Below are 125,043 nucleotides of genomic sequence, written 5' to 3'. Positions count from 1 at the left end.
CGGTCAGGCACCTGAAGCACCAAGAGGGAAAGCCGTGGAACGAGATCATGTCGCGGGGAGACTTAACTTTTGCCCCCGTTGCGGGTGAGACATTGCGTTGCACCGTGGCATGTTGCGCATCTGACCTACGAAAGGGTTATGGTAGTGGAGGAGGGGGTAGAAGAGAGGATGGGTCATAGCCACCCGCGGGACATACGCACCATCGCTGAGCATGAAACACAACGGCACCTTCTTTGGGTGTACGCGTACCTAAGGTCCGCCGTTTCTTGAGGAATGGATAAAAACCAACCGTGGGCCAGGTGAGAAAGGGTACGGTGGGTGGTGAAACAACCATAACATGCGCAACATGTCCCGCACTTGTACGGTGAAATAGTAGACTACCTTCGCTGGTTAGTTATACACTGGAGGGTTCATTTGAGAGTCTGGTTTTTCAGTTGTTGTACTGCAATGAAAGCGCCTCCGTTGTCGTGTGTGCTTGTGTGTGTGGGGGGATGTTTTCATGGACCACCCACTACCCCACAGTGGCGGGGAGCAATCCCTCCTTAGCAATCTTCGACCGGCCGCTAACGGCAGGCAACATCACCTTCACAACGCTGGTAGAAAATCGTGTAATGATACACTTTTGCGTTTATAATTAATACGAAACATGGAATTTCCTTCGCTCACCATCTACCAACCTAGGGAAGATAAAGCAAGGAGGATCGAGAGCGAGGAAACGAGACGACCAAACCTAATGTATGCGAATACTAAGAAGGGTAAAAGCGCGTGTATGTCCGGAGACGGCCACAAGCGACGAACCCGCGTTCGGAACACTTTCCGATCGGGAAGTTCGTGAAAAGGCGCGTGTTTCATTAACTTCGATTCATTCATCCCACCCAATCGGGCAAAGGGCGATCGGAACGTGTAAAATGAGATACTTTGCCCACGAAAACCCTTCAATGGCTAGTCTTCCCAGAGTAATTCCAGAGGTTTCAATGAAACTGTACAGGTTAAGTCAGTGCCTGCTATGCACAAAAGTTAATTTTATGTCACAAACATAGCAAGCATTGAAGGGTTGATGAAAGAGAGATACAACGTGTCTAATGACTACTGAATCGATCCCCTGTGAGAGTTGCGTACGAATTTGGGGAGACTTCGACCAATCGACAGGCAAACACGCGACGCTGCGGGATTTAACAGAAAAAAACACACACATAAAACCCGTGCGAGTTTCGTGTTCCTACAAGAGTGGACTAATTCCCAAACATTAGCCCCGCGAACCGGCAAACAGATAAGCCTCTTGTATACGGCTTGTTTTATTTTTTCTTACCTCGTCCGAGATTCCGAGCAAAGCGTACTCCAGGTGGCCCGCAACCAACAAAGTTCCCACCAAGTGACCAAGCCAAAGTTCCATATCGTATCCATTTCCTCGACGCCTATCGGTTACGAATCGATGTTTTAGCTCGGCAAGTGTAATGCCAACGAGACCGTGCAGAGAATTGGCAGCTTGTTTGGAGTCGTTAAGGCTACCAAGTTAAAACGCTTGTAGATCGTGGGATGTAAATATCACGTTACTGGTCGCAGGAATCGATGGTACCGTTTCGGGTCGCGTTGTTTAGTAGTATCGCTTCGGATCGAGTTTCTCTAACACTACCGGCAAAGGAAGGAATTAATGGAATAACAAACAGGTAAAAAGATGTATTAACGACCATTAAGTCGATGGACGTCCATTAGCCAACACTAAAAGCAATAATGGAAAACATACACGGGTAAAACTATTTTATAATGATTTGATTTGATTTATAATGATTTGTAGCTATGGGGATCAGCTATTTTGTTTTAATTCCTGCTTGGCTTAGTTAAGAATTATCACTACTATCAAATTTTAAATTGCATGTTATGTGGTCATAATATGGAAATTTATAGTTTGATAACAACAAACCAAAATTCTTTTTTTTATATATATAAAACTAATATGCTCAAGCTATAGAGAAGAAGTAGAGAAGAATACAAATCACATGTATCACAACAGGACATAAAAAAACAATATTTGAATTTTTTATTTTTAATATTCCCTCAGTTTTCGGGCTACAGGAAAAGATCTATCAAAGATAGCAATTTGAACAAAGCATTTAGCATCAAAAATATGTATGATGCCTGCTACCATATCTTATTGGTGATATAAGCGAAAGAGTGGGAAGATGGTCCCAAGTAATTTTACTAAAATTTGTGCGTATTCTGCATCCACAACTCACAAATTATTTGTTTAAGAAAATAAATATAGAAATTTGAGATACAAATTTCATTACTCCAATACATATTTTATACGGAGTGGGAAACACATTTAACTAAATGTCTTGACGTAGTCTATCTTGAGTTGAAATTATTTATATTCAAAAGTATTAAGTTTCAATAAATAGCTTTAATTGAATAATTATTAACGCTGTGCGTTTTACTCCACCATCTGGGCAATTTCGCTTCTCAATTTAGTAAAAAAATTGATAACGTTGCATTATGGTTTGCTAATAGAAGAGAGAATAAAATATTGCTCTGTGAAATTTTGGATTTTTTTTATGTATAGACTGCAAGAAATTAATGTTGTTCACCAACGAGGTGCATATTGTCTCACATTACCTTACTATGAGTTTCGTCCTAGTTATTTTTAGCTGGTTTAATAATAATCAACTATTAACTCAATGCCCTGTCCACTACCAAAAGTAGATAAAGGATACTAAAGATGTAGAGTCCCTGCTAGATTGGTTAGGCGAACTGTCAAAGCATTACAACAAATCATGCAAGGATGTCAATTAAATAGTACAATGGCAAACAAACCGAGTTTTGGGTTACAACGTGGTGTTTCCTTACTAGTATTAAAGAATATATCAGGTTTGTTAATGCAAACTGCTTCATTATACATGAACAGTAAACTAACATTTAAAAGGCCCTGGCCAAAACCGTTCAATGAAATATGATACGTGAAATTCATTCCGATTGAACTGGGGTACTTATAGAACAAGCATACCGTTCGATCTCCACCATTTCCGCCAGTGATCAAGCAGCCTAACGAACGTCTGCCCCAAGTATGGCCCCGAACAAGTCTTCCACTCTAACGTCCGAGCCGTGCTCGGTAGCAGTAAATCTGTGGCGTAGGAAATTTATTGCACATCTTCCCGGGATCCACCTTGATCTTTGCGGTTTCCCCCCGCTCCCCGCAATGTCTTGTGTTAACAAGCTATATTGAACGAGTCTCCGTCCGTGTGGCAAAGTGAAATGGAAATGAGCCAAAACGGTACCCGCCGGGGTTTTCCCGGCGCGAAGGAGAGGAACGTGAACGTGCCGGCATCTCATCCGCGCAAGGACATTGGCGGATGCGCGTGATCTACGCAAGATATTACACGCCTCTAAGTGGGGCTCAGCTCCTTGCGTCGGAATGTCGAAGCTCGGTCTTCCATACGAGCCGGCCAAACCGTGAGCCTCGATCGATGGAACCGAACACAGGGTGGCTCGTAAGTTGTGCCACATCGGTACCCGCGATCGCCGCGTTCCGGACCAAACTATTGAGTTAACTATTTTCCTACCGGACCCAACGGTTTTCTAGGGAACTCCCGGACGTATGGGATGGGGAAGTAAGAGGTTCGGCTCCGGTTTAATGATATAATATATTCTACATTTTTGCGATTAAATTTAACCGAGAGCTGACAATAAATTGTCCACTCGGGGAAGGTCTTATCGCCGGCTCGCACGGGTTTGCCCCCTTTTTTGCTCGGTTTTAAAGGCGCTTTGCGTAATGCGGGCTCCACGGCAAAAGAGACCCTTGCAGGTTGGAGGCCCAAGAAGGATCAGTGGTGCCGGCGGAGGCATCCGGTATCGATCGCCACAACGTCTCACCGAATGCCGAATGCGTTGACATTGATTTCAGGGCATGGCCGCAACGGAGCGGTTCTACGACGAGTTCGCTCAGCACTTGAGCATGCGCATTAAACGGCTATGGACGTCCATGTGCATCCTCAGCCCATTCGTCCCCCTGTGTGCTCGGGTAGGAAATAAAAAACCGTGTCACCGATATCCGCGTGTACGGGGTTTATTTTCCCGCTCCCTGTTTAACAGTTGCGCGAGATTATTAAAATTGCCAATACCCGCAGCATTACGCGCCCCGTGGAAGTCATCGGCGTCGTCGTTGTCGTCGTCGGCGACGTCGTCGGTGTCAGGCGGAAGAAAAGCAACAGCAAACCGAACGAAAAAAGACAACATGCAAATCTGCCGCCCGATCGGACGCTTCGCTGCGTCAAGTCACCGGCCATCGGGAAGGATTGGGAAAATTACATTTCTTCTCAAAAGGCCGGCAGCGACCCGCCGGTCGGACGATCGGTCTTTTACCAGGACCGGCGGCATTGCCTTCATCTGCGATCTTCGCCTGTCCAGCAGCCGAAGCCCAGAAGGTGTATCTGCATTTCGATGCTGCTTCGTTTCTCGGGTTCCCTTTTGCCGCACCCGTGCTCTGTCCGTTGCCCGAACCGATCGAAGATGTTCGGTGCTGGTTGGTTTCTTGGAAAACCGTCGGAAGTCGGAACGTCTCTGATACCGCCGGGCTTCGGGCCAAGGGCGAATGGGAGGGAGTTGGTTACGCTGGGAAGGACCAAATAGCGACGAGAGCGACAAGTTAACACACATGCACGCCGATGCAAAACCGCAAACGGTGACAACAGCGGCGGCAAAGACGACGTTGACGATAATGCCCGTACGGTGCTGGCAATGGCGATCCGCCCTACAGTCGGTTACCGATTTGCAGCAACACTGACTTCATATGCCTAGAAATTTATAATGGTTTTCGAGTAAAACAATCCTTTTGTAGTGATATTTATCTGAAATGAAGCAAAACTAACTATTTAATGCTTAAAACTGTAAATTAATTTATGACATCAACAGTTATACAAAATGTAAACTATAATTATAAATCTTTGAGCATACTATATATTATTGCAACCGATTGGAATACCAACATATTTTCAACTTTATTAAGACAAATGAATTACTTGATGAAAACAACTGAATAATAAAAATAATAATTTGCTCTCAAATAAAATAATGCCAAAATTTAACTTTACTCTAACGCCTGATAGTCCAGAAATTTGTCAAGAAAGGGAATGTTTTGCAGTATTTTGGTTCCATTGAACAAACAAAAAGTGGGCCAGAGAGATTTTCACCAACGTTGCGATGAATATATGCTCATTTAATGTGTGTGTGTTTTTTTTTTTTTGCAATACTTAACGTACTGTTATTCATTTGGATTTGCATAAATTTTCATTTGCATAAACGATAACAAACTTCGTTTTTGAATGAAAACTGATGATAATATAATGTATTTTGAGGATATAAAATTGTCTAATTTATGGTCTGAAGATTTGTTCCTTTTCAATATAATACTTCATAACAATTAAGTTAAAAAGAAAAACATTACCAAATGATTCTTGACAGTAAGTGGTGTAACATGTTGCCAGAGAAAGTGTGCGATCATTTTTAAAGGTTGTATTTCGGATAAAAAGCTAAATTATGCCTATACTTATCACAAATATAAGTAGGATTGTTTAATGAAATTGAGTGCCCATTTTTACGCACGCAAAAAAAAATCAAGTAAATTTTCTTTTTTTAGCATAGATTTTTTCAGTTAATCTTGCATTTCATGCAACAGTTGTGAATACAATTAGATTTAGTTTTTCTTTCCGATTGAACGATGGATGTAGACTTGAAAGAACAGACGGTACCGAATACATTTTCGTGCGATGCCTTTTTCCGCAACCGACTGTATCGACTTCCTCGCACGGACGACCAATTTTGAATTAGTTTGCAAATGCCGACCGATGCTTTCGATTTCTTTAAAAATCCAATAAAAATCCACGGATACTGCGCACACGGACAGTTTATGTAGAGCACCCGAAAGGGTCCGGTCGGCTAAGAAACTACAAGTAGAAAAACCACCGAAAAGCCAACGTTCCAAGGCGGGGGTTTGCTTGGCTCGTCGTAACGGGGCTCATGCACACTAAAAGTCGGCTTAGAATATGGCCCGGCCGTATTTCGGTTTCTTTTCTTCAGTATTTTATGCGTTGCTGTAGCTTTTTTTTTGTTTCTCGCTAGCTTTTCTTCCTCTCTTTATGAAGATTCGGATTTCGATTCAATATCACTCGATGTTGATCGGCGGTGCAAGTGACGGCGTTTTTCTTTGGCTTGGAAGGATATCTCCCGTTTTTTTTCCGCTGCTCTGCGAATCTTTGGGGACGTGTTTTCTTGCTTTTTCGGTTAAGGTTAGCTTTTTTGCGCAGGTTCCGTGTTCTTTTTTTTCTCTTTTCGATCCTCGTGGAGGACTCCCATTCACCCAACGACGTTGAAACGAGTTGTATTTCCCTCCCATCCTCGGCCACCACCATGGCTGTCCACGGTTTCCATCAGCTTTCCAAGTCGTTATGCACGTCCCCCAGTGCGCGGATGCAATTCAATTGGGTTGTCTTCCTCGGAAGTCCGTTTTCGGTCCGTGGCAAAATTATGCGCTTCTTATGCTACGCTGTCAAACTACCGACCTCGGCTCGTTCTCGCCGGCCAAGCAACGGAATCTGCAACCGCATCCCTTTGCAGGCCAGTGCAGACTAGAGCCGGCCCCGGGGACAGGACAGGAGCGCACAAAAAAGGGCTAACCACGCGTGACATCTACCACCAGCTTTGCTGTTCGATTTTCCATCCCCCGACCCCGGTGGCGGCTTGCCGTTCCTCCGCTTTCTCTTTTCCGGCACAGCAAAGCCCCCTCGCACCGCCCTCGTCGATGTTTTATGCATGAGCCCGATATAAACATTAATAAGTGTCAAAGTTTTTATTTCTTTTATACCTTTACCGCGAACGGACTGTTTTTTGTGGCCTTCATTTTCCTTTTTTCCAGCCTGCCAGCCTCGATGTCTCCTTGGCAAGGAAAACGACTGCATGGCGCAGTGGACAATCGAAAGCATTTTGTTACCTAGCCACAGGATTTCCTTCAGCGCTCTGTGTCATAAAGGGAAGTTTACTCTCGCCAAGGACTGGCATCATTTGCTAATGCCGGTTAGAATATATTATATTTTTGTTCTCGGAATTTTCGGCCGGGCTGATTTGTCGCCGGGATGTTCCCTATGTGGTGCAAGGTACGGAAATGTTTGGCCTTATTTTACAAACTACGTAGAGTTTTAGCTCACCAAACGGTTCTGCTCACAAGAAGGTATTGTTGTAATTATTGTATTGTTAGCAGTGCAAAGAAATTATTCGGGAAAATAAGAAACGAAAGTTGAATATTGCATTCCAAGAATTATTATTACTGTAAATTATTTTCATATCAATTTTGTCAAAGTCCTCTTTCATGTTTCGTAATTTTTGAAGATTTAACGATGCTTCAATGGCTTACTGTTTTGTATTTTTGCTGGTCGAATTACGCGTTTTTTGTTGTGCGATCACTCAGGTATCGTTTGCATCAAAATCAATGGACTAATTTTCATAGCGGATAGAGAAATAAAACTACACAATACTATTGTATGAGGTAAGATTTTATGTAAAGAAACATTTGTTATCGATCGATAGACGATCCTTTCGGCAATTGACCTGAACTTTAACCATATCCGACAAAACTATGATTGTTATCATTTTTTCAGTTCGATTGTGGCCTTTACGATAACCTGCTGCTTCGTTTTAGCTGCTTAATTGTAGGACTAGATCCTACATTTAAGGTTTGCCAATCGTTTTTCGATTGGTAGTACTTTAAAGCTGTGAGGGGAGGGTGAGCTGTGTTAAGTATATTTATGATATTTAACCGGTTCAATTCAGCCAATTATCTAGGCTATAAAAAAATTACTATTTTTTTCAGCCCACATTTTCACAATTAGACGAGTTTAGTGGACACAAAATGTCTTGCAATAATAGATGTTCATTCCACGATATAGCTGGAAGTGTAAACAAACCTTTAAACGTAGTCAGTTTACTGTTGCGGCCACGACGGCATCAATTTAAACTTATGAAGCTGTCAAACTTGATCTATGTACAAAAGAAATACCACTATTGATGATGCTTTCAAAAGAAATTTGTTAGCGTTTATCGTTTCTACGAAAAATCGTCGAAATTTTGCCATAACGTGTACATACGTTATGTTTCCCATTCAGCTTAGGAAAAGCACAGGACATAATTTATAATAACAAATTGTATTTGGTGTCCATTCAAAATTCAGGCATATAGTTTGTTTTAGACAAAGTAGATACGATCGACTGTAACATAAATTTTATGATGTTTATTCTGATAATTTAATATTAGACAAGAATCTTCAAAACTTTGCATGTAATAACATAAAACTGTCTTGGAACATTTCAAATATGCATGTGTTTAGTGTTTAAATCGTTTTGATATTGGATGACTTTCATTTTCCTCTTTCCGAAACTACATCTAATGGCGTTAACCCTACAATTTGAACTACTTACCTCAGCTGAGCCTACTCTAATAATAAACTCATTAAAGATGATTGCTAGTAATTACATTTTACTGTTATTGCAAACAGCTCTTCTTAGCGCAAAGGCAAACTCTCATCACCTTCGGCCAATGAGCGATTGAAATCAAGGACCGATTGCTGCATTTACCCAAAAGCGACGCTCGATCGACTGGCGGTGCATCTCGTCCCCAGCATCTTGACTTCCCTTGAACTCGGTGCTGGCGTGCGGCCAAGAGAGAAACACAAAAAAACACATATACTATCCGCCCACCCCCGGTAACCTTCGCGCACCCGATGGTTATTAAATCAACTAACAAATTAACACGCCAGCGTTTAAAGCGCCTTTCGCGTGCTCCAACGTTCCAAAGCGCCTCCTTCACCAAGTGCGGTTGTAATAAGCTGGACTTTTGGCACGAACGAAGGTGGAAAAAAAACCAACGGATGCTGGACCTTGGGCTCGTCTCGTACCGCGACAGTGGTGGAAAGTGTCCGCAAGAATCATTACCATTTTGATGTGGACCCAGCCAAAAGGCGCAACGAGCGAATGGCGAATTCGATTTTATGCGCGTAAAACGCCAGGAGAGAAAAGCGGCTGACGAGATGCGCCGAAACAATGGGATTGATTTGAATTTTTCCCAAAATAAACTGCTCCAAAAAATGACCTCTTCACCCGGTGTGTCCCAACGAAGATATACCAGCCTAGAAACGCTGCTCAACGCCCACCTCGTAGTGTTGGCCTTCAAGCAATCCGACCGAATTGCCAGCTTTGCTAAATCTGCCAAAATTTCATTTTTTACCGTTGCTGCCGGATCGGATTGTGGCCACTTTCGACGTTGGTGAACTTTACGGCAAATGGAAAACTAAAAGCTTAAACCACCTCCCGCTGGAGGCTGGAAACGGACGGTAGCGAGTTCGCGGGCTGCCTAGTTCGTGTCACACCCGAGAAAAACTGAAAACAGAACCGCACAAAACAGGAGAAAAAACCTCATAAAGCTTAATAAATCCACCTCACGCCAACTTGCGATACGGCTTGGTGGAATTAAAATTCAAGAGCAGCGCAGATGATATCTGCCTTAATGAATGAATTATAAATCCATTATTTATTTATTTTTTTACTGTCAAACCCAGAACCAGACCGTTGCGAGACGAATCAGGCGTCAAGCGAAAGCGTTTCGAATCTTAAAAGACATTAAAGCAGATAGAGGGAGGAGGGAAACAAGAAACCGAAAGAGAGGCTGGGAAAGCGTGATGTACGGCACAGGAACAGTTTCATTTGACGACCTGTTTACCGATGGCGCTAAAGAATTCCTGCGAATAATAATTGAACTAGGATAGGTTTAAATGAAACCGTTAAGTGTGAAAGGAAAAATGTCAATTCAATATTGGCAAATCAAGTCAATTTTAGATATTTTTGAAGTAGAATTTTGCCAATGCCAAATTGATTCTTTTTTGATAGCAAGCACAGATGACCTAATGGGAATATATTTTTTTTAAAATTCCATCAATATGTAGAAGGTTTTATTCTGTTTCCGAAGGTTCATAGCTTTACCATCGTCAGTTGCCTTTTTTAAAAGATCTTTAAAGCATTTTTGATTTCAACTAATGTTCATAGATAATAACCATATGGTGATACATTTTTAATCAGTTTGCTTAATTTTCCAGATGATGAAGATGAAGATTATGCAAAAAGTGTGCTTTAATTGTGTTGTTTAATCGAGTAAGCAATTGTTCTTGAGTTTTAAATGACCATGCTGAAACTTTAGAGATTCTGTAACATGAAGAAATCTAATGTACTTTTGAAAAATATATAAAATAATATATATGTTTTCGTTCGTTGCTTTCCCCTCGCTCTTATGTTTGTGGATCTTATACTCGGATTAATGTAAACAACAAACCCGATGTTTTGCATGTTGAATACTGTTTATTTATGGCGACTTCTACCGAAGAACTCCCCAAAAACGTTAAGCCTCCTTTGTATGCTCCTTTCCGGTACTTTTATCTTGCAGTAACACTCATCCCTTATTCTCGATCGTAAGAAACAAATTCATTAACATGTTCAACAACATGTTGCAGCAAAGCTTCGGAACACTCTTCAGAGGCCAGCAGTGGGCAGGAGGAGTTAGTTCAGTCAGCAAGATTAAAGGAAATCCCGATCCCGATCCCGGCGATTATCGGCCGACGCGATCGGTAAACACGAGAAAAGACGATGCATCATCATAAGGCACGGACAAGCCATGGTCGCAGGCTGTCCTCCCGGTGCCGCCGGCCCGAGGCCCAGCATCAGTGCAACATAAGCGTATGCAAAAGTGCGAAATCGTTCGACCTCCGCCCGGGTTTGACCAGCAAAGGGGGAGATGAGGCTCAGTCCGCTGCGAAAGAGGCGTTTCGATGTTCGAACACCTTTTTTTGCACCTCAAGAAAGGTGCACATTACGGATCGGAGAGTTGATTTTTCCCTTTTCTCGCCAGTAATGTCCTTCTTCGATCCGCGCTGGAAGGGGCGGTCCAGTACTGACGGTTCGATTTGATAAATGTCTCTCGAGCTCGGCTCGTGGGCAGGTTCCGCTGGTGCGAAGGGCAGCATTTATTTTGTTTGCCCACTTGCCCACTCGCCGAAAGGCATCAGTGTTTGCAAATATGTGTATGTGTGCGTGTGCAGCTTTGTATGTATGAGAACAGTTTAGTTCTGCAAGGTTATTTGATTTGGCCAGGCGCGTGTACATCTTCGACCTTCTCGTAATCAAAGGATAAGCATCCTTTAATCTCTTAAAAGCTCTTATCTTGCTTGGTTACTAACAAAGCTATTAACTAGTAAAACTTTTTTGAAAACGTGCCAGTATTACTTAACAACGCATTTTGTTAGAATAGATGCATTTCTACCAAAAAATTTAAGGATTTGAAACTAAAAAAAAAAAATCTGGTTCTTGGGCCTAATTAAAGAGATAAAACAAATTCTTGAAAATAATGTTAACATACACGTAAACTAGTTCTTTTGGTTATCAATTGGATTACAACCATGTTTTTAAGCTCTCTAACTTTCATGTACGATAATTTCATAATGTGAATAATTGCAATTTATGATTGAAAGAACCTAGCTTCTTGAGGATACCATCTCAATTCTCGAATAGTTTCCTACGAATCGTGGGTCTTAAGACATGTCTTAAAACCCTGAAAATCCGAAGGCAAATTTTCTTGCTAATAAAGCCTATTACATTTCCGAATCCATTGACTACTATTTACTGTTAGTTCGAATCAAGTGCGTAAACCAGTGTTTCAAGAAAAAAATATCATGAAGAAGGAAAACCAAGGAAAATTTTTTTGTAAAATGCAATATTTAAAGAAACCACTACCTTCAGTTTTCTTGACTTATGAATTTGGGCATAGCTTTGTTCGGACTCCCCGTGAGGGACTAGTTTAAAAAATGAAAGTAAACAATTTGCAAGTTCCGTCAATTATTCAGTCGGCACTAATTTCGTCAAATATGCGGACCCTTTCACCTGCCCGACCTAGACAGCCTAGGAGACCATCTAGAAGCGGCTGAAAGTGACTGCAGTTACCTTAAAACGAAGGCCCCAATCTTTGGAAGCTCCAATAGCCTCGCACCGTGCTCCAGCCATCCAGCCGCCCCCGTGCCCTCGCTCTCAGATGGTTGCAAACGATCCATCATTTTTTATGTGGCATGGAACGTTTTGTGGAGAAAGAAAATGGGCCGACACCGGGAGTGTAATGATCGGACCGAGAGTGCGCGGGCGAGCGAAAGAAGTGTTCCACCTGTATCCATATCGTTAGCATACTTCCAGCCGACGTCAGTCATCCGTGAGGCTAAGTGCCCTCCGAACTGGGCCGACCTCCGACTCGTGATCCACGCGTAAGCGTAGGTTACCGTTGCCCAAGGGTGGGGTGTTGGCATGTGGTCCCGCTGAGAAACACTAGCTCCGCAAACAACAGCTCGCCCTGGATGGAAAGCGAGCGTACCAGGGATGTCGCAAATGGTGTCCGCACCGCCACTCCAAACATCGGAGAGCACATCGGCGAGGGGTCGAGCTGACTGTGCTCCATATTTCATGACTTCTTTCCGGTGTAGCATAACCAAGCGAACGTAACTCGCACTCCCCCGCCTTGCGCGATACGTGATGAAACGCTGCGGCATTGCAAATGGAGGTTGCTTTGGCACATTCGCTCCTTTTCGCCCTGCAGCTCTGGCAACACCTCTCAGGTAAGGTCTTTCGAGTCGGCCACTAGACTGGTGGACGGAAGATTGATCTTAAAACCACGCAGCAGCAATGAAACAAATCCGAATCGCTTACATTCCTACCGTCGGGTGCGTTGGTAGACTTGTGAAAGAGTTTTGGCTGAATCAATGCCACCGACAGTTCTGATACCGAAGGTTACTGAAAGAGAACGCAAAACACTCAGATTAAATTTTGGGGAGAAATACATTGAATCATTTCAAAATAAACCATCATAACGCAATGTTCACTGCTCTCAACAGTAATACTTTAATTAAACCCTCACTACTATAGTTCAAAACTCTTGATTGAAAGAATCTGAAGATCCGAAAAAAGAAAAAAAATATGTTAAAACAAAAATATTAGTGGTTCTCATGCACATTTCGATAACATACTAACGGTACCTATTGCGATTATTTCGACTAGATAAACTTTACTATATTGATGTAAGTGGAACTAGTTTAAAAATAAGAACAAAGATAAAATAATAATATCAAATTCATCATGTGATTGAATATAAACTTTTTGTGGTCCATTTGAATGTTCTATCTTCTCTATCATTGAAAAAGTGGTCCACTTGAATATTGTTGCCTATTGGTTTTCAGAGATATATTTTTTTTCTAGTTTTTGTTTTATTTTATTTCCTCCTATGGGTTTGCAAAGACTTTTGATCTATATACATTTATTTCTTATGTTTGCGGCACTTTTTGTTAACATGTTGCTATATTCACTTCATGAACAAAACTGTTATAACTACCATGTTTGTGCTCTAATTGAGAATCTACAATACTCTTGCTGCGGTCATTATCTGGCTTTTGTTGAATGTTTCTTCTTTTCAATATGCTCGATTTACTATGTGTGTTTTCAATTGCTTCTTTTCAAAATATTGTAAATACGAAACCTTTTGGTTTTAATTTGATCTCTGAACTCTTTTCGTTGTTCTGTATCACATAGCTAAGCGTGATTGTAACACAGATATAACACGTTCTTATACTTTTAGTATAAGAGAAAGCTATTTTTTTTTATCTCTGTTTGGAGAAATTGCAACATTTTATTTGTTTAATACTGAAAAAAATTAACCTTTAAATTCAAAATTGTAAAAATAACATTAAGATATGTTGTTTTTTCGTTTAATCAACTAGCATTGCTTTCGTTTCGTGTATGAATGTGGGAGTGTATGCTACTCCACATGGAGCCAACTCTTCATATCGCGATATGGCGTGCTGTCTCGGGCTAAGTGTTAGGCCCCTTAGAAAAAAAGGTAGAGAAACCTCGCGGCGCATGCAGAAGCTGCCGTTGGGCCGAAACAGTCCAATCAGCCGCACGATAGCGATGCGGAGCCGTATGCAGTTAGTTGTTTTTCCAACCGGCAAGCTAGCGGGTCGCGGAAAAAGAGCAACCGCGAGTGAAAATCTCGACCGACCGCGCAAGGGGCGTGTGGACAGAGACCGACCGGGTCTCCGGCCAGATCTCTCCGCCGTCAGAGACCGACGGGCGAAGGAAAGCGATACGGTTGCCGCGCGGTGGCAATAAAAAATAATAAATCCGTGTGAATTGGGGTATGTTATAAAATGGAGGCGATTGTTTTCCCCTCGACGGCGGGCGGCTTCGCGTGGTAACGGATGGGCGCGATGGGTGGGGGAGTGTTTTCCCGCGGACAGCCGACGAACGATACCGTAGCGGATTTCCCGGAGGTTGACTGCTACTTTCGAAATTCTAGCCGCGCCGTTCTGAGCCAAAGCCATTGCGGGACGGGCGCCGTTGGCAAACGGTGGTCTGTTCTGACGAATGGAGCCCGCGGCGTGTGGCAATGAGTTTCGCTTCGGATTTCCCTCTGTTTTCTGCCGTCTCATTCCGCTCGTTTAATTTTCTCGCTGCAAAGCAAACCTCCGGTATGTGCAGCGCGCTGTTGCACCTTCCGTTGTGCAAGGTTCGCGGGCGGAAATGTTGCGAGTGGAATAATTAATCTCTTTTTTTGTGTGCACTTTTTGCTTCTTCTTGTTTTGATCTTACACCTCCGGAGGGCGAAAACGCTTTCGGTGGTGTTTTTCCAGCCTCAATCGTTGACCGAGCTGACAGAGTTGACAGGTGGACGATGTTTGGTGGTAATGTTTTAAACATTTTCAACGAAATTATTTTCGTCACTCACTCATTACATTTGCGATTTATTTTGCACGATTTAATGCTTTTTTATGTATGACATGCAGCTCTTTTTCGTTTAAACAATTTTAAAAACAAAAGATACCGCATACATGAGACTTACAATCATTCTAGCGTTTTTCAACAAGACGATCAAAAACACCTTCAGAAAACTAAAAACTATGTGGATCATCGAACAATCCGACCAAGCTTTCAACAACTCAGCACCCGGAGCCGTTCGGTGGGAAACCCGGCCGCCGGATGTTTCACTTTGTTCCGCAACAAATTGCTAAATGGAAAACACGATCGTTTGGCGTTACATTCTTCCCAATGAGGGTCACCTTTCAAAGGTTTAATTTTTCACATTTAAGTTTTGCTCCATTGTACATTATCTATTGATCAGCTGGAGCGAATCCTTTCGGGCTGGGGGGAAAAAAGAACCGTTTCTTGAGCGAATTCTAGTAGTTCGGTCACGGTTAACCGTTTTCAAGGGATCGTGCGGGAAAATGGGAAATAAAAACCATTCCATAATGGCGGTCCGTTTCCTCCCAGCGAGCTCGTCAACCTGCACGATCACGACCCGCTCGATCAAGTGAGTCGATTTTCCGTCCGCAACCCGAAGGATTACTCAATCAATGGCCGCACGAGAGATTGGCAGATTTTGGCATGCAGCGTGCTATTTTAATTAATTTAGCAATGCCTGTTCCGATGGCTGGATGACGCCATCGTTCGTGCTGTCGGAGTGCATACACACGCACACACAGCACGATGTACCAATTTGCCTGACCCAGCGTGGAATGTAGCTTTCAACCGGTTCACGATCCGATCCTCAGGAGCTGTCAAACCAGTAAAAAACAGAGAATACTAAAAACAAGTAATCGAGCGAAGTGTGTAGACGACGGAAGCTGAAGGTGAGAAGTGAAACATCGGTGCGAATAATGTCCACTGGAAAGTGGAGAGAAAAACACAACCCCGCGGAAAAGGGATCGACGTTAGCTATCCAAGATGGCGCCCATGGGGTTGGCGATTTGAATTTCAAAGTATCGTTCCGCCACGGTACGCGAAAAGCGGAGGAAGGAAAAGCTGCTTCTTGAGGGCACGATTTCCGCCGACCGGGGAGTACCGTTCTCGTCTCCCAATTCCCCCATCGGCACCGACGACTCTTTGATCTACTCCGATGCACCGTGATTCCGCTCCAGATAGTTGATGATCCGAACGTTTCGTTGCTTCTGGTCAGCCGTTACATTTGGATGGTTTTTTTTCTCCACGAAGCGTTTCGTTCGCTTCAACTCCGCGTGACCGACTGACTGGTGTCCAGGCCTGGCCATCCGGCGTCATTGCAAGATGTGCCAATCTCCAGGCGATTGGTGAAGTCCCGATCGTCGTCATGCAGAAGAGCCGTCAAACAAACCGACACCAACGGTCGGTAAAGGCAATTTGTAGCGATATTTGATGAATTAGCCGCTCCGGCGAACGCCAGCAGTTCTAGTCTGGGATGCTTCCACCCCCGCCTAGGTGTCCATTGGCCAGTCCGGGCCTACTGCTTCCATCGTGCATAATGACATGCAATCGGTTTAGATTGTTTCCCCCGCAACACTAGAGGTGGACGGAAAATGGAATTGAAATGTCCCGCGCGCGAACGAAAGCGTGACTCACTCGAGCGATTTCGCATGCGGGGAAAGATTTCGATCCTAGGGCCTGCGGGTGCCCTAACCTCGATTAACCTTGCGACATCCTGCACCCGACTCGTAATTGCCGACCCAGGGAGTGGGTGAGGTGTGGAGTGAACCTACCGGACCTTTCTTCGCACGCAATAAATCTTGGCCACATTGGAAGGCAGTCCCATGCGAAGTCGAGTGCACAGAGCCAAGCCACGCCAGGTCGACTTGTTTGTCTAGCCTGGTCTAGTGTCTATAGGCCGCTTTTTTTCCCCACACGAGGGCGAAGGCTCGAACGGGTGGCTTCGATTTGCATATGTTTACATCGATTTTTGGACGGTGTTGAACGTTCGCCACCGTGCGCCAAGTTGAGTATTATGGAAATAAAAATGTACTAACCTTATCGATCGATGTTCGGTGCGACGACATTGCAAAAATGCAAATCAAACCGCGGTGCGAGATTATCGCACATCCATAGAGAAGGTTTACCATTCGAGAGTGTAGTGAAAGAAAGGCATACTACTAAAATCCGTTGATAGAACTTTGAGTCAAGTTTTGTAATAAAACAGATCAGGCATAATACAAACTGTAACTGTAACTCATTACCTCAAGAGTTTAAACAAATTTGAACGAACAAAAGAAAGAACGAAACTCTTTCAAATTGCTTCTTATACTCGACGGAAAATTTACTAAAAGCTAAAATGTTAAAGTACTTGTATCGCCATTTTGTTTGGTCTTTAGTTTTAGTATTGCGAGTTTTCATACTAAAACCCATAGACAATAGGTTCAGGGCTTATTCTAATCAATATAACTCAATCCTTTAACTCTTAAAGGCACAATATTCCTTCTTAAACAAACATCAGTTTCAGTCTACTAAAATTGAAGTTAAAAAAGTTGAAGTAGATTGCTAATTTTCCAATCTCATATTTTTACGGTTTCCAGCTTTGAAAAATCGAAATTTCAAAATCAACGAACCTTTAAAAGAAGCTTTTCTTGTTGTTCGGTTTCATTAATTGAAAAGATTCTAAATTTGATTAATCGAATTCTAACATTTTATTTAATGAATAAGCCCCTTCGAAGCCTCTGTTTTCTTCCAATTTCAAACGATTAAAAAGCTGCTCGAATGTCTCTTTGACTTGGGACATCATTAAAAATGAATTAGCTGTGGGGTTTACTGTATAACAGAGATTCCCCTATTTCACGTGAACTAAAAGTACAGATTCAAACTCTCTTCTTTTTAAGTTTCTGTTGTTTCTGGGATTTCGTAGAGAAGTTAAGAAATATCAGAAATGTACACCACCTGTGTTAGTAGAATAAGTGTCAACAATAATCCTTTGAACTTTGAAAAAGATTTTTAATGAAGATGATCAAAAACAAACTTAGTAAAACCCTTGTTTCACATGGATAATTAAACTGTTAATCAGGAAAAAATGAACCGTAAAATCCAAATTGCCACCCTCAACGTCGGTTCTCTGTTATTAGTGGGCATATGCAACTCATCGAAGATCGTCGATCAAACCCACCATCTTTAACCTGAAGCGGACAGTCATGCCTGACTCGCACTTCCCGATTGCACACTGTACGTGCTCATAACCGCGGGATGGCGGAAAATCCATCCCATCCATTACTCATCGCAATATGATGATTGCCGGTGACTGTTCACTTATCTGATACAGTGACGATGGAGCCGATGCGTTCGGAAAAGGGGTTATATTTGTTGTACGCTACAAAATCTGAAGAAGGTGTTTATAAATTTTTAATGTAATTTTATTGAAAACAAACTAAGATCAAACGTTTAAAAATACGCCAATCGACTTAAAAATCACTCGCAAAGGTGTATTTTAAATCTAAAAACCCATGTGAAGTTTCAGAGTAAAAAATGATGGACCTCCGTCAGGCAATAAATAACCACATCTCCTCCGTAACCGTCCATTATGTATCCACCGGCGTTCATTTAACCCATTCCGGCGTGTCATCGCAAGCCTTTTTTCCAACTCTTCATCCCACGACCATCGACGACGATGACGAGCATGGATGATCGCTTCCCCAACCGGTCAGCTTCATCTTCTGAGCGACTTCACCGCCACACTGCTTCCGCGTGTCCAGCGCTCTGCCGTTCGGCCCGGTATAGCGGTCGAGAAAAGAAAACAAAATGGCGTCCCGCCAAGGTGGAAGATTGATGGAGCAACGATGGTCTCAGTCGCGCACGCGGCTCATTTCTCCCACCCCACTGTCGTGGGGATCGTGGTTCGGACGGTTCGAGCTATCGAATCAAATCGATGGTGGTGTTCGTCCAGCGAACCCCAGATCTCCCGGAGAAGCTAATTGGAGCCCGAATGGAGAAATCGCAAAAGGCAAGAAATCCAAAACACCTACTTTCTGCCGGTAAGCGTGGTGTAGCGAAGCCAAAGTTGGCCTTCTTTTTCTCGAACGGTGCTCAACAACTTCCCTTTTTCTTCCAACAATGTCGGTTCTCTTCAACAACGCCACTTGTGTGACTCACTCAATCAAACGTCAATTCGTCGATCGCGAGCTGCTGACGTGACAATCACACTTATCGCACCCCTTGACACATTACAGCGAGTAAAACACGGGAAACGATGTGTCGTATGATGCCTGATAATAATGTGATTATACATCATGTAATTTATTCTCAAAAAAATATAAACAAACAGAAGAATTAATTGCAGTCTCATTAGACTTCTCATTAGAACGACAATATCGAACAATCGTAATGCCTCGTTTAATTGGATTTACTCACAATAAAACGATGCTTTTATTCTGTTGTCTTTTCATGTTCCTATACTTATTTAGTAACCGCTTTCCGAAATTGTGAAGTGCAATAACGTTGCATAACATTAGGGATAACATAGACACATGTGAAATAGAGGCAATTTTACCGTTCATATATTATTGAACCCCTCAATGTAGGCAATATATCATGCACCTACCGAACCAGGGATGCACCTACCAAACCTTCACGAGTTGATCGTGATTTTGAATTATATTCCATTTCTTTCCCCTTAAATTGTGAAACTATAGAATGCGCAATATTTCTGCTTGATTAATTGGTTATCATTCCGGTTTTAATTTCGTTACTTCGCTCCCGTACAAGCACACCGAACCGGTGTTATGGTTTGCACGGGCAGGTATCAAAACGGTGTATTACAAAACGGAAACAAAATTCGATGAAATAATGATGAACATAATTGAACTACACTGGAGACGAACAACAGGGTCGTAGAATCGAAACTAAAAACAGCCACACATAACCTCTCAACGACTCACAGTCAAAATGCGTCTAATGCCTAAAACCTAAAGAGTGTGTTGGTTCTTTACTCGTCAATAACAATTTGTTAAATAAATGTTGCCAAATAATCGGTTAAGCGTATATCCGTCGATTGATTGACTAAATTGGGAAAAAATGGGAAAAGACTAGATTTTATTCGCTGGATTGAAGAAAGAAAGCGCCGCACGTTAATAACGATTAATTGGATGCTGCAAGCGTGGCAAAATGGAGAGAGAGTGATTTCAAAAGGTTTTTAAACGTCGTCGATCCCTATGCATGAACCTTGTTTAGCATTCTTACGTCTATCGCAAATCGCATTTTATGATAATCTTTGGCATTAACGAGCACTGCTGTGGTACGAATGAAATAAATTAATTATGGCAGGGCGCAGCAATATCCTTAGTCGGAGTTAGTCGACAACAGGCGATAAACTACCGCTTCGCTTGTGATAGGACGCATCGATCACTAACGTTTCGGAATGGACGTGCTGTGAGGTGGCACTTGCCGTCGATGTACGCCGGCTTCGCCTCAACCGATGGTGCGTCGTTACGATCGGCGGAGTGCTTCGGTGATGGGGCGACTCGCAGATGTCGACCGTTTCCATTTGCATGCTGCTGCGCGTGGATGAAGTGCGCAACAGAGATGATCCCTCGTCCACGCAGTGCACCTGAGGCGGTGTGTCACGTGTCGACGTGACGATCGGTGGCAGTATCATACCGGGCAGTTCCCCATCCTGTAGTGGAGCGTGCTGCTGCTCCTGCTGTAGCTCGCCCGGGAGATAGTCTTTCCAGCTTCGGAAGAGATAGCGGGTAAATTTGCGTAATTGTCGGAATTTACAGTAGGTCGCACCTTCGGCCGATTGTAGCTGCTGCGTCTGGATGAGAAAGCCCTTCTCTTTGAAAGTTTTCTCCAGCGATTCGCGCTGCGTCGCCCGGCGGCTCTTCCGTCGACGCCGCTCGGAGGCCGCAGTGTTCGGGTGCAGTCGAATCGAGGGGCTGCCGGTGGAGGGTGACGGTGACGTCGGATCGCCCGCGAGCGATCCTGCCGGACCTGGCGGTTGCGGTGACGTTGGAAATTCCGGAATTTGCAACAAATCGTTGCTCAGTCCAAGCGACGGTGGTGGCAGATCGCACGAAATGCGCTCACCGGACGCATTAAGGAACGCACCGGTCGTGCTGGTGGCGTTGATGCTGCTCTGCTGAAGGCTTTCTCGTGGGAAGAACTCATAGCCACGCATCGATTTGTCACCCGTGCCAGAGTAGTACCGAAAGTTGCCGCCCGAATCGACGCTCAGTATTTTCTTCTCCTGCAGGCACGGTTTGGCTCCACCGGTGAATTTGAACTTGCAGATGCTCACCTCCGTGGCCGGATTGGAGCTGTTCTCTGCCGGGACCGGTGGTATGAAAATGGCCGATCGCTTACGTTTCTGCGCCGGAGGAGACCGTTGATTGCCGCTGCTTGGGCCGGATTGCTTGTCGTTTTTCATCAACTGCGAAATATGCTTCGGAACCAGCATCGGATGTTGTTGTTCAGCTTTCAACCCACTCGGAGATATCGGTGGAGACGAGGCGGTCGATGAAGGTGCTCCCACACGGCCACTTCGCCCAGGACGAACTTGCTCGTCGGAAGTTTTGCTTGAATCTTCTCCAGATGCCGCTGCTACTGGATAGTACATTGAGATGGGATGGGCAAAGAGACTACTGCTTGCCGGGTTCGTTGACCAGTACATACACCCCGGGGGAGTATCGGCTGTGGACGGAGTCTCTGTTGTGCTTCCCGACGAAGATTGTAACGTCGGGAGAGACAACTTCATATTTGCCGCCAGTGCCTGGTCGGTGCAGATATCCGATGCGGTAATAATTGGTGTTGGGCAGGACGAGGCAAACACCTCGTCCGGATCCTCTTCCGAACTCGAAAGACTAAACGATTCACCTCCGAGAACGCCATTGCTCACACTCCCACCCGAATCGCGCACACACAGATTCAACGGTTCCTCCTTTCGCCGACCTTTGACCGGGCTATCGTCCTTCGGTTCGGATGGTTCCGATTCTCCGCTCGGTTTGCTTTTCCTCTCATCGCACGACGTCAGGCGTCGTTCGAGTAGGCTTGCGACGGATTTGGAGCACCCCTTCGTGATCGCACCCGACTTTTCCGGCCCCAGCTCTCGGTTAGGAGTGCCGGGGAGGATCGTTCCGTAGTTCTTGTAGATCAAATGGCATATATCGGCTTTCTTCGGTTTGCGGCCGCGCCGTGGTTTGGAGTTATCCAACGTAATCTCGCCCATGTACGGCAGATCGGTGTAGTTGACCACACGTTTCGGTGGAGATCCGCTCTGATTGGTGACACCGCTGTCGGCCACACCCGGAGGAGTAGCTTGTGAAGGCGATTGCACCATTTGGGCCGGTTCGTCCTTGAGTGGAGCCAGCGAAACGCCCTCCTTCTGCAGCTCCAGGATCTTCTGCAGCCAGCTGCGCACAGATTCGTTCGCTCGCTCCTCTCGTTCCTGGGCAGCCTGACGCTCCATCATGGCCTTCCTTGTTTGCTGGGCCGTCTGCTGCTTATTCTGTCGGGCCGGACGACTCGATTGACTGTGCTGGGCTGATTCTTTGCGCTGCAGACTGTTCTGCGTTGCCTCATAGTGGTCGAGGTACTCCTGCGGCAGTGCCTGGTGATGGAAGCGCAGCTTGAGCGGTCCCTTTCGGCGCGCCCTAGGTGCCGCCCCACCGTTCGTACGTTTCTGCTGCTGTTGCTGCTGCGGCTGCTGCTGCTGCTGTGGCACCACTCGCTGCCCCCTTTGCTGCGGAGGCTGATGCCCGTTGAGGTGCTGCACGATGGTGGCGTTAGCCTTCGGTGGCGTCGGCAAGGGCGACAGTGTCGTTTCACGTAGCTCCGGTGACAGGACGACGCTCGGGTGACGGTGCTTCGGTGGTGGTGTTGTTGGCGACGGACACATGGACTGGCTGACCGTGGGCACACTAAGTTCATTATCGTGCGGATTGTCGTTGGTACCACCGGAGATCAGCGGATCATCAGAGCTGCGCCTACAAGTAACCAAACAAACCCTCACAATGAACATCTACAAGGAATAAACAACCTATTGATAAACTGTTAATGCGATGATACCTACAGAAATCTACTCCCGATGTTGGTTCCGGTGTGCCAAGGGTAGAGATCACGTTCCGAGTCTTCCAACTTGCTGCCATCCGCCGGCTCCAGAAGGTCCGGTATGTGGGTTAATTTTATTTCATCGATACCACTCACGAGTCCCACACTTCCACTTCCGGACGGATGGAGATGAATAGGCTGGCTTCCAGTGTGGTGATGCTGATCGTGTGACTGCTGTGAATGCGGATGCCCAAGAAGGTCCTTGTCGCCGCTTACAACACCCGAGCCTAGTAGTCCTAGATCATCCTTGGAGAAGTCTTGCATACCTCCTCCAACTATGTAGAAAGGAAAGGAAAGGACGGAGAAGCACTCAATTAACAACTTACACTCCTCCAAAAATAAATCTGAGCATTTTCTTCTTCACAATCGATTTGTTACAGCCCCAACCTCTCCCTCCCGCCTCCCGCCTTGCACCATCTGAAGTTCTTCCTGTCTGCCCATTTTGGAACTGCGAATGGCAAAACGCGCGAACCAACCAACCACCAAGAGTCGGACCAATTCTTACCACATACGAAAATAGGACCGCGGGAGCGCTCGCAATCGGGAAAACGTTTTCTCACGATGCACACACATTTTCCATGCGTTTGCCGCCCGTCTATGGAGCACGCCGGGCTGATTCATCGGGACAAAAATAACTGCACCGCCGAATGAATGCCTGCTGGCCTGCCGGCCGCTGGTGGGAGCACCAAATTCATATTTCCATATCGCGATAAATATCGCCAGCGCTCTCCCGACCGGAGGAACAGTACGGTGTATGGAACAGGGGAGCCGTTTGGAAGTTCTCGACCTAGTTGAACGAACACGTGTTGATTTTGAAGGAAAATCGTTCACACTCTCTTTGGAGTACGGTGTGTTTTCAACGGACACGTTAAATTTCCTATAACTTCATTTCTACAAACAAACCACTAAAACGCTTGCCAGTAAATCCAATATTATATGAACCGATAATTATCCAGATATCTGTTAATTTACAGAAGACCTCTTGATGAAATATAATTGTGAACAATTTACCATCACCAAACACTCAAGCATCTATCCAGTTTGTATATCGTTCGAACCAAGTTAAAATTTGTGAACTCTTCAATTCTTTATTTGGAATGGAAAGGAAATGTGTCTGCTATAGCTTTGTCTAAGGTATTCAGGCAAAATTTTATTTGACCCCTAAATTATTGACACACAAAAGTTCCATAACAAAGGATTAATAATGACAGAGAAAAATTGTCATGTTTATTATCGTGTCCTTTGACTATCATAAAATTTGACCCAATATAGAGATAAATAAGTTTAAAACTTTCGTTACAGTAAAAACTAAAATATTTGGTAGAGTGTGATCTAGCCTGAAGCAATGTTTATAGCTGCACATTTATGTTTTGCACTATTTCAAATCTCACACTGCACTTGCCGAAACATCGGTCCGCCGGTGGCCGTTTTTCGGACCAAGCTCACACAAATTCACCACCACTAACACACCGGCACGGAAGCAGCGGCGCATTGAACAGAGCATTGGCATCTCACGGCAGGTCCGCAAATCTTGGCAACCGTACGCACCACCGAATCGGCTCGGCCAAAACACACCCTCTTCTCCCCTCCCCTGGTGGTCAACTCCCACAGGTTCTTCCCTCGGGCCGCACAGGCACTGGTCTCGGCCTGGGGTCCGGAAATTCTATATTCAGCGATTTTTGTAACGCCCCAAAAAAATGTAGCAACTCGCGGAGTGCTTGCATATATCGCTCGGGCCGAGCATAACGAAGTCCGCGGGACACAATCGGCCAGTGCAGTGGGTTTGGGACGTGACAAGGCGTGTTTTTATGGACGTCCCACCGCCTGGCACTTCCACCACCAGGAACCAAAGCACGCCAGCTTGGAAAACTGAACACAACTCATTATTTTCGGCCACGGGCGGCAGAAGCAGCAGCTCCACATTCGGGTTTTTAATGGCTACCATTTTCCCATGTTCTCGGTGGTTTCAGCATTGGCAGCCTCGTCCCTCCCTGTATACCACACTTCACCCGTGATCGTGAGGCTGGTCAGTCGAGAAGTTTTCGAGTTCGCCTAAAGCGAAAGCTAAATATAGCGAATATGTGGACACGAAGGTAGGCGAAACAAGGGCATGGGTGTGGAAGGCATAGAACCACACCGTTTTTTACCCGAAAACAGCAATTCTGGGAGCATTTCCGAAACGATCATGTAGTGGCCGTGGTTCCGGTGCGGATCATAACACCTTTCTTATTTAATCCTTTTCCACTCTCTTTGTTTCACTCTATTTTTTCTATCTTTCTGATCGTTTTTCGTTTTCATTCACTTTTCCATTTCTTTTTTATTAGACCAAACACACACAAAGGACGTCGATCCTTGATCGTCTTTAAAGAGAAAACTTTTCCATCCAAATATGGCACTGCTTGGGGTTTTCTTTCGCCACGGATTCGGTCGCGTGGCCCGCGGCTCAAACTGACAGTTTCACGCACGACCGCACGAGCGCACAGACGAGCGTCGCACGATAAACGTCTCAAAACGGTCGCGTTCGGAGCATGACTAGATTGAGCTGAAAAATCACCGCCAGACCGCGGCCAGTCCGCCCGGCGATAGGCCGGAAAGGGATCAAAATAATAATAGTATAGAAGATTTGGTACGGCACACACAAGAACCACTTGCACACACACGCACACCTGTAAACCCGGGTGTGATTTGGTCGGGTGGCCGGTTTGGTCCTGTTTATGGGTCGATATGGTCCCAGCATGCGTACGAACACGAACGAATATTTGTTTTCAACACACATAAAAACTAGGGAAAAAAAACATTCACACCAAACACTGCGCAAATCGACCTGCGCACGCCGGTTTTCCCGACCCATTTTCCGACTTCTCGCCCGTTTTGCGCCATCGTTTCGCCGGTTCATTCATTCCACAAACCGAGTGCACCGCACGGCAAGGCCCTTTTCCACCGGGAGGTGCCCTTTTCCAACGGGGCGGGGGTATGAAATTTACACCGGGAAAAACAGACAAACCACCCACCCAAACGGGGACGGTTTTTCCCTTTCGACCTAGTTCTCCGCGTAACTCTCTCACATACACAAACTCTCTCTCTCTCTCCCTATTTCTTGCTACGTTCAACTACGCTACCGCCGTAAAAGGAAATTTTCCGACGGACGGATCGGGCCGTTGATCGGATTTTCCACCGAGTTTCCTTCACTCGCCACTTGAGCCGAGCGTTGGCAACAATGTTGATCGATCCTTTGACCCGACGACGGAGCAACGGGGGACGGAAAATGAGAGTACGACTAGCGAAGACACTTTATCGCTTCCGTGCGAAGGAAAACGGTTACATGAGTTTTCCTTTTAATTTCCCTCCCCTCCCCCCCAACGCACTGACGGTGGCGCCGAAACGGTTGCTTAAGACATGCATTAAGATTTCATCTCTGTTTTGGGTGTGTATAGTGTTTCGGGTTGCGAGTGGTGGATTTTATGTTCTCTCCTTCATGTCGTCTTTACACATCGGAACGCTCGGGTCTTTTCTGTTATGCTCCGTTCACAACGAAAATAAAATTACCTCCACCGGACCGCGAAGGCGATCGGGTCGGCGCCGTATGTGGGCTTTGCTATTTTTACTTATCTGTTTTCCCGATAGAATATGCCTCTTGCGGTTCATATCTGAACCGGCCTTAGGTGCAGATAAATTATGGGCATTCCTAGTAAATACTACCTATTGGTTTTCTTTGGCAACCTTTTAAGCCAGGGCTAATCAGAAATTATGGTCATACCTTCTACTGTCTCCTTTGATGCGCGCTCCTCAGTTTATTTTCATTCGATAAATTAATTAAATAAATTATTAAATAAGACCTTTAAGAAAAGTTTCATTTGCAGTTTAACCAAACTTACTCTAGCTTTTATGATACAATAAATTACTTGACTTTGCCTTCGACATTCGTATTGGTTAAAATTATACTTCTTACAACTCAGCCCTTATTTAGCTCAGCGTCCTTATTTTTACATAAGAACATGATCTTGTTTTTTTTTTAACTTTGTACAGTCAAACGATTTTGTAGACAGAGATTCAAAACAATCAGCAAATAGTTCTACAGAGCTCGTAAATTTCAAACCATACAAAAACATAACCATAAAAGGGTTATTCGATTGTGTGAAAAACCATCCACCAACCCGGGATTCACAGAGAATGTTAAAATAAATCCACTCGTTGAGAGTCAGCAACACTACAACGACATCCGATCTCCGATGCGCACCGGTTTGACCATTTATGGTATTCGTAGGGACGTAAACGAAGATTGTTTTCTCCCCGAGCGTTCGGTTTGCTTTTCCCATACTTCTTGCCCTCGCCCTCGCTGGCGTCTTCACGGAAGCAAATCGATCCGAATGAAGAGCAAGAACCCGCGGCGGCGCTTTCTCTCAACGGAGAACCCGTCCGTCGCCGACACGTCGTGGGGTGTCAATTCTCGCGTACTAAAATTAGTCCATTAGAGAGCATGTTGTGCGAGCACGGGTCGGTTGCCAAAACGGTTGATGGATGTGATTCATCTTGTAAACACAAGCTAGTCCTCCAACCTCCGCCAACGCAGTGTTGTTTCGTGCGTTTTCAGGCGGCAGATAGAGGCCGATGAACGAAGCGATCGCGCCCTGTTGAGCCGTTGGGTAGGGGGCGCTTCGTGGTTTTTGGGGGAGGTTTGGGGCGCGCGGAAGTGCTCGAAGCCTATCACCAAAGGCGAGTTTTCTGACGGATTGACATGTTTTACCATGTTGACAATACCACGGCTGGGAGCTTTTTAGTGTTACGGTAGAAATGAACATAGGACGGTTGTACTTAGCAAATGTTTTGATTTGAAACAAAAAAGTTATACTTTTTTTTGTTGAGAAAATTTGCAAATGCTCACTCAACTAACGAAACATTTCTTTTCCGGTAAATCCACGTTTTGGCTGATGAATAAAGATGAATTGAAAAAGTTATGGGTAAAAGTAACTGTTCTGAAAAGTATTTTGTTAGATTTCTTGAAAAGAACTCAAAGAATTTGTATATTCTGTCTTAGAGTAACTTGGCCAAGTATCATTTATTTAATAAAACAATCGTTTTGAATTTGATATAAATTCAGAAATTGGAACACATCAAACTTAGAAACTAATAAAAGTTATCCCCAAGATACAAAAAGAAGTGTTATACACAATGTGTTATGTACAAAAAGAAATACGGCAACTTTCAAACAAAACTAAAACAACTTCAAATAATTTTCAAAACTTCACAATAAAATCAAAATCAACCACACTTTTATGAAAAAAGATGTATAATTAATTTTGTCATTTTTTAGTACAACCCCTCAAAAAAAACAAAAAAAAATTAGCTTCGATTTATAAAGTGGCTGTTGACTTTGTTTTGTATCGCAATAAAATTAAAATATCACATCAAAAGAGGTTGGCGCCACTCGAAACAATCGACCCCATTGACCCCCTTCTGGGAGTCCAATTGCGCCAACGTTGTAGAAACCTGCGCAAGAATGAGATCAGAAATCTCAATCACACTCAGCCCACCTAATGCACGCCGTGGCGGTACGTGTGTCACCTCTTCCGGCCCCGATGGTGTTGGGTGTCGCTCTTTTTTTTTTCTTTCTTCCATTTGCTGCCATTTTAACTAGCGGTGGTTCGAGATAAACCCTTTTATGACACACTTTTACGACGCTCTCCCACGAGTCCTTGCGCCAACGGCGTGCCAACTATTGGCCCCCTTTGAAGCAACACACCTAAGCGCCACCGCTGAGGACTTGCTGCTCTTCGACAGGTACACAACGGCGGACGCTCGGTCCACGGATCTGCAGGAACGTCCCGGGTTGTGGGAGTTCGCGCCGCTCGAAATCCGGTGTTCCCGAGCAGTAAATGTCACAACAAGTCACAATTTTGGCCGGCCGTGTGAAACACTGACGCCGCCGTTTCCGGCTGTCGCTGTCAATATCGGTCGCACTATTGATGAGCGTTAATAGAGGAGAAAACAAAATATGGGGGAAAATATAGCTCCAACGCTAGGCAGAAAAAAGGAGGCCCGGTAATGAACCCAATCGAGCGGCGTTTCCTCCGCAGGACAAGCCATTCTTTGGCTCTCTTTATGTCCGACGGCCAATAAAACCACACCTTTTGTGGGGTGGGTTTTGGGCAGCGGACCCACGTGTGTCGGTAGGACATGTCCATCGAATCATCCGATCAACAATGATCCGCCTGATCGACAAAACAGCATCTGCTCGCTCCGCGCCGTGTCGTTGCGTCGCGGGATCCATTAAACATCAAACCTCCTCGTTGCTGCCCATAGATAAGCCCAAAGACGATGACGACGTCTGGCCATCAGGTCCGTCGATGGACGAAATAACCGAACCGAACCCCGTCCCGCCGAACAGAAATTTGAAAGTGCTTCAAACGCCTTGTCAGCCACGGTGGGGAAGGCAGGTGAGGCCAATTCAACATCCAAGCCACCCACACACGGCCCGGGACGCGCATAAAAACTGCTCACCTCTCTAATGTTTATTACGACGGTTGTGTGACTGCGCGGCCCGAAAAGGCATTAAATGGTTTCGGCTCTCTATGAATATTGAACGACACTCTTCGCGTGCGCCTTTCGAACAACCGCTCCACCGTAAAACCCGTAGGACGTTCCAAGTGCTGGCGAAGTGAAGTGACAAAAAATTAGGCGACGGCTCCCGCCTCCCCAGCAGCTCGAGCCCGGTCTCCCTCCCCGCCAAACCGGTGGCTTGCAGGTGACTTGGAGTAGTTGTTTATTTTTGTAAGGCGATTCGACCTCATGCTGGCCCACATCCACTTGTTGCGCCCCTGGCGTTGCCGATGACCGATTGTAGAGCACTTGCTGTTGGGGAAGAGTTTGTTTGCAAGTAACACCTACCGACGTACCAGGCGTCTGCTTTTCTGTTCAGTAATGGGTCATCCATTGGTTGCACGCGCATTAGCCCCTAACCCTCTTCCGGAGCGATGAAGATACAACCAGTTGAAAGCCGAGGGTAACAAACGGTTGGCTAAGCGGATAAGCGGTCGAGTCCTGCGCACCCCTTTAGAGACCCGGTTCGGCTTTTGGTTATTGATTTTCGACCGATTTGGGGTGACGGAGGACAGGGAGAAGGAGGGCGGAAAGGTGTTCAAAGTGAGTGCTTCTCCATTCTGATGTTCGTCAATTTTTCAGGCTTAAGCCGATGGTAAAGCCGTGCTCTGGGGCGCAATAATGGACGATTTGTGCGATCAAATGCGCGAGCGCGCACCGGAATCGATTCCGTGTGATTCGACAGCGCCAACTAAACTGTTTTTTGCCTTTTTTTCTCGAGCGGTTTGGAGAGGACGATTCATAAATATGGCTAAACATTTCCATAAGCTTATGGGGGAGAGCAGAGGAGAACTAGTCGCGAATAAGATGTCCGCTGAGGATGTGTAGACATGGAACAAGAAACATCAGAATTAGCATGTTTTTTTTATAATTTATCTACGTTTTTGGCTCATTGATGAATACGGGGTTTTTCGTTTGCTCGTTTTGTAAAATGTTTGCACCGACACCAACACCTCCCTCGCAGAGTTCGAAAAACGAAAGGAAGAGCGACGCCGCCGAACCGACGGCGAACCGATGCAAAATGCCGAATTTGTAAACGATTTTACGATTCAATATTGCCAATCAAACGTAACGTATTTTGGTAGGAAATCCTACACAAGTTATTAAATCGATGACGCATTGCGCAACGCCCCAAAGTGGCAGCGCTAGTTTATCTGTTTTCGAGGTTTCGGTTTTTTTTTTCATTGCAAAATCCATTGATAGTTTGGAAATAGTTTACAGAATAAATTTATTCCAACCCAGTATCCGTTTATGGTGGAGAAGAAATATTCGCCCGTGGCATAGTCGAAGCTTTTAACATATTGATGAAATCACTTTCTACGCTTCGTGTGGAGAAAAACGAGCAAGGAACGAAAGGTGGAAAAAGGTGTGTTTTAGGAAAAAGATTTTTAACATAATCACAAACTACTAGCATATAAAATATAAAAACTTCTTGTTCAGTGAATTGCTATTTAAAGTTTCGAAAATAAATTAACATTGTTAGGATCAACACTATGGAAAATCACATAAATCAAATAACTTAGCAGAAGAAAAGACTTAGGCACAAGCGAAAAGCAATCACAGAGGATACATTTTGATTTTGTATTGGAACATGAACATGTAGGTGTTGTAGGAGGTTGGAGTTTTGTTAAAAGCAGAGATTGAGAAACTTACCAACTCCAGTTAGCATGAATTATTTATCATTTTGTTGCATATGATAATGATTTGAGAATGGCAGAATTTTCTTAAGACATTTATGAGCAATATCAAAGTGAGCCTTCACGAAAAAGATCAGTCAACTCTCTTTTCCTTGTGCACAGTGGTTAGCACAATTTTCAACAGTAAGAAATCGTGAAACCACTCTCGGGAGTGCAGCCGGAATCTCCCTTATCCTACATATGGAGGGAAGTTACCACTTTGAACGATTGGAAAATAAGCAAACCTTATCCATGAAACAGTTGGTCGCGTCGAACAAATCATCAATGGATGAATTTGAGGCGCCTTCCACGTGATTGCTCAATAACGACTGATGCACCTCCTACAGAACGGTCATCTTCAAATTTTCACTTTTATGCGCGCGTAGCTCAAAGCTATGTTCTCTCATTCGTTTTTAAAATTTACATTTACTTTTGCTACACAAAAATTTGATCATCATCATCTGTGAAATCTACAACAAACATTAAATGTTGACAATACACAACTACAAAACATTTCACATTCTACTTCTACTTTTACTGTTCTACTTAACAACCTGCTTAACGTACATGACACACAAGCGCTTGGACTCGCGATCGTTTGCAGCCTCGACAATTTCTTCTCGCATGCTGTTATACCATTGTATCCCTTTAGTAAACAACGATTTTTTTAGCAAATATTATCGAAAAGTTTGACTTTCTAGGATCATGAGCCCCTCGAGTGTTGTACCGGTGAACGTCAGAATCCCAAACTACTTTTCCTGACCTCAAAAAAGTGTGCACTAAATATAATCCCGTCGTCCAGAATAACTCCACGATATTTATCCCGGGAGACTCGGACAATTGGCCCCGTGTTAATAGATATGGAAAGGTGGCCGACGCACTCCCTCCTCGACATTACCGTATAGTGTGTTTTACTAATGTTTAATGCGAGTTCCTTGTATTTCAACCAATCATCCAGAGCCACCAAGTCTGTATTTAAAAGAGATTCTGCCTGTTTCACGTCCTTTCGCGATATTAATATTACTGTGTCATCAGCAAACAGATTTATCTCGCAGTGACGTAAGATCTGTTTTATGTCATTAATGTACATGATGCACAAACACTAGCTTGTGAAACCCCAAGGATGTTTTCAGTAGGATCTGAGATAGATTTTTTTTAAATTGTCCTCTTCTACCTGATACCGACTGCTCCCAGGCGAGCAGGTCGTTCTGGTTCTGATATTGCACCAATTGGTCCTTGATAACAACCTGCAGGAAGTTCTTGACAGTGTGAATGAGACTTGTTGATGGGGCAAAATTCTTCCGCTTTGATAGCTGCAGTCAACTTGCAATATTCATCAAAATCAGTTACAAACTTGTTATCGTATTGATCAAGTTGTTTGTGATTCGATGGGTAAACACAATAAACACATTATGTGCAGCATTTTATCAAGCTTATGTAATATTACACACACATAATTATCAAAACAAGTGAAGGTAAACTAGGAACATTTCATAGCAAGACCCCATTTATCACACTATCATTTGTACTAACCTTGACGGCTGCCATGATTGTCATTTGAAATTAGAAATCCAAATCAAGTTTCAGCTCGCTGCTGAATTACGATTCCAGAGCAGGAATGCACCAGCACGATGACTCGATGGCGTGTATATCCGCCCTGTCACCACTAGTTTCGCAGATCACATAACATCCGAGGTCGGTGTTGCTCCGGTTTGAATCATATCAACAGCCGGTCCACAGCTGACTCACACCCTCACGTATTTCATCGGCTTCCGCTATGCGGAAACGTTTCGTTTTCTTCGCGTTTGCCTTCCTCAACGCACAGACACTTGGAACACTTGTCACCACCGTCGGATTCTGTATCATCCACTTAAATACGATCATTCACAAATAAAATTCTCCATCCAGTGGCGCACAAAGTTTTCATCATACCACCAACGTTAGCACTTTTCATTCACTTCGCGGCAAATACCCGGGATGGAAATATGCTGATGAAGCTTGTACATTAAGCAGTCGTTCCCGCCGTATGCGATGAAGGCGGTTCTTGAACGAAATTAAAAGTCGTTTAGCTCCATTAGATCACCATCGACTCATCGAGAGTTGCTGTGCCACCGCCGGACAATTGTCAGCCTATTGATGATAATTAATTTAAATTTAAATTTGTATTCTTTTCCGGATGAGCACCGTTGTTCATCTGTACGTAATCACTCGCTAACCAGTTCGATAGGTCAGGATCGGGTACAAGTCGTCGACCGCGGAATGAATCATCACTTGCACAGATAACGAATGGAACACGATGACAACGACACGGAGAGTAGTATCACGTAAGCGGCACAGCACTTATCAACGGCCGTCGTCCGGTAGTGACCTGCAGCAACCTGCGAGAGATTAGCTGGCCGTTCGTCGACAAGTCCAACACACGACCGTTCGCGAGCAGCGCTTCTAAACAAATGAAGATATTACCAGTTCCGCCCAGCGCTCGAAGTTGCCAAGGCTTCGTTCAGTGCTTGTTGCCGCGCAGCACGATCACTCTCGCGACCGCACGGAGATCGAACATCGAAGCCACTCGACACACGCTTCCAGAACACACAAAACGACCGCACGAAGCTGGTATACATACACACGGTTGGCGCTCGATGACAACCACTACTGGTACGACCGGTCCACAACGTCCCCGGGAACGCTGCTAGACGGTCCGGTCGAAAGGTTGCGTTGGCGGTAAAATTACCCTCAAGCGCGTTCCGCAAGGCAACCCTGCGTGCGGGGCTCCAACCGAACGAGTCCGAACTGAATCCACAAACTCGAGATCTCGAGTGTCGCGTATTATGTCCATTTTCATCGGTACTTTTTACCCATTATTTGTAGCCCTCTCCCCAACCTTCCGGCGGGTTGTGTGTGCGCACGCAGGAGGCCACCTCCTCAGGGAGTCTGGCAGACCGTTGGATACCGGGACTTCTGCGTGCCTCCTACAGGTACTACAGAACAGCCTCCGTGGTGGGTTAAGATAACTCTCGCACAAAGCCACAGTTACACCACTGCGAAACGCTATGGACATTAAAGGAGTCACGCTCAAATCAAACCAAACAAATCCTCCAGCGTTGGAATCAATATTTGTACTCGAGCTTCTTAGGTGAGCTTCGCAGAAGGAGGGTGTCGTGTTGTCACACGATTTTTGTACCTATTTTAGGAAGACCCTATTGTTTGCCTTTCAGCCAGGTCACGTTGTATAATGAGCATCGTTTAAAGTGGAGTAACCAACGGCAACGTCTATCATTGTCCGGAGAGCTTTCGTTTCAAAGAGCCAACGAAAAACACGAAAGCGCATCCGGTTGGCCTGGTAGGGCACAAAATGATCTCATATCGCTAAATAGTGAGATTTTTCAAGAGGTTGTAGCGTGCATTACACTGGAGTGTTGTCCACTTGTTTCGGTGAGCCAATCCTCTTTAATTGTTATTTCGAATGTTACAGCCCCCAAAAGCACGGCTGACTCACTGCCTGGTTTAACGATCCCAAAACGGACGCAGAATGGTATTTAATAAAAAAAGGAAAACAGACAAGCGTAGGATAAGTTCGTGGATGTAAGTCCACCGTGTCCCACTTCTAACCACCGGTCAAGTGATTTCTGCTGTATCGCTGACGAAGACGTATAGGGCGACTTTTATGGTGCATGTTTTACCTCCAAAAAGGAAGCGCGACTATCACAAATATTATCGGATTAATATCTCCAATCGATCATTCGCAGCAAATGGTTCAGTTTAACCGAATCCACGGCTGGGCGAAACAAACCAACCGGTGGGAAGAAGAATGAGGCGCGTTTAAAAGCGACTTAAGGATGGGACCCATCTAGTCGTCCGTAAGCCTTCTGCAAGCAAATACCACACTTGATGCGATTTTCGGCGACACACTTTTCCTAGCAGGTCTGCGCGGTTTTACCTTAACAAAAAAACAAGTCAACCAACCTGTTCGCTCGGGTCCAATTCCGCAGTGACAAAACCGTCCTGACCATGTGCGACTCCTCCGCAGAACGACCAACGACAACGACGCCTAACGCGGGGCCTCACTGTGGTGTTGGCGCACCGTATCCGTTACGATTTAGTTTACTAGATAATTAATTACTTGACGGTGACAATTGCCACGCACGGTGCCCGCGGTGCCATCAAATCCGACAGGTGAAACCAACGGCCACAGATCCCAGATGAGTCGAGAGCGCCCGCCTGCCGATCGCCACCTCAAACGATGGGATCCGTGGGTTTTTTTTTCTCCCGATTATGACGATGAATCTCACGGCGCGATTAGGTGGACCTCAATCCCACCGGTCGTCGCCTGCTGAGCGAAATGATCTGATTATACGCAGTATAAGGCTTAACGATGGCCATCGACGAGCGCCTGGAGATGGGAGAAATGTCGTGCCTGTCCAGCGTCGGGCTATACGGGAACCCCCCAGCAATAGCCCCGGAAATGTACCATAAATGGTAATCGGAACCACTCCGAGGGTTCATCGGCTGCGGACCCGGTCAATCGGAAGAGGTCAAATGCAGAACCACTTCACAACCAACACTCCTGGCTGGCCTTGGCTGAAGCCACTCGGCGTCGTAAACTGCGTCGCCGTTGACAAACGCACCGATTTCTTTTTGGACCCACCAGAGGGGTCGTCATTTAAGGTGATAATGGATGCGGTATAGTGCGCGGATACCGTACACAGCCGCGCTTTGTTGACCCGTGCCCGATTGTATGTTTTGTGTACTGCTTCGCCCGCCAACACTTCCGAAAGGTGCGTTTGTTTGCTCGTTCTGTAAAAATGGCCATGTACGATCCTTATGGTGCGTGGACTGTAAAGACGTACGCTGCATGGACGGGCAGATGAGTGTAATATTTTATAGCTCAATCACCAGCAATGGACGTGTATGTTAAGGTACGTCTTGTAAGGATGATGAGATTTTAAACCATAGTAATTTGATGTGGTATATGCCGAAGTTAACAAAACTTCGATATTGGAGAGCTTGGTTAGGATACCATGAAGAAGGTGAAGCTCTTGGATGTTCGATCGAAATAAAATACTACTAATTTAAATTCTGAACACGATTGACAACAAACGTTTTAAGATATCCCTAAATCAGCCTATAGTCCCCATCGTGTTCGACACTAATAGCGTTTAGTATGGAACAATCTGAGACCGATTGTCGAACGCACTGTTTGATGACAGTAAAACGCCTCGCATCATCCATAAACCGTGGCTCACGGTGGATTGGACTTGCAGCCCTTCAAGAGACTTTACCTCCCTATAGTGACGCCTCCGACAAGCTCTTCCTCCCCCTTTGCCACGTCCCGAATCAACCCGCTGATCCGAGCTCCCCATCATCGATATCTTAGCGCCCACTCGTAGACAGACTGGCTGCTTCAACGATGCCGTCCCGTACCTCACGCGAAACCACGTCCACGCTCCTTCCGCCCCGCCGAAGCAACCACCAGCCCACACCACCACGGTGATTGGAATGAATGAGTTGTATCCCCGCGCGCTGGTACCGTTTCGTTTCGCTCATTTTCGATATACCTGTACACGCGAGATGGGCTTTCAGTTTGCTCCTACTTCTCTCTTTTGATGGCATATATGGAAATAACGAGTCTATACAAACAAAACTACACAACTGGGCGGATGAAGAGAGCACACCACCTTCCCTCGGGTCTTGTGGATAGCATTTTACCTACCCTTCCCCGGGGGGGTGGTTTGGTGTCGTGATCTTTGATGGAGTCGGTGGAGGCTCAGGGCCTCGCTGCTGGCTATACGGTACGCGGCATACCTCCGTTGGTGGTGGTAAGGCAGGACGCATGGACACCAACTTGAAAAACCAGATAGACACCCACGTGTATTTATTATTGTTGCTATTTCGTTCCCTCAAGCGCCCCGGGCATAGGTAAGAAGAAGCTGTACTTCTTCTGCAAGATCTCCGCACCGGTCCGGCAGAATCCGTCCGGCAGTGTTACGCGGGGTTCGGTGCAGCTGCATGCATTGCGGTCATGAGTGCGGACCTACCACCGAACGCAATTAAACCGGTCCCCGTACCTTCCACTTCCACCGGAGGAAGTGTTGCGAATTTGTACCGAGGGTCTTTCGTAGCTGACCATTAGTTGCAGGACTTTTGTGTGCAAGAAACGGATGCTTGTGGGAGAAGCGACGGGAAATGGAATACATTATCCTGAAGCCGACGACTTACCCTGACTCTGATGACACTTAATGACATACTTGCCAATTCAAGAGCTGAACAATTTGATTGTATCCAACAACTGATCACTTTTAATCAATAATTTAATTCGATTTCTATATCCTACTTCCGTCACCACACACACACACGCTTTTAAACCTGATCAGTGAGCGTTTTGTAGATTAATTCTCACTATCAACTTCTACTAAAAATAACCGGTATCTCTTTGCGGTACGAGTTGTTAAGTGCAATAGCCTGTTTGAAAAGGGTGTGGAAGCTGGTTTTAAAATCGAAAACAGACAACGGTAGAAGTAAAGCAATGATTCATAACTGGATAAGCAAGAACTTTGCAGAATTCTACGACCACACTTTGTCTCTAACGGCCAAAGGCGCAAACTTACGAACCTGGTCATCGCCGCAACAAAGGTTGGTATTGAAATCCAATTTGGGCACATTTCATCCCCGAACCGAGCTCCCGCAACACCGAACGCGGTCCATAGTTGGACATCAGCATCCTCCGCCCCGCGGTCGGAAGGTACCTTTTGTTTCCTGACGGCGGACGATACGAGCCCACTGTCAACCGGAAGATTGGTTCCCTTTTTCGGGATTCTATAATTAATCAGACAAACGCGCGTAGACCCATTCGTTCGTTCTTGCATCTCCTAATTGTGAGCCTATCGGGAAGGAGTAAAAAAAAACAAAAAGTAACAATCCACCTCACCATCGCCAGTTTTGGGTGTCCCGTCAAACTCGATACCTTTGTGACCGTATCCCGACCGAATGTGTCCAGGACGGAGGGCGAGCTAGTTGGCGACGCTGCAAAAGTGTATAAAATGTAGGAATATAAATTATGAATTCTCGATGGTGAAATTTTATTCTACCCTACATGGGCAAACATGCGTAGGTGAAGGTAAAACGGGGCCCCACATGCGCCCGAAACGGTCGTTCGGTTTAAGCTGTTTTAGGTTTTTGTTCTGCGTTAGTTCGTTGGCCAGGTACGATCGTTTGGACGGTCCCTACTCTGGGGTATTCGAGGTATGCGTACTCCACGACATCTGGTTGGCTTAAGGACCGGCGGCTATCCGGGTGTACCATGAACACAACGCATTCCGCGGCACACGGCAGGCATGCTCCAGTTTAGAGCTGTCCTCGCATGCTGGACACCATGCCGCTACGTGACTTTGGAATGCTGAAATTATTCGCTGTTAGGAGTTGGAATTGATCGCTGGATATTGTTGTTGTTTTTTTTTTGTTTCGCCGATTGCTACAAATATGTAACAACACCCGCATATGTATCAACGACTAGGCTAACAGAACGAAATCACTTTACTGACTTTTATGTATGTTAAGTTGCTTTGTTTTAAAAATCGTTGTTTCGATAAAAAAGAAAACACAAACTTTACATGAAACGGTAAAAGAAAGCAATTGCTCATTCCGAAACTTCTCCTCATCCGGATAAGAAAAGTATCGTTAGCCCGTGACTAAGTCGTCCCTATATCTGCGCGACGATAGCCTTCAAGGGGAGTTTACTGTTTCACGTCCGCGTCGCCCATTTTTGGGATCATCCAAAGCTCCATTCATCGGTGCGCCTGATTTGGGTGTAATACCAAATTTATCCTTCTACGAGACCATATTTTAGGCCAACCAGTTGCTAGCTCAGTCCCGGTGAGATGACGCTTTCGCCCATCGGAGCGTCGGTACCCGAGTTCGGCTCTACACCCCTTCGTATGGGTAAATGGCCAACGAACAGCATGGCTACTGCTAACAATATTCACCAGTAATGAATACATACCGGTGAGTCTTAATCCGATAATAATGACCATCTTGGAATGGAAAAGTCCCTGGATCGGTATGGCAAAAGCTACGCGTTGGCCGCTCGCACAACCAAACACATACACATACCTACACGTACAGCATCCAGATTCACCTCAGTGGATCTTAATTGTGCAACCAAGAACAAACGAGCGAATGAAGCCATAAATGCACGGGTTCGGGGTGGTCCAAGCAATCCGAAGTGTTTACCGCTGTGATCGCTCCCAGGTTCCCGCGGGATTCTGCGCTGCCTTTCCGCTGCGATCGCACTCCTATATGAGACGCAGGATTAAGTTAATAAATCATTTTCCGAACTGCGGCAATCGATTTTTGCTTGCCCCCGAGAGCAACTCCAAAACTACAGCACGAAGCGCACGGATCGCCAGCTCGGCGCTGTTTTGACATCATCCTGCTGGCATTGGAGCTTGTTAAGAACAAACCAGTGTCCACCCGTGTCCACCTCTCACCGCCCCTCGAACCAAAGGGGACGTGCATCTGCAAATGTGGACAATTCCATTTACGCAGTTGCATATCATTACGCGAGCAGGAGGAGGGTTCTGTACTGGAACACTGGTTTTCACTGAACCCTACTCTAGTGAAATCCAATTGACAAGATGAAGGTTTATAAAATGTTAGACGCTGCTTAATGCACTACGTAGGAATTCACAAGATCTTCACGATTTGACTTTTGACGCAAAATGTCTATTCCACAGTCTTTTTTAAAGTCCAGATAAGGCTACAAATTACGCCAGTAAATGTCATATGTGCTAGATTGCCAATGCTGCTAGCCTACCGATAATCAGAGTTCCAGTATCTATATAGCCCGAACACTACTAGATACGTTTGATCAACCCCAGATTGGATAGATGCATCCATGCAAAGCAATACCGATCACTATACAAATCCACGGAAAAACCGGCTTGCGAGAATCGGACCAAAACCGAGCGATACAAGAGTTGAAAAACTGTACCGAACGGGCCGCGCCATAATCAGGACCGGTGTTAATTTATGCGTCGGGTCTAATCTAAATTAGCATTAAAATTAATTGAAATAAATTACAATCTACTTCTTCGCCCCGAGCGCTGGAAGGGTGACGTTAGCCGGAAAAAGCCGTCGTCCCGTTTTTCCTCCTCGTTTCTCTTTTTCTCTTACACGTTATTCTTTCTATTACCTTTTCCACTGCGGTGTGCTTCACTGGCGGGTGAGTATGCATCGAGATCATATGCATAAGTGACATAATCAGGTGGCGTGCAGCAGGTCCCCACAGCGACTCGTTTTGCTGCCCACTGCATTTCGTGTGCTTGTACCAACTAAACCATCGACTTTAATTGCAGTACACTCAATCTGGCTACTCATTTTTCGAATCCAAAGGCACGACTGTGCATGTATTTCTGGTGGCTTGTCCATTAATTTCCACTCCAAAACTGCATCAACGCGGTCAACGGGTAATTAACCTATCGCATGATTTTTTAAACAAATTAGATTAAGCAAGTTCATGTGGTGTTGTGTAACTAACCTTTCAGATTGTGTAACTTTATTGAACCATAGTTAAAAGGTAGTACAGTACATGAGTGTACACAAAGTTCATGTGGTGTTGTGTAACTTTATTAAACCATAATCAAAAGGCAATATTATCACATGAGTGTACACACATGTGTTTAAAACAAACAAAAAAACAGGTTCTGTAACTTAAGACAAAATTTTACAATCCTTAAAGACAAAACAAAATCGTCACCCCATTCATTCCAAATTTGTCAGTCGCAAAATTAATAATCAAAAGCAAATGACACATAAAAGAGTGCTTGTAAAAATTAAGGACAGTAAAAAAAGTCAATCCTTTTCGATTCACCATAACTAAGACCCACGGCAAGAGAAATGAGATTATTTTGTAGGTCAGGTACAGTACATGACAGAAAAATAGCATGTTTAAGTAGAACCCTTGTTTTGATTTGTTAGCAAATCAAGTTGATTTTATTCAAAACATACTCCATTTCTGCAGAAAGAAAATCTTAGCTATTTGCAAAGGTATAAAATGAATAAATGTAGCGAAATGTATGTTGCATCCGTTTTGGAGCGTTGTTTTATTTCCCATTTTAGTGTATGCCTTACTATAAACATTCGATTTTTAACGGCCAGACGACTCCCGATGCACCAAATGCATCTTGGCTTTTGGTTTTCTTTAATATCGTAACGTGAACGTTGCCTTCATCGTGCTCCAAAAAAACCTCCAACGATATACCAACCCGAACCGGCCCGGACTGTCCGCAAGGACGCGTACGCATCTCAAGACGTCCGTAAAGCCCCAAAGGGCAAAAAGGACGTAGGAAGCGTATTGGGGAGCACAGGGAGAGAGATTAACTACCATGTACGGAATTGGTAGTGGCCGATACAAGCTACCCAAACACAACGGCAGTCAAGTCAAGTCACAAGCGCCGGCAAACGTCCCACACGGATTCGCACGCAGCTCTCGTCGTCGGGATTGAAGAACACACTTTATACCACTTGTTTATTTATGGCACGAGCGGGTGAGCGTCGAGAAATTATCGCCGGTCGACCGATGCAGAATGGCGGGAAAGCAAAGGCAGAGCGCGTCACGACGGAACCGAAGCGAAAATTGTTTAACTGTGCCGAGTGGCCTGTCAGCCACCGGAGATGACTTCTCTGTCTCCCATTCATGGCGTGAGGTAGGTTTAGTTGTTTGATTTTGGTCTTCTGCGTGCCGCTATAAGGCTAGGGCCCGTGCATTTCGTTTGGAGGTAATTAGTATAAACCACCCTTCGCACACGTCCCGTCGTTCTTCTTTTAGGCTCAGTCCCACCACCCGGTCACCATTCTAACGACCAATAACGACTACAAGCCCGATGAAACCCCGGAGCATGACTACGCGCAATATTTATGATGGAGGCGCCCACTCGCGCACGGCCTCATGCTAAAGAGCCTAGTGCTTTGCCTCGGATGGTAAACTGTGGTGAAGGCGAGAATTAGCAAATCGCGAAACTGGTCGCCCGCATACCGGTGAGAACGGTGGCTCCCGCCAGTAGCGCTCCTTGCTTCCTTTGGTCGCTTGTAAATAAATCTTCATTAGCACCAGGCTGATCCTCGGCCCGTTTGTCAAATTAAAGCTGATGAAGTGAACAAATCATAATCTCAATAGCACCGGGCTCATAAACCGTGAAGTATTAAGATTTTACGTCTTTCTTCCGCGACAATTATTAGGATGAACGGGCACGCTAGGTCAACTTGGTACACATCTGCAGTCGTCAAGATTACCCACCATAAATCACCCAAGACGTTCTGCCTTTCAAAGCTGCTCTCCCACTTTTAAAGGGCACCAAATCACAGGCAATAATTTACAAAAAATATACAAGCACGCCTTAAGTAAATTGCCTAAGAAAAATCAAAAAAAGTGATCTACCATTCATTCGCTTACTCACTTCAGGTATAAACTCATCATCGCAGACAGATAAAATTCAAATTTGACAGTATTAACTCTCATAATAAAATGGCGTTTTATGGTTTTCGCTGATATCACGTTGGTGCGAATTACACTCCACTCTGCAAAGAAGCGGTTGGTCAAAGTTATACAAACGGTGTATATTAAATTTGTTTTTAAATCATAGTCTTTGGGTAAAATAAACTGAAAATGAATGAAGTAAAACTAAATAAAGAAAACGGTTAGAATACTGTTGTCCGTAATGCTTAGAACCATACCGAAGCTCTTAATCATGCCCAAAATTTACTCCCTAAACACGTTGAAAGCTGCAAACAAAGTAACGTGCCTCCGGTTGCCACAATGGGTAATTTACGATGAAGATTGTAGAGCAATGCAAATAAAGATCGCAAAACGGGGCTTGTTCCGCCCGCGCAAACTGACCATTGAACTTGAGCTGCGTATGAGCTTTGAATTGTCTGGTTAAGTATGGCGCGTTCGGAACAAGCTGTTACTCCGGCGTGTGGTTGGGTGGACAGTTTTGTCTAACAGTAACCATTTCAGAATCCGAAACCCAAATTGGCGTTTGTACGCCCCGTTTCTATCTGTCTTTCCTTTGCGCTTGGGATCAACGACAAGGAAGATTTTTTTGTTGTTCCATTTAGCTACTGCTTTGCCCCTAAAATAACGTTGTTATTTTGTTGTACACATAGTTCCGCGCAAAGCTCAAATTTCCTCTTGGTGTAACAGTGTAACCACCACACACCTTAGCAGCCAAGAAATATACACCCGGTTGACAGAAATTGACATTGTTGCTGGTACTATGTAGTTCCAGCAAGAGTCCCAGCAATCTGCCATGGAAAAACTTGCTGGTACTACATGACAGCTGCAAAAAATTTGAATTTTTGTCAACCGGGACATCAAACGAAAGAAATAACGTGCATTCTATGCCTTCAACATTCTTGATGCGGGTTGGTTCTTTAAAACGGTTTCTTCATTCATTTTAACTTCGAATGCTCGAAAAAGCACTCCTCAATCCCAACGGTGGATTAACACTTTTTGCTGATCATGTGCGTAAAACGAATTTCTATTCCATGAGTAACATGTTCAAATCGATTCACCTTCAGCGTGTAATGAACCGAACCATTGGCGTGATATGTATGAAAATATTTAACTTAACGTTCACTTGTTCAACCAAAGTTACCTACGTTAACGTTCAACCGGACTACCGGGGTCGATTTGAAATTTTCATTGAAGATACTTGGGGTTTTTTCCAAAATATGGTATAATTTTTAAATTTTAAAAATTTGAGGTTCCAAAAACATTCGCCCTACACATCTACAATCCAAACCTGGACGGTTAACTTGATCGGTTTAATTCGATCAAAGTCCGTGCTGATGCTGTTATCTTAAATTGTTACCAAAGTTTTTGAAGTTAATTGATGCCAGGCGATGCTGACTAGAACGAAGCTTCTAGGGATGGGGAAATCGAATATGCCTAGGACGGCACTCCTCGAATCTCCAAATCCGAATCCTAATCCATTAAACAGTCGCCAGACATTGCCCAGCCAGCAATATCTGTCAAAAACATAGGCGAGGGCGAGTAGAAGGAAAATCCCCGCCGCAAGCGGACTGTCGATGTTTGAATGTGTGCATGGGACGGCGATGAATTCAGTACAAGAGGAGCTTTCGATATGGGTATTACACGGGACGCCATATTTGCCCACCTTTGCGTTGTGAATTGTGATCGACTAAACATGTTTCTGAGTAATTTCAATTTTAAATATGTGATTTAGTGTTCTTTTCGTGATCAGTAGTGTTATATATGTGAAACAGATGAAATAATGATATAACAGCCGCGTTTGCTGTTTGTGTTTTGGAAGGCTGCTGCCGGTAGCTGTTCTTTGGCGCTGTGCTGTCCCGGATGACTCTCAACCGCTGCAGCCGATAGAGAATGCATCGTCCGTACCATCCCTAGTGGAACAAGGTCTCTCTCCGAAGAGAGTTTCTTCCGAACTCCGATGGAGTTTTTTCTTGAACCTAATTAGGTTAACGGGTTCGAATCCCAACCGAGACCGGACGCTCCCCTGTACGAGAGGACTGACTATCCACGTACAACAGGGAAACAAGTCTCGTAAGCCCTTAACGGGCAGGCATGACCAAGAGGTCGTTACGCCAAGAAGAAGAAGAAGAAGAAGAAGAAGAATTTGGTTAACACTTTGTTTACGGGAGACGAAAATCTGTTTTTGACTCAACGTTGTCGATGAAAAGACGGACATGTTCGTCCGATGCACGCATACCATTTCATAATAGAGGATTTGTTTATTTCGTTCGATTCATCGTTTCCGTTTCGATCGTTCGTTCGTTACCGATTTATTAAAAAAAACAACAGTTAGCGAAAACGATGAGTACAAGCATAGAGTAAAACGATACACGCGGCGGCTGATCTCGGTGATCGCAGCTAGTTTTGGGCAAAAAACGCCCGTAACAAAATGTTAAATCGCGCGAAAAATTCAATCCATGCCCAATCCGATCTATCCAGCGTTGGATTCAATCACATTGCATTACATCGACCCGTGTGACTAACTCGAATGTCACCTCGTGTCTGAATTGAGTCGCATCAATTGCTAATAGATTCCGATCAAGTCTGAATCAAATCAAGTCGGAATCGAATCAAATCGAGCATCAAACAAATAAATTTGATTCAAATGCCAAGCGAATCAAATCTGACACGAATCCTTTAACTGGGATCCAATTAGAGCTGTATAATTCTGATTCAGATTCATTTCAGACCTCCTTTTTTTGGTCGCATGATCCAAGCCAATGAAAGAACCGTGGAGATTCGAGACATATTCATGAAAAATTCATGAAGATTCATTAAGGGTTCAAGAGTCGAATCCCTAAAGATTCATGAATCCATTCGAATGAATCTTACACGCTTTCTAGACTGCACCGTCGCGTAACGCGACGTCGCCTGACAGGCGCTGAACTCCATGCAAAAAAAACATATCGCGATTCGCGCGACATCACGCAAGGTTTTTTTATATGGAGTTCAGCTCCTGTCAGGCGACGTCGCGCTGTAGTGTGGACCCCGAGTTAGGTGAATGATTCATATGAATGAATCTTTCAAAAGAGTCATTAGGCACAACACTAGATCCAATCCTTTAGAATCCGTCAAGGGATCAAATCTTTGAATCTTCCGAAGCCAGATTCTGCCAACACTAGTATGACCCATTCGATGGTCTACCAAATGTTGGATAAGCGGTGCAAACAGTGAAGAAGTAAATAAAGGAAAATGTTTCTCAGACACCTCACCCGTTTCTTAAAACCCTCATCATTAGCCATAGTCACAGGTAAAAACCACCTCCATGCGAAAAGCTCTGCTACATTTTAACTCATTGTTTTGGTCCTAGATCCTGTCAACAAGATCCCCTTCAATACATCATGGTGCAGTCCGGTCGCATTTCTAAATTTTAGTAGGAACAGCTCGAGTGCGGTTCCCGCTCCGCTAGTCGACAAGCAAACGATTGAATCCGTGAACAAGCAACTGGCCACGAGATCGGAGGGAAGATTGTTCGCCGTCGTGCAGCTTGCGGGCAAACAGTTCAAAATCACTGCCGGCGACATCATTGTGGTAGAAGGTTATTGGCCGCCGGAGAACGGTGACCGTCTACGTCTGGATAAGGTGCTGCTTGCTGGAAGCACAGACTTTTCCCTCATCGGTCGACCATTGCTTGCCCCAGGGCTAGTGGATGTACAAGCTACTATTATCGAGAAAAGCCTTTCCCACACCCGCACCCACTTCCGCAAGAAGCGGCGAAAGCAGTACGTTCGAATCAACTTCTACCGAACACAGCAAACGATGATTCGTATCAATTCCATCGACATTACGAGAAAATTAGGTGAAGCTGGTCCACAAGAATCTAGTGAAGAAAGGTTCTTTTAGTAGTGCAATCAATTCTTGGATATGTTCATAGTTACTGAAAATAAATAAAAAATATACGAATGAATTTTATTCACATCTAGATTCATAAGCACTTTCACTTTTGATCTATAAATAATTTTCTCGAGTTCACTCCTTTTGCTTTTTCGTATTTAAAGTATTATCTCAAATTATTTTAAAATTACCAGATTTAGTAAAGGTTATTAAAAGTATTTTCTTTCGTAAAAATTAATCTAATCTAAAAACTGCAAAATAACTTTCTTGGCAGCACTGGTTTACCACAGTTGACTTCGCATTTAGAATCAAATTAACGTCAAACTGAATAACACTTTGAACTTCACTTTCGAACGCTGTTCGGCGAAGAGGCGACGATTCTATTTTGTACTCCTTGTTGTAATAACCCATTTTGCTAGTGATTTTTATCCTGTACCGAACAATGTTGGATCCAACTCTACAACGGCATCTGAAGGGTCATCGCGGAAAGCTGACAGGATTGTCGTTCAACCCGGAAGGCTCCCGTTTCGTGACCAGTTCTGTCGACAACTCCGCAATCGTTTGGACCATTAACGAACAAGTTCGCTGCATGCGCTTCGAGGCGCATACGGATGTAATAAACGACGTCTGCTGGTCACCGGATGGTAGGATCATTGCATCCGTTTCAAAGGATCGAACCGTCAAGATATGGGTCCCGTCCTTGCTGGGCAACTGCGACGAGTTCCGGGGACATACGTCCAACATCAGGTCGGTGGATTTCGACCCGAGCGGAAAGAAGCTGCTTACGAGTTCGGATGATAAAACTATCAAACTATGGAAGGTGTCCCGCAAACATTTCCTATCCTCCTTCGTTGGCCACACAAATTGGGTGCGATGTGCCCGGTTTTCACCGGATGGGAAGCTTATCGCGTCCTGTGCCGATGATCGCACACTAAAGCTGTTCGATCCGGCCTCCGGGCAGTGCATTCATACATTCGAGGACCAGAAGGGGGCTGGGTGTAAAATTGCCTGGCATCCTAGCGGCACACTGGTGGCTATAGCTCTTGATAACAATCGGGTCAAAATTTTTGATATACATATAAGAAAGTTGATCCAGTATTACCGAATCTTCGATGGACCTGTCGTATCGCTGGATTTCCATCCGTCCGGAAACTACCTTATAACGGGAAGTGAGGATGGTGTCACAAAAATCATCGATCTCCTGGAAGGTCGTCAGATATTCACGCTCACCGGGCACAAGGGGCCGGTAACGACGGTAAAGTTTTCGAGGGATGGCCAACTGTTTGCAACGGGTAGCGAAGATCGTCATGTAAGTCGAAATGAGTACGTTAAACATTCGAATTAGTGTATCAAATGCTTTCTTCTGTGTCACCTTCATTCCCTAGGTCATGCTGTGGAAGGCTAATCTCGATAATGAGTTGGAGTCAAACTCACTCTATTCATCGACCAGCAGCTTGGAAAATCCAACGGGAGGCGAACGGAAGCTTAGCTACAACCATGATGTCAGCGAAACTCTCGCTGATGACGATGAATTGAGCTACAACTGCAACAAAGAAAATCTTCCAGATACCAGCATTTACGTCGATGCGACAAAAACCGAGAATTTCAAAATATCGGACGCCGTAGAGGTTAGCGAGTAAAAGCATTTTCATTCCTTGTTGCATATATCGTTTCATATTTAACTTTCATTTCATATATCTAACCATTGAATTGTACTAACATCTTCCAATGTCGTTGTTTCGAAAGGAAATCATAATAAAACTGAATAAACCTGCGCTGGGCACAACATCAAACGAAGAACACGCATTAAGTGTTAGTTTTACCGGGAAACCAAAACCGATACAACCAACGGGAAGAATTAAGAGCACTCAACTTTCAGTTGATGAGCGGACGAATTTTGAGAAACTGGTCCTTCAACGATTGGGAACGATCGACCGACGGATAGATAGCTTTCATAGACGTATATCCCTCCTGGAAGATATCATACTTGATCGAAACTAATGAAAATTGCACGTGAATTTATTCGTTTCTGGAAGGGATGGTTCGATACATAATTTATTTTAATACAATCACTTTATCAACCCGCTATTGAACTTAAAGGTATATGTTTGTCCTGGTTTGTGCATAACAGAAACTATACTGTTTCACCTCGTACGAGGCAAAAAAACGAACATTAAACATAATCCTACACAAACATAAAATGTTGTTGCTCACATATCTTCTATTAAACCTTTTCCGTTGCACGTCCCAGCCACATTCATATTTTGGGCCATCGTCGACAAATAATCTATATCCCTGGAGTCAAAAAGTATGTGCATCAGTTCCTAACCCCAACGTAGCTCGTTTCCTTGCCGGTTTTCTTGATCGTCTCCAGAAGTTCATCGGCCGATAATGCAGATGTTACGAACACTTTTTTGTTGTCCAAATCGATTTCGACCTTATCGACTTTTTCTGCAACAAAATTGATGGGGGTAAAGTATAGTCGGTTCGCGAGATTTTCTAGTTGCAACAAAGAAATACACATTTTGCGGCATGGGTATCCAAGGGCAACCGATGCCAACTGTTGGCTATTTGCTTACCTTTCAACTTTCCAAGCACACGTTCTACCGCTCCCGAACAGCCGGTGCAGGTCATTTCCACTTTGAATTCATGGACAGCCTACGAAGAACATCAGATGAATTATTAACACGTATAAATATTCGTAAATGTATGTAATCTATGATGTAGAAGATGAAGATTCTTTTCTTATCGCACATTGGCCTGGATCGTTCATCGCAATTGTGAAGCATTGTTCCGATGGTGATAGAGAAGTGGCACGTTTAATCTAATCATAGCAGAGTGCACAGCCACCGGTTAGCCACTTACCGTTGATGCCATTGTGTTGCGATAAAAGTAACAATTCCTTCGCCAAGAGTTAAAGCTGTTTCCAGGTGGCTTCCTTTAAAAATGTTTTGTAGTTGTGTGTAGATGGAAATAAGATTTTGCTACAGTTCCCGCGGACGGTCGAAAGGTCACAGAATGTAAAGGCCGAAAATAAGATTGACGCTGCAGTTAAAATGTTCTCGTAGCAGACGTGTCGCGTTTGATGGTGTGTTTTGGTTTGGCTTTGCAAACAATCTAGGAATCGAGGATGCCAGATCTGCTGTTTTGTTTGCTTTCCAACTCCGTTTATAAGCGCAGTTAGAATGCTTCAGATTTGATCATTCAGATTTCACAGGAAAGCAAGGGTAAATGTAATCATCAAAATGTAAAATTCGGATTAAAGTATTTTTTGTATTTTTCATTAGATATATACAAAACGGGGGATTAAAACTGATGAATTGATCCTTTAAGCAAGTAGATTTAAGCAGTCGCCGTCGTGTTTATCTTTCAGATGTGCGATGACATTTCGAAGCATCACCGCGTCGTCGGTTGTCACATTCAGTCGTGGATCTTGCAACAAACAAAGATATTCCGTAGTGTTTTTCAGTCCTGAAAAAATCGCCCCATCATCGGTCTCCCTTTCAAAATTACAAGACACTTTCGAACCAAACCAGTGCTACATTTGTGTCTAATAATTTGCGTCGGAAACAGTTAGACTTCCTTGCATTTACTTACACCCCACATTTAACAAAACAGTATCGATCATTTGACAACAATCATATTGTAAAGCGGTGATTATTTTCGTGGCATCCTTTCAAGCGCCAGTAGTGTTTTCGCTGATCTCAACCTCGACAGTCAATTCGTTCACTTGCTCCAGCTTATCCACTCCGGCACAATGCGCATCACAGTGATGGACGCCAACAGCTCGGACCTGTCCACTTTCGAGGTTGCCGACGATATGGAGCTGGAGAATCTGATAGCACTTTGCCGGATGGAGTTCAATATACCGGCCAACATGCGGCTGGTACTCTCAGCAAAACAGCAAATGTTGGTCGATCATAAGCAAACGCTCACGCACTACGACGTCAAGGATGGGGATGTGCTGCTGTTGCACAAGGAACCAATCGGACAACCCGCACCCCCCGTAGCAGCACCAGCTGCAACAGCCTCGGCCGCCCGTGCCCGTCCAATGATGCCTCCGACTGGAACTGGTAAGCGGCACATGGAAGACTAATTTTCGTCAGCAATATTCGTACCAAACGGATAACGAATGACCCTTTGTTGAAGAAAAGCAGATGGTGAGCTCGGCCGCCGATTTAATGAAATTTAAATTCTTCCATTCGCCTTCTAAATCGAACGGTATTTAAATATGTTTCACCAGTGTTCTAGCATGATTAATTTTCTATAATCGATGGACTACTCCCACGCTGATAGAACATTTAAAAAGCATCCTTAGTAATGGTTTCGGTCTCTGTTGCAAAACAAAAAAATAATAAAATTACGCGCGTCAACAACTCTTTCGCCTGCAGTACGATTGCGCGAGACTCGCCAGCTGTAGGGAAAGGTGGATGACAAATGGCAGAGGTCGGGAGCAACGCAGCACGACAAGTGCAATGAACTGCATCGGCATTCCTTACACACGGTGCATGGTCTTTTCGCGCGCCACTTTCGCCGTTTTTTCACGCGTAGGATGACCGCAAACAATTGCGCGCGATTTTCTTCCCACCGGTGCCACGAACCATTTCGAACCGAATCAACACACGCTCTTGCTTCTACTTTTGGCTTTAACACCCTCCGGGGGTTTTATATTTTGTTTACGGTTGTAATTCGATTTTCACATAGAGATCGCAGAAGGCCAGGATGTCGACCGAGCGACCAGGTGGCAAACATTTCTTTTTGGATCTGGTTACATATGGGGTTTTTCCCATTTGACAGAAATTGTGCGAAATGTTGTTCGAACAATGAACCAACTCTTCCCAAAGAGTGGGAAATCATATGGATGTTTGTTAAATAGTTGATGATATTTACTTACGATTTCATCCAAGAGAGCTACGAAAAACCTTAGAATATGATAATGACGGTTAACACTCTCGAGTTGATAATATGTTAATTCTACACTGTACGAGACTAATGATGGTTTTTCCTTTTTTTATTAGAACCGGCGGCATTGGCTAGCCTGGATTTTAGCTCCATTCAAGTACCTACCTCGATCTTGTCCTCTGCCGGTGCCGGTGTGCAGCCTCCGGGTGGCTCCGCTGGCAGCAGTGCTGCCCTTCCCAGCCACCTCAATCGTCCCTCGCCGTCCGTCGGTCTCGAGGATGATCCGGCCGTCGTACGTGATATGTTCCTCTCGAAACCGGACCAGCTGGCACTGCTGAAGCAGAATAACCCACGGCTGGCCGAGGCTCTCCTGTCCGGCAATCTCGAAACTTTCGCAACCGTCCTGCGCAAGCAGATTGCCGAGCGAATGGAGAAACAACAGCAACGGCTGCGGATACTGGCCAGCCCGCTCGACGCAGAGGCCCAGCGATTGATCGCCGAGGAGATCAAGCAAAACAACATCGAGGCGAACATGCAGGCTGCGATGGAATACAATCCGGAAACGTTTGGTACGGTCGTTATGCTTTACATCAACTGCAAGGTCAACGGGCATCCGGTGAAGGCGTTCATCGATTCTGGCGCCCAAGCTACGATCATGAGCACCGCCGCAGCCGAGCGCTGCAATATCATGCGTCTGATCGACACACGGTGGGCCGGCATTGCCAAAGGCGTCGGTGTTCAACGCATCATCGGGCGCGTCCACATGGTGCAGATACAGATCGAGAACGATTTCCTTACCTCGAGTTGCTCGGTGCTGGAGCAACCAATGGACATGCTGCTTGGGCTGGACATGCTCAAGCGCCACCAGTGCAATATCGATCTGAAGAACAACGTGCTACGCATTGGTACCACTGGCACGGAAACACCGTTCCTGGCTGAGGGCGATCTGCCTGAGTGCGCTCGACTGACCGGCAGCCCGGAGGAGGAGAAACGTGCACTGGCCGAGTCAGCCAAACTGGCGGAGGAGCTTGCAATTAAGGAAGCGCTTGCCAAAAGCCAGACCGACCAGGGTAAGATGGAAACGAAATTTGAACAGTGGCTCGATGTGATGTTTGTTTTGTGCTTTGTGAAATATACTTTTCTGTGTCCTATCCATAGCATCGACAAGCGGTAGCACCAGTGGCACCAGCAGTGGCAACAACAACACCACAACGACCTCAACATCAACTCCGGCCAGCAGCAGCAGCCCGCCAGCAGTGCAACAGCAGCCTCCACCAGCGACCACGGAGCAACCCCCACCGGAGCCAATGCAGCAGGACGAACCGATGTTGACACTCTTGCCAACCGATCGGTTCACCGAGATGGACGTCGTCGAGTTGGAATCGATGGGCTTCAAGCGCCAGATGGTGATCGACGAGTTGCGAGCTGCAAACGGTGATAAAACGAAGGCTACCTCGGGCCTGTTTTCGAGACTAGGATAAGCAAAGAGGAACAATGCGAAAACAGGGAACAGGGAATAGATAGAAGACACCAGACGAACGAGGCATTTTTGGATTCGGTTTAAGTTGGAACTGACTGATTTCGCTTTCCCTTTCCAGATCACAATGCTTTCCCCAATTACACCATAAGCACCCATGTTTACCCCGTATCCCTTTTCTATCGTGTCAAGTTTATTCCTCAATTATATTCCTTGGATAGAGAAATGTAGGGGCACACTACCTGCATTTAAGCACCTCTTTTTAATTATTACGATTTCACTTAAACTCGTTTCGATCAACATGAAACATATCGCAGGGCGTCGTGGTTTATTCTTATCTCAGTTCGTTTCAATTCTAAACCCCGGATAACATGCAAATGAGCGGTAGAAATGGTGCGCCAGATGACAGCAAAGTTAGATTCATGATTGAACAACTCATGATTCATTTTCAGTACTACTGCCATTAATGGAATTTCGAATTTTCGCTCCAGATTCCCCGCAGTCTTGATTATTGATGCATGCAACAGTCACTCTGTATATTTCTCAATTAAGCTCAAACTATTCTATAGTGCTTTGCCAGTAATATGCTGTAAGAGCTGGATACAGTTGTTTATATCGAGGGCTTTTGGAGGCCTGTAAAAACATTTTAAACTTTTCGTACACCCTACACATTACCGTTGGGTCAAACAGTAATCTCATGTGTCAGAATTTAACAAATATTCTTTGGACCATATTTTTTACCATTTTGTTTTTCAACTTTGCAAGCTATAATACTCCCCTTTTTATGTTGGCCAGCGTGGTTTTGAAACAATTGAAAAAATAAGTAAGACGAGTAAAACTATTGGAACACTACTATAATTGGGAGGGCGATCTGTGCATACAACATAATCGAGAGAGAACTTTATTTCAAATTTCAGCTTAGGGGTTTTTGTGCTTTTTGTGGGTTGAGGGTTTAACGAATTTTTCTAATAGACAAACAAATTAAGATGAATAAAATTTTAGGATATTACGATCGGATGTCGCAGAAATGAGATAACAGTTTTATTATTAAATTAACTAAAGTTTTGGTGTTAGCGTGAAAGAAACGGAACAGAAAGGGAAATGTAAGTAAAGGTGTTAAACATTCTTCGTTTAAATAATGCCACATTGATCAGCGGCACCAATCGTAGCTTGATAAAAGTATCGACGTGATTCCTCGAGCTGCACCATCGAGTTTTGGTTAAGAATTTGTAAGACAGTTTTCCTCAGCAGCCAACAGACCCGGTGGGTCAGTAACTTCGTACAACTCGCCATCAACTTCCCGGAACTCGATACGGGAAACATTTGAGGGTACCGGGAACACTTCATCCAGCAGCGTCGAATCACCGATGCTTTGTACGAACATGGAACGTAGAAATGTACCCTGCCGCAGTATATGGCGATCGACCGAAAGTAGCTGCTGTATTGCTGCGAGGTATTGAGAATCATTGTCATGATCCTGAGACGCAACAGCAACATCATTCATACGACGACGGCACTCGGCGGCAAGCCTGAGTTTGGTTATGCGGTTGAGTATGGCTTTTTTTTCGTCCGACCATTTTTCCAGAACCAGTATTTGTTGGAACAATTTGTACTCAATAGCTACCGTGTCTTGCAAGACATTTTCCTGATCCTTTGCACAGAAGAATAGACACCGAGAATTTTTTAAAATAATTCATAAGTTCAAATAATCATTTGATTAGAACGTAATTCCTTTCAGTTTCGAAGGCAGCCAATTACTCACCTTAACAATTGCCAGCCGGTAGTCTTCAACGTATTGATCAAACTTGCCATGAAATTGCTTGTCAAAGCTAACAAAATACAAATTTTGATTTTTTTCGTCAACCCCCACAACAGTGCCAACGAAGATGCCATACTGCGGCTTGTAGAGCAGAGCCCGTACCTTGCATCCGACGGTGATCGGTGGAGGAAGAACCCCACGTTTCTTATCCATAAGGTATTCGATGGTTGGATTTCTTTGCAGATACCGAAGAACCGCCTGGCGTTTCCGCTCCGTGTAGAAAAACGCGTCTGAACAGCGGCGAGATTTTTGCACTCGACCAAATTTGATTAGATTCCGTCGAACATGTTGCCATTCGATGCGGTTCAATTTACAGTTCAGTAGGCTCGGAGAATAACGAGCAATAAGCTCCAAAATATGGCAATCCTTGTCGTCGCCCCCGGTCAGTAGGGAACGATCAGTGTCGCTAGAGAATCGTTCGAGGACAGCGATACGGTGAAACCGATCCAACATTCGTGTTCGTTCGCCAGCACTAGGTGACGGTGTATCCATGGCTTGCTTGATGCTTCGTGATGCAGGGGCTCCGTCGAACAGTGTAGAACTTTGTCCTAAAATTGATGCAAATATCATTACATAGAAACAGTCTTCGTTCCGGTCCATGTTCGAGTGCGATGGGAAACGTTACCAAACCATTCCGGCGTGTTAGAAATTGGACTGTGCTTTCCAGCTGGTTCTGTGCACACATCCGCTGGTTTTTGCAGTACTCCATTACGAACAGGTGGTTTAGGCAATGTATTAGCCTTTCTGGGGGTTTTCGACCTAGTTTTCATTTCAGAATTATGATTTGATTACGGGAAAACCGTCCAACTTTAACAGCGGTACACAAATAATTCAGACTACTAGTGGGACACTCACGGAGTAACGGTAACGTTTTGAATAGTGTTGGCAGAATCGAGATTTGGAAGACTTGAAGATTCGATCTCTAGACGGATTCCAAAGATTCGAATCCTATCGACGGATTCTATTCTCAATATGAGCATTTTGGCTCACTTTTACATCGAAATTAAAATTATTTCTCGTACTCAAAAAATTCAAGTAATGTTTTAATAATTCCTAAAAACACTAACTTCCGATTTTTTACGCTGGATAAAATGATAGTTGAGGACCCAGCGTGGATCCAGGTCTTTCTGCTGGTTTACATTTGCGCCTGAAGCTATGCAAAGTGCGATTCATTCTTTCAAGCGCATGCATTTTTTCCGAATATTTGAACGCTAACGGTTCGCTTAAAAGCACGTAACGGTAACACATCATGCACTGGAGGTTGAATGCAGGTTATTATACTTTTCATAATAGTTAACCTATAAATTATTCCACATAGGATGAACAGCACGAAACAATGAGATTAGCTGAAGAAATGAATTGGAAACGTAGTCGCGCCTACAGCGAGCGGACTGCGCTAGATCTACCAAAAAAGGGAGTTTGTTATAAATTTGTGAAATAAGGGGGCTCGTGGACCCAGTATAACCATAATCTTTAATTTAACGAGGCATTCAATTCAAACGGTTCACACAATGGGGGTTTTTACCGCCCATGCAATTTCAATTCTATCGGTATATGTGGAAACGTAAATGGTCGTTTGAATCAAATGCCTCGCAAAAAAGATTCACATATCGAACACGTGCCTCATTGATTAATTTAATTCGAATAATTAGTATTTTTACCGTTCATTACGGGATCCCTAATCCTTCACAACCAACGCACAGTTTTTTCTTTCTTCAGTACTTCCTAATTAGAACAAAAAGTGCGTTGTGATATTTTGCTATCTTTTTCTCCATTTATTCACAATGATTTTTATATGATTTTCCAATGTATTTAGGTGTATGAATATCCTTAAACGCAAAGCGCGTTCGATTTAGCGTTCGATTAGTACCAAACCAACATAATAAATATGTTTCTACATGATCATTAACTTTCCCGCCGTTGATGTAATATCTAGTGTAATAAATGTTTTCACAACAGTTTCGTAGCATGGACGATTCTTATTCGATGCATAAACTGTCTACTGTTCAATGTCCGAATCTTCTTCTTCCGGATTCATAATCTGAATGTCCAACAGTGACCCGTGCCGAATGTCTGAACTAGCCGCGTATTGATCGTCCGGTTCGTCAGGATGTTCTAAAACCTCCGGCTCTCCGTCCCCGTTGAACATTACGTGCACAACTTCTTCGTCCCGGCTATGTTGACCAGCACTTTCTTCTTCCTCTTCCTCGTCCAATATCCCGACACAAGCGATCTCAATATCTTCTCCGTCTTCATTTTCATCTCCCACGCTCAGCTCATCGTATTCGCTTTCCTCTGGCTGTGACCGAGGCTTGGAGTTTCGTCTCTGGATGTTCTTCCGTCGCATGCGGTTGGATTCGTCCACTCCGTAGTCTGTAAGGAGGAAACAAAAATAAACCAAACAGACAATTACAACAAATCTATCTTTCCTATGCCAAAGAGAATTTCGTCACCTTCAGCGCGACACGGAACATTCGGATGTTTCGCCTTGATATGAGCCACCAGCTTGACCGCGCTCATGTACCTTGACTCGCAGTATTGGCACGCGTGCGGACTCTCAAGCAAATGATTTCGCCGGTGCGTACGGAGACATTTTTTGTATCGGAACGATTTCTTGCAGTAGGTGCACCAATATGGCCTGTTTGAACAGGGTGTCCGCTGGTGCTTCATCATAGCATTACGCGAGATGAAACGTGCCGAACAGTTAAGACACTCGTACGGTTTTTCTTGCGTGTGTATTCGCTTATGGATGATAAGGTAGCTTTTCTGGGTGAAACTGTTGCCGCACACGTCGCAACCGTAAGGTTTTACACCTACACAACAAATGCAACAAGAATGAATAAGCATTACTATCGCACTGCAGGACATGGCCGAGCAGAAAAACTTACCGCTATGTGTCCGTTCGTGACGCTCGAGATTTACTCTCTGGGCGAAGCATTTGTCGCAGCTAGGACATGCAAACGGACGCTCGTTTGTGTGCGTTCGCATGTGCATATCCAGTGTCTGCTGCTCGACGTACGCCTTAGAGCAGATGTGGCAGGTGAACAGATTGCGATTGGCATGGAGCCTCCGGTGGCGCGACAGCGATGTGCCGTATTTGAACGCCTTGCCACACTCCGAGCAAAGGTGGGGTTTCCCGGTTGAGTTCCGCAGCTCACCTGTATGTTTACGCATATGCTTCGACAGGTTGGATTTCTCCACAAACGTCATGTCACACTCTGGACAGGCGTGTGGTCGCTCAGACGTGTGAATTCGCATGTGGCGCTTCAGTTTTCGCTCCATCTCGAAAGATTTTGAGCACTGCGGACAGTGATATAGTTTCTCCACTTTGACCTTAACACCATTCGGTTCAGCGTCAATCTCGTCACTTGCAGCTGTATCGGGTTCGTCCAGTAATTCCTCCTTCACGCTAACTTTTTCCTCAAGCTTCGGGCTGAGCTGTTGCTCTTCCGTTTCCGAAAACTTTGATTCAATCACGTAATTACGAAGCGCACTGTCGGTTTGTTCGCACTGCACCTTGAAGAAGTGGGCCCGACGAACCTGCAACACACAGGGTACGCATAGTTGTGATGGTAGACCATCGTTTTTGCTTAACTGCAGCCCAGTAACAGCGCTCAACATGGCATGCAGGTTGTTGTCGAACAGCGGCTTCATCCTCGGTTTACTAGCCATGCAGCAACGGCATATTTCACCAAAGATTAAATCCTCTATTTCTGCAGACGCCATCCTGATGAGGGATGAGAAGAACACGCACCTATTCTCGCCCGACAATGGAGTAATGAGCGCAGTAGAGTAAGTGTGTAAATATAGATTAATGTTTTGTGTCCCACTGCCACCAATTTACACTATTCTTTTCTAGAAATATATGTCCACATACCAAAGGAATTTACTATCTTTTTCCAAACGAACCAGCAAATTGTTGTTCTGCGAAAAGTCTCGAGCGTTTCCTGAAGTCTTGTAGGAAATCTGTAAACAACAATCAGTATGAAACTGACAGCAGTGTTGCCTGAAAGACAAAACATTTAACTTGATTACCAAGGTTATTTATACAATCTGCAAGAACCTTGATCACATTTTGAACAAAATGCTTAACCGTCACCCGTTCAACCAAACCTACATACGTAGACGTTCAACCGGACTACCCGGGTAGTCCATACATTTTGTATGGGAGACTCCGATTTCCTGTACTTAAGACTTAATAACTTTTTATCTAAACGTCGGATCGATTTGAAATTTTCAGTGAAGTTACTTGAGAGTGTTTCCCAAGATATTGTATAACTTTTATAATTTTAAAAATTCATTAAGTATGTTAATTTCAGGTTCCAAAATATTTCACCCTTCACATCTATGACCCAAACCTGTGTAGCTTCAACATTTTAGATAGGAGTTTGCATTTTCTGTATTTCAGTACATGAATCTTTGATCATTGAATCTTCATTACTTGAAATTTCCAGAAATTTATTCATTTTTTTTCCAAACATGTTTTAGAAATGTTAAATGTTCAAGTAGGATTGTTTCATTTGAAAACACGAATTTGATAATTTAAACATTTATGCCTTACGTTTAGGGGTATAATCCCAAATGAAGCCCCCCCGTCGCCGCATCGTCGTCATTTTTTACACATGTGCGCCTGAAAGTATGCAATAGGTGGCACATCAATTCAGTTTGAATATTTGAACAGTTGAATTTCCGTTAGAAACTGTAATGACTTGAACTAATCGATAAAACTGAGCAAGATGGAGATCATAAACCAATGAGTTGGACTGAAGAAATGAGTTTGAAACGGCGGCGCGCCCGCAGCGAGCGCAGCGAGCGGACTGCGCTAGGTCTACCGAAAAAGGGAGTTTGTTATAAATTTGTGAAATAAGGGGGGCCCGTGGGCCCCCCTCATACCGCACCCCTAGGTTGATGGCGTAGCCGAATTTTGATACACTCATGTAAGTAATGCATGAGGGAGTTTATGTTGTACATCCTTTCTAGTATAATCATCATCTTTAATTTAACGAGAATTCAATTCAAACGGTTCACACAACGGCACGTTTCACCAATTGCATACCTTTACGGTGCATCTGCTCACAAATGGTGTAGCCACAACAGCGATTTCGGCTGGGGGGGCTTCATTTGGGATTTTACCCGTTTAGGTATTAAAATCTTAAACTAATATTAAATGCAAGTATGCTACACATCATTTTGTTCTGAAAATGTGCGCCACAAACACGTTTATTAACCCGCGTCTAGTCGACTATGTGTGTGATTCAAAGTACAACAAAAGCTAAGTAAAAGTGAGCGTTATGGAAAAACTCAATCCTTAGAAAAGATAAAACCGAACAGACTTATAGAAGAATTACCAAGAACAGCATTTCTGACGAAAAAAGAATTAAAAAACGGACAAAACTCTGTTCCCAGTTGAAGCATGAAGATAGCATGAAGCGGCTGAGAGTTTATTAATGTTTACAATATTTTATGCAATTTTCCAAAACATTTCAAGTAGTTAAGTATCTACGAGCAAATATATCAGTACTGAAATACAGAAAAAGCAAACTTCTATGTAAAATATATGAACTACACAGAAAAAAGGTTGTAGATGTGAATGGTGAAATTTTTTGGAACCTCAAATTAACATACTTTATGATTTTTTAAAATTATAAAAGCTACACAATATTTTGGGAAACACCATCAAGTATCTTCACTGAAAATTTCAAATCGATCCGACGTCTAGATAAAAAGTTATTAAGTCTTAAGTACAGGAAAACGGAATCTCCCATACAAAATGTATGGACTACCCGGGTAGTCCGGTTGAACGTTTGAGGGGTATCAACCGAAAAACGCAAATAAAAATTATTTAAATTCCTAGGAAATTTTTTTTTCTTCAGCATAACGATAGACAATGAGTTTTTCTAGGCATTCTAAAAATTTCATGTCGGTACGTCAATCCAATCAAAAGTGAGAACAAAACAAAACTCCAAAAACTACCCGGGTAGGCGGTTGAACGGGTGACGGTTAAATTATCGTTTCAACATTTTATGTTTTATTACAGCAGCTGCCACCCAACTCGGTTGATCCAATGACAGTTTATTCAGCTAGGTCTAACTTTGTGCTTACGGATCCTTCGCCATTCGTGTGCTATATGCATTTTTTTAAGCTATGCACATTGAAATGCCTCCAAAGCTGAAACCGTAGAAAGCAACACGCGGTTCATCGGTACCCACGGTACGGTTCCAAGCCTAGCAAACTTAGCTGAATGCGAGGCCTGACCGTTCACAATGCTGCGCTCGATGACCCAGATGGATATGTAGCGGCTGCGGACATCGGAGACAACGGACAGCGGCAAGTCCGCACAATACAGCCGCAAACTTACCGTGCGTTCGTCGCCGTCAAACTTATCGTACACGATGGCAAGAACGGCTTGCCGCGCAACCCACGCGGGTTGCTCAGTGAACGATATAAAAAGCGCATGCAACGAGCACGCGTTCTCTTCTTCTCTTCTGGCTTTTCTACGCGCGAACCTACGTGATCGATTCTTAAAACCGAAAACAAGTGTGATAGATACTTTTTGGCAATCATTTAAATAAAAAAGGTGGCTAACGGGTAGAACATATAGTGAACAATTTCTCGTGTTTCCGTTCCCACAGATAGCACGAATCCACATCAACTGCTAACGGTTCCCCACAACAATGTTCATATGCTTAGAAAAGTTTGGAGGAAGCTGTATAAATTTTCACGGTCAGTTGCAATCATTTTTCTTTAAATTCTACTCATCATATATGACATACAAACCAGACTTTTTATAAGTGAACTGGTACCAGTAGGCGACCGTGGAGACTATCGAATGTGACCAGATGTGACCAGTACCAGATCTCAGTACTGTGTTTTTCATTAAATCGCTGGGGAAACAGAAGTTCTTTCCATATCGTGTTGCGAGGAGAATTGTACCTTTAAAATATGGCGCAAATGAAAAGAGGAAATACGGTGAAACTTATAAACACTTTTAGCTACGAAATGTGACTGATATATTATCATTAAACTTCTTCATTTCCTTTCCAATATAAGAAACTTTACAGAAGAACGCCCTCACTGTTAGGGGTACGAATAAAGTCCCAAGAGAGGATAGCCACTTTTGACGATTGATGGGAAAGTGGGAAGGCGTTTGATGTTTTCCTGGCAAATTCCAAAAAGCAGTATGGGGGTTACGTGTTCGACGAAAACTTTCTGTCGTCCGTCGGGCGCAAAAGAAACAAAAATTCTTACAACAGATTCTCTGTGCCCCTCTATACTTTGCATCCTTCTATGCATACATATCTATATTGATAATAATGTTTATTCCTTTTTTCTATAAGTTAGCAAATCATATTTCATTAGCAGTGTACGTTTCTCGACTTGCTCGATTGTGGATAAGATGGTTATCTATCTAGAGGTGGTTTATCTGTTTCTATTGCTACAATTGTACACCCACCCAAACAACTAGGAGCTCAAGCGGAAGTGTAAATGTTTAACCGGTGTGTAGCTTTGTGCTTAATTAAAAAAATGCCTCAAATAACGCCGGCACCCAATCTATCCGTACCTGCTGCCATATACACTGTGCCAATCGGTAAGTGGGACGGTCATAAAAAGAACACTTGTCTGACTTTGCGATCAATTTTAGGGTACTTAGAATTGACAACAATGAATTTCGCTTATCACATCTTCTTTGTCTATCTTTCTACGAAGCATCTGCAAAAAACAGAGTAAAAATCGGTCACCAAGCGGCGCAATGATCGAAAAAGTGCAAAAAGTCAAAATTTTGTCAGCCAAACGTAAAGTTGGACACTTATGATTCCTAAGAATGTCTGCGGCTTAAGTGTTATGGAAGCTAGCTTAGGCACGTAAAATCATTTTCTGATGATCTATGATATACTAAATTATTGTTATATGTATAAAAAAGATGAGTTTTGATAAATTATTCACACTTTGTGGTTGAAATATGTTACACCACTGCAAGGAATGAAACATTATCTTTTTTATCATATAAATCGATTAAAAATGCCGAAAGTTATCGAGTTTTATCAATTTAACCAAAGTTACTGTTTTGCGATACACTAACAATCGATAAAAAAGCCCATATTGTCAAAAATATAACTTGAAATGGGTCATCTTACAATAAACTTAAAGGACGATGATGTGAGATTCATCAAAAAACCAACTGAATTGAAGACTTTTCCTCAATTATAGATGTCTAAGAATTTAATAAAATAATGAAAGCATTTAGAAGGTTCCAAACTATTTCCAGAACATACCCGCAGAACCCGCAAACAACGCCTTTACTTTTCAAAACCTTATATAGACGATGATTTTAGATTATGTTGAAAGGTACTCTTAGTATCTCGTTCAAATGCATTAATTTAATGTAGTAATTGTCGTCACAGTAAGTATGACTTACATATAAAGCAAACATATACACTTTTGGTTAGAAAGGCAGGCAGTTTTCGAACGTAAAACGGAGCTGACGAGTTTTAAAAAAATGGTTGTTTTAACTTCTATTACTTGGAGGTCATTTGTTAATGTTGTAGGTATTTATGTGATCAGAATGAACTGGAAAACTTGTTTTTAATTAAAGTACGATAAGTACACATCACAACGTTCATATGATGAAGAAAATTATGACAGATGTTGTTGATATAGTTTGACTATTCCAAGATTAAGCTACGAATAACACAAAAGTTACTACTCTAAATCAGCCTCAAAGTTCAGAAGAATCTTTCTGAGTCTTTAGTATGAAATCCAATAGCCAATTTGAGTAAAATTGTACAGTATACTATGTTACAAACACTGTATAGTATAAGTTGGTAACAAAACAGCAATAGGAAGAAATTTAAGCAGAAATGTCCATTAAAGTTAGAAAAAACTGTTGTCAAGCATCAACAAACAGTCATAGACTATAACAGAAATAACATTAAATACCAAAAACTTCTGGAAATAGTTCAACAAACCACGTATTAAACCTGAAAAGCAAGTGTCCAACTTTACGTTTGGCTGGCAAAATTATTACTTTTTGCACTTTTTCGATCATTGCGCCGCTTGGTGACCGATTTTTACTCTCTCTTTTTGCACATGCTTCGTAGAAAGATAGACAAAGAAGATGTGATAAGCGAAATTCATTATTATCAATTCTAAGTACCCTAAAATTGATCGCAAAGTCAGACAAGTGTTCTTTTTTTGACCGTCCCACTTACCGATTGGCACAGTGTATCTTAATTCCATCTGCTTCACATAAATAACACTACTGATCACGAAAAGAACACTAAATCACACATTTAACATTGAAATTACGCAGAAACAAGTTTAGTTGATCACAATTCACAACGCAGTAGGTGAGCAAATATGGCGTCTCGTGTAATGCCCATATCCGAAGGCTCCTCTTGCACTGAATTCATCGCCGTCCCATGCACACATTCAAACATTGACAGTCCGCTTGGGGCGGGGATTTTCCTTCTACTCATCCTCGCCTATGTTTTTGACAGATATTCCTGGTTGGGTTGCTTCTCATTAAATCATATGTCATTCTATGTTTCAAAAACACGTTGTAACTACGACACGGTTTCATCAACATGCGGTAAACATATTTTCTATAAAAAAAATTCATATTTTCATTGGAACACAGCTTAAAATTTTCTAATGGCGTTTTCATTCAATTAATAGCTTGTTCCGAGGAATAACGTTAGAATTAAACAAAATAGACAAATTTTAACGACTTTCCATGCAAAACCGGAATACGCTAGCAACTTTCTGTTGAAAGCTAAATAAAGAGTAGCATTTCTTTTAAATTCAGAACAAGTATGACAACTGTATGATTTAAGTTGAATCCGCCGTGGACAAAACAGTAAACCAACTACATTTGATTATATGTTTGACCAAATATTATTTAAAGCCAGTCGACGACAAGTGGGAAAAAATCCCTGGTACTTTATGTTTCTTTTGAAGCTTTTTCCAGTATATTTTGAATGTTTTAGGGCCCGTTAAGTCCCATAGAACGCCATATCGTGGCTGAAAACCAGCGAGCACAAAGTCGTTGTTTTTCCTGGCAAGACTTGCGGCGTCTGGAGAAGTGTATAGTGTGCAGTTCATTTCGTAATTAAGAAACTTTATCAGAAAACAATAAAAAATAGTATGATTCAGTGGTTTGGACGTACCCCGCCACAGTAAATCATGCGCAAATAGCATCGGAGGAATTAAACGGGTCAAAAATAATTTAAATACCCCACATTTCTAACCCTCCGCATGCATCTCAACTACAACCAATCGAAAACCCATGAACAGCACCCTAAGGTAGGACCTATTCCAACATTCTAAAGTCCAAACGGAGAAGCATTTGATCGTGAATGCCACACAACAGCTGAAAAAACTCCTACATGAATGATTTTGTCGGCTATGGCTAAAGTTTCAGCCAAGGACCGTAAGGCTTTCTTAGTGGGCGTCGAAATATTTTTTGAAAGTACAAAAAAGATGAAACTTTACAACAAAATTTACTTCATTCAATTAGCTAAGTTAACTTTTTTCTTTTCGCAAATGAAAATTTGTCTATTTTTTTTAATGCAAACGTTACATCAGTTCCGTGTTCTTTAATTATAGTACAATATGATCCCAACAGTAAACTGGTGAAGATAAAACATCATCAAACTAATAGTGAAAAGCTGTGTGAAAATTTGTTTAGTTTCTTGCATATAGGTCAAAAAGCCATGTCAAAATAGATGATGGCTTTTCACGAGTAGCAGCTATTTCAAGTTCAACTGTATTTGACCTGCTGATCAGTCATGGCAAGAATTTGCGAGATCTACATATTGATATTCAATAAATCTTAGGAGTAAATAAGGAGTTATGCAAACACCATGCTACACTTTTCTGATCTATGTTCATCACAAACGTTTGGAAGGATCCAACTGAAAACTTTGAGATAGGCGTAAATGAATTATTGATACCATTGCCGAAAACATTTGACGAAAACAAAATATTTTACTTGCGTAAAATGGCCAATGAACTTCATATCTGCAAATAGTTCATATACAAGGAACCTGAACAATAACTGGGCTGTGCGTTTTTGTTTTTTTCTCGATTTAATAGATTGGTCCTGCACAAGTTTCACAAAGTTCACAATATGAAGATTTTGAGCCTTAAAGTCCAAACACTTTCCAGATAGTTGAGATCATATTTCAAATCTTAAATGACAATAAGTTTTTTGCGACATTTTCCGTTCAAGTTTTACCAGATGAAAGTCATAGGCCCGCGCGGCGCACAAGCACGACTCATACATTCGTCGACCTCAATTCTTAGGGAATGTCAGATTGATAAATACTGGCTGAAAGGAAATGCTAAGCTGATAGCAGCTATACCAACGAATCCTTGTAAATCAGATTATAAATACTTTTGAGTTTGGGTAATGAGTTTCATTGTATAATATAAAGAATTTAAATATATTCATGTTGGCTTTGAGTAACATTAAAATTACAAAAACATTTATGGAATACAATCTCATCGATAATTTATGACAAAAATTGAAACATTCATGGATTGATTGTATTCATTTTTAATTTGCACACTAATAACACACACATGTAACCACTCTAAGGCATTTATGAAAAGGATTGAGAGTTAAAAAAAGAACATCAAAATTTATTTGATTTAAATTCATACCATATTAATACAACTTAAAATAAATAAAATATGTTAGTCAAGCTAGGTTAAAATACGTTTTAACCAACAAGGCCAATTTGAAAATCTATGTCACTGCCATCTAGTGGCGTGCGCAGTGAATGCGCGGCTAATTTAGAAATAACCGATTCAGCAAAGACACAGATTTGCATACAATGCGGCTATTTAATAATGTCGCTCACTTCCAGCTCGAATTCTGCTCGAAGTTGCTCAGCGCCGCACTCGTGAGAGGGGGGGGGGGGGGGGGGGGGGGGGGGGCATCATACGGTAAAAACAAAGTATGATTCATCGTTATCATCGTTCGATCGTCATCAAAGTTATCATCGTTCCGTTATCACCGTTTAGAATTTACGAGAGCACCTCCATTTACGGTACCATTCAATCACACGACCAAATTGCGCAAAGACGAATTCATGCTCCATACTTTTAAACTCGAGTACGGTTGGTATTTCTGTGACTGTGATCATTTTATTTGATGTCCTGACTTTTTAGCATGAGGAAACGGACGACTTCATTACTCAGCTTCTTTTCGGGGACGGGTTTCTGTTGACCTTGTGTGTCGACAGAGAACCCCTCGAGGGCACAGCAAACTGTTCCGTTGGCTTGGACCAAGACGAATAGGCCCTACACATCGTCTTCACATGCCTTCGTTTTTACCACACCTGTCATGTGATGTAGCGCTCCCGACCAAACCCTGGTCCAGCAGATTTGCACCAGTCGAAAGCCCGGGTAGGTCGTTTGCCTTCCTGTTCGAAGCATTATGAAATGAAGAGCGGCCATAACCACCACGAAGCCGACGACGGATCGGACGGAGGACAACACCGTCCAATACCGTCTGGTATCGTTGTGGCCACTGATGGGGATACAGGACGAGCAGGAAGAGATGAAAAGGGGGGATGGGAGGGAGGTGTCGAGATCCCGAGGCCGGGCGGGGCCTTGTGCCTTCAAAAAAGAAGAAGCAACACTATCCATGCTACCTTGGGGCGGCGTTTCCACGGAAGGTCTCAAGGGAGCCCAGGAGTTTCAAAGTTTGGCCAAATGGACCGGGGAATCAAGTTTCAACGACGGGGACCAGGAATACGGCAATCCTACTCAGCTGACACGGCCGCTTAAGCCAGTTGTTGAGTGCACTTCAAGGTTGTGTCCGAATTCCGGTTAGAGATCGAACTTTACACCCTTTGGGATCTGGTAATCAGCGTAAACAGCGCACGCAGCTTAGGAAGGGCTTGGCTTTTAATGTGTAACAAGTGGTGGATCGCTCCACAGCTTCATGCTATTTTTTTAAATTTTCATTGACCAGAAAACTGATCTTCTCCTCTTTCTTCAGGTGCTACCGTAAACATTTGCTACGCAATCAAAAATTGCGATTCATGGGAATTTAACGTAACACATTGTATTTGAGCATTACACACACATTTCATAATGTTCTTAAAAACATACACAATGACGTAGCGTTCCATTTAAAGCACGGCAAACGCCACAATTTTCTATGGCAATATTTTACAAATTTACACCCTGGACATATCACCTGTAAAGTTGTTGGGCTGAAAAGCGGGAATGATATGGGCAAGGAACGCAAATAGAACGTATGGGCCATCACTTTATAACGCATGTGAAATATGAAATCTTCGGCGGGAAATCAATGAAATATTCACTTACCTTCTTAATTTATGTTCGGCTGTACACCCTACATGGAAAGTATGAAATTGGCAATACGTAGCTGTAAATATTGAGTTGCTGTGCTGAAAAATAGGTAAGCAATTGAACGTATACCGCCACAACGATACAATATGTCTGCAATAATTTGGACAGCATATCACGTGTAAAGTTGTTGAAACACCGTATATTTAATCTAAAAATGATCGATGGCAAAACACAGAAACATACTGCGCAGACTTTTGAATAAAAATTGAAATGATAACATGCACGAGAACGCTGCGCACGCGGCTGTCATAGCCGGTTTGGCTGGTGAATATAGGCCAGAGGGGCGCGAAGGACGGGAGAGAGGGGGTGAGACGAGTGGATGGGGAAAGCTCCACAGTGGAAATTCAAATAGTCATGTAGTTCAAACCAGTCGAGCAGCACGCAGCCATTGGCTGAGTACTGAGAGAGAGCGAGCCGACCCGGGCTCTCTCGCCGCAGCCAACCGCCCCTCTCTCAAATCGCCTGCGACCACCATTTGAGGTTTAGCCAAATCAGCTTAACATAGCAGATGAAAACATTTATTTCAATGCCGATTGTACTTGTATCTACTTTATTATCTCCGGTTATTTGGAGTAAAAAACAAAATTTCTCTTCATTGGCAATCAATCATAATTGGTCGTGGGAACAAAATGGCAGTGGTACGAAGCGATAAGCCAATTACAGCGCTAGAAACATGACAAAAAGGAAGTGCGATAAGTATATTTTTAAAATTAAACTTTCAACGTTAAAAGTTCAACCGGTTGGTATTAGCGCCATCTATAGGTAGCCTTTTGTGTATCGACTAGATGATAAGTTGGCCGCTTGATGTGTCGAAGCGCTCACGCACGCGCCCCTTTTTTCCACGTGTGTGAGGGAGAAATGAAGAGCATCTCCATTGACATAGCCGCCGCACTGGCGGCTATAAATGTTTGTTTACTTTTGAACGGCGGCTAGATGCGCTACATGTTTATGCACAATTTCCATTTCTTTTTTAATTTTTTATGCATCAGTTGTTTTTATGCCGAATAAAGGTTATCAAAATTCATCAACGTTTAGTGTACGACCGGCAGGTCAGCACTTGTTACATCCTTTCTTTAAAAAGTCGGGAGTTCTGAGCTACAATGTTCTGGAATGTTCTGCTAAAGAAAACCAGAAGCTGCACCGCAAAATGAAATGAAATATAGAAGATTGTACGGTTGCGATTAACCAATCTCGATCCGATGTCGTCGCTTCACACTGAATTTACGTGTGGCAAAAAATATGCTGCTTTGGAATTTGTAACAACAACTGTTGTGGGAAATCGTATCTTGATGAATGAAAATTGTAAATTTTGCATTCAGCACTGCTTTCATGCCTTGTGACAAATGAAGATCAAATAAAAAAACATGTTTTATGTGTGCTCTGGATCTTAGTGCTAAAATATAGGGTTGGAACAGGATTTGTTGCACAAAACTCTCTATGTTTAAACTGTTCGTTTTGCTTTTTTTTTTTGTCTCAGTATTACTATTTAGATCGAAGCAAACTTAACCGCAATCTATCATTCTTGCAAGTAAGTGGGTGAAAAGAATCCAATGCGCAATGCTCATCCGAACACAGTATGGCATGGCATAAATGTTGTTTCAAGTTTGGATCACCTACATTTGAAACCCAACTGGAATAGCCTATCATAATTTTGAAGCTATCAAACATTATTTTAATCTTATTCTTCTAAGCTACCGACAATGTAGATACATAAACATAAATGTATAATATGTATGTTCGATTTTTAAACAAAATAAGTTTACTTGCAAAAGATCTTTACAATGTTTAACAACATTAAAAACTACTTATTATTATTATTATTATTATTATGTAATTATCAAATTGTTCGCCATCTGGCTATACAAAGTCCCAACTTAAAAACTAACAGAAGGATAAACACAGACTAGTGGGGTTACAACAGGAACGGGATAGGGGTAACGAAAAAAGATTAGGAAACGGTGGACAGGAGACGAGAACGGAAGCTGACCAAGGACGTGTGGTGGTCAAACAGGTGACCGACGGCGTTAAAGTCGGACAATGCACGTAGCCAAGGGTCATTCTGGGCAAACAGAATCCGGCGTGTAGGAATGTGAAAAGGAGGACGGATTCGCAACCTGCAGGACGGGACGTAGAGAGGAATGGCTGCGAGAAGGCCAGGAGAGTCAATATGGCCATGCAGGATGTTAGCGATCAGCAACGAGCGAGCGTGGCTGTGACGATCCTTGACGCTAACCAGCCCCAGCAAACGGCACCGGACCGGGTAAGGAGGCAAGGTAGCAGAGGGGTCATTCAGGAATCGCCTGACGGCAAGACGCGTGAATTTCCTGTGCACACTCTCCAACCTATCCTTCGCTGTGACGCCCGCGGGTGATCAGACAACGCAAGCGTAGTCGATGATGGGTCGAACCCAGCAGCAGTACAACGCCTTCAGGCATAGGGGGTCGCGAATTTCTGATGACATGCGGGCGATGAGTCCCAGCAGCCTGTTGGCCCGTTCGACGACTGAGTCCAGGTGCGACCTGAAAGTCAGCCTATCGTCCAGCCACACCCCCAGATCCTTGACTACGGTCACACGGGGGAGGGGCAGGCCACTGAGATGGTAGTTGTGCACCAATTTGTCGGGAGAGCGACCAAAAGAGATGACACAACACTTCGCCACGCATAGCACCAGACCGTTGGCGATGCACCAAGCTGAGAAGGAATCTGCAAAGGTTTGCAGAGACAGGGGATCATTGGACGAGGACACTGGAAGATAGAACTTGACATCGTCGGCGTACATCAAACAGCCCTCTGGTGGGAGGGCGCAGACACAATCCGAGATGAAAAGAGTGAAAAGGAGAGGACTCAAGACGCTCCCCTGGGGTACACCGGATAGGCCGATGAACGGATCGGAGAGGGACCTCCCGACCCTGACCCTGTACGTCCGATCCGATAGGAAGGACTGGAGCCAGCTCAGGAGTGCCCCCCCAAAACCCATCCGCTCGAGTTTGGCCAACAGCAACTGGTGGGGCAAGCAGTCAAATGCCGCCTTAAAGACGGTGTAGATGACATCGACCTGCCCCCCAGAAACCAGGCACGGGTACAGGTCTTGCAACAAAGACATGAGGTTAGTGACAGTGGAGCGTCTAGGCATGAAACCATGCTGGGCGGATGGGATGATAGGCAGAACACAAGGAAGGATGGCTGAGTGGATAATAGACTCGAGGACTTTAGAGACAGCACAAAGGAGGGAAATGCCTCGGTAGTTAGGGATGGCCGTACGACAAGTACTTCCTTTAAGAACTTTTTAAGCAAACCTAAACTAAGCATATTTAGTCTGCTTCCATGTTTTATGATTGATCCAAATCAAATCAAACATCAACGTGATGTTTTGTCGAATAAATGTCACAATAAGTCTGCACATCTTTTAATATTCAATTCGTATTTGTTAATACATTCAGTTATTATTGGAAAAGCGATTGGAAACGCACAGTATGGAAATATGTTTGTTCAGCTATCGACAATTTTTATTAGATATAACCAAATCTCGAGTCTGGCACGCTCCGGTATTACGAACGGATGACCAGCAATCTATAATATACCTTCTTTTGATCACAGTAACTCTCTTCATCCCCACTAAAGTAGGAGTCTGCATAGTACGGTCAAATCCGGACAACCAACTGATCTGGCAAGTAAGAAAATTTTCGGAGAAAAATTGAAATGAAACTATTGTATGAGGTGTTCAATCCCAGGCGACATATTCATAGATTGTTATTAGACTTTCTCGATCACATTTTACTCTTGATCGTTTTAAAAATTCCCAGCTGCGTGAAACTCGTAAACAATCCGGCGGAAAAAGAATATGTTTACTTTGCATCCACAATGAGTACCTTCAAATTATACAATTCATATTTTCCTAAGATCCGTTTTTTGTACGACTTTGTGTTTGTGTTAGAAACGCAATTTGGATGTATAGGTTAATCGTTGAATCTGAACGTAGACCAGACCCTATGAACCCTAAACGTGACTAAAATATTGTGATAGTTATCGCACGTAAAAAAGGGGTTAAAGTGCAAACCGTGGACAGGGGACAAAAAGGGGGTTTCCGTACCATATGGAGCAACAAAGCTGGTAACCTCCAGGAGTACAATCGATCACGCAAAGGCATAGTGGCACAACATAGTCAAATTTGATAATAAGACCCTTCCGGGTGATCTGTATTACACGATTTGTTCTTGACAAATTGTTTAAGTTACCAATACATTATATTTTTTTTATTCTGAGTCAGTCGGACAACTGTCTATTGAATCGGAAGCCTAATTCAGCAGCTATAATCGATCGCGTAATTTTGACCGAAAAACGGTAGAAAAAGAAATTGTTTGACAAGCATGTTGCGACTGTGGTATACTTTTATATCCGTTTGTGAAAACCGTTACAATCTTTAGATAAGGGAATGCTTGCAACGACATCTTCTTCCTGTAATTAGAAAACAAGATCATCGAGTACTGTTTTGGTCGAATTTGGCATCATAACATGAAGCGAATCATACAATAGCGTGTTACTAAGCCGAAGGACTGAAATTCAAACCCATAGAGCTGAATCCGCTAAACAATTCCAGGACCCGACTCATAGTAACTATTTGAGCCTTGAGTTATTTGTGAAAACATGTCAAAGCAGCACATTCCATGAATAAATATCAAAAGGTTGGAGAAAAGTATCCAAAAACCTCGGAATTAAATGGAAATAAAATCACCTCTAAATGTAGTAGAAGATATAGGAGGATCGAACAATTAAAAGGAAACTAGGTTTGCTCTCAAAACAGGGAGACACCTAGTTTAACTATATATTAATAATACCTGGTTTAATTTTTTTGAAATTGTACTGCTTATTGCATTTAGTTAAACAAAATTGTTAAACAAATGAACCAACCTCGAACAAATTTAGCCGATCGTGCTGACTATTTCAAACAACCAATTATTTTCTATTTGAAAACTATTATACTATCATAAATAAAATTCGTGAAAAAATTTGTACACTTCACTATGATTTGATACACTACAAGTGCTTATTTTGCAATTCACAAAAGTAATGAATAAATTAATTTCAATTAGCTGTAACTGTGAAACTATTTCAGCTACATACAATAATTGATATTGACCGATGAACATTCATAGAACGATAATATTATTCAATACCAAATGCGCTGGATAAACTTATGTATCATATTTATGATGTGTTAATGGCAAACAAATTGGATATGTACTGTCTGCTGGCTGATTATGATGATCAAATAAATCCGGCAAATTGTTCGGGCCTCCAAAACCCTTAATTCATTACAGCTTGAAAAAGAATTGAAACAAAATAACTAGCTTGACATTGACCAAACATTCACATATTTTGGTTGTAAAAAATATATTAGTTAAATAGTTAGGACATATTCATTCAACAAGGTAACTATATATCAAGCAATCGTTTCAAATTTTATAAGCGAATTGTAGGATTTATCAGTGTCACTCAACATGCTGTACATCAATAATCATGTAATCCCAAACAATTATGACACACAATCATCACTCGAAATTTCTTGCGCATGTATCCATCAGAGATTTGGAATTAATTATGCTGTATTTAAACAGTAACAAAAGAAAATGAAAGTAAAAAAGTAGCTACAAATAATAAATAAACATTGCCCCGCCCAACGAATAAGGCTTTTCCGTAAGTTTCTTAGTCACGCGCTTGCGCAAAGTGCCATCTGTTGGGCCAACCGATTGATACTGGCGGCTTAAAATATATAACCGATTCGTGTTGCGCGCAATATGACGGCTATTTTAGCCCCGAGAGCCTTTGCGTACAAGATCGAGCAGAATCGAGCAGAATTGACCAGTGCTCGACTTTCGTGAGAGGGGGGGGACATCATACTTTGTTTTTACCCTTTGTTTTTACCAAATATTTTATGTAGCTTTTCCGAAAATTGTAAAAAAAAAATTTGCATCTAGGACTGAACTAAACTGCACAAAAAGCAAACTACCATTTATAATATACCATGGCATGGTCTAAACTGGTAGGTGGTTGTAGATGTGAAGGGTGAATTTTTAAGGGTAAAAACAAAGTATGATGTCCCCCCCCCTCTCACGAAAGTCGAGCACTGGTCGATTCTGCTCGATTCTGCTCGATCTTGTATGCAAAGGCTCTCGGGGCTAAAAGAGCCGTCATATTGCGCCCAACACGAATCGGTTATATATTTTGAGCCGCCAGTATCAATCGGTTGACCCAACAGATGGCACTTTGCGCAAGCGCGTGACGAAGAAGCTTACGAAAAAGCCTTATTCGTTGGGCGGGGCAATGTTTATTTATTGTTTGAAGCTACTTTTTTACTTTCATTTTCTTTTGTTACTGTTTAAATACAGCATAATTAATTCCAAATCTCTGATGGATACACGCGCAAGAAATTTAGAGTGATTATTGTGTGTCATAATTCTTTGGGATTACATGATTATTTATGTACAGTATGTTAAGTGACACTGATGCCCCCCACAAATGCCTGTGACACTGATAAATTTGCTTATAAAATTTAAAACGATTGCTTGATATATAATTACTTTTTGTTGAATGGATATGTCCTAACTATTTTACTGATATATTTTACAATCAAAATATGTGAATGTTTGGTTCTCAAACTAGTTTTTTTTGTTTCAACTCTTTTCAATCTGTAATGAATTAAGGGTTATGGAGGCCCGAACAATTTGCTCATCATCAGCCAGCAGTCAGTAAATCTCCAATTTGTTTGCCATTAACACATTTATGATACATAAGTTTAGCCAGCGCATTTGGTATTGAATAATTGAGGGTATCACGATTGGGAGCGCGGAAACGACAAACTTCTCGACGCTGGCCCATACAAAAGGTAAACAACTCTTTGAAAAAAGCGAAAAAATGGCTGGCCGTCTCGACGATCCAAAACGACGCCACCTACGTGTCGAGACGATGCGCGGATACGAAACGATGCGAGTCGTTATCGTCGAGCAGTTTCAAGCACCTCCTGGTCGATGGATCTCTATAGACCGTATGTTTCCGCGGCATATGTGGCTTCTATAGATCTTGGTATTTACCAAGAACATGATAATTCAGGATGCACTTTTCATATCAACGTTGCAACGTTTTGACAAGTCACTTTGATTTATTTAGCCATTTAGCCATAGTATAAAACACACCAATAACTCAATCGTTGTGAAAATTGATTAAAAATCAAAGTGCTCGAAAATTGTTGAAAACTATATATTTATATACCTTGGAATACTTGTATAAATACCCAGGTTGCTATTCGAGCAAATATTTGAGGGTATTATGATCCAGTTCCGCGTTATTGCTCGAAAGTTTCCGCATATTTGCTCGAAAAGCAACCTGGGTATTTATACAAGTATTCCAAGGTATATAAATATATAGTTTTTAACAATTTTCGAGCACTTTGATTTTTAATCAATTTTCAAAACGATCGAGTTATTGGTGTGTTTTATACTATGGCTAAATGGCTAAATAAATCAAAGTGACTTGTCAAAACACAACGTTGATATGAAAAGTGCATCCTGAATTATCATGTTCTTGGTAAATACCAAGATCTATAGAACCCACATATGCTCCGGACACATACGGTCTATAGAGATCCATCGACCAGGAGGTGCTTGAAACTGCTCGACGATAACGACGCGCGTCGTTTCGTATCCGCGCATCGTCTCGACACGTAGGTGGCGTCGTTTTGGATCGTCGAGACGCCCAGCCATTTTTTCGCTTTTTTCAAAGTGTTGTTTACCTTTTGTATGGGCCAGTGTCGAGAAGTTTATCGTTTCCGCGCTCCCAATCATAATACCCTCAATTATCGTTCTATGAATGTTCATCGGTTGATATCAATTATTACATGTAGCTGAAATAGTTTCGCAGTTACAGCTAATTGAAATTAAGTTATTCATTACTTTTGTGAATTGCTTTATTGCAAAATAAGCACTTATAGTGTATCAAATCATTTGTTCAAATCATAATTTGTTCAGTTCAAAAGCTTGGATCATTTGTTTAACGATTTTGTTTAACTAAATTCAATAAGCAGTACAATTTAAAAAAATTCAAACCATGTATTATTGATATATAGTTAAGCAATTTGTTGCTCTCCTTGTTTTGAGAGTAACCCTAGTTTCCTTTTAATTGTTCGATCCTCCTGTATTTTCTACTACATGTCGAGATGATTTTATTTCCATTTAATTCCGAGTATTTTGGATACTTTTCTCCAGCCTTTTGATATTTCTTCATGGATTGTGCTGCTTTGACATTGTTTCACAAATAACTCAAGGCTCAAATAGTTACTATGTGTCGAGTCCTGGAATTGTTTAGCGGATTCAGCTCTTTAGGTTTGAATTTCAGTTCTTCGGCTTGGTAACACGCTATTGTATGATTCGCTTAATGTTATGATGGCAAGTTCGGCCAAAACAGTACTCGATTATCTTGTTTTTTAATTCTAGGAAGAAGATGTCGTTGCAAGCATTCCCTTATCTAAAGATTGTAACGGTTTTCACAAACGGATATTAAAGTATACCACACCCCCAAATTGCATGTCAAACCATTTCTTTTTCTACCGTTTTTCAGCCAAAATTACGCGATCGATTGTAGCTGCTGAATTAGGCTTCCGATTCAATAGACAGTTGTCAGACTGACTCAGAACCAAAAAAAAAAATTATTGGTAACTTAAACAATTTGTCATGTATACAAATCGTGTAGTTCAGATCACCCGGAAGGGTCTTATGATCAAATTTGACTATGTTGTGCCATTATGCCTTTGCGTGATCGATTGTACTCCTGGAGGTTACCAGCTTTGTTGCTCCATATGGTACGGAAACGCTCTTTTTGTCACCTGTCCACCTGTCCACGGTTTGTACTTTAACCTCTTTTTTACATGCGATAACTATCATAATGTTTTAGTCACGTCTAGGGTTCACAGGGTCTGGTCTACGTTCAGATTCAACGATAAAACTACACTTCCAAATTGCGTTTCTAACTGTTCCGACACTTACACCTTTCTAATCCCGGCACCGGCACTAAAGGCTGACTGATTTATTTTATATTTATCATGATATTACAGACGTTGCCGTATTGTTAAACTGACTGATATCCTTAAAAGTAAACTATCATATACAATAATCATCAGCTACAAATAATGAAAACCGAGTAAACACAAAGTCGTACAAAAAACGTATCTTAGGAAAATATGAATTGCATAATTTGAAGGTACTTATTGTGGATTCAAAGTAAACATATTCTTTTGCCGCCGGATTGTTTACGAGTTTCACGCAGCTGGGAATTTTTAAAACGATCAAGAGTAAAATGTGATCGAGAAAGTCGAATAACAATCTATGAATATGTCGCCTGGTATTGAACACCACATACAATAGTTTCAACGCCAACTCGATCGAATTGTTCTTTTACATGTTCTTTTTGAATTTTTTCCGAAAATTTTCTTACTTGCCAGATCAGTTGGTTGTCCGGATTTGACCGTACTATGCAGACTCCTACTTTAGTGGGGATGAAGAGAGTTACTGTGATCGAAAGAAGGTATATTACAGATTGCTGGTCATCCGTTCGTAATACCGGAGGGTGCCAGACTCGAGATTTGGTTAGACCTAATAAAAATTGTCGATAGCTGAGCAAACATATTTCCATACTGAGCGTTTCCAATCGCTTTTCCAACAATAAGTGAATGTATTAACGAATACGAATTGAATATTAAAAGATGTGCAGACTTGTTGTGACATTTATTCGACAAAACATCGCGTTGATGTAGTGTTTCAATTCTGATTTGATTTGGATCAATCATAAAACATTGAAGCAGACTAAATCTGCTTAGTTTAGGTTTGCTTAAAAAGTTCTTAAATGGAGTAGTTTTTAATGTTGTTAAACAGTGTGAAGATCTTTTGCAAGTAAATTTATTTGGTTTAAAAATCGAACATAAATATTATACATTTATGATTATGTATCTACATTGTCGGTATCGTAGAAGAATACGATGAAAAGCAGAATGTTTGATGGCTTCAAAATTATGATAGGCTATCCCAGTGGGGTTTCAAATGTAGGTGATCCAAACTTGAAACAACATTTATGCCATGCCATACTGTGTTTGGATGAGTACTGCGCATTGGATTCTTTTCACCCTCTTACTTGCAAGGATCATAGATTGCGGTTAAGTTTGCTTCAATCTAAATAGTAATACTGAGACAAAAAAAAATGCAAAATGAACAGTTTAAACATAAAGAGTTTTGTCCAACAAATCCTGTTCCAACCCCATATTGAAGCACTTAAGATCCAGAGCACACATAAAACATGTTTTTTTTTATATGATCTTAATTTGTCACAATACATGAAAGCAGTGCTGAATGCAAAATTTACAATTTTCATTCATCAAGGAACGATTTCCCACAACAGTTGTTGATACAAATACCAAAGCAGCATATTTTTTACCACACGTAAATTCAGTGTATAGCGACGACATCGGATCGAGATTGATGAATCGCAACCGTACAATCTTCTATATTTCATTTCATTTTTCGGTGCAGCTTCTGGTTTTCTTTAGCAGAACATTAGAACATTTTTGCTCAGAACTCCCGATTTTTAAAAGAAAGGAGGTAACAAATGCTGACCTGCCTGTCGTACACTAAACGTTGATATATTTTAGTTACCTTTATTCGGCATAAAAACAACTAATGCGTAAATAATTAAAAAAGAAATGGAATTTGTGCATAAACATGTAGCGCATCTAGCCGCCGTACAAAAGTAAACAATGATTTTTAGCCTCCAGTGCGGCGGCTATGTCAACGAAGATGCTCTTCATTTCTCCCTCACACCCGTGGAAAAAGGGGCGCATGCGTGAGCGCTTCGACACATCAAGCGGCCAACTTATCATCTAGCCGACACACAAAAGGCTACCTATAGATGGCGCTGATACCAACTGGTTGAACTTTTAACGTTGAAAGTTTAATTTTAAAATTAAGCTTATCGCACTTCCTTTTTGTCATGTTTCTAGCGCTGTAATTGGCTTATCGCTTGGTAGCACTGCCATTTTGTTCCCACGACCAATTATTGAGGGTATTATGATCCAGTTCCGCGTTATTGCTCGAAAGTTTCCGCATATTTGCTCGAATAGCAACCTGGGTATGTATACAAGTATTTCAAGGTATATAAATATATAGTTTTTAACAAGTTTCGAGCACTTTGATTTTTAATCAATTTTCAAAACGATCGAGTTATTGGTATGTTTTATACTATGGCTAAATGGCTAAATAAATCAAAGTGACTTGTCAAAACACAACGTTGATATGAAAACTGCATCCTGAATTATCATGTTCTTGGTAACTACCAAGATCTATAGAACCCACATATGCTTCGGACACATACGGTCTATAGAGATCCATCGACCAGGAGGTGCTTGAAACTGCTCGACGATAACGACGCGCGTCGTTTCGTATCCGCGCATCGTCTCGACACGCAGGTGGCGTCGTTTTGGATCGTCGAGACGCCCAGCCATTTTTTCGCTTTTTTCAAAGTGTTGTTTACCTTTTGTATGGGCCAGCGTCGAGAAGTTTATCGTTTCCGCGCTCCCAATCGTAATACCCTCATATGATTGATTGCCAATGAAGAGAAATTTTGTTTTTTACTCCAAATAACCGGAGATAATAAAGTAGATACAAGTACAATCGACATTGAAATAAATGTTTTCATCTGCTATGTTAAGCTGATTTGAATAAGGAGGCAGTATGAGTTTCAATTCGTCAATAATTTAGTTTTCATTTCACTCCACTGCCAAAGTTTGTCGCTTTTCTACTGCAATATGTCTTTTAATGCATATACAGGGTCCGCAGTCATACAATGGCAGGCCCCAACCGGTACAGGGATTCATGAACGTGCTAGGGGGATTGCCTGTACCAGTAGAGGGATATCCGCGGGCATATAATTGCAAACCGCGGTGGCTGAGGGGAATCAAGCTGGCGTATTGTTGCGATTGTCAACCGGTCGCAAAATAGTAGGTATCTGGCAACCGTGCATGATTCAAATGTGTCGCACAAATGACCGTTAGATGGCGTGCTAAACAACTAATCGAACACGTTGAAAGGAAATATCAAATTTAGTTTTTGATATAATATTTTTTCCGTGAATACTAAATACGAAACTTCATTTAAACGTAGTTTTTCGTCGTTTTTACTTGAAATCTAACGGTTACTCATGCGATACATTTGAGTGTGCGGTGCACAGCACCGCTCATGCACGGTTGCCAGATACCTACTATTTTGCGACCGGTTGACAACCGCAACAATACGCTCGCTTGATTCCCCTCAGTCACCGCAGTTTGCAATTATATGCCCGCGGATATCCCTCTACCGGTACAGGCAATCCCCCTAGCACGTTCATGAATCCCTGTACCGGTTGGGGCCTGCCATTGTATGACTGCGGACCCTGTATTGGAAAAAATGCATGCGGTAAAATCCCGTGGGACCGACAGCGTTCTTTCCCGCATGTCGGTGTCGGTTCGCTCGGACCGACAGAGCCGGTTTGGTAGGCCGGCGTTTCAACGAATCACGTGATACAATTCGTTTCCATTGACGTGAGATGAATTAAAATTGATAGCTCGGATTAATTCGATTGAAGTCCATACTGAGGCTGAAAGACTTTCTCCGCGCAGAATCGAGGAAGAATTCACTTGTATCATTTTATCATTCTCTATATTTTAAAGTAGTAATAAAATCAGTCGGGTCAACCTATGCCGACCGAAAATCTACCGATCGATCATCTCTTGGTCTCCTTACGATAGCAACGGTAGATATAAGTACCGTCATGTCTGGTGAGCGGATATGCTGCCACGCCCAACCTTGCCAACTAGCTACCCTTTACTAGGTATACACTTATGATTAACATTCTTCGATATTGCTACATATATCTCTATTTTAATCTCGTTTTTGAGCTAACTGTCTTTGTTCATACTTGATCTAAAACTGGTGATTACATTATTTGATCTAACAATTGAAAAAAAGAAATACATATTTTATTTTTTTTTAAAAGACCAATGAGGCGTCACCTTTTTCAATGAATGTCCAACTTCAAAACGATAATTTTCTCATTATCACTAGTATAAAAAAAACTGCCTCCATACGAAAAGCATGGAATAAAAGGCACTGCTTGAAGTTCAACAGGAACGGTTCAAATCGAAGAAGAAAAGCAACATACGCAATTCAAACTAAAACTGTGTTAGCACTGTGTTATTCTTTGTTTCTTCTGGTAACCCAAATTGTACATTCTTATCATGGTAAGTTTCTGCAGTTCAATTCTTGGATAGTTTTGCACACTTTTGTTATGCGCATACTTTTTTTTTGTGCGCAGAGTAACATGTATGTGATGATGTGATGAAAATCACACCCTTGTTGAATCGAACACATTGCACACACTATTTAATTGAAAAGGTGTTGCTGAATAAATAAAGATGTTGTATGATACCTACAAGCATCATATGCTACCACAAATGCACAGCACAATAAACTGTGTGAGGTACCACAGTACGGCACACAGAAACGGCACAAGAATGTTACTTGAACAAAGGGCACAAAAACATGCAACACATTTATCATGAAATTTATAAAATTTCAATGTAGAATAAACCAAACATTTGCAATACGGAATCAAAATTAAATAGAACTTTAAATTTTCTTAATGTTATTCCATTGAAAAGTTTTTATTCTCAGTTTTCAGCTTTATTCCATGACAAACCATCAGTAACTTTCCAACCGAATTATTTTCCACGAAATTAATGTTCTATTAACCAAATTGACAAATAATTTAATTTTTTGCTTTTTTATTAAATATTGTTTTAGTACATTGAATTTGACAATCGTGAAATGTTTGAAAAATAAAAAAGTAAAAGTAATGTCAAGAAAACTTATTATTTTTTAAAAAGTGCTGGACATTTCTTTTGCTAATTCATTTCCAACATCCTCAAACTGTTCTGAGAATTTTCCTCTTGTTTAACAAACAACACACAAACATATCTTTACAATGATCTTTTAATTTACGTTAAGGCGTGAATCATATATTTTCATCCAAAAACCACTGTACCTTTTAGTGATGTGCAAAGTGAGTCAGAATGAGTGAGTGAGCCAATTCATAGCAATGAATGAAACGATTCAATTCACCAAGACGATTTATTTTGGCTCATTAATGATTCGGCTCAGTGAGAAACGATTGGCTCAGTGAGAAAGGATTGGCTCAGTGAGAAAGGATTGGCTCAGTGAGAATGTTTCGACTCAGTGAAACGAATTGGCTCAGGGAGAGTGAATTGGCTCAGGAAGACTGAATTGGATCAGGAAGAGTGAATTGGCTCAGGAAGAGAGAATTGGCTCAGGAAGAGGGAATTGGCTCGGGAATAGGGAATTGGCTCAGGAAGAGGGAATTGGCTCGGTAAAAGTGATTTGGCTCCCTCCGAATGATTTGACTATTTCGCGAGCTGAAAAATTGCGCTTTTTTCGATGGCCAATCAATCATCACTACGTTTTAAAGTTTTCGGTAATCTATTGCATTTGATACTATTTAACACGTTAACACGTTAACCGCCATGTCAGTCCCTGGGGACTGACGATTAGGTTTCCGTTCACGCCACGTCGGTTCCTTGGGACTGACAAATCTATGAGTCGTGTCGGCCGATCGGTGTCGGTCCGCCAGCGTCGGTCTTAGGCAAAGTTGAAGGGTACGATTTTCCCCTTCGTGTCCTCCTTCTTGTCTCGTCCTTAGTTTTTGCAGGCTGTTTGCTCTGAGCGAGGCGCGGATATCGCGGCGCGTTTGGGTTATGTTCTTTTTTTTGTTTTTATTCTCTTTGTCGCACTTGTATGGATTGCATGCGCGTATGTGTGATTGTGCAGGGGTCTATTGGACCCGTTAGTTTTTGCAGGCAGTTTGCTCTGCGCGATATCGCGGCGGTTTTGGGTTATGTTTTCTTTGGTTTTATACTCTTCGTCGTACTCGTACGCATTGCGTGCGCGTATGTGTGATTGTGTAGGGGTTTATTGGAACGTTTGTACCAGCTTTGTTTCTACAAACGGTGCGGTTACTTTTTCGTCTCGTTTGCGTTTGAACCTTCTTCGTGTTATTGCTACTTTTTTATATATTTGTGCAGCAGAAGCATGTAGCGGAAAGCATGACAGTAAAGATAAGGATGTTTTATATTAATGCTTTGGTTCTAATTAACGTCGCTACACATCTGTACGGATTTTTACAAAAAATAATCAATAAGGTCCGAGGCATGAAAAATTACACTGAGCCCAAAGTTAATCCGGACGCTCAAAAATGAGCATGCGTCCGATTTCGTCTCCGTTTGCAGATGTTGGGAAATTCTTTACTTTATCGAATTTCAATTCGTCAGGAAAAATACCTTTATCTGTTATCTTATGCCCTAAATAAGTCACGACTGATTTGAAAAATTTGCATTTACTGGGGTTAAGTTTAAGATTATATTTTCTGAAACTACAAAATACTTTAACTAGGTTACTGATATGATGCTGTGCACTGCATTCAATAAAAATTATATCGTCTATATCTACAAATGCGAGTTCAGGTGTCAACCCGGCCATGGGTATTGCCATCATTCTTTGGAAGCTGTTGGGGGTAATGTTTAGTCCAAATGGCATTCTTGTGAATTGGTAATGGCCTGAAGGGGTTGAGAACGCTGTATATCTTCGCGAGTCCTTGTCGAGAGAGATCTGATGGAAGCCTGACATAAAGTCTAAAGTACTAAAGTACTTGGCTCTTCCTAATTGATCTAAAATTCTGTTAAGCCTTGATAATGGAAATTTGTCAGTCATGATTTTCTTGTTTAACTGTCGAAAATCTACAACTTATCTCCATTTTTTGTTTCCTTCTTCTGATTTCTTCGGTACCTTAAGAATTGGTGAGTTGTATGCTGAGACAGAATGTTCTACAATGTTGTCTTTCAGCATTTTGTCGGCTTGCTTGTTGATTTCATCTGTTGTGTGAATGGATTTGTTTGTAATTCGGAATGTACACACTTAAAAATTTTTGACGGCCTCGGTTAATTTTATTGCCGAGACCGCTCGGCTGGAGCATACTTTGCTGATATCTCGGCTTAAAATCCGCCTTTACCGAGAATCGGCATTGTAGTGAACCGAAAAATCAGCTAACCTTAGCAATTAACCGATTTTCGGCTGCAGTGTATGCCGAGCACCTCCGTTAAGAACCTTCTTACCGATTTCGGTTATCAAAGTAACCGAGATGTCGGCATTGTCACCTGTCATCTGTCATCCGCCTTCCGTCATACTTTATTTACGTCGTGGAAGTATGTTTATCAAGTACAAGCGTGAAACATTTTCTAAAACCGTGACCAACAAAAGTGATAAAATGGATAACATCCTGGACATCCTTAAGCAGGAGGATGTAAGATTATTCGACATTTGCTGTAAGTATGGTTTAATCATAGATATTTGTCTTTTTAGGTTGTGACTCCCAGTCTCAAACGCTTTTTTTGCCAGGAAAAAGTGTGTGTATACGTAGAAAAGCTGCAACGGCGTATAAATATTCATATCCGGCAAGGACACTTCCACCCGGATAGTATTTTTTATGATTGGACTGTTGGAAAATGTTGCTGCTGTTATAAACATTTTATGTCTTTGAAAAGACATATAATTCAACAACATCCATCCCCAACACCAGACAGTTTAACTCCAGGCGATAAAGATGAATATTTACTGAAAAATGAATATATGGCCTGCATTATTATTCTAAAGATACTAACAAAAAACGTTTTGAAAAATTCCGACGAACGAATTTGTTTTCGTTATGTGCAGTAAACTGCACAAATGATTGTTTTTAAAAATTACTGATATCTCGGTTATTCGTTACCGACAGACTCAGTTAAACACTCGAGCTGTCATTTTTTGTAACTAACCGAGGTGCTCGGTTAGAAAAGTTTAACCGAGCGCATTGCCGAGCGCTCAGCAGTGCGGATCTCGGCAACCAATAGCCGAGACTCGGCAAAAAATTTTAAGTGTGTAGGTATGTTATCCTTTAAATGAGTTTGTTGTGTTTAAAAGTTGTTGGTTTTGATTAGATCATCCTTAACACATAAGAAAAGCACAAAAAAAGAGCAGTTCTTCGGAGATTTTGCGATACTTTTTGAAGTTTTATACTATTTAATGATCTCTAAAACTGGTAGTTTGCTAATGTAAGTCTAATTTCATATGTTTTGAAAACTTTTTCCATGATAGTTATGATAGATTCGTTATGATAGATAAATGATGATTTTTCGTTCCATCAAAGTAGTGTGACGCATATTTCAACGAAAACTTCAATAATATAATTAATCGAATCATCCGGATGCTTCTAACGATGCGCAAGAGTTGTCTGCATCGATGATAACAAATATCATGAATCGAACCTAACTTAAATACCACTTTAGCTAACAAAATACGATGAAATCTAACTATCCGACTTTGCGTTTGGCCGTCAACATTCTGACCTTTTCCACTCTATTGTTTATTGCGCCGCTTTTAGAGGATTTTTTTTGCATTTTTTTGCACGTACTTCGTAGGAAGGTGCACCAAGAAGATGCAATGAACAAACATTATTGTTATCAATTCTAAGTACTCTAAAATCGACCACAAAGTCGGACGCATGCTCATTTTTGAGCGTCCGGATTAACTTTGGGCTCAGTGTAATTTTTCATGCCTCGGACCTTATTGATTATTTTTTGTAAAAATCCGTACAGATGTGTAGCGACGTTAATTAGAACCAAAGCATTAATATAAAACATCCTTATCTTTACTGTCATGCTTTCCGCTACATGCTTCTGCTGCACAAATATATAAAAAAGTAGCAATAACACGAAGAAGGTTCAAACGCAAACGAGACGAAAAAGTAACCGCACCGTTTGTAGAAACAAAGCTGGTACAAACGTTCCAATAAACCCCTACACAATCACACATACGCGCACGCAATGCGTACGAGTACGACGAAGAGTATAAAACCAAAGAAAACATAACCCAAAACCACCGTGATATCGCGCAAAGCAAACTGCCTGCAAAACTAACGGGTGCAATATCCCGTGCACAATCACACATACGCGCATGCAATCCATACAAGTGCGACAAAAAGAATAAAAACAAAAGAAAGAACATAACCCAAACGCGCCGCGATATCCGCGTCTCGCTCAGAGCAAACAGCCTGCAAAAACTAAGAACGAGACAAGAAGGAGGACACGAAGGGGAAAATCGTACCCTTCAGCTTTGCCTAAGACCGACACTGGTGGACCGACACCGATCGACCGACACGACTCATAGATTTGTCAGTCCCAAGGAACCGACGTGGCGTGAACGGAAACCTAATCGTCAGTCCCCAGGGACTGACATGGCGGTTAACGTGTTAACGTGTTAAATAGTATCAAATGCAATAGATTACCGAAAACTTTAAAACGTCGTGATGATTGATTGGCCATCGAAAAAAGCGCAATTTTTCAGCTCGCGAAATAGTCAAATCATTCGGAGGGAGCCAAATCACTTTTACCGAGCCAATTCCCTCTTCCTGAGCCAATTCCCTATTCCCGAGCCAATTCCCTCTTCCTGAGCCAATTCTCTCTTCCTGAGCCAATTCACTCTTCCTGATCCAATTCAGTCTTCCTGAGCCAATTCACTCTCCCTGAGCCAATTCGTTTCACTGAGTCGAAACATTCTCACTGAGCCAATCCTTTCTCACTGAGCCAATCGTTTCTCACTGAGCCGAATCATTCTCACTGTGTCAATTCTTACTGAGTGATTTAAAGAATTGAATCACTATGCCAACTCACTCACTCTGAATTGAATCACTTTACTGAGTCGTTATTCTCATCACTAGTACCTTTTATACATCAAAGCACAATTAAGATAATTTGAATCATTTACGCATTTTCATATTTTTCATTTAATTTTATCCAAAAGTAAATTCACAAAGTTATTACGGAAACAGCTGCTTAGTTTGCTTACCCTATGATCCGCCTTTGGGTGAGTCATAAAGCCTTGTTGGTTCGGAGAAATGTACGAGCAAACGTACAGAAGGGTGGAGGAGTGGAGAATGGATTTGGAGATGGCACAAAGGAGGGAGCTGTCTCTATAATCAATGGAGAATGAAAAGTATCCCTTCGTTTCGATTGTAACAACCCTGGCCGTTTTCCACATCTTCTTCGCAAAGACTGCGAGATAAGAGATGCGCCAGGTTAGCAACGAGAGAAGCCCCGCATCCACATATGAATAACGGAATATAAAGGAATCATACCAGGTCCAGAGGAACCATATTTCATACATACACACCTAAAATTGCATTCTTCTTCATTTTGAGTTTTGTAAAACAAATGATAAAAAATTACTAAAGTAGTTTACCCAATTTTAGAGTTTGGTCGACGACTAGATCACAAAATTTTTTACGACTAGTCGTAAAAGCGCGCAAAAATGTACTCGAGAGAAAATAGCTAGAAACGTTTGGCAGAGCGAACAAAAATTGTAGTCTTTTATTGGTTTATTTCCAAACTGCGTGATTTTAACCTTACGCGTACTATTTATAAATTCAGTCCGGTGTCGATGGACGACCTAAGAAACAATTGATCTTTACGATCCCAGTAACCAGCCAGGTAATCACTGAAGATCCCTTTTTTGGTGTTTACATTATTGATCATGTCGATCGGTATTTTCTGAACCGAGTTGGCAGGAAGTGTTAGGAACGAAAAGTGTTTCTAACAACATTAAAATATACCTGAATCCATAGCTCATTTTTCAATAACAATGATGGACACATAGTCCGAACCTTATTTGGCATAGCAGTAAGAAAGCACTTGCTAGCAGAAAATTCGCAAAACGTGCCGCACTTTTACATGCCGAACTATTTGTAAATACAAAGACTGGTACGGAATTATTTTCCTATTTAATCTATTCTGCTTTTGCATATTTTTCATTAGTTTCCCATTCACAACATCATCAACGTTTTATCAACACAAAGTAGGAGGCGCATGGATTAGTAAGACCGTTATGTTCAAACCAATTAGTTTTTTTTAAACTGAACCGATCTGACCGGTTGAAGCAGTTTTCTTGCGGAAGGTGAAAACTGGCCGCCGTGCTTTAACTTTCATAAAAGTTGCTTGTGTTGTACACAATTTTCTGTCTTGCTCTAGCGCACGGGCTAGTGCGGAAGGTTCGTTTGGTTACATACTTTGCGGAGTTAACTAAGACTGTTGCATACATCGCGGTGTTAATTTGGCCGCTTACCTTTCTCGAGCAGCGGCTGCGTTTTGCTAAGGCGGCTGCAAAATGACGTCACACATACCATATGTTTACGTTTACCACCGACAGGGATCATGTTATTATGATCAACGCTTAAGTAAGCATTCGAAAAATTTTCTTTTGATTTTAGAATTGCATTCCATCATGAGATTTCTAAATGTCGTCTTAAATTTGATTTTAAAAGCAAAATGATATTATGCTGAAGACAAACCAATATAATTCGATTAAACTCATTTCAATTCTTGCTTCTCATTAAATCATATGTCATTCTATGTTTCAAAAACACGTTTCTTAATTTTGTACGTACGACACGGTTTCATCAACATGCGGTAAACATATTTTCTATAAAAAAAATTCATATTTTCAATGGAACACAGCTTAAAATTTTCTAATGGCGTTTTCATTCAATTAATAGCTTGTTCCGAGGAATAACGTTAGAATTAAACAAAATAGACAAATTTTAACGACTTTCCATGCAAAACCGGAATACGCTAGCAACTTTCTGTTGAAAGCTAAATAAAGAGTAGCATTTCTTTTAAATTCAGAACAAGTATGACAACTGTATGATTTAAGTTGAATCCGCCGTGGACAAAACAGTAAACCAACTACATTTGATTATATGTTTGACCAAATATTATTTAAAGCCAGTCGACGTTCCTTTTGAAGCTTTTTCCAGTATATTTTGAATGTTTTGGGGCCCGTTAAGTCCCATAGAACGCCATATCGTGGCTGAAAACCAGCGAGCACAAAGTCGTTGTTTTTCCTGGCAAGACTTGTGGCGTCTGGAGAAGTGTATAGTGTGCAGTTCATTTCGTAATTAAGCAACTTTATCAGAAAACAATCATTAAGAGTATGATTCAGTGGTTTGGACATACCCGGCCACAGTAAATCATGCGCAAATAGCATCGGAGGAATTAAACGGATCAAAAAAAATTTAAAAACCCAACATTTCTAACCCTCCGCATGCATCTCAACTACAACCAATCGAAAACCCATGAACAGCACCCTAAGGTAGGACCTATTCCAACATTCTAAAGTCCAAACGGAGAAGCATTTGATCGTGAATGCCACACAACAGCTGAAAAAACTCCTACATGAATGATTTTGTCGGCTATGGCTAAAGTTTCAGCCAAGGACCGTAAGGCTTTCTTAGTGGGCGTCGAAATATTTTCTGAAAGTACTAAAAAGATGAAACTTTACAACAAAATTTACTTCATTCAATTAGCTTAGTTAACTTTTTTCTTTTCGTAAATGAAAATTTGTCTATTTTTTTTAATGTTCTTCAATTATAGTATAATATGATCCCAACAGTAAACTGGTGAAGATAAAACATCATCAAACTAAAAGTAAAAAGCTATGTGAAAATTTGTTCAGTTTCTTGCGTATAGGTCAAAAAGCCATGTCAAAATAGATGATGGCTTTTCACGGGTAGCAATTTTTTCAAGTTCAACTGTATTTGATCTGCTGATCAGTCATGGCAAGAATTTGCGAGATCTACATATTGATATTCAATAAATCTTAGGAGTAAATTAGGAGTAATGCAAACACCATGCCACACTTTTCTGATCTATGTTCATCAAAACGTTTTTAATGATCCAACTGAAAACTTTGAGATAGGCGTAAATGAATTATTGATACCATTGTCGAAAACATTTGACGAAAACACAATATTTTACTTGTGTAATATGGCCTATGAGCTTCATATCTGAAACATTCATGGATTGATTGTATTCATTTTTAATTTGCACACTAATAATACACACATGTAACCATTCTAAGGCATGAAAAGGATTGAGAGTTAAAAAAAGAACATCAAAATTTATTTGATTTAAACTTATACCATATTAACACAACTTAAAATAAATAAAATATGTTAGTCAAGCTAGGTTAAAATACGTTTTAACCAACAAGGTCAATTTGAAAATCTATGTCACTGCCATCTAGTGGCGTGCGCAGTGAATGCGCGGCTAATTTAGAAATAACCGATTCAGCAAAGACACAGATTTGCATACAATGCGGCTATTTAATAATGTCGCACACTTCCAGCTCGAATTCTGCTCGAAGTCGCTCAGCGCCGCACTCGTGAGAGGGGGGGGACATCATACTTTGTTTTTACCTTTTTAAGAAAACACAAATAAATATACGTAATGAATTTTTAAAATTAACACTCATACACTTATCATTTAGAAAATAGCCTCAAGTATCATCACTGAAAATTTCAAATCGCTCCGACATCTCGATAAAAAGATATGAGGTCTGAAGTACAGGAAAACGGAATCTCCCATACAAATTTATATGCTACACGGGTTGACCAGTTGAACGAGTAAGGGGTGTCGACCGGAAAATACAAATAACAATCATTTAAATTCCTTTAAAAAACAATTTGGTTTAGCAAAACGATAGAAAATTATTTTTTCTAGTCATTCTGAAAGTTTCATGCCGATACGACAATCCAATCAAAAGTTATTTGAAAATAAAACTCCAAAAACTACCCGGGTAGACGATTGAACGGATGCTCAAAGAGCAGCAAAAATTTTCCTCATACAATGCGGGAACGACCGTTCCCGCGTATAACAGTTTAACTTTGGCGTAGAACAGAAAACGAACATTTTTAAAAAAAATTGACGGTTAAACGTAAACAAACTACGACAACGACCCTTCCCGGGAACGACCGTTCCCCGGAATAGGGCCGAATGTTTTAACATGGGTGTACCAAGTCCAATTGGTTTTATAGAGGTTTCTCAGCAGGCAAAATAGTTTTAATAATTTTGACATCCTTAAAACCTTTTGAGGATAGCTATAAAACCGCTCATTAAGTCTAAAATCTTAGTAGACTTGAAGAGTCTGTAAATACGCTGTTAACTCCTTCTTAAAACCTTCTCTTAAAACCAACCAGTGATTTTTGGTCTAGAAAAGGTTTTAAGGGATGGTTTTGACAACGTTCTGTAGAGTGGGCCCTCTTACACTTAAATCGGGTTTATGAAGGTTTTATCACAGCCTTTAAGATATTTTACTCTTAAAATGAGACTTAATGATGAGCATGAACAACATCGTAAGAACAATGATAAAACTTAAAATGTTACTTGTGTGGGATGACAATCGAAATATTTGTACGTTTTTGTTTTTTTTCGATTTCATACATTGGTCCTGTACAAGTTTCACAATGTTCACAGTGTGCAGATTTTGAGCCTCCAGGTCCAAGCATTTTTCCAAGATGGTTGAGATCAGCATGATTATTCCGTCGGGAACAGTCAGTTTTCTTGACGCTGTCCTGTACAACAGGAAAACAACACTTTGAAAATAGGGAAAAAATGGCAAGCCTCGTCGTTTTGTTTTCGTGCAGAGTCTCGACGCATAAGTGGTGCCGTTTTGTGCCGTTTTGTACCGGCCAGCCACAGTACAATTTAGGAAGAAATTTGAATCCTTTATAGAACGAGATTGTTCAACAAACTATTTCTTAAAGTAAAGTACCGATAATAAAGCCCTTAAGCCACGATTTTAAGTTTACTATCAATGACGTGTATGCTTATACAAAATGAATATAATATTCTTTTAAATGCATATTATATGGAAGCTTCTTGTTTACCAGTTTCTAAAAGTATTCACATCAGTCAAGACCTAAGCCATAACTAACTTATCGAAAATAATGTGAACAGTATAATATCAACGTCCTCGACGGCGTGGGTTGGAATCCCAACCGAGACCGGACCCTCCCCTGTACGAGAGGACTGACTATCCACGTACAACAGGGAAACAAGTCTCGTAAGCCCTTAACGGGTTGGCATGACCAAGAGGTCGTTACGCCAAGAAGAAGATAATATCAACGTAAAATATTTTAATTTTCCGTTCAAGTAATACTTGATAGATGAAAGTCATACGCCCGCGCGGCGCAAAAGCACGACTCATACATTTGTCGATTCAATTCCTAGGGAATGGCGCGACTTGAATGGAAAATTTACTGTCCGTCTTTAATATGGCGGTTAATGTATTAAACTATGTGAAATTTTCGTAGTCAGATTGATACATGCTGGCTGAAAGGAAATGCTAAGCTGATAGCAGCTATACCAACGAATCCTTGTAAACCAGATTATAAATACTTTTGAGTTTGGGTAATGAGTTTTGTTGTACAATACAAAGAATTTAAATATATTCATGTTGGCTTTAACATTAAAATTACAAAAACATTTATGGAATACAATCTCGTCAATAATTTATGACGAAAATTGAAACATTCATTTTAATTTACCCATTAATAATACACATATGTTACCATTCTAAGGCATTAATGGAATGGACTGAGAGTTAAAAAAAGAACATAAAAATCTATTTTACTAAAACTTATACCATATTTACCCAACTTAAAACAAATAAAATATATTAGCCAAGCTATGTTAGAATACGTCATAACCAACACCGTCAATTTGAAAATCCTTGTCACTGCCATCTAGTTGCGTGCGCAGTGAATGCGCGGCTAATTTAGAAATAACCGATTCAGCAAAGACACAGATTTACATACAATGCGGCTATTTAATAATGTCGCTCACTTCCAGCTCGAATTCTGCTCGAAGTCGCTCAGCGCCGCACTCGTGAGAGGGGGGGACATCATACCCAACTACCCATTTGAATGCGATAAACTCGAGTTGAGCGGGATCTAGCCGGCTATCGGCAAATAATAGCCGGCAGCGACAACTCCCCGCGATAGCAGCGTCTTCGCGGGCTATTTCAGTGGTGAGCGCGCGAGCACCCCAGGGCCTTGAGTTACTTTTCCCCGCGGTGTATTTGTTTCTTTCACTCCGACGCTTGGCTGTGACGTCACAGCTGTGACGGGCTAGCCCGTGCGCCGAATAAATACGCTGAACGAAAATTATTTCCTTTTTTACAATTTATTTACCGATTTTTTGGTTGCTTACAGTTGAATTACGCGATCTTCGGCAAACAATGGTAAATCTGAAACGAAAAAAAGAAAACAATTGAATAAATAAATGTTTATCTGTAAAAATCGTCATTGAGTTGATATTATAAATTAACGCCAGCAGAGTTGTTATTGATTATTTACGATATCAACTAAACACAGTTGATACACGAAATCACCTGTAGTATCGGATATTAACGATTTGTTAATTGATCTTTTCATACGATAACACAATTTTAATATTATTCAACATAAATTTCACGGACTTAATTATTTATAATGAAAACTGTTTACCCATGAAATGAAAGCAAGGTGTTAGCAAATTGGTGCTTTAAAATTTATAAAGCTTAACTTAGGGGTATGATCCTTATTACTATGATAGTAAATATAAGAAATAGCTTACCATATGATCTGCCGCTATGATGCCGATCCATCCGCTATGATGATGTTGAGGATCACCAAGTGGTGCTGTTGAAAGTACCAGACATTAGGTCATTCCCAAAATTTCAAACGCGCACCGATGAAGAAATTATCTAGAAATTTTTCGAATATATAAGTTACCAAATAAAGTTTTAACCAATTCAATTTGTCTTATAGCATTTAACTTAAAGAAAAGAATAACATTTCAATAAATACAAATGCAATGCCTTTCCGATACTATCACGGCCCATTGATATTCCAACCATCTCAGATAAATTGTTTGTGGCAAGTCTAATTGGTTTATTAAGTTTATAATATTTGATAAAGTTAATATCAATTAAAATAAAACAATATGCATCTTATTTGGAAAAAAAAAACTTTAGGCTCTAAGTGGTTGGATCATATAATCAAAGGCGTATGTGATGGTTGCAAAGTTATTATGAATTAGAGTGGATTAAGACAGTCATCCGTTTCTTAATCGTAGTTTAAACAAGCGATAAAATTATAGCTTACCCATAGATCTCCTCGTCACGTTCGTTTACTATACTTATCGTATCGTTCGAATCGTATGTGGTTTTTCTACTAGGTCAAACATTCCAGGTACATCGTACATGAGTTGATGTAATACACGGTGGATGATCTAAATTTGAACGAAGAATAGCTTAGTTATGTTCCAAGATGCGAAGCACTATTTATTTAAGATAATATAAAAATATGAAATATAACTAACCTGATTGTTGCACGCAGCACATCAAGTAAAACTTATTCACACACGTTAAAAACATACGTTTTAAGTAAGTGCCACCCTGTTAGCTGCCCGAAGAAATAACGTGTGAACGATGCCCAAGAGACCTAAAATGATTGAAAAAATATATAAGATAAGGTTTAGATTGATTCATCATATGTTTACGGGTTGTAATTGGACACGTAACCCTACAAATATCATGACCAACGTGATCATACCTGTTGATAACCTGATACAAGAAGAACCTAAAATGAAATTGAAATCATAGCAGTGTATAAGTAACATTGACTTAACAAATCAAGATTATCGTTGATAAATAGCATAACATACCTCAACAAATATTTTCACAGCATCGCTTTTGTTGCGCCCAGTATTTCCGCTTTAATGCAGCATCACCTGTAATAATGAAAACGTTATTTGAACCGAGAACTTTTCAAACATATTCATGCATTGTAAGAACACGTGTTGCAATGTTCATCTCGTCACCACTGCAGCACAATTCTCCGATTTAAACCAACAAGTATACGCAGATGAAAGTTAACAGTTTTTTAACTGAATAACTTACCTTGATGATTCACGGCATAAATCCGTCGCATATCATAGAAAATAAACTTGATGAAGCTCGTATCAAATATCGGTTCGCTTAGCCAGGGAGTAGTAGTAAATAATCCCTTTCTTCGTTGCCCACTGGAAAAATCCGGATAGAACTTTTGTCGGAGTGGGGCGGCATGCTGGCGCTGCCTAAAAAAAAGAAAACAACAAATCATCTATAAAACATTTGTATATATATCTTTGCCGGTTCAACGGACAGATGAAGTTTGGTTCGTTTTTGCATGACTCTACTGAAATATCGTGCCAGGCAGATCCTCCACAACACGTTATTGAAAGAATATAGGCGAATGTTAAAAAGTAACAACTTAAATAAACCACACAGTTAACATCAACAAGTAATGGAAGCAACCTGTCAATGCAAGAAAGGTTCCGATAGATAGGATTGATAGGTTATCAATTTGATTAATCAATCAATAAATTGATTAAATTGATAACCTTGGTTGCGATGAAATATTTCACCTTAATCAAACAACTTTAAATAGCGATGGCCGTGGTCGGCATTTTTAAAATTGAAAACCTATCGCGCGTTAACGTCGTGTTTGTCAACATTGTTAAGAAAACTGCCCCGAATTAAGCTTTGTCGCGAATCAGTAAACTGAGGAATTAAACTCAGTTACGTTAGATAAACAACTTAAATGGAAAAGGTACGTGTTTTACCTCTTCTTTGTTTAAAATGAATAATCCAAAAATGAACATTTCTTTTAGAACACTGACTGCTCAAGCTACATTGAAAAGCTGACCCAAGCAGGCTTCAGTGTTGTTGCCGTCGATTTGCCGCAGGAAAAATGTACTTCTAGCCGCTTGCCTCCGGTGTCCAGTTTAGTGGAATTATCGGTAATTGACGAGGTAAAGTGCAGTGAGCCGATACTAGCTTTACCTGAACCTGAGACAACTACTTTAACGGAAAATTCTTGTAATACGACATGCAACTGCGGGCACCGAATTTCGGCCTTAGAAAAAGAAGTGCAATTGTTAAAAAGGAAGTTAGGCGTTGCGGAGAGTAAATTAGAGATGGCAGCGTCCATTATGTGTAGGAGAGAAACAGCAGAAAGTGACAATTTCGAAATTAGCCCGATGAATAGCGAAAACGAAATAATAGAAATGGATAGAAAGTTACACGACGACGCTACATATCGCGAAAGAGTTTTAAATTTTCTGAAAGGTCGAATCATTACTGACGACGTTCCTAACCGTTTACAGGAAACAATCGACCTTATGTTCTCCAAAAAATTGTTTGCGTCTTGTAGTTGGACTGGGGTTAGTAGAAGCGCCACCCCTAAAATTAAGTTTCGTAGTTTTAGCGATATTTTAATTCTTCTAAGAGAGGCTTCAGCGAGTAATGGACGGACGTTGAAGATGAAAATATTTTTTAAATTTATTCAAGATAGGTTACAAAGGGCTTCTAGGAGGGAAAAATTATGTACCGGTGTAAGATTTCCCTCCTGCAAACAGAAATTTAGTGAAGATGATTTTGAGCAGCTCTAAATAAATGAAAACCAAAACTGTAACGATTATTAAATTATAAATCTTTATATTTAATAATATCACTAACCTAGTTCTAAACATAATTGCGCAAATGATTAATTGTAAACAAAGTCATGAATTGTGTAAAGTTCCGTTAACATGTAACCTAGGCCGTTTAAACTATTTTTAATCTATCAAAGTGTGCAATAAAGGAGTGAACAATGCACTATTCTCTTGGTCAAGATTAATAAAAACTAACTTACATTTTATATGGTCCGGAGTATATAAAGATGTTTCTACAGTCAAGTCAGTGATGTATCCACAAGAGACTAATAGAACCGAGGAGAGATGTGGTTTGTCAAAATAAGCATATTTTTTTGTTAATTTTTGTCCAGCTATTTTTATCCCCGCTGGTGTTTTCATGGCAGTAGAATATTTAATTATTTCAAAATTTTTCGTTAAAAACCAGCCGTCTCTATTGCCATTTTTTAGAATAAAATCGTCAAAGTTTACTTCTATACTATTTCCAGATTTTGTCAAGTATGCGCTTCTTGGATCATTTGGTTGATTTCCTGTCCTAATATTAAAATTATCTAATTCCGAAAGTCTATTTGCTACTTGCTGCAAGCCTCTGTAGCCGTTACGGAGCATATTTTTTATATGCTGTAACTCGTTTTCGAAAGGGTATGCCGACAAGGTTCCTAGTGCACCAAATTTGGCCACTTCGTCATAGACGTGTACCAAATTATGCACGTTGCTTGTGACATACCCTTCCGAATACACTTCGTTGAATTGGGACACAAACTGGATCAACATTTGTCCAGCCTGTTCCCACTTCCTCCTATGCACATTAGACGATAATAATGTTATCGCACAATAAAACAGCAAGAAGTGCTCATAAACTACCTTACTTACATTATTTTTTAAAACTACAATACTTCCATAGTGTAAGAAGGAACTATACTCGGACCCTTTCCAATTCTGAATGTCGTTAAGGGTCCGGAATTTCCTATGAATCTCACTGGGAAGCACTATTTTTGTAAGCCTAGTAGATATTTCTTTCGCTTTATCCGACGACCATTTTGCCACGTTTAAAAATACACCCGCTCGCCACCCCTGCAATAATTTTCGCATCACTCCGAGATCGATTAGATGCAATCGATCGGAAACGATGACATCCTCGATCATATCGAAATTATCCAAATCTAGGAGTGGCGAGCGAGTACGGTGGTGGTCGGGATAAGTTTCGTTTCTAAAATCTAAGTCCGTTCTCTTCGAAGCAGTAGTGCTTTCGAAAACGACTGCACCTGTTTGTGCACTTTTGGTGCCCAGCGCAGTGCACTTGAGGCATCCTTGTCGCGCGTTGTGGCTGGCAGCTCCTGCAGTTAAAAAAAAATGTTACAAAAGTTAAAAAAAAATTCTTACTATATTTCAATACCATACCTTTGACCATTGCTCTGGCAGGAGCATCGGCGATGACGCACCGAATTGCTACGGTGACCGTTTGCCCTCTTATGGTAATTCCAGTGGCCAAAATACCATTCATTTCATCCACGAAACAACGAAGGAAGCCCTCCATGCTTTGCGGTTTTTGTTGGCCACTATATATGGCCACTATCATTGGAGCTTCTTTCGGCAATTCGTGGATAGAAATAAGAATAGGCCAGAATGCTTCGCGGCTGCTTCGATGTAACGGAATGCCATCGATCGAAATGTTCAATGATATATTGGAAGGCATTATCACAACGCTGAAAGAAAAAATAAAAACATTTAAAAACAAAGCACTTCTAAGACCATTGATCAAACTCTTACCTTGATCGCTTTTCCAGGCATTTGTGTATACCATTGTACCACATTCGGCCACCTGCAGTAGTTGTGATGGTTGCAGGTATCCTGTTGGTGTGCAACAGAGTACGCGCATCCTTGGGCAAAACTAAATGCGTTTTTTCGCGGATTAACTCCAGCAGGAGGTTCAGCCACACGTGAGGAAGGCTTGATAAAAGAGCCCAATATCTAAGACCTTCCTCGAAAGAAAGGTTTTTAAATATTGATTGTCTCTTTGCAATCAACTCTTCCTCATCCTCGCTGCTACAGTTGCTGCTGGGCTCCACATCACTGTCCATTTGTACATTCCCAGCGGCTTCCACTTCCATTGGTTCTTCGTCATGAACCACTAAAACATTCACTTGTGATTAATTATCACACTTATTTTTACACTTTCCATTCACTTACTTGGCAATTCGACTACAGCAACGGCGTTTTGATCGTCTTGCGATCTAGCTAGCCTAGCATCGGTCATCCGGGATAACCGTCCACTACCGCGCATACGACGAAAAACAAACCGGCTTCGTTGCATGGTTCTAAATATTTTTATAATTAACAAAACACCAAGCAAAAGTTTGTATGATAATACTTACAACGTTTTTAAAAGCGTAACAGAATTTATTTAAAAAAAAAGCGATGTAAAAAAGCGAAAGCGTCTGTTGCTTGGAAAGATCACACTGCAGAATGGCGGTATGAACCATAGCTTTTAGACTTTTAGATTTATTTCGTCAATCTCACACATATCAATTAAAAAATGCATTGAGATAGCAAAAAAAAAGTATGTCCACACCTTAATTATTAATTATGTCCATTACACTTGTGTGTATTTTGTAAACTATTCAACACATGTTTAAATGTAACACATTGGCCGACGCATAATTGACATGACACACCATAAATAAACCGAAAATAATAAATACCTTAATAAAGGTAAACAAATCACAACCGGTTCATTTTAAGATTAAGAAAAACGAACATCGAACAAGTTTAGAAAACCGTTAAAAATTGCGATTACTCACCTGATAAAGATATGGTTTTTCCTGTCCGCATGGCATCATTATTTTCATCTGGAGGAGCTTTTTCACCATCCACCTGGAGCCGCTGATATACTCCGGCTGATAACCTGTATGGAACAGAACAGTACATCATTATATAATAAACCACATTAGTGCTTACTGCTGTACTTAAGACCTACAAATTGCAGCCATTTAAACTTAAACACGCACTTTTTTTAATAAAACCACTTCACAACATAACTTACCTAATTGCTTACATTTCCCTGCCATGGATCCAGCGCCACGATATGGCTGCGCACTTCGATCAGCTCGTCCGGAACTTACCATCCAGCGGTAAATACTTCGAGCACTGGTTCGCAACGTACGTTGAATGGTTGATTGTTGGTTGATAGAGTAAAATGTTACCTTTTAGCAGCTGAAATATGAAAATAATACGTAATTATCGGCGAAAAACTTTAGCGAACTTACCATGCTGCTTTGTTTACATCAATGTGTCAAAATCACTCTGCGTGTAAGATGCGCTGTGCGAACGGGAAAAAACACCCACACGCACATCGTCGCGCTCGTTCGATCGCATAAAAAAGCGCTCCTTTGCTATCGCGGCATCTGCGGCGGGCTATGTTCGAAAGCGGGATCGAAAATTTTGGCTAAGTCCGCGAGCGACGCGTCTCCGCCACTATCGCGGCATCTGCGGACAGCAATCATCGAGAGTGGCATCGCAAAAATCGGCTAAGTCCGAGAGAGCTGGTTTTTTTTGTATGGAGTTTTCTCCGGCCTGCTCAATTTTCAAATGGAACTCAATTCCGGGCTGGTTGGGTACTTTGTTTTTACCCTTCATGCAATTTGTTTTTAAATTTCCTTGACCAGGAGACTGATCTTCTCCTCTTTCTTCAGGTGGAGATATCAGGGGCTATCGTAAACATTTGCTACTTAATCCAAAATTGCGATTCATGGGAATTTAAGGTAACACATTGTATTTGAGCATTACACACACGTTTCATAATGTTCTTTCAAAAATACGCCATGACATAGCGTTCCATTCAAAGCACGACAAACGCCACAATTTTCTATGACAATATTTTACAAATTTACACTTACCCTGGACATATCATGTGTAAAGTTGTTGTGCTGAAAAGCGGCCATCTCTATATAACGCATGTGAAATATAAATCTTCGGCGGCAAATCTATTAAATAGTCACCTACCTTCTTAATTTATGTTTTGCAGTGCACCCTACATGGGATATGAAATTGGCAATATGTAGCAGTAAATATTGAGTTTCTGTGCTGAAAAATAGGTAAGCAATAGAACGTATACGGCCACTACGATACAATATATCTGCAATAATGTGGATAGCATATCGTGTGTATAGTTGTAAAACACAGAAACATACTGCGCAGACTTTTCAATAAAAATTGAAATGATAACATGCACGAGAACGCTGCGCACGCGGCTGTCATAGCCGGTTTGGCTGGTGTATATGGGCCAGAGGGGCGGGAAAGAGAGGGGGTGAGACGAGTGGACGGGAGAAAGCTCCATAGTGGGAATTTAAATAGTCATGTAGTTCAAACCAGTCGATCAGAATTTGTTTATACTGCCGGACGTCGATTATCTATTGTCGTGGTCCAACTGTAGTAAAGGCACAGTGTTAGCTGTCATCGGAAACTTCCCACGCAGCGACCGGCACCGGTGCGGTACACCGAGCTGGCTAGTTCGAGTGTTCCAAGTTTTCGACACGGAAGTCCTCCGTTCGATCACGCTTCACTGTTCTTGTTCAATGCTAGTTTATTGACGATTTCTATTCCTTAAATACTAATTTAATGCTGTGTCTTCAGCCAAATTTCTAGCGCGTGGCTCCACGCGCCCGGTATTCGCGATCGAGTTCACCTGTGGTGGATATAAGGTTTCCATGACTCGTGGTCACCTTGTATCTACGAATACTGCGTGAAACCACTTACGGTTGCGGACTTATCGAAACGGAGGGTTTGTCATCGTGAACTACTTGACCACGACGACCACGTCCGATCAGTGTCCACCGAATTGTTCTTTTGTCTATTCGGCATCGATTTATTTATACTGTTTCTTAAGGCTAGTTTACAGGTAGTTGGTTAAGTGTTGGGTTTGAGGCTGACCTAGTTTACAAAATTTGTTTGTCGGTTCTATAAATGCTGTTTTTAATCATGGTTAGGTTATTAACGTCGATCGCGCAAACGGGTTTTGCGCGCATCGTTCCCTGCATGTTTCATAACATCCTGCCCGAAGTGGGTCATGCTTACTTTGGCTCAAATGCACGATGGAGCGAAGCCGGGATAAAAATCAAAAATTCATTTTTGGATTTCAGAAAAATGACATATGTTTTCTTAAACTACAAGATGAAACTAAGAAATGACCCAAAAACTAGAGCCCCTGTTCTTCCAGGTTCTGAGAAACAGCCCGTCATAGTCAAGATTTGTGAAAATATTGCGTGAAAAATTGAAAAAAATCCATCAACTTTGAAGGTCTGTAACTCCTATAATTATGGTCGGAATCGAATTTCAAGTACAGTTTTGGAAAGCTATATTATCATGCTTTAAAATTGTTGACAGTTTAAATAAATTGAAATTGAAAGTCACAAAATATTAAGCATTGTTTCGCAAAACTCCTGGAAATTTTTCCAATTTTCTGTGTGCTGCAAAGAGCAGTTCTTTGATAATTTTACGATACTTTTGGAAGTGTTATACTTTTTAATGATGTCTGAATCTGTTAGTTTGCTAATGTAAGTCTAATTTCATATGTTTTGAAATCTTTTTCCATCTTTATGATGGATAAATGATGACGTTTCGTTCCAACAAAGTGGTGTGACGCATATTTCAATAAAAACTTTAATAATATAATAAATCGAATCATCCGAGTGCTTCTAACGATGCCCAAGAGTCGTCTGCATCGATAATAACAAATATCAAGTGTCGAAACTAACTTACACACCACTTTAGCTAACAAAAATACGATGAAATATAGCTGTCCGACTTTGCGATTGGCCGTCAAAATTGAGACGTTTTCCACTCTATTGTTTATTGCGCCGCTTGGATACGATTTTTTTCACCGTTCTTTTTGCACGTATTTCGTAGGAAGGTGCACCAAGAAGATGCAATGAACAAAAATTATTGTTATCAATTCTAAGTACTTTAAAATCGACCACAAAGTCGGACGCAAGCTCATTTTTTGAGCGTCCGGATTAACTTTGGGCCCAGTGTATGCTGAAGTCTGACCGTATTTTCATTTCTCTGTTTTGCCTGGTTCTGTTTCGTCGAGACATGATTTAACGTGAATGCACTGCCTCGCTCGCCGTCGATAGTTTGCCGGCAGAACGGAAAGCAGTGCAAATTATGCGTAGCGCTTAACGTGTTAATGCATAACATTTGAAAACACTTCTGTGGTGGAACACAGAAATATACCAGCCGTCATAATTGTACAAGGTCTATAAAAGTGAGAGGTCGCGTATGTTTTGAACATTGCGTCAGGAATTGCTCTCAATAAAGCAAGCGGGTGGAAAATTAGATGTTTTTGAATAGTGTAACAAATACTGCTTTGCATCCGTGCAGTATCATCATTTAAAGCAGGTCAGTTTGTTGATTATGAGGTAGTTTGACAGGTTTTGCTATACCATGGTATGAGCAGACCTCTCACTTCACAGATCTTGTGCGGCCGTCAAAATTTGCGTCCCTCCAACAGACCGCGTCCGGATTTCAACGGTAGTCAAAAAAGATTCAGTCATATGGCGCGCCGTACCACCGTTGCACTATGGGGAACTTGTATGGAACAAGCGGACATTACTAGATTTAACGAGAAACGGTGGACATTTCGCGGTGTTTTGTTATTATAGGCACGTGTCTTACTCAAAGCCATCATTGTAACCATTCTACAAGGTTTTAGCTTGTATAAATAATTAATTATTCGATTTTTATCATATTTGAGCGCCCGAAGGTATGCAAAGTACAGTACACATATTTTTGAAACAAAGAAATCTGTAATTTTTTAAATGTATAATCACCTGTTATTTTCAAAACTCTTTATAAAAACAAATTATAAATGTGTATTACAAAACACAAAAATCACATTTATTAAATGAGTTCAATTTCCTTGGCCATTTAAGCTTATTTTAATATGATCTACTTGATTTACTACATGGTCAATTGACATATCTTCTGTTTCTTTGTCCACTATGGTAAAAAAGTCTGTGACGATGGCTGGGAAGCAAAGCTTTTACGTATTATGTTGTCTATAGCCTAAAGAAATCGAACTTAGAATTGGATCACTACTGTGTATAGCCCGCATAAACGTATCTTTTAAATAATTCTCCCTAGACGATTTTCTTGCATGTGCTGCCCTATCTGACCAGAAACATTTATGACGCGCTTCTGAATGAAAATAATGCTTCTTCTCCTAAACACCCAAGTGGAATAAGGGTCTGCAATATAATATCCCGGGCATGTGCCAACACTTTATGTACTGTGGCCGGTATTTTAAACCAACTATATAGTGACAAAAATTTACGATAAGTATCTTTGCAATACGAGTCAAATTTGTCAGTATTTATAACTTTCTGGCAGCTTATGGTTATCAATATATTCCTAAACCTTTCTACCACACTTTCTTTATCGACATTAGGAAAAATATTCGACGACAAACATTCCCTGAGGTGCTTGTTCCTGACGATCTTGCTCGAGGTTGGTCAACTCTGACACCGAATGCATCGTAGAGGTTTTGTCGAATTATTTTTTCTGCGCTTCATATTCTGCGGTGTACTCATGAGTAACCCTCCATTTCTTAAATGGGACTCTTTAGGAAATATTTAATAAACACTGAAGAAACCGCAACCAGCAATGTAGTGGGGATATGCCATGCAATAATTCGGAAGGTTGTGGGGTAAATCCTGTTTCAAGCAAAGTTAGATCACTCATCTGAACAGGAGTTGCACCACAAATAGGACAACACATGCCTAGTTGTTCCGTGATCACTGATAAAAAAATGATTACACACAGCTTGACAGCTATGATAACCGACTGATAAGCGTGTTTACATAGTAGAATAAAGAACTTGACTGTTTAGATCATTTTGTTTTCAAATCGTTTTCATTGTTTTTTCATAGAGACCAGGAACGATTAGCAGAGTGTTTTTTTTTTCGAAATTATGGTTGGGGTTGATCCGGGTCCATGCCGGCGGTGAAACTTTGCTAAATACTTTAAAAATAGTAAAACTATGTTTCTAAACACTAATTAGACCAGAACACATCGAAACATTTTTTTGCTGCATTACCAAAGTTGAAAAAGCGTATTTTTTCCATAATGCCACACAGTTTTACTTAGCAAAAGTGAGTAAGACATGGTAAATGTGCATATTAAATATTTTTTTATGAAAGCTTAACATATTACCTTTCCAACGATGTATAAAACATCATGGTCATAGTTTAAATACTTGTAAAACGATTGCCATCAAGCAAGCAATAAAAGTTCGCTAGCGCGGACCATTTTTTAACACTTTTTTGACTTTGACAGATTATTTCTCAAAATCTACTAGTCCTAAAAGGCTAATAATTTGGATTGGTCTTAGTTAACTTGTCTACTACAAGGAAATGTAACTGAATTTATCATACTCTCCATCGCCTAATGTCCGCCTTTTCCCCATAGTGCATTGTATGGCTGCGGGCCCTGTAACAATACCATAACTAAACAAATAATTTTGTGATTCATTTTATAAATTCATGACTGTGCAGTGCACAGGTTGCTCAAGTGGACGAGAAGCCGCTGGTCACACCGATTACGGCTTTAATGTGCTCCGTAGAGAGGTCTTCGCAGGAGTTTGTTAATTGTTCCCAACGAATTGAATCCGTTATGTGGACCAGCAAAATTACTCCTTTTTTGACTTCCAGCAAACAAGCCTTCAAATGCTCCAGCTTGTTACCGGGCCATGATTCGTGAACGTATAATACGTTATTCATCCTTTTGTATATACTGCGCTTGTGTGTTAAAAATATGTTGCATGCTACTGTTTGGTCTATACCTGAATTTGGTATGAAGGCTATCTGTTTGATCTCATTATGTTCCTCAACGATCCTGCACAAACAATCGTCGCCGCATGAAACTTGATTTGCGCTGTTCGAGATGATTCGGCTCGTACGCGCGTAAAGCTCTATGTAGTGAAGGATATTTTTTATTCTTTTAACATCCATTGGATAAAACTCGATTTGTGACTTCCAGTTGCTGATGATACTCACGAATTCTCGAGTAACATCTGGCGTTACCAAAATTCCTGGTAACAGCTCAATAAGAAGTACGGTGATTACATTTTCACTATCTGTTGAGCTAACTAGAACAATTTTTTGTAAGGCCTTCTTGTTGCCTTTGAACCCTGATTCGAAAGTGTATGTTTTCGCTTTTAAATATTGAATATACGATTGTAATATTTCGCTGAATGAATCATGTTTCGTAGTTTCAAATTCCGACGCTATGTCTTTATCAACTACAGAATTCGTAACTATGACTAAATTGCCAGTTTTTGGTATACTGTTTTCTGTATAACCCTTGATAGAAAAAGGGCTATTGCTAGAATATGACTCTGCTAGAAGGTCATTCCGCGTGATAATATAAGGCTGATTGCTTATCATCTGCTTGTGTTTAAACTGAAAACAGTCAGTAGAATCATCGGAAAATGTTATGGCATCATCAAATATTTTCGATATTATTTTTTTATTATAAGGGCCGGCTGGTATCTCTTTGATATCTGTTACTAAATTTGAATTGTTAGAAGTAGGCATTAAAAGCGATAAGATAGCAACTTGGTGAGTTTCAAAACGAGAGCCTTTCACTTTGTTCCCCGCTATTGGTAGTCGATTCAATTGACGATGTTCGTGTTGCGGTATTTGTTTCTTCGGTAATTCTTTTCGAAGATCCGCATTTTTTGGTACACTATTTTCAATAGGGAACGAATTATTATTACCTCTACATTCTTGATGGTTTTTATCATTAGAAGGACTTTGTTTGATGTCAGTACTGGGGAAATTGTTTGCATGGTTCTCCACTGATTGCAATGCTGGCGGCTCTTGATAGGACTGTTTACATGTTCTCCAGAGATTTTGTCGCTCACTGTTTGTAATTTTACACGAATTACTTTTCCTTGTTGTCACAGTTTGCCTTCTTTCCTTTTCAGATGAGCGCTTGATGTCACTGTTATTGAGGACGGTGTTCAGAGGTGTGTCCGAGTTTGGGGTTTCCCCAAAGTAGGGTTTTGGTTCTTCATTATTCATGATTGAATTTGAATCAAAAATATGTTTTGTTGCTAGTTTAACTTTATGTACGTCCTTCTGTCTACAAAGTTCCCTTACGTTTCCGGAATGTATTTTACCCCTCAACTCTAGAAGCGCAAAGGATTGCACGAAGAAACCGTCGGCCGTAGTCAAACAAATCGAGGGAATGCTGTGCTGTGAATTGTTGAACAATCAGCCATTGACTATACAGAAAGATACATTAGGAGAGTCCTCTGGAGCAATGCTTGATGAACATCTCTCTCCAGATGAAGTACCTCAAAATAAATTGCGATGATCGTACTTGGATTGCTTTGCAATCGGTGCGATGAATGTTGGCACACAAACTCGGTCAATACATGTGAACAAACGAAGCGTAGCACGGTGCGATCGTTTGAGTTTCATATACGCTCAGTTCATTTATCTTACGAAAATTTCTGGCTGGGGCTTAAGTTTCTAACTTACTTACAGCTCATCTTAAGCCTACGTCCGATGCAACTTCGTCTAGCGGGATTGGTAATGTAAAGATGTGTTGCCTCAGTACGCTGAAGACACGATTTAGCAGAACGAAGCGTAATTCCTTAGTAAATGTCAAGTGCAAGTGGCAAGTGCCACCCCTGAGAATCAGGACCAGAGAAGCAGCAAACAGCAAGTAGTGGGCATTAAACACAACCAGAGAAGGGAGGTTGAGCTTCCAATATCTGGTTACGAAAAGAGAACACAAGAGTAGATGAGGATGACGAATTATTGCGAGTTTAAGTTATGACTTACCGATTGCGCAATATGATTACGCTTTGCAATCTTTTCACTGAAGTAGCTTCGATGTAGTCGCAACTGTTTTTAGTTAAAGTTGAACAACGTGACGTTTTCTCTCAATCTGGTATATTTAAGATTGAATGATCTGCTTTTAGCATCGGATCATCGGAAATACATGGACTAAACACAACCCGAAACAAAACCAGCTAAATCTGACAAAATTTATAGGTCCGGCTTTGTGTTTGCGTGTTTCAAATTAGTTTGCAGGTTGTTATTTTCATAAGTTCTCGGTAGTTTTCGTGCCTAGGTGGTGGAGTACGATTATCATCGGCAGCACTGGTGATATTCTGGATGTTCGAAATAGTGCTACCTTCGTCAATCGGCAGACTCGGTGCTGGCCCTTTCAAGGTATATACTCCCAGCTAATGTTGACAACATGGATGAATGGTCTTTGTTGGTTGGTCATTGAGCCACTCATACAGCGGGTGCTTCACAGATCCTTTGCTTGTTGGGATGGCAGTCTAAGAGAGAAAAAAAGATTGAAATTCATGGTTTCCCAACAAATATTTGGGTAAAAACAAAGTATGATGTCCCCCCCTCTCACGAGTGCGGCGCTGAGCGACTTCGAGCAGAATTCGAGCTGGAAGTGAGCGACATTATTAAATAGCCGCATTGTATGTAAATCTGTGTCTTTGCTGAATCGGTTATTTCTAAATTAGCCGCGCATTCACTGCGCACGCCACTAGATGGCAGTGACTTAGATTTTCAAATTGACCTTGTTGGATAAAACGTATTTTAACCTAGCTTGACTAACATATTTTATTTATTTTAAGTTGTGTTAATATGGTATATGTTTAAATCAAATAAATTTTGATGTTCTTTTTTTAACTCTCAATCCTTTTCATAAATGCCTTAGAGTGGTTACATGTGTGTGTTATCAGTGTGCAAATTAAAAATGAATACAATCAACCCATGAATGTTTCAATTTTCGTCATAAATTATCGATGAGATTGTATTCCATAAATGGGTATAATCCCAAATGAAGCCCCCCCGTCGCCGCATTGTCGTCATTTTTTCCAAATGTGCGCCTGAAAGTATGCAATAGGTGGCACATCAATTCAGTTTGAATATTTGAACAGTTGAATTTCCGTTAGAAGCTGTAATGACTTGAACTAATCGGTTAAACTGAGCAAGATGGTGATCATAAACCAATGAGTTGGACTGAAGAAATGAGTTTGAAACGGCGGCGCGCCCGCAGCGAGCGCAGCGAGCGGACTGCGCTAGGTCTACCGAAAAAGGGAGTTTGTTATAAATTTGTGAAATAAGGGGGGCCCGTGGGCCCCCCTCATACCGCACCCCTAGGTTGATGGCGTAGCCGAATTTTGATACACTCATCTAAGTAATGCATGAGGGAGTTTATGTTGTACATCCTTTCCAGTATAATCATCATCTTTAATTTAACGAGAATTCAATTCAAACGGTACACACAACGGCACGTTTCACCAATTGCATACCTTTACGGTGCATCCGCTCACAAATGGTGTAGCCACAACAGCGATTTCGGCTGGGGGGGCTTCATTTGGGATTTTACCCATAAATGTTTTTGTATTATCAATATTTCTTAAAGCCAACATGAATATATTTAAATTCTTTATATTATACAATGAAACTCATTACCCAAACTCAAAAGTATTTATAATCTGATTACCCTTTTTTTATTACTTGATCTGATTACATCCTTACAAGGATTCGTTGGTATAGCTGCTATCAGCTTAGCATTTCCTTTCACCCAGTATTTATCAATCTGATAACGAAAAATTCACATAGTTTATACATTAACCGCCATGTTAAGGACTGACTAACAGTTAAGGACTGACAGTAAATTTTGCGTTCAACTCGCGCCATTCCCTAGGAATTGAGGTCGACGAATGTATGAGTCGTGCTTGTGCGCCGCGCGGGCCTATGACTTTCATCCGGTAAAACTTGAACGGAAAATGTCGCAAAAAACTTATTGTCATTTAAGATTTGAAATATGATCTCAACTATCTGGAAAGTGTTTGGACTTTGAGGCTCAAAATCTTCATATTGTGAAGTTTGTGAAACTTGTGCAGGACCAATCTATTAAATCGAAAAAAAAGAGTACAACTATTTCGATTGTCAGCCCAGTTATTCTTCAGGTTCCTTGTATATGAACTATTTGCAGATATGAAGCTCATTGGCCATTTTACACAAGTAAATAATTGTGTTTTCTTCAAATGTTTTCGGCAATGGTATCAATAATTCATTTACGCCTACCTCAAAGTTTTCAGTTGGATCATTCCAAACGTTTTGATGAACATAGATCAGAAAAGTGTGGCATGGTGTTTGCATAACTCCTTATTTACTCCTAAGATTTATTGAATATCAATATGTTGATGTCGCAAATTCTTGCCATGACTGATCAGCAGGTCAAATACAGTTGAACTTGAAATAGCTGCTACCCGTGAAAAGCCATCATCTATTTTGACATGGCTTTTTGACCTATACGCAACAAACTAAACAAATTTTCACATAGCTTTTCACTATTAGTTTGATGATGTTTTATCTTCACCAGTTTACTGTTGGGATCATATTATACTATAATTGAAGAACAAGGAACTGATGTAACGTTTGCATTAAATAAAAAATAGACAAATTTTCATTTGCGATAAGAAAAAGTTAACTAAGCTAATTGAATGAAGTAAATTTTATTGTAAAGTTTCATCTTTTTAGTACTTTCAAAAAATATTTCGACGCCCACTAACAAAGCCTTACGGTCCTTGGCTGAAACTTTAGCCATAGCCGACAAAATCATTCATGTAGGAGTTTTTTCAGCTGTTGTGTGGCATTCACGATCAAATGCTTCTCCGTTTGGACTTTAGAATGTTGGAATAGGTCCTACCTTAGGGTGCTGTTCATGGGTTTTCGATTGATTGTAGTTGAGGTGCATGCGGAGGGTTAGAAATGTGGGGTATTTAAATTATTTTTGAACCGTTTAATTCCTCCGATGCTATTTGCGCATGATTTACTGTGGCCGGGTATGTCCAAACCACTGAATCATACTCTTAATGATTGTTTTCTGATAAAGTTGCTTAGTTACGAAATGAACTGCACACTATACACTTCTCCAGACGCCACAAGTCTTGCCAGGAAAAACAACGGCTTTGTGCTCGCTGGTTTTCAGCCACGATATGGCGTTCTATGGGACTTAACGGGCCCCAAAACATTCAAAATATACTGGAAAAAGCTTCAAAAGAAACATAAAGTACCAGGGATTTTTTCCCACTTGTTGTCGACTGGCTTTAAATAATATTTGGTCAAACATATAATCAAATGTAGTTGGTTTACTGTTTTGTCCACGGCGGATTCAACTTAAATCATACAGTTGTCATACTTGTTCTGAATTTAAAAGAAATGCTACTCTTTATTTAGCTTTCAACAGAAAGTTGCTAGCGTATTCCGGTTTTGCATGGAAAGTCGTTAAAATTTGTCTATTTTGTTTAATTCTAACGTTATTCCTCGGAACAAGCTATTATTTGAATGAAAATGCCATTAGAAAATTTTAAGCTGTGTTCCAATGAAAATATGAATTTTTTTTATAGAAAATATGTTTACCGCATGTTGATGAAACCGTGTCGTACGTACAAAATTAAGAAACGTGTTTTTGAAACATAGAATGACATATGATTTAATGAGAAGCAAGAATTGAAATGAGTTTAATCGAATTATATTGGTTTGTCTTCAGCATAATATCATTTTGCTTTTAAAATCAAATTTAAGACGACATTTAGAAATCTCATGATGGAATGCAATTCTAAAATCAAAAGAAAATTTTTCGAATGCTTACTTAAGCGTTGATCATAATAACATGATCCCTGTCGGTGGTAAACGTAAACATATGGTATGTGTGACGTCATTTTGCAGCCGCCTTAGCAAAACGCAGCCGCTGCTCGAGAAAGGTAAGCGGCCAAATTAACACCGCGATGTATGCAACAGTCCTTAGTTAACTCCGCAAAGTATGCAACCAAACGAACCTTCCGCACTAGCCCGTGCGCTAGAGCAAGACAGAAAATTGTGTACAACACAAGCAACTTTTATGAAAGTTAAAGCACGGCGGCCAGTTTTCACCTTCCGCAAGAAAACTGCTTCAACCGGTCAGATCGGTTCAGTTTAAAAAAACTAATTGGTTTGAACATAACGGTCTTACTAATCCATGCGCCTCCTACTTTGTGTTGATAAAACGTTGATGATGTTGTGAATGGGAAACTAATGAAAAATATGCAAAAGCAGAATAGATTAAATAGGAAAATAATTCCGTACCAGTCTTTGTATTTACAAATAGTTCGGCATGTAAAAGTGCGGCACGTTTTGCGAATTTTCTGCTAGCAAGTGCTTTCTTACTGCTATGCCAAATAAGGTTCGGACTATGTGTCCATCATTGTTATTGAAAAATGAGCTATGGATTCAGGTATATTTTAATGTTGTTAGAAACACTTTTCGTTCCTAACACTTCCTGCCAATTCGGTTCAGAAAATACCGATCGACATTATCAATAATGTAAACACCAAAAAAGGGATCTTCAGCGATTATCTGGCTGGTTACTGGGATCGTAAAGATCAATTGTTTCTTAGGTCGTCCATCGACACCGGACTGAGTTTATAAATAGTGCGCGTATGGTTAAAATCACGCAGTTTGGAAATAAACCAATAAGACTAAAATTTTTGTTCGCGCTGCCAAACGTTTCTAGCTCTAGTCGTCGACCAAACTCTAAAATAGGGTAAACTACTTTAGTAATTTTTTATCATTTGTTTTACAAAACTCAAAATGAAGAAAAATGCAATTTTAGGTGTGTATGCATGAAATATGGTTCTTCTGGACCTGGTATGATTCCTTTATATTCCGTTATTCATATGTGGATGCGGGGCTTCTCTCGTTGCTAACCTGGCGCATCTCTTATCTCGCAGTCTTTGCGAGGGAGATGTGGAAATCGGCCAGGGTTGTTACAATCGAAACGAAACTTTTCATTCTCCATTGATTATAGAGACAGCTCCCTCCTTGTGCCATCTCCAAATCCATTCTCCACTCCTCCACCCTTCTGTACGTTTGCTCGTACATTTCTCCGAACCAACAAGGCATTATGACTCACCCAAAGGCGGATCATAGGGTAAGCAAACTAAGCAGCTGTTTCCGAATAAGTTTGTGAATTTACTTTTGGATAAAATTAAATGAAAAATATGAAAATGCGTGAATGATTCAAATTATCTTAATTGTGCTTTGATTGTATAAAAAGTACAGTGGTTTTTGTATGAAAATATATGATTCACGCCTTAACGTAAATTAAAAGATTATTGTAAAGATATGTTTGTGTGTTGTTTGTTAAACAAGAGGAAAATTCTCAGAACAGTTTGAGGATGTTGGAAAAGAATTAGCAAAAGAAATGTCCAGCACTTTTTAAAAAATAATAAGTTTTCTTGACATTATTTTTACTTTTTTATTTTTCAAACATTTCACGATTGTCAAATTCAATGTACTAAAACAATATTTAATAAAAAAGCAAAAAATTAAATTACTTGTCAATTTGGTTAATAGAACATTAATTTCGTGGAAAATAATTCGGTTGGAAAGTTATTGATGGTTTGTCATGGAATAAAGCTGAAAACTGAGAATAAAAACTTTTCAATGGAATAACATTAAGAAAATTTAAAGTTCTATTTAATTTTGATTCCGTATTGCAAATGTTTGGTTTATTCTATATTGAAATTTTGTAAATTTCATGGTAAATGTGTTGCATGTTTTTGTGCCCTTTGTTCAAGTAACATTCTTTGGTGTGCCGTACTGTGGTACCACACACAGTTTATTGTGCTGTGCATTTGTGGTAGCATATGATGCTTGTAGGTATCATACAACATCTTTATTTATTCAGCAACATCTTTTCAATTAAATAGTGTGTGCAATGTGTTCGATTCAACAAGGGTGTGATTTTCATCACATCATCACATACATGTTACTCTGCGAACAAAAAAAAGTACGCGCATCACAAAAGTGTGCAAAAGTATCCAAGAATTGAACTGCAGAAACTTACCATGATAAGAATGTACAATTTGGGTTACCAGAAGAAACAAAAGAATAACACAGTGTTAACACAGTTTTAGTTTGAATTGCGTATGTTACTTTTCTTCTTCGATTTGAACCGTTCCTGTTGAACTTCAAGCAGTGCCTTTTATTCCATGCTTTTCGTATGGAGGCAGTTTTTTTATACTAGTGATACTAAGAAAATTATCGTTTTGAAGTTAGACATTTATTGAAAAAGGTGACGCCTCATTGGTCTTTAAAAAAAAAATAAAATATGTATTTCTTTTTTTCAATTGTTAGATCAAATAATTTAATCACCAGTTTTAGATCAAGTATGAACAAAGACAGTTAGCTCAAAAACGAGATTAAAATAGAGATATATGTAGCAATATCGAAGAATGTTAATCATAAGTGTATACCTAGTAAAGGGTAGCTAGTGGGCAAGGTTGGGCGTGGCAGCATATCCGCTCACCAGACATGACGGTACTTATATCTACCGTTGCTATCGTAAGGAGATCAAGAGATGATCGATCGGTAGATTTTCGGTCGGCATAGGTTGACCCGACTGATTTTATTACTACTTTAAAATATAGAGAAAGATAAAATGATACAAGTGAATTCTTCCTCGATTCTGCGCGGAGAAAGTCTTTCAGCCTCAGTATGGACTTCAATCGAATTAATCCGAGCTATCAATTTTAATTCATCTCACGTCAATGGAAACGAATTGTATCACGTGATTCGTTGAAACGCCGGCCTACCAAACCGGCTCTGTCGGTCCGAGCGAACCGACACCGACATGCGGGAAAGAACGCTGTCGGTCCCACGGGATTTTACCGCATGCATTTTTTTCCAATATACGCATTAAAAGACATATTGCAGTAGAAAAGCGACAAACTTGGGCAGTGGAGTGAAATGAAAACTAAATTATTGACGAATTGAAACTCATACTGCCTCCTTATTCAAATCAGCTTAACATAGCAGATGAAAACATTTATTTCAATGTCGATGGTACTTGTATCTACTTTATTATCTCCGGTTATTTGGAGTAAAAAACAAAATTTCTCTTCATTGGCAACCAATCATAATTGGTCGTGGGAACAAAATGGCAGTGGTACCAAGCGATAAGCCAATTTCAGCGCTAGAAACATGACAAAAAGGAAGTGCGATATAAGCTTAATTTTAAAATTAAACTTTCAACGTTAAAAGTTCAACCGGTTGGTATCAGCGCCATCTATAGGTAGCCTTTTGTGTATCGGCTAGATGATAAGTTGGCCGCTTGATGTGTCGAAGCGCTCACGCACGCGCCCCTTTAAATTTTCCCGCCAACACGCGGTTGGGTCCAATCCACGTGTGTGAGGGAGAAATAAAGAGCGTCTCCGTTGACATAGCCGCCGCACTGGAGGCTAAAAATCATTGTTTACTTTTGAACGGCGGCTAGATGCGCTACATGTTTACGCACAATTTCCATTTCGTTTTTAATTATTTACGCATCAGTTGTTTTTATGCCGAATAAAGGTAATTAAAATTCATCAACGTTTAGTGTACGACAGGTAGGTCAGCACTTGTTACATCCTTTCTATTAAAAATCGGGAATTCTGAGCAAAAATGTTCTGGAATGTTCTGCTAAAGAAAACCAGAAGCTGCACTGCAAAATGAAATGAAATAAAAAAGATTGTACGGTTCCGACTAACCAATCTCGATCCGATGTCGTCGATTCACACTGAATTTACGTGTGGCAAAAAATATGCTGCTTTGGTATTTGTAACAACGACTGTTGTGGGAAATCGTTTCTTGATGAATGAAAATTGTAAATTTTGCATTCAGCACTGCGCTCATGTCTTGTGACAAATGAAGATCATATAAAAAAAACATGTTTTATGTGTGCTCTGGATCTTGGGTGCTCCAATATGGGGTTGGAACAGGATTTGTTGCACAAAACTCTCTAAGTTTAAACTGTTCGTTTTGCATTTTTTTTGTCTCAGTATTACTATTTAGATTGAAGCAAACTTAACCGCAATCTATGATCCCTGCACGTAAGTGGGTGAAAAGATTGAATTCTTTTCTCAGCGCAAAGCTCATCCGAACACAGTATGGCATGGCATAAATGTTGTTTCAAGTTTGGATCACCTACATTTGAAACCTATGATAGGCTATTCCAGTTAGGTTTTTTTGAATTTATCAAACATTCTGCTTTTAATCGTATTCTTCTAAGCTACCGACAATGTAGATACATAAACATAAATGTATAACATTTACGTTCGATTTTTAAACAAAATAAGTTTACTTGCAAAAGATCTTCACACTGTTTAACAACATTAAAAACTACTTCCTTTAAGAACTTTTCAAGCAAACCTAAACTAAGCATATTTAGTCTGGTTCCATGTTTTATGATTGATCCAAATCAAATCAGAATTGGAACACTTTATCAACGTGATGTTTTGTCGAATAAATGTCACAACAAGTCTGCACATCTCCTGAAAAGCGATTGGAAACGTCCAGTATGGATATATGTTTGCTCAGATATCGAAAATTTTTATTACATCTAACCAAATCTCGAGTCTGGAACTCTCCGGTATTACGAACGGATGACCAGAAACCTATAATATACTTTCCACTAAAGTAGGAGACAGCATAGTACGGATAAATCCGGACAACCAGCTGATCTGGCAAGTAAGAAAATTTTATGAGCAAAATTAAAAAAGAACTTATAAAAGTTCAACAATTCGATCGAGTTTGCGTTGAAACTATTGTATGAGGTGTTCAATACCAGGCGACATATTCATAGACTGTTATTAGACTTTCTCGATCACATTTTACTCTTGGTCGTTTTAAAAATTCCCAGCTACGTGAAACTCGTAAACAGTCCGGCGGCAAAAGAATATGTTTACTTTGCATCCACAATAAGTACATTCAAATTATACAATTCATATTTTCCTAAGATCCGTTTTTTGTACGACTTTGTGTTTACTCGGTTGTCATTATTTGTAGCTGATGATTATTGTATATGATAGTTTACGTTTAAGGATATGAATCAGTCAGCTTAACAATTGAATGGGGGGGGCACTTTCGTGAGAGGGGGGGGACATCATACTTTGTTTTTACCAAACATTTTTCGACTTTTTAACCGCCTTTGCAACCGACTTAGTCAGATCGGTCCACAGGTGGTGAAAATGACCGCCGCAATCATTGCAGACGATCGGGTCATCGCTAGTTGAAACGACCACGGAGCATTTTTTACACTCCATGGCCGTAAAACATAATCCGAGCAAAAACGCACACAAATAAACAAACACTGTATACGTACCGCCCGCTCCACACGCTGCTGTCTCACCCACACGAAACTCGTTTGGCCGGTTAGACCACGACAAGCACACCGTTGCGAAAACGGACGATATGGATACCGCTCCAGCTAACGCCATTGATAAGTGACGCCGCCAAGAACAAAATCAACCGCTATCACTGAACGATGCACCATGAACAAAACAAACTCTGCTAAACACTAAACAGACACTTCGGACACATTTGCACAGCTAAAACAAATGTTAAATCTGCCCTCAACTGAGCAAAAATATCCGAAAACGTAGAGCTCTGCAAAAACACGCACTGCACCGTCAACAGTCACTCACACACCTCACCTTTTCAATTTTCTTACATAGTGAAAGAGTTAATGAAAAGAAATGTATACGTTGAAGGTCAATATTCCGTTCCGGGAATGCTGTAGGCTTGCGGAAAGACAGCAGACCGTCTCATTTTTCGAGCGTCCGATTTTACTTGCAGCAGACAGTATACTACTACGCAATAGCCGTAATCCAGTGTCCTGTGCCTTCACAAGTTAACCTGTTGATGACCTCTAAGAGGTAAATGACTGGCCATATGTCCCGATAATAAATTTCACTTCACAGGGATGAAATGACCGAATAATTTAATAATAATTTCGACTTCACAGTGGTTCTACTATTCTCAACCAAAATGGTCGTAAGGCCAAGGTAGAATATATAAAAAGGTGAAGTCATCCAGAGTAAAATGATTGAGGGTAGATGGTACCTAACCCCAACTGGCAGATTTTGTCTTGTTATCATATTGTTACCATCTCTGTTGTAACTACAACCGGTAGAGTCACCGAAAGAAGAAGATTTGTAAATGCTTTTGGACGTGATCCACTGATCAGTCAAAATATTAATTTATTTTCTCCTTCTCACTATTGCGACTGGCGCATATTTCTTCGGCGCTGCTTTTTATATAAATCCTCACTAGCGCCCTCTTTTGGTAACGATCCTTTGCCCCCGGAGGCGTTTGACACGTCCCCACAAACACTCCCACGCAGGTGTCCCCATACGGCCCTGTCATTTCTGACATTGTCTCCCCAAATAGTCGATCAATTGATCGGCTTATTTTCCTTTGGCCGTCGTGAGGACCTCGTGTTTGTTTTGCTACCGTAGCGGGTGAGTGTTTTTGTTTATGGGAGCGAAATTTACTTTTACTTATAATTTTAGGGTTACAATATCTCGTGGAAATTGGAATGGGTCTCCCCGTAATGCCTTCGCTCTCTTTAACGCGCCGTCTCTTCACTGGGTCAGTCTGTATCTTCCTTCTTCGCACGATTGGCATCGACAAAGAAGCTAACCTCGCCTTCTTTGTTGCGACGTCCGAGCTGTCCGTACGTACAGCAATTCCTCTGCCGCCCGCAATCGTTCCGCCACCACGAGCCACAGGTAAACTCGCTAACGCCGCCAGAGCCGGATCGTTTTGGGCATCGGGGCTGGATGATTTTTTAAGTGTCCGTTGGCACGCGGTGTCAGCTCTGGGACCGCAGGCAACTGTAGTATCCAACGTTTTAACCGAATGACTCGTTTTCAGTAATTTGGAGGATTCCGGCATCGACGACGGTGCTGATGCTGCCAACACGGGCGTTGCTGGTGGGTCTGTGTGTAATGGAACAGTTCTCGCCGTTGGAGCTGTGGTGTCATCGAAGCTGTCTTCCCTAGCCGCCTTCACCTGCCGTTGAAGTTTCACGCGCTCTACGTTGTTGTACTTCCACGATGCTGAATCTGGAATGTTGTCACCGGAACAGATGTGGTAGCCACAGTAGATGCTGGCTTGGACGCGTCTCCCCGTGCGAGGACCGAACACTGTCCAGCCGAGACGTGTTTTTGTTGCAACTGGCTCGTTTTCCTTGCCCTCAACGCTGCAAAGCGGCTGTCCTACGAAACAGTTGTCAATTCCGATGAGGATCCTTGGCTTCACCTTCTCATATGACCTCAAGGGAAGCCCATGCAGATAAGGAAAGCGCTTGACCAATGTCGGCACCAGGAGGGTCTGTTCGGGCAGTGCCAAATTGCGCACAGTGTGTACCGTTTCAAGTACACATGACTGGCTTTGTTCCCCTAGGCCGGACAAACGTAGCGAGAGTCGAACTGACTCCCTTTCTACCCGCGTTGTCTCCCCGGTCCAACGAAGGCGAAGAGGATCCGGCGTACCTAAGATGCCCAATTCGTCCACCAGCCCCTGCTCCACAAAGGATGATGACGATCCATCGTCGAAAAAGGCGTATGTTTCGATCGACCCATTCGGCCCGTGCACCACTACCGGAGCGTAGCGAAACAGGACTTCCTCGCAATCCGCTGTGTGCGTGTTGCAGTTAACCTGCGTCCGGATGGGTGCGGGCTCGGTTGCCTCGTCATGCAGCAGTTCATGATGACTTGATCTGCATCCGTCCTTGCCGCAGAACCTACGAGAACGGCACTGACCCGGGTGCCGACCCAAACATCGTCTACACAGTTTGCCGTCTTTCACTATCAACCAGCGACTTTCAACCTCCAGTTGGCAAAACCTTTCACAATCCGCAAGTTTGTGATTTGTCCCGTTGCATGCGTCGCACCGTGTTTTTCCCTTTGGTGGCGCAGGATTGTGTGTCTTCGGTGCCGGTGTTTCTGAGGGAAGTGTAGTGATGTGTGTGTAATTTCGGCTTACCTGACCGCGCTGACTTTGTTCGGTTTGTGTTTTGTCGTAAAGCGGAACCGATAAGCTTGCCGCCCGTACAAGTCGATCCAACCAGTGCTCAAGGTCCATGAGCGTGACTACTGGCAGGTCCAGACGGTGATCGTTCCAGCGCAATCGTTCGGTCGGTGGCAGCTTTTCTACGATCTCATGGAGCAGTGTTGCGTTGCACTGGTACTCATATAAGCCGCACGCCTTTACGGTAGCACACATGTTCAGGACAGCTACTCCGAAATCCACCAGCGTCTCGGGTCGTGTTGCATCGGGCGAAGGCATCCCTCTTAATCTTTGGACAAGGGAGTTCGCAATGATCTCCGGTCGCCCAAACTGCGTACGAAGCATGTTTATCGCTCCGTCCAGGCACGATGGCAACAGCAAACGGTAACGGACTGCCTCCAACGCCTTGCCTTTCAGTGCCCTTTGTACGCGCAGAAGGTTTTCCTCTGGAGTGTACCCGCATAGTTGTGTTGACCTGATATAACTGGAAATGAAAATCGGCCACTCTTCCGGAGCGCCGGAGAAGGTTGGCAGCTCGCGAGTTAACCCTTGGCGAGCCGTTAACTGGCTTGCTGTCAGGATCGTTTGCTGCGCCCAAATGTCGTGCGTCGTGTGTGCATGTGGCTGAGTAGTGTTGTGCCCGGGATGCGCCGTGAAGGCCGGCATTTGTGGCGGCGCCGATGCCCAGTGTTGTGGGGCCGCCATTGTCGCGTAGGCAAATGCTGGGTCCAACGTTTGACCGGTCATAATACGGCTCGTTGACGGACCAGCCGCTTGGAAGGGTGCCGAAATTCCCTGGTTACCGTGGGTCATCAAGCCCCCGGGCATCCTTATCGTTGATGCATCCATCGGCCTTGACAGTGTTGGTGCGCCCGCCATCGTCCGTTCGGCTGCTGGTGCGTCCGCCATAGTGCTTTCTGCTGTTGGTGCGCCGGCCATCATACTAGACTTGGGCAATTCGATTCTTTTGCTGAACGTGAACGATCCAGTTCTTTCATTGAGATGAATCGAATGTGAATCGCGGTTCTTTGATTCATTTAGTTGTCAAAAATAAACATAAGACTTTTCGAAACTGAAATCAAGTAGTAGAATAAAAATTTAAGAAAAAAGATTTAATAAATTTAAAAGAAAAATCCTGAAGTATTTTTTATTTATTTTATTTTCGAATAATTTCATAACTCTTTTTTAAGCATTTTGTTGAATAAAAAGCATTTCTTTTAACTTTTTTGGTAATAGCCTTGACCGCTTTTCTGAATAAATCTGCCCCGCCTTTGAAAATAGTCTTAAATAAAACAAATCAATCGTTTGAGTGTACGATTGATAAATCGATATTGAGTTTAGATGGATAAATGGACGACGCACGTATTAGTGTTATGCACTGATACTTTTCGAATGCCCAGTGCTCCCCAACCTTTTTAAAGCCGAGGAACATTAGGTCATTATTAGCTCATCATTTGCAATGTACAATAAATATGTGTATGATTGAAAAATAAATCCGTCAAACACTCGCTTGGCATTTTGCTTAAATTAATAAAGATTGGTTCAATTACCAAACAATTTCTTTCGCGGGCCACTTCTACTTGTGCGACAGATTAAAAGTTGAAGACCACTGCTGTAGAATACTGAAAAGGTTTACCTGGTCTCTCATTCTCCCGACCTAACGTTCTCCGAGAAAATTTTTTGTTTCGCAAAATGAACGTCCTAGGTATCTAGGTCTTTCATTCTCACAGTTGAAATTCACAATACCGAATTGAACGACCTAGTGTACCAGGACGTTCTTTGATTTCGACGGGTAGGTCGTTCAACGTTCACAGATAGGTCGTTCCCGACCTACTGAAGAATCGTTGTACTCTGATTGCATGAACGTAGGTCGTTCATTCTTTTAGGTGAATTGAATGAACCGTACGGTTCTCGTTCTTTCAGCACACCTCTACATCATACGTGCGAACGTTGCTCCCGTCATCATCTGGTCGGGCATTGCCCTCGGCATCAGCTGTTCGTGCGTTGCGCTTACCGCGTATGGTGCATCCAAAGTGAACGCCGGTGCTGCCGGGACGTGAGCTGTGGACGTGCTACATGCAGTTTGTGGGGCCTGTGCTGATGATACCGGTGGACAACGGCTCGTGTGGTTTTCGCTGCACCTTTCGGGGTGACTAGAGCCGTCCCGTCTCCCCGCTGCCGCCACGAAGCACGCCCTCTCCATCTCGAGACGTTGCATCTCGAACATGATTGTTCTTAGTCGATCGCGCTCTGTTGATCTGCGATCGATTCCCTCACGCATGATCTGCGCTCCAGGATGAGTCTCCATCCGCTCGTTCGGATGCCAAGTTGTCGAGTTCACCGTAGAGCCCGCCATCCGCTCCTCTGGTTCACCCGAGGCCGCTTGCCGCTGCTCAGCAGATTCGCTGTGCTCCGTCGCTTCCCGCTGTCCGATGCACGCTTGCCGGAAAATACGGTCCTCACTCGACATTTTACTTTGCACCCGCGCGCGAATTTAGTTTAAACTTAGACAATTAAATTGCAAAAAATTAATATTTTGAAGTGTTGTAACTACAACCGGTAGAGTCACCGAAAGAAGAAGATTTGTAAATGCTTTTGGACGTGATCCACTGATCAGTCAAAATATTAATTTATTTTCTCCTTCTCACTATTGCGACTGGCGCATATTTCTTCGGCGCTGCTTTTTATATAAATCCTCACTAGCGCCCTCTTTTGGTAACGATCCTTTGCCCCCGGAGGCGTTTGACCCGTCCCCACAAACACTCCCACGCAGGTGTCCCCATACGGCCCTGTCATTTCTGACAATCTCGTTTGTTAATTTTCGATCTCCATAACGAGACAAAGTGTTGCACCAAAAAAGGGGTGGGGATGCAACATTCAATCGGTTAAATTGTGGTGGTGTTAGTGCCAAACAGAGGTTACGAATGTGTGCGTGCTATTTCACCATAATGGCAATTATTTATCAATGTTCAATGTTTGTTTATCAATAACCAAATAACAGCGATTCGTTAATTCATTTCCTTTGTTTGTTTCGTTCAACAGAAATAACACCGGAGGAAGAAGCCGCCCTTAGTGTTCCGGGAGAGCAGAGTGTAGAAGTAGAGTCCAAATTTAATGAAGAATATAAATTTCCGCGTCGACGGATTGCGCAGAACAATCTCCGCGACATGAAGCATGTATATGAAGCGACAAGTCCGCTCTCATATACAATTCGAATCGGTGATACCGTTTCCCATACGATTTCCATGCAGAGTCCCTGCAGGTATGGAATTTTTAACGGGCGCTCGGTACAAAATCGAATCGGTTACATCTTTTCCCAACCGGAAATTTTGAACGCCGGCGGTGCGAGTGCGACGGCAAATTTGACTGATGTATGCGTCACTTTCTGATCCACGGCGGAGGCCTGACCGGTTCGCGATCGGAACGGTTCTTGCTGGTTGGGGAGCTTACGCCAATTTGCTCGTGTCAAGGTACGATTTACTTTTCTTTCTACTTCTCCTGAGCATGCGCCAATTTGATCGTCCCGAGCTGTGCTTTTCCGTGATCATCCCGAGCGGCGCTTTTCCGTGCTCGACCCGAGCTACGATTTAACTTTCTCACTGTTTCTCCTGAGCTGCGCTTTTCCGTGCTCGTCCCGAGCTACGATTTACAGCCGCTAACCGGCCAGCCTTGTCGTACGCTACGCGAACTTTGTATTTTACCCGGGGTCCACACTACAGCGCGACGTCGCCTGACAGGCGCTGAACTCCATACAAATCCGATTTGCGCGAAATCGCGCTAGGTTTTTTTTTTTGTATGGAGTTCAGCGCCTGTCAGGCGATGTCGGCGATGTGAATGAGTGAGTGATTCGAATCTTAATATTGAATGAACGATTTAAATCCTAACAGATAGTTTTTGTGACTCCCTTTGATTTGAATCCTTAACTGGGATTCGAATCCCAAAAGAATGAACGAGTTGGTAAAAGAGTCGCTAGTCGCCATAGAGATTCGAATCCCAAGTTGTGATTCGAATCCCAAGTTGCGATTCTAATCCCAGTTTGGGATCACTACATGGGCGACTAGCGACTCTTTTACCAACTCGTTCATTCTTTTGGGTTTCGAATCCCATATAGCGATTCCCAAACTGGGATTCGAATCACAACTTGGGATTCGAAACACAACTTGGGATTCGAATCACAACTTGGGATTAGAATCTCTATGGCGACTAGTGACTCTTTTACCCACTCGTTCATTCTTTTGGGATTCGAATCCCAGTTAAGGTTTCAAATCATCTCGAAGGTTAATAAATCATTTTCTTCTTGGCGTAACGACCTCTTGGTCATGCCTGCCCGTTAAGGGCTTGCGGGACTTGCTTCCCTTTTGTACGTGGATAGTCAGTCCTCTCGTACAGGAGAGGGTCCGGTCTCGGTTGGGATTCGAACACACGCCGTCGAGGTGGTGAGCCCCGGCGCTCATGGACCGATTTTCTAACCGGCGCTACCAATAAATCATTTTACACGTTTTAAATCACAAAAGAGTTACTTAAAGATTCGAATCATCGTTATGATTATTCACTCTGATTCAAATCTCTAAAAAGAGTTGTTATTCTCATCACTAGTGTGGACCCCGAGTTACACCCGATCGTTAGCTGGCGAGCCAATACATTCGGCTTCTGTTCCGGTTGTGTTGTCTTGTTCGTTGCTGAACAAGGTGACAAAACCGAGCTAAGCAACCGGCGAAGGTTTATAGAGCATCGAAGTCAAGTTTTATAGATTTGGTGTCAAACAAATAAATAAATTAAATGAAAAAATAAATTTTCAAAACAAAAGTTTTTCCCTTAACGTACTAAAAAATAAAAAATAATGTATGTTAAATGACAGATGTATTTATGTATCAGTTTACGTCTTTATCGTTATTCGCATTACATCGAGATTACTCTCAGTTCGATCGCCATCTATGATGCTATGCGAATAACGACAAAAACGAAAAACTTATACATAAATACATATAGTTATGACAGTGACCCAGCCAGACTCCAAACACGACATCGCGTCAGCAGATTCCAGCGTGAGCGTGGGAAAGAATGCCACGTAATAGGAGCTAGCTAGCGTAAACTAAATAGGAGCTGGTTAGGCCAGTCAACCGAGTGGGTCGGGGAGAAGATTAGTTTTTAGTTTTAAGTTAGAACTCAACGAGTGAGGACGCACCTCCGTAGTTAATGAAGAATAAAAGATAGGTTTTATTTTATTAACACGGCGTCCAACTCATTATTGGCGCAGCCGTCCGGTGTGAATCGAGTAGTGTAACGTAAAAAGTGGAAAACTGTTAGATTAATAAACTTCCAGTAAAGAGTTCCCGCTACGGCATCCGGAGCAGTAAAGGAGTTTTTCGCAAACTCCGCCGAGGAATCGAGGATCCCCCACGTGTGCACTCACCTGGACTACCAGCATCGTCGATTTACGA

At 41.8% G+C, this 125,043-nt stretch overlaps 8 protein-coding genes across 11 annotated transcripts; 3 read left to right on the top strand and 5 right to left on the bottom strand.

Annotated features, from left to right (window-relative positions):
- Window positions 1-20,190: 20,190 nt before the first annotated feature.
- Window positions 20,191-25,133, bottom strand: LOC131259318 (uncharacterized). Its single transcript, XM_058260775.1, has 4 exons — window positions 25,094-25,133; window positions 22,909-23,221; window positions 22,612-22,822; window positions 20,191-22,530 (listed from the first exon to the last, which is right to left on the bottom strand). Exons 1-4 carry the CDS (start codon window positions 25,131-25,133, stop codon window positions 20,191-20,193), a joined length of 2,904 nt encoding a protein of 967 aa, XP_058116758.1.
- A 20,744-nt stretch (window positions 25,134-45,877) lies between these two features.
- On the top strand, window positions 45,878-46,688 carry LOC131258448 (large ribosomal subunit protein bL21m). The gene is made up of 2 exons (XM_058259770.1): window positions 45,878-46,014; window positions 46,075-46,688. The coding sequence occupies exons 1-2, from the start codon at window positions 45,957-45,959 to the stop codon at window positions 46,605-46,607; spliced, it is 591 nt and encodes a 196-aa protein (XP_058115753.1). The 5' UTR covers window positions 45,878-45,956; the 3' UTR covers window positions 46,608-46,688.
- A 281-nt stretch (window positions 46,689-46,969) lies between these two features.
- On the top strand, window positions 46,970-48,389 carry LOC131271427 (POC1 centriolar protein homolog). The gene is made up of 2 exons (XM_058272849.1): window positions 46,970-47,907; window positions 47,984-48,389. The coding sequence occupies exons 1-2, from the start codon at window positions 47,041-47,043 to the stop codon at window positions 48,236-48,238; spliced, it is 1,122 nt and encodes a 373-aa protein (XP_058128832.1). The 5' UTR covers window positions 46,970-47,040; the 3' UTR covers window positions 48,239-48,389.
- LOC131271428 (copper transport protein ATOX1) lies at window positions 48,254-49,696 on the bottom strand. Its single transcript, XM_058272850.1, has 3 exons — window positions 49,464-49,696; window positions 49,178-49,256; window positions 48,254-49,049 (listed from the first exon to the last, which is right to left on the bottom strand). The coding sequence occupies exons 1-3, from the start codon at window positions 49,473-49,475 to the stop codon at window positions 48,916-48,918; spliced, it is 225 nt and encodes a 74-aa protein (XP_058128833.1). The 5' UTR covers window positions 49,476-49,696; the 3' UTR covers window positions 48,254-48,915.
- A 345-nt stretch (window positions 49,697-50,041) lies between these two features.
- LOC131261156 (protein DDI1 homolog 2) lies at window positions 50,042-54,006 on the top strand. 3 transcript variants are annotated; one of them, XM_058263089.1, is made up of 4 exons: window positions 50,042-50,215; window positions 50,316-50,671; window positions 51,617-52,570; window positions 52,659-54,006. In XM_058263089.1, exons 2-4 carry the CDS (start codon window positions 50,356-50,358, stop codon window positions 52,979-52,981), a joined length of 1,593 nt encoding a protein of 530 aa, XP_058119072.1. In that variant the 5' UTR covers window positions 50,042-50,215; window positions 50,316-50,355; the 3' UTR covers window positions 52,982-54,006. The 3 variants fall into 3 exon arrangements, with proteins under 3 accessions (XP_058119072.1, XP_058119071.1, XP_058119070.1); XM_058263088.1 differs by having other exon boundaries at window positions 50,280-50,671; window positions 52,659-54,005; XM_058263087.1 differs by having other exon boundaries at window positions 50,042-50,671; window positions 52,659-54,005.
- On the bottom strand, window positions 54,007-55,618 carry LOC131261157 (uncharacterized). 2 transcript variants are annotated; one of them, XM_058263090.1, is made up of 3 exons: window positions 55,422-55,618; window positions 54,740-55,344; window positions 54,007-54,628 (listed from the first exon to the last, which is right to left on the bottom strand). In XM_058263090.1, exons 1-3 carry the CDS (start codon window positions 55,564-55,566, stop codon window positions 54,197-54,199), a joined length of 1,182 nt encoding a protein of 393 aa, XP_058119073.1. In that variant the 5' UTR covers window positions 55,567-55,618; the 3' UTR covers window positions 54,007-54,196. The 2 variants fall into 2 exon arrangements, with proteins under 2 accessions (XP_058119073.1, XP_058119075.1); XM_058263092.1 differs by having other exon boundaries at window positions 54,007-54,622.
- A 1,109-nt stretch (window positions 55,619-56,727) lies between these two features.
- Window positions 56,728-58,745, bottom strand: LOC131272105 (zinc finger protein 771-like). Its single transcript, XM_058273733.1, has 4 exons — window positions 58,674-58,745; window positions 57,685-58,550; window positions 57,250-57,609; window positions 56,728-57,169 (listed from the first exon to the last, which is right to left on the bottom strand). The coding sequence occupies exons 2-4, from the start codon at window positions 58,520-58,522 to the stop codon at window positions 56,796-56,798; spliced, it is 1,572 nt and encodes a 523-aa protein (XP_058129716.1). The 5' UTR covers window positions 58,523-58,550; window positions 58,674-58,745; the 3' UTR covers window positions 56,728-56,795.
- A 34,652-nt stretch (window positions 58,746-93,397) lies between these two features.
- On the bottom strand, window positions 93,398-97,832 carry LOC131267674 (uncharacterized). The gene is made up of 3 exons (XM_058270608.1): window positions 97,111-97,832; window positions 95,134-95,309; window positions 93,398-93,438 (listed from the first exon to the last, which is right to left on the bottom strand). The coding sequence occupies exons 1-3, from the start codon at window positions 97,830-97,832 to the stop codon at window positions 93,398-93,400; spliced, it is 939 nt and encodes a 312-aa protein (XP_058126591.1).
- Window positions 97,833-125,043: the final 27,211 nt, after the last annotated feature.

This window comes from Anopheles coustani, chromosome 3 (genome assembly GCF_943734705.1).
Source record: "Anopheles coustani chromosome 3, idAnoCousDA_361_x.2, whole genome shotgun sequence".
Lineage (NCBI taxonomy): Eukaryota > Metazoa > Arthropoda > Insecta > Diptera > Culicidae > Anopheles > Anopheles coustani.
This window is presented reverse-complemented; position numbering and strand designations above follow the sequence as displayed.

What these genes read in the sequence shown, in the direction of transcription:
- LOC131259318 (XM_058260775.1), bottom strand. Translation starts at nt 25,133, where the DNA reads ATGATCGTTTCGGAAATGCTCCCAGAATTGCTGTTTTCGG. An exon ending in CCCAGAATTGCTGTTTTCGG is followed by an intron (nt 23,222 to 25,093) that starts GTAAAAAACGGT and finishes CTTTCTACATAG; the next exon opens with TTGGAGGAGGTATGCAAGAC. An exon ending in CGAAGGCTAACGCCACCATC is followed by an intron (nt 22,531 to 22,611) that starts GTGCAGCACCTC and finishes CAGCCGCAGCAG; the next exon opens with CAACAGCAGCAGAAACGTAC.
- LOC131258448 (XM_058259770.1), top strand. Translation starts at nt 45,957, where the DNA reads ATGTTTCTCAGACACCTCACCCGTTTCTTAAAACCCTCATCATTAGCC. An exon ending in ATCATTAGCCATAGTCACAG is followed by an intron (nt 46,015 to 46,074) that starts GTAAAAACCACC and finishes TTTTGGTCCTAG; the next exon opens with ATCCTGTCAACAAGATCCCC.
- LOC131271427 (XM_058272849.1), top strand. Translation starts at nt 47,041, where the DNA reads ATGTTGGATCCAACTCTACAACGGCATCTGAAGGGTCATCGCGGAAAG. An exon ending in CGGGTAGCGAAGATCGTCAT is followed by an intron (nt 47,908 to 47,983) that starts GTAAGTCGAAAT and finishes TTCATTCCCTAG; the next exon opens with GTCATGCTGTGGAAGGCTAA.
- LOC131271428 (XM_058272850.1), bottom strand. An exon ending in TGTGCTTGGAAAGTTGAAAG is followed by an intron (nt 49,050 to 49,177) that starts GTAAGCAAATAG and finishes ATTTTGTTGCAG; the next exon opens with AAAAAGTCGATAAGGTCGAA.
- LOC131261156 (XM_058263089.1), top strand. Translation starts at nt 50,356, where the DNA reads ATGCGCATCACAGTGATGGACGCCAACAGCTCGGACCTGTCCACTTTC. An exon ending in GATGCCTCCGACTGGAACTG is followed by an intron (nt 50,672 to 51,616) that starts GTAAGCGGCACA and finishes TTTTTTTATTAG; the next exon opens with AACCGGCGGCATTGGCTAGC. An exon ending in CAAAAGCCAGACCGACCAGG is followed by an intron (nt 52,571 to 52,658) that starts GTAAGATGGAAA and finishes TCCTATCCATAG; the next exon opens with CATCGACAAGCGGTAGCACC.
- LOC131261157 (XM_058263090.1), bottom strand. Translation starts at nt 55,566, where the DNA reads ATGAAAACTAGGTCGAAAACCCCCAGAAAGGCTAATACATTGCCTAAA. An exon ending in TAACACGCCGGAATGGTTTG is followed by an intron (nt 55,345 to 55,421) that starts GTAACGTTTCCC and finishes CATCAATTTTAG; the next exon opens with GACAAAGTTCTACACTGTTC. An exon ending in ACCGGCTGGCAATTGTTAAG is followed by an intron (nt 54,629 to 54,739) that starts GTGAGTAATTGG and finishes TTCTGTGCAAAG; the next exon opens with GATCAGGAAAATGTCTTGCA.
- LOC131272105 (XM_058273733.1), bottom strand. Translation starts at nt 58,522, where the DNA reads ATGGCGTCTGCAGAAATAGAGGATTTAATCTTTGGTGAAATATGCCGT. An exon ending in TCACGAACGGACACATAGCG is followed by an intron (nt 57,610 to 57,684) that starts GTAAGTTTTTCT and finishes TTTGTTGTGTAG; the next exon opens with GTGTAAAACCTTACGGTTGC. An exon ending in TGTTCCGTGTCGCGCTGAAG is followed by an intron (nt 57,170 to 57,249) that starts GTGACGAAATTC and finishes TCCTCCTTACAG; the next exon opens with ACTACGGAGTGGACGAATCC.
- LOC131267674 (XM_058270608.1), bottom strand. Translation starts at nt 97,832, where the DNA reads ATGATCGAGGATGTCATCGTTTCCGATCGATTGCATCTAATCGATCTC. An exon ending in AATGGCAATAGAGACGGCTG is followed by an intron (nt 95,310 to 97,110) that starts GTTTTTAACGAA and finishes TCTTTTTTTTAG; the next exon opens with GCAGCGCCAGCATGCCGCCC. An exon ending in TTATGCCGTGAATCATCAAG is followed by an intron (nt 93,439 to 95,133) that starts GTAAGTTATTCA and finishes TTTTCGTTTCAG; the next exon opens with ATTTACCATTGTTTGCCGAA.